Source organism: Mobula hypostoma, chromosome 3 (assembly GCF_963921235.1).
Source record: "Mobula hypostoma chromosome 3, sMobHyp1.1, whole genome shotgun sequence".
NCBI classification, from domain to species: Eukaryota; Metazoa; Chordata; class Chondrichthyes; order Myliobatiformes; family Myliobatidae; genus Mobula; species Mobula hypostoma.
In genome coordinates, this window is record NC_086099.1 from 113,621,480 (window position 1) to 113,765,658 (window position 144,179).

The 144,179-nt window shown below is 44.0% G+C and overlaps 1 protein-coding gene and 1 long non-coding RNA gene across 7 annotated transcripts; one reads left to right on the forward strand and one right to left on the reverse strand.

Annotated features, from left to right (window-relative positions):
• Window positions 1–1,031: 1,031 nt before the first annotated feature.
• Window positions 1,032–12,983, reverse strand: LOC134344202 (uncharacterized). Of its 2 annotated transcripts, XR_010017396.1 has the most exons (4): window positions 12,743–12,983; window positions 7,044–7,241; window positions 2,152–2,281; window positions 1,032–1,683 (listed from the first exon to the last, which is right to left on the reverse strand). It is a non-coding gene; the product is annotated as an uncharacterized LOC134344202 (long non-coding RNA). The 2 variants fall into 2 exon arrangements; XR_010017394.1 differs by lacking the exons at window positions 7,044–7,241; window positions 12,743–12,983 and adding an exon at window positions 4,246–4,298.
• LOC134344201 (uncharacterized) lies at window positions 12,213–65,389 on the forward strand. 5 transcript variants are annotated; one of them, XM_063043608.1, is made up of 12 exons: window positions 12,213–12,333; window positions 16,294–16,405; window positions 26,007–26,100; window positions 26,914–26,968; window positions 30,727–30,867; window positions 39,026–39,186; window positions 47,290–47,388; window positions 48,408–48,553; window positions 50,511–50,682; window positions 61,528–61,640; window positions 64,035–64,119; window positions 64,306–65,389. In XM_063043608.1, exons 1-12 carry the CDS (start codon window positions 12,267–12,269, stop codon window positions 64,360–64,362), a joined length of 1,302 nt encoding a protein of 433 aa, XP_062899678.1. In that variant the 5' UTR covers window positions 12,213–12,266; the 3' UTR covers window positions 64,363–65,389. The 5 variants fall into 5 exon arrangements, 3 of the variants coding, with proteins under 3 accessions (XP_062899678.1, XP_062899679.1, XP_062899680.1); XR_010017392.1 differs by lacking the exon at window positions 64,306–65,389 and having other exon boundaries at window positions 61,528–61,740; window positions 64,035–64,069; XM_063043609.1 differs by lacking the exon at window positions 64,035–64,119.
• The last annotated feature ends 78,790 nt before the right edge of the window (window positions 65,390–144,179 follow it).

Consider the following 144,179-nt stretch of genomic DNA (forward strand, 5'->3'; position numbering starts at 1 on the left):
CAGTATACGTCTTGCTTCGGTTTTCCAGCATCTGCAGACTCTTAAAGTGTTTAAAATTATTTTTTTTATAACTTGTAGTAAAAAATCACTGCAAACAATGGAGAGGTGAGTAAATGTGAGGTTATGTCAAAGGTCTATGCATGTGGGTGCGAGGCGAAGTCGAGGCGTATTCGAGGCAAAGTTAGAGCTGAAGAGGCAGTTTTGGGGCGTGTCCACCTTAACTAAGAGCAAGGTTTGATTGATCTAAGAGCCAGGCTGATTTGGTAAAGTCCGATATACGCTGAAACATGGGGTGGGGTCCAGGCCCAGGGCATATCGATACAAAGGGGCCCGGATCCGAGAGTGAAGTCGAATGTGTTCTAAGATTTGACAACCCCTTATACACGCTTGAAATTATTCTACTACCTCGTCTGAATTATATGCTTTTCTAAATAGCTTTATCAGACATGTACTTGTCTTGGTTACAGCACCTTAAACCTGTGTCCTCTTGTGGCAACCTTTCAACCCTTCGAAAAAGCCTCTGACTATCCACACGTTCAATGCCTCTCATCACCTTATACACCTCTATCAAGTCACCGCTCATCCTCAGTTGCTCCAAGGAGAAAAGGCCGAGTTCACTCAACCTGTTTTCATAAGGCTTACTCCCTAATCCAGGTAGCATCTTTGTAAAATCCAGGCAACATCCCTGCAAGGGTTTTCAGGGTGTCAGGGTTTTTAACCTGCCATTGCCTGACCTCAATAGGATATATCTGGGTATAACCTCTCCCTCAAATTTCTCCTTACTAATTCCCACATTGCACAAAATATAAATGATCAATACAAATTAGACAGTGCATACTTAAAACCACAGAATATGTACTCGGGAATCTGCCACTTATGTGTCACGTACCCTGTGACAGGTTAAAGAACCGGCAGAGATGAAAACACTTTAGAGTCCAGTATTGCTATTAACTAATAATATTTATATTTATTAATAACTATGCAATACAGTAATATAAAATCAGATATATAAAACAGGTTAGCAATGATGATATATAAGTAAGTATATCAGTAAGTGTGGAACATACAGGAAAAGCAAGCTTCTTCAAGTCTAGGGGTAAATGGATAGTCTTATGATGGTGAGTAAAGTTCAGTTCAGTTTGTGGTATTGAGTTGAGTAGTGATGGAGAGAGAGAGAGGGAGAAACTTGAGTTTTCAGGTGAGCTGACGCCGTCGATCTTCCCGTTGTCCTCCGAAATCCTTTAAAAGTCACCGACTGTGACCCAATAAAGGGAACCGTTTTTTTCTGGTGCAGCCATCAACCCAGGCAAGGGTGGACACATGGACAACTCCCCATCGGTCAATCCCTTTTCTCACTGCAAGAGTCACTGATTGATCCTCCAAAAACCCACTTTTTTTGTGGGCACAACAAAGCTCATTCAGTGTCCAAAAACATGTGCCTGAAGTCTATCATCTGACCTATTTATCTCACCGTACTGAGTACCAACTGTCTCTCAAATAACTCCTCCTCTGTGTAAGAATGCACTAGCAAGCCACGTCCTTGGGAAGTATAAGATGCTGCCAAAAAATCATAACGTGGATTGTCCATCAAATAACGCCACCCTCAGTCACCATAGCGACTTACGAGCTACTCGGTGCTCTCTCTCTCCAACTCAGCAGAAATCCAAAAGTTCCTCCTCGTGCCTTAAAGTGACAGTCCAAAAGTTAGTTATTCATATTCTCTCTCTCTCTCTCTCTCTCCTCCCCCCCCCCCCACACACACACACACACACACACACACACACACACACACACACACACACACTGCATAGGGGGGTAAATCAGGATCCCATCACATATGCATCTGAATTTATAATACCTGTTACATTCCTTTGCATTTAAAATAGTTATGCCAAGTTTATAGACTCATTCTTAAATCACACAAATGCACTCGCAAATAAGCCTGCTACTATACAGTTCCCCAAGTGACTATACCCACACCACACCACATCAAATTATACAAGAATGTCTAGTCTCTTACATACACACACATACACACCACACTACTTTTCAATTCAGCTTTCTAGTTCAGCCCTCTCTTGTGTTCATGATTCCATAGTCACTGATCTAAACAGATCTAAGTGTGAGAACTAATCTGAAAAAAATACTCACCCACTTGGACTGCTGAGATACCTGGCCACACAATGGGTATTTTGCCTTCCAGACGCCTTCCAGATGAGCCCTCAAATGTTGTGACTGTACAAAGTCACTGGAGAGACACTGAAGTTGGTGATGTAGAAGTCTTTATTCAGCACAGAAAGCAGGCATCATTAGAGACACTCTTGGTAGAGGCCCATACACTCAGATACACCATATTTTTATACACTTGGAAGGATCAGTTGGTAGCACAATGCAGGTAAAATGACATCATTTACAGTACTTCAATACTTTGGGTTGACAATGGTTCTTTTGAGTTACATATAATTTTCAAACTCCAAGATCTGCACACTGACACTACAGGCACCCTAGACTGAACGTTAATCACCACTGTGTCTTAGCTGTGTTCATACATATGCAGACATCTCAGGTCTATGAGGTGTTTCCTGGTTTGCAATCGACCCCAGTCTGCAGCTCCAAGAAGACCATTGTTCTAAGTTGCATTTTACATTCAATCTGCAATCCACGTTCAAATCTGAATACTGGGTGATGTTGAAATTAATATTTGCTGTATTTTATAACTCCAGAATATGCACTAACGTCCCTCATAATTTTGTATATTTGTATCAAATCTCCCCTCAACCTTCTACGTTCGACAGAATAAAGTTCTAACCTAGCCAAGTTCTTATATCTCAGGTCCTCCAGTTCTCACAACATCCTTGTAAATTTTCTCTGGACATCTTTCCTATAGGTAGGTGACCAAAACGGCACATGATACTCCAAAGTAGGCTTCAGCAATGCCTTACAGAACTTCAACGAAACAACCCAACTCCTGCACTCAATAGCTTGATCTGTGAAAGCCAATATCCCCAGGTCCCTCATGTTCTACTGCATTCCTCAGTGCCTTACCACTCACTATGTAAGTGAGTGACCAGGACAAACTCTGGTGGGTCCTTCCATATGCAACAACACACACGTCTGGATTAAATTCCATCTGCCGTTTTTCAGCCCATTTTCCTGTGGGTCCAGATCCCACTGGAAGCTTTGATAGTTTTCCTTGCAGTCAACTACACCCCCAATCTTGGTGTCATCTGCAAATTTACTGATCCAGTTAACCATATTATCATCTGCATCGTTGATACAGATGACAAACTACAATAGACCCAGCACTGATCCCTGCAGCTGTCCACTAGTCGTAGGTCTCCATTCAGAGAGGCAACCATCTACCACCACTCTCTGGATTCTCCTGCAAAGCCAAAGTTGGTTAGACACAACCTACCATGCACAAAAGCCATGCTTACTGTCTCTAATCAATTTCTGCCTATCCAAACACTCATAAACCCGGTCCCTTTAGATACCTGCCAATACCTTTCCCACTACTATGTCAGGCGCTCTGAACGATAATTTTCTGGATTATTCTTAGAGTCTTTCTCAAAAAAAAACAATAGTAACCATCCTCTAATCTTCAGGGACCTCAGCTGTCACTAAGGATAATGGAAATATATCTGGTAGAGCTACTGCAATTTCTGCACTTGCCTCCCACAGGGTTCGAGGGAAATCCTCGGCAGGCCCTGGGGTTTGTCTACTCTAATATGCCTCAAGGCAGCAGACAGCTCCTCCGTGATGTGTATAGGGTCCATGACCTCGCTGCTGCTTTGCTTCACTTTTATACACTTCGTGTCCATCTCCCAAGTAAATACAGATGCAAAAAATCATTTCAAGACCTCCCCCCTCTTTTGGATCCACGCATAGATGACAATTCTGATCTTCCAGGGACCAATTTTGTCCCTTTCAATCTTTTTGTTCTTAACATATCTGTACAAGCTCAGGATTCTCCTTCACCTTGTCTGCGAGAGCAAATTCATGCCTTCTTTTATCCCTCCTGATTTCTGTTGTAAGAGTTCTCTCGCATTTTGTATACCCCATAAGTACCTAATTTGTTTCTGCTTATCTCTACCTGCTATGTACCTCCTTTTTTTTTCTTAACCAGGGCCTCGATGTTGATAGAAAACCAAGGTTCCCTAATCCTGTTATACTTGCCTTTTATTCTGGCAAGCACATATAAGCTTTGTTCTCTCAAAATCCTACTTTTGAACACCTCACACTTACCAAGTAAAGCTTTGCCAGAAAACAGCCTGTCCCAATCCACACTTGCAAGATCTTTTCTGGTACCATCAAAAATTGGACTTTCTCCAATTTAGAATTTGCACCAGATGACCAGACCTATCATTTTCTATAATTAGATCGAAGTGTTCGCCAACACAAACTTCTGTCACCTGACCTGACTCATTCCCAAATTGGACATCAGCATACTCTCTTGTTGGGACTTCTATATACTGATTAAGGAAAACATTCTGAACACATTTGGCAAACGCTATCCCATCTAGTCCTTTTACAGTATGGGAATCCCTGTCAGTATGTGGAGAGTTAAAATTGCCTGCTATCACAAACTTATGTTTCTTGCAACAGTCTGCGAATTCTCTACAGATTTGTTTTTCTAAACCCCAAGAACTGTAGTATGGTGTATAATACAGTCCCATTAACATGGATATATCTTCCTTATTCCTCAATGCTACCGATAAAGCCTCACCAGACCAGTTCTCCAGTCTGTCCTGATTGAGGACTGCTGTGACACTTTTCCTGACCAGTAATTCCACCCCTCTCCCTGTAATCCTATCTAAAACAACGGAATTCTGGAATATTGCACCACCAGCCCTGCCCCTTCTGCAACCAATTCTCAGTAATGGCTACAATAGCATGATTCCATCTGTTGATCCATGGTCTGAGCTCATCTGATCTTTCATTGAAATATGCACATCTGAGAACATTAGTCCCACCATGTTCAACCTTTTGCTTACTGACTTTGTCTGAGCTCTTAACAACATTTGTCTGCACAGCTACTCTATTATTTTTTCGGGCACTCTGGCTCCCATCCCACTGCAATTCTACTTTACCCCTCTCCCCTCTTGCAATACAAGCAGGTCTCTACATTGTTATATTAGCCCCTCCCCCTCTAGATTAGGTGCAAGCTGTTGCTTTTGTACAAGTCCCACCTTCCCTATAATAGGAGGAGAAGATGGTGGTGCGCCGGCAGCGCGCGCAGCCTCTCCGGTGAATGATACCTGTAATCTGTCAAGTAGAGTACCGTGCACAATTCTGATTTGATGGAGACAGACGTGAGAGTACGGAGGAACATCTGGAGAAACTTCTGAAATGTCTGCTTCGCTGTCACTGCTACTGTGTGGTAACCGGAATCTCTGGAGCAGAAGGCCCTGAATCCTCGGCTTTGCTTGTTTCAGTGGCCTGGGTGAGGTCGATGGCACTCAGCAGAGGATGGCGCTTGGGAGGCTGTATCGGAGGGGCTGGTCGGAGGTTGGAAGTTTTCAGATGGACGGACTCAGTGTCGGCTGTGGTCGGCTGCTTCCAAGGCATTGGCAAGTTGACGATGCCTGGAGGTTTATGGCAGGGAGTTTCTCCCTTTTGCCGCCATCTATCGGGGACTCAGGAGTCGATCGACTCGGGGATTTGAGACTTTTTTTACAGTGCCCATGGTTTGTTCTTCATCAAATTATGGTATTGCTTTGCACTGCTGTAACTATATGTTATAATTATGTGGTTCTGTCAGTTCTAGTCTTTGGTTTGTCCTGTTTTTCTGTGATATCACTCTGGAGAAACATTGTATCATTTCTTAATGCATGTATGCATTTCTAAATGACAATAAAAGAGGACTGAGTGTTCTCATAATCTAAAAAAAATACAGCCAAATGTTCCAAAAATCTGAAGTCCTCCCTCCTGCACCAACTTCTTAGTCCACGTGTTGAACTGTGTCTAGCCTCAGTGGCACACAATGGGTAGCAATGCTAAGATCACAACCCTCGAGGTCCCTCCCTTTAACTTAGCACCTAACTCCCTGAACTCACTTTGCAGAAATTCGTCCCTCTTCATTATTTCTACAGCATGTAGACCACAACCTACAGCTCTCAACCTCCCCCTTAAGCACACTAAGGACTCGATCAGAGATTTCCCGGACTCTGGCACCTGTGAGGCATCATGCCATCTGGGAATCTCGTTCTCGTCCACAGAACCACATTTCTGTTTTCCTAAGTATCGAATTCCTATCACTACAGCTCGCCTCTTCTTTCCCCCCTCCCCCCGCCCTTTTGAGCCGCAGAGCCAGACTCATTTCTGGAGATCTGACTTTGCAAGGACATCAGAACTCCACCCCCCCCCAACAGTATCAAAAATGGTACACCTGTTGTTGAAGGGGATGGCACAGGGGTACCCTGCACTGGCTGTTTAACCCCATTCTCCCTCCTGTCTGTCACCCAGTTTCCTGTGTCCCGTACTTTGGTGTGACTACCTCTCTAAATGTCCTGTCTATCAACCCCTCGGCCTCCCAAATAATCCGGAGTTCGTCCGGATCCAACTCCAACTCCTGAACGCGGAGTGTTAGAAACTGCAGCTAGATGCAATTCTCACAAGTGAGGTCGTCAGAGACACTGAAGATCTCCTTGCCTTTCCATATCCCTCAAGTGGAGAATTTAACTATCCTGCTTGACATTCCAACTGCACTAACTGCAATTATAAAGAAGGAAACAATAAATAGCCTTCAAATTTCTAGCTACAGCTTTTCGCCTTCTCTGGCTCATCTCAAAATCCCCCCTCTAACACTGTCAATTCGAGCAAAGGTCGCTCCTCTTGGCCCTGCCTTATTTTAATTTGCACTTGCTAATGAATCCCGATCCCTGATTGGCCGCTGTTCAAACAACGGAACTCCCGCAAAGCACACTGTTTCTCAAGCAAACTCGCCGACCTGAGTGAGCCACCGCTTCTCTCGCTCCTGATCTCTGGGCGCTAATCAAACGCTTAAACTCTCGCGAACCTCTTTTTAATGGCCGCGCACTGACCTTCTCTCGCTCCCGATCTCTGATTGCCGACTGTTGAAATTGCACACACGAGTTGCCGTGCAATCCTGTCTTGCGCGTGGAGGACGTCTCACAAGTTTGCCATTCGAGCACGGACATCACAGACGCATAGTTCGTGATTCAGACCAATACTGTGTCATCGTGGCTCCACACGTATACATGGGATGTCACACATACTTTCTGCAACATGATTCATATAAAGATCACCCAATAAAAGACCTGCAGCTTACCGTTGAATTATGTCATCACTCGAACAACATCCATCATTTATGCAATTTTGTTGCTCATATATTCTGGCGCTGGCCTGCTATGTCGTTCAAGCGGTCTGCCCCCTTACACAATATTGTATCACTCGGATAGATGACTGTTGCTCATTCTAAAGGCATTTGACAAGGTGCTCACATAAGTCTGCTTAGCATGGCATTACAGGAAAGATACTAGCATGAATAGAGCATTGGCTGGTTATCAAGAGGTAAAGAATTGGAATAATAGTAGAATATACAGGGTTAATGGTAAGGCACTGAGGAGTGCAGTAGAACAGAGGGATCTGCGAATACAGATACAAAATTCCCTAAAAGTGGCGTCACAGGTAGATAGGGTCGTAAAGAGAGCTTTTTGTACATTGGCCTTCATTAATCAAACTATTGAGTATAAGAGCTGGAATGTTATGATGAGGTTGTATAAGGTATAGGTGAGGCCGAATCTGGAGTATTGTGTTCAGTTTTGGTCACTAAATTACAGGAAGGATATAAATAAGGTTGAAAGAGTGCAGAGAAGGTTTACAAGGATGTTGCCAGGACTTGAGAAACTCAGTTACAGAGAAGGGTTGAATAGAACCATAGAAACTACAGCACAGAAACAGGCCCTTTGGCCCTTCTTGGCTGTGCTGAACCATTTTCTGCCGAGTCCCACTGACCTGCACAGGTTAGGACTTTATTCCCTGGAGCGTAGAAGAATGAGGGGAGATCAGATAGAGGTATTTAAAATTATGATGGGTATAGATAGAGTGAATGCAAGCCGGCTTTTTCCACTGAGGCAAGGGGAGAAAAAAACCAGAGGACATGGGTTTAGGGTGAGGGGGGAAAAGTTTAAAGGGAACATTGGGGGGGGGGCTTCTTCACACAGAGAGTGGTGGGAGTATGGAATGAGCTGCCAGACAAGGTGGTAAATGCGGGTTCTTTTTTAACATTTAAGAATAAATTGGACAGATACATGGATGGGAGGTGTATGGAGGGATATGGTCCGTGTGCAGGACAGTGGGACTAGGCAGAAAATGGTTCGGCACAGCCAAGAAGGGCCAAAAGTCCTGTTTCTGTGCTGTAGTTTCTATGGTTCTCTGGTTCTATTCAACCCTTCTCTGTAACTGAGTTTCTGTGTGCTGTAGTTTTCTATGGTTTTCTATAAAGGGAGCCTTTTCTGGTTGGGCTGCCAGTGACTGGCGGTGTTCCACAGGGGTCAGTGTTGGCACCGTTTCTCTTTCCGTTTGATGTCATATATTTGGATGACAAATTAATGGTTTTGTGGCCAAGTTTGAGGACGATACGAAGATAGGTGGAGGGGCAAGTAGTGTCGAGGAAGCAGGAAAGCTGCAGGAGGACAGAGAAATTAGGTGAAGGGTGTAATCATGCACTTTGGTAGAAGGAATAAAAGAGTAGACTATTTTCTAAACGGGGAGAAATTAAAACAAAATCTGAGGTGCAAAGGGACTGGTCAGTCCTCATGCAACATTCCCTAAAGATTGAGTCGGTAGCAAGGAAGGTAAATGCAATATTTATATTCATAGAAACATAGAAAATAGGTGCAGGAGTAGGCCATTCGGCCCTTCGAGCCTGCACCACCATTTATTATGATCATGGCTGATCATCCAACTCAGAACCCTCCCCAGCCTTCCCTCCATACCCCCTGACCCCCGTAGCCACAAGGGCCATATCTAACTCCCTCTTAAACATAGCCAGTGAACTGGCCTCAACTGGCTGCAGAGAATTCCACAGATTCACCACTCTCTGTGTGAAGAAGTTTTTCCTAATCTCGGTCCTAAAAGGCTTGCCCTCTATCCTCAAACTGTGGCCCCTCGTTCTGGACTTCCCCAACATCGGGAACAATCTTCCTGCATCTAGCCTGTCCAATCCCTTTAGGATCTTATACGTTTCAATCAGATCCCCCCTCAATCTTCTAAATTCCAACGAGTACAAGCCCAGTTCATCCAGTCTTTCTTCATATGAAAGTCCTGCCATCCCAGGAATCAATCTGGTGAACCTTCTTTGTACTCCCTCTATGGCAAGGATGTCTTTCCTCAGATTAGGGGACCAAAACTGCACACAATACTCCAGGTGTGGTCTCACCAAGGCCTTGTACAAATGCAGTAGTACCTCCCTGCTCCTGTACTCGAATCCTCTCGCTATAAATGCCAGCATACCATTCGCCTTTTTCACCGCCTGCTGTACCTGCATGCCCACTTTCAATGACTGGTGTATAAGGACACCCAGGTCTCGTTGCACCTCCCCTTTTCCTAATCGGCCACCATTCAGATAATAATCTGTTTTCCTATTTTTGCCACCAAAGTGGATAACTTCACATTTATCCACATTAAATTGCATCTGCCAATGATTTGCCCACTCACCCAACCTATCCAAGTCACCCTGCATCCTCTTAGCATCCTCCTCACAGCTAACACTGCCACCCAGCTTCATGTCATCCGCAAACTTGGAGATGCTGCATTTAATTCCCTCATCCAAGTCATCAATATATATTGTAAACAATATATTCATTTCGGGAGGACTAGTATATAAAAACAAGATGTAGTGCTGAGGCTTTATAAGGCATTGGTGAGACCTCACTTTGAGTATTGTGAAAAGTTTTGGGCCCCTTAACTGAGAAAAGATGTGCTAACATCGGAGAGGTTTCAAAGGAGGTTCATGAAAATAATTCCGGGATTGGAAGGCTTATATGAGGAGTGGGCCTGTACTCGCTGGAATTTAGAAGAATGAGGGGCGATCTCATTAAAACCTATCAGATGTTGAAAGGCATCGACAGAGTGGATGTGGCGAGGATGTTTCTTATAGTGGGGGAGTCTAGGACCAGAGGGTATAACCTCAGCATAGAGGGACGTACTTTTGGAACCGAGATGAGGAGAAATTTCTTTAGCTAGAGGCTGGTGAATCTGGGGAATCTGGTGGCTATGGAGACCAAGTCATTGAGTGTACTTAAAGAGGACGTTGATGAATTCTTGATGAGCCAGAGCGTGAAAAGTTTCGGTGAGAAGGTAGGAGAATGTGTTAAGAGGAAAATTGTTCAGTCATGATCAACTGGCAGAGAATATTCGACGGGCCAAACGGCTTAAATCTGCTTTAATGTTCTATGGTCTTATGTTCATATAAAAATTTCACGACACCGTCAATATCTCCAATTCACGGCAACATTTGAGACCAATGTGCGCATCTTGTCCATCATTCATAGCTCCGATGTTACCACGATTTGAGGAACTGAGTTTTCGAGAAAGATGGTATAGATTAGGGTTAGTGCTTTATTCCCCAAAGCATAGGAAAATGAGGGAATATTTAATAGAGGCGTACAAAATTATGAGGATTTTAGATCGGGTAAATGCAAGCAAGCTTTTATGAGTGATGTTGGGTGAGACTAGAAGTAGAGATTAAGGGTTAAGAGTGAATGGTGGAATGTTTAAGGAGAACATGAGGGTGAAATTCTTCACTCAGTGGGTGTTGAGAGTATGGACTGAGCTGCCAGCGGAAGGGGCGAATAAAGATAGAGGAAGTTAGATAGGTGCATGGATGGGAGAGTTATGGATGGGACAAAGCAGTTTAATAGTACGGCACAGATTAGATGGGCCGAATGTGCTGCAGTAATCTATGACTATGACATTTGCACGTTTGTTATTCTCTCTCACTCACCCGCTGCTTCAATCAAAAGAATTGCCAGTTATACAATCCAGTAATGTGTCACCCATATGAAGGACCGTTCCTCTTAAACGGCTTTATGACTCGGACGACATTTCTTACTCACGCAAATATCCGAGACCAATATACGTACCTATTCGATCACATCGTTTATGGCTCTGATAAGCGGTGTACAATCAAATACGCGGTCTGTAACCCAGACTCAGTGCCTCACGGACATGTTCCTTCATACACAATATTTGCTGCTCACCTGATCTGACAAATGTACGCCTGGATAGGTAGCCTTGTCTGCTTGGCAGGCGCATGATCTCCCAGACACGAAGTCGGACGCTCGCAGACATAATCTGCCACAACAGCACTCGCTAACAAACAATCCTTAACTGAGGCAAATTGTCCACGACTCGTACATATGTCCTACAACCTAGAAGTTCGGTTCATCAACTACACCCATTGTTCTTCACTCACCGCTATCCTCTGTCTTACCCACTACTGTCACCAAAGAGGAGCATCAGGAGCATTGATGCCTTTTCCTTCAGACTATGAGACTAATGAATGCCCTGCCGCCACCACCGAGCTCTCGTCGCCAGGATAGCGAGCGGTTTACTGTTTACTTGTGCTGCGCAGTACATGCGCATTGAAATATATTGCATTTGTTTTATTTGCGGTAACATTGAGATTTTTGTGCTGTGCACGATATATGTTTTGAGGATACACCGTGGTTAGAGGATCGGTGTTTCGTTTGATTGTATTTGTGTACAGTCAGATGGCAATAAACGTGAACCTGAACTTCGACAAGTTATGTCATTCACATACTGTCCGTGGTTCACGCAACAATTGTTTACATACGTATGTGCCACTAATAGTCTGAAGTCTATGACGGAGACAAAAATGATGCAAAGCCTATAAACATTATCCATGGAGCTGTCATAGTAATGGCGTGCCGCTCACTGCAATGGCAGTTTCTATCATATAAACCCCCTCCCGTTGACGTACCAGGTATACCAGTCACTCACATTGTCCACTAATCACACGATGTCCATCGCTCACTATTTCTATCATTCAGGCATAAGGCCTGTCAATCATGCAAGGGACCATTAGCACCTGTCAGGCACATGGCCCATCAATCACACGAGAAAATAAAATCCCGCCTCCTCCTATTTACGTATTTTCCTGTCTACTGGCCAGGCCAGCTATCCGCTTTCCCGTTCTGGGCTGACTCAGGCTACGGTACTTCAAACACTGCAAAGTCAGGAAGGCTGAGTCGGCGATCGTGTTCAACACTTTGGAAAACATGAGTCTTTCCATTAACGAGAAGATCCTGCGGGAATGTCACTTGCTGTACATGGATTCTGAGTGCGGTAAATGTGTTATTGACAATATAAAGTCAACGTATTTATCGCCCATAGTGCAATCCTTTCAGAGTGTGTGTGTGTCAATATCCGTAGCTAACGGTTTCATTTTGGTATTATCTGTCAGGTGGCTCTCGGCCATCAAGACGACAGAGATGGCTCCAATTGAACTTTGCATAAAAGTAACGTTTCACACCCACATCTTTACCAATCTTAATTTAACATTTGTGGAAATTCCAGTACTTTGTTTTCTTCACTATGATTTTGGAACAGGGAAGCACCATTACTTGTGAGAATGGGGTTCGAATTTACTGAGATGGGAAGCAGAGACCTTTACAGAATAGGCGAAAGAAAGTGATAAACCCGAAGTGGGGAATTGGGGGTAAGTTTTCATTAAGGGAACGGGAATAAATCTTACCTTTTGAGATTGGGGTAAGGGGAGCTCTTTAGAAAGGGCACCAGGAATAAGCACAGCGCAGTGGTGAGCAGGGGCATCAAGGTTCAGAACTGAATTCCGGTGCCGTCTGTAGGCAATTCATACGTTCTCTTCGTGACAGCGTGCGTTTCCTCCCACAGTCCAAAGATGTACCAGTTAGTAGGTTCATTAGTCCTGATTGCTGGGCGGCACTGCCCATTTGACCAGAAGGGCCTGTTCCGTGCTGCATCTGTAAGTAAATAAAATATTTAAAAATAGGAATCATATAGTTGGAGGATGAGAATGAGTTTCTCATGCAATAGTGAAACGTAAGTGAAATTGTCTGTGTTATATAGCTGAAATTCTCTGTACGATAGACTGGAAATTTTATTTACACAGTGAAGGAAGCACGTGAAATTTCCAAAAACGTAAGGAATCAGAAGCTCATTTTGAGGGAATGAGAGTGCGATTTACACGAGGGAGTGATTCTGGGAGGGTTTTGCAGAGAGGATGGAAAAGAGAGAGCAGTCGCAGAAGACAGAGCGGGACTGAAATTCAACAATTAGAAAATGCGACAGAGCTTCCCCCGCCGTGCGAAGACTAAGACTGTTGGGATTCATTAGAAATTCCCAGATGTGTGTGTGTGTGTGTGTGTGTGTGTGTGTGTGTGTGTGTGTGTGTGAGAGAGAGAGAGAGAGAGAGAGAGAGATTAATGCGTTGGAGAGTGACAGAATAGGATAACTCTGTGAGCAAAATTCATAGGGTGCAGTTGTTATAAACAAAGTCTCTGGATTCTTGGGGCGATAGAATAAGAGGATGATTCTCTGAATGAGGAAGCAGCACTGAAAATCTCTTATGGAAGGTGGGCAGGGGGCCGTTTCAGATTGGGAAATAGCGTGAGATTCTCAATAAAGGGGTTTAAATATGGCGTGCTCTGTGTAAAGGGGTGAAATTATGATTCTCCGAGAATGGAATTGGATTATAGTGTGGTGCCAAGTTATTTATTTAGAGATACAGCGTGGAACAGCGCTTTTGGCTCAACGCGCCGCACTGCCCAACAACCCATCACTAGCTGAATCACAGGAAAATTTACAATGACAAATTGACCAACTAACCGGTACTCTTCGTAATGAGGGAGGAAACGTGAGCACCGGAGAAATCCCACTCTGTCTCGGGAAGAACCTACAAAATCCTTACAGACAGCATCAGAACTGAACTCTGAACTCCGCCGCCCCACGCGAACTGCTGCATTATTTTCAGTAACAGAATAAGATTATTTACTTAGTTCTGTATGTGCGTGAAATTCAAAATTTGAAAGAATATGAGTGATCTCATCTAAACGCTGAAATTCAAGTGAGATTTAAAGATAAGGGGGTAGCAATGAAGTTCTTAGAGTGAAGAAATGGTTAGCACGGAAGGTTAATGTAGGTATGTTTCTCAGAAGGACGAAATGGGAGCACTATTCAATGGACAACTAGAATAAGAATCAGAATAAGGATTATTATCACTGGCAGTTGTGAAATTTGTTGTTTTGCGGTAGCAGTGCAGTGCAATACATAAAACAATTACAAATTGCGATATGAGGTACATACGAAATAAATTAAAATAGTCGTGCAAAAAAAGCAAAAATAGCGAGGTTGTGTTCATGACTTGGTTCATTGTCCATTCAGAAATCCGGTGATCGAGGGAAAGAAGCTGTTACTAAAACGTTGATTGTGGGTTTCCAGGCTCCTGTACTCCCACTTTGATGGAAGCAATGAGTGGACGGCATATTGTGGGTGATGGGGGTCCTTAATGTGGATGCCATCTTTTTGAGGGATCGTCTTTTCAAGATGTCCTTAATGTTGAGGAAGCTAGTGCTCATGATGGAGCTGGCTGCGTTTGCAGCTATCTGTAGCCTTTTACCTGTTCTGTGCAGTGACTCCTCCAAAGGACTGATATCTTCCCAGACAAAGAACGGTTTAAGAGGAGACTGCAATTGAGATATTGTTAAGAGCGTTAGAATAATTTATATTGGATGGGGAGGTATGGAGGTAAGCATATTATAATCTGAGTGAGAGAAAATGGAATCAACGTTCATAGAACAGCGAAAGAGTGACACTGAAGTGAGTGAATATGAGTAGGATATTGAAAATATGGAAATTGGACACTCGGTGAAGGAACGTAAGTGATTTTCGTGACTGAGAGAATGCACATGGCACTTCGAAAGTGAAAGAATGAAATGAGATCCTAAGAGTGAAAAAGAAGGAGAGGCAGAAAGTTGAAGAATAAGATATCCAGCGTGTGTTTACGAGGTTCACAGAGATGTTTCCTCAGGACGTAAAGACATTGAGGTGTTATCTGTGGACTAATTGAATAAATCACGCCCAGTGTATGGGAATTAGTTTGGCATTATCAGAAGGGATTGGCTTTATATGTGATTCCTCCAGTGAGAGATTGGAGAAAATATCTATAAAATGCGAGAATGGAAATGAAATGCTTATGGTGTATGGGTTAGACGAGGAATATGCAACCTAAGGGAGCGAGAATTAAATTCGCAATTTCTAGTGGATTTTCGGATAGAGGCAGTGCCTCAGGACGTGCACCACCAGGTTCAGGAACAGTTACTACCGTTCAAGAGCAAAAGAGAATACCTACACTCATTTAAAGACTCTGTTATATTGTCATTTCATGCTCGTTATTTACTGGTGTTTATTTATATCTGGATTGCACAGTTTGTTTTCAAGTAACAGTTGCAGATGTTTACAGTCACTGTTCTATAAATTCGCTAAATATGCCACAGAAAAAGACTCTCAGGGTTGTATTTGATGACTTGTATGTACTCTGATAATACATTTTACTTTGAACTTTGAACTTAGTGGAATCAACACCACAGTGTGAGTTATTGAGGGGTGAGATGCACTGTTTTGAAGTCATTACTGCTGATAATTAGGAAATAGGAGTGAATTGGAGTGAAAGGAGTGAATTGGACCAAGGTAGTGAAACTGAGGCAGAAAATAACATGTAGACCATAAGACATACGAGCAGAATTAGGCCATTTGACCCATCGAATTTGCTCCGCCATTCAATCATGTTGGTCCTTTTTCCGCACCTCAGCCCCACTCACCCGCCTTCACTCCGTAACCTTTGATGCCGTGTCCAATCAGGAACCTATCAAACTCTGCCTCAAATACACCCAATGACCTGGCCTCTCCAGCTGCCAGTGATAGATTCAGAAATGGGAGGCAGATTAAAGGATAAGGGGAACACTCAGCAGTATTTCTGGAGAGGAAGAAGGATAACAAGCCAGATTAAAGAGTACATCACTGAAAATGTCACTATATACTCCCCCCATAGTTACGAACGGGAACACCTAATTATTTCCAAAGTTTTTTTATATTTCGCATTTCTTTTATGTTAGCTTTGCTGTTTTAATATTCCATGTTGATATTCAACTACATCTATTAAAGGAAGGGCTGAGAAATATACAACATATCTGTACACTAGCCGATTACTAGCCTCTCGTTAAGATTGACTTTGAATACTGTGTCCATATATCCTTTTGCAATTGACAGGTCTAGTGCGCATCGCCAGCCATCTGGGTCTAGGTCTCTTAGTCCCAAGGAAGAAAATCATAGTAATGCTGATGGGAAACCATTCGGCCGGCAAGAGTTCATTCATCAACTGGTAAGGCTCATATAGAACAACATCTATTTCATCTTTTGATTGGCTGATAACCATTAGAAGGAATCATGTGATGCCGACGAGAGTTGTGTGTACATGGGAGCATGTAAACTCGACTAAAGAAATCCCTGGGGTAATTCTCTTGTAAGTAACACGTTCTCCAGAGGCTGTCAGCCCAGTTGGAAGTGTAACTAACTGAATGAAGAAGCTTAAGCGAGATGTAGGTAATATGATTTTCTGTGAAGATATTTCGAGGGAGATTTATTAAAGAATATTAACCTAAGTGTTTTTAGTTGTTTGGATGGAAGTTTTTTGGATGCAAGAGATGAATTCCATCATTCCCATTACGGAGATCGTTAGAGCAAAGAGGTTAAATCGCAAAATTGCTAAGCTTACAGTGTAACCCTTTGCTCTCCGGCCCCTTGCTATGCTTATCGTGCTGTTTGGCGGTTTAAGTTCGTATTTACTATCCTGGGTCCAACAACGGGGAATTGTGCGCCAATCTTGGTCCTCATGATACGTACAAATTTGGTGCTTGGACAGATATTTCGAGGAGTCATAAATTCACTGAAGAGTGAAATCAGATCTTCGAAAAGCGAACTTGGAAGCCTGGAAGAGAGCGGAGTCGACACCTTGCGCTTTTCTGTGGTGCGTCAGCTTATTGTATTTACCGACCTTTCCCTGTGAACACTTCACCAAAACAAGATGCATGAAAGAAAAAGCATTTCTGACATTTTGGACATCTTCCATTTTTTAATTTGCTTTGCTGACAAATCTATACAAAGCATAATCTTCTGAAAAAGCACATGAAAATATCCTCGCTAAGACGTCAGTTGCTCTTTAAAAAGTCTAGTCTTATGTCTCTGTAATTGTAGAGAAGGGTGGCAGCTATAGAACGCAGGAGGATATAGATAGTCTGGTCAGTGGCACAGAAATAGCTATTGTAATTTAACCATGAAAGTCTGTTGTTAATGCCATGGGATTCTGCTCGGGGTAGACCTTACAGCGCGGACAGTTCCCTTTAAACTTAAATACTTAAATACTATATTTATAATTCATCAACTGCTACGGTGAGATTCCTTTTTTTCCAGATTCAGAGTCCAAGGTTCTACCTACAAATGCATTACATCCAGCTGTACCTTATCATTTATTTTAATTCTAAGGAAAGGCGTTAAGGCGAATGCTGGAGATGATCGGCCGGTCAGACAGGATCTCCTCCGCGTAACGCGTTTCCGTGTCATACAAGAAACAAACGTCCCCAGGCCGACTGTATCGGTGTTGAGTACCACACTTGATTCCATAGCCTATCAAGCGTTCAAAGTAAATATTTTGAGATTAGTTACATCCACCAGACGCTGAGACAATGCGTTAAAAATCTCAGCCTCCCTTTGTGTGAAATTAAGGTATATTAAGAGCAAAAGGATTGTAAGAGATAAAATTGGTCCTCTTGAAGATCAGAGTGGTCGGCTATGTGCGGAACCAAAGGAAATGGGGGAGATCTTAAATAGATTTTTTGCGTCTGTGTTTACTAAGGAAACTGGCATGAAGTCTATGGAATTAAGGGAAACAAGTAGTGAGATCATGGAAACTGTACAGATCGAAAAGGAGGAGGTCCTTACTGTCTTGAGGAAAATTAAAGTGGATAAATCCCCGGGACCTGACACGGTGTTCCCTCGGACCTTGAAGGAGACTAGTGTTGAAATTGCAGGGGCCTTGGCTGAAATATTTAAAATGTCGCTGTCTACAGGTGAGGTGCCGGAGGCTTGGAGAGTGGCTCATGTTGTTCCGTTGTTTAAAAAAGGATCGAAAAGTAATCCGGGAAATTATAGGACAGTAAGTTTAACGGCAGTAGTAGGTAAGTTATTGGAGGGAGTACTAAGATACAGAATCTACCAGCATTTGGATAGACTGGGACTTATTAGGGAGAGTCAACATGGCTTTGTGCGTGGTGGGTCATGTTTGACCAATCTGTTGGAGTTTTTCGAGGAGGTTACCAGGAAAGTGGATGAAGGGAAGGCAGTGGATATTGTCTACATGGACTTCAGTAAGGCCTTTGACAAGGTCCCGCATGGGAGGTTAGTTAGGAAAATTCAGTCACTAGGTATACATGGAGAGGTGGTAAATTGGATTAGACATTGGCTCGATGGAAGAAGCCAGAGAGTGGTGGTAGAGAATTGCTTCCCTGAGTGGAGGCCTGTGACTAGTGGTGTGCCACAGGGATCAGTGCTGGGTCCATTGTTATTTGTCATCTATATCAATGATCTGGATGATAATGTGCTAAATTGGATCAGCAAGTTTGCTGATAATAGACAAAAGTATAATAGATAAATATAATAGATATAATAGATAAAAGTATAATAGACAGTGAGGAAGGTCTTCAGAGCCTGCAGAGGGACTTGGACCAGCTGGAAAAATGGGCCTAAAAATGGCAGATGGAGTTTAATACTGACAAGTGTGAGGTATTGCATGTTGGAAGGACAAACCAACGTAGAACATACAGGGTTAATGGTAAGGCACTGAGGAGTGCGGTGGAACAGAGGGATCTGGGAATACAGATACAAAATTCCCTAAAAGTGTCGTCACAGGTAGATAGGGTCATAAAGAGAGCTTTTGGTACATTGGCCTTTATTAATCAAAGTATTGAGTATAAGAGCTGGAATGTTATGATGAGGTTGTATAAGGCATTGGTGAGGCCGAATCTGGAGTATTGTGTTCAGTTTTGGTCACCAAATTACAGGAAGGATATAAATAAGGTTGAAAGAGTGCAGAGAAGGTTTACAAGGATGTTGCCGGGACTTGAGAAATTCAGTTACAGGGAAAGGTTGAATAGTTTGGGACTTTATTCCCTGGAGCGTAGAAGAATGAGGGGAGATCTGATAGAGGTATATAAAATTATGATGGGTATAGATAGAGTGAATGCAAGCCGGCTTTTTCCACTGAGGCAAGGGGAGAAAAAAACCAGAGGACATGGGTTTAGGGTTAGGGGGGAAAAGTTTAAAGGGAGCATTAGGGGGGGCTTCTTCACACAGGGAGTGGTGGGAGTATGGAATGAGCTGCCAGACGAGGTGGTAAATGCGGGTTCTTTTTTAACATTTAAGAATAAATTGGACAGATACATGGATGGGAGGTGTATAGAGGGATATGGTCCGTGTGCAGGACAGTGGGACTAGGCAAAAAATGGTTCGGCACAGCCAAGAAGGGCCAAAAGGCCTCTTTTTGTGCTGTAGTTTCTATGTTTTCTATGGTTTCTAAATTCTTCCCCCTCAAAGTCCTTCTGAATATCTAACCGTAATCCTAAGCTCTCTGTGTAGACTCCGACTGGAAAACCGTTTCTGACTCTGTTTCATCTATATCGCACACAATTTTTTGTGCACGATTACTTGGTCCTCCTTTAAATTTCCATGTCATTCGGAATACAAATCCAGCTTGTTTATTCTCTCTTCGTCGCTGAACCGCTTCACCACAGGTAATATGCCAGCGAATCTCCGCTCTAACCTAGGCAGTGCAACCACATGTCCCTTCAGCACGGGTACGAAAACTGGACACTACCTTCTTCTTTTTGTAATAGAAATCAGCTAATGAAAGCAAACATACATGAAGCTTCTTGACCACCTTATCTACCTGTGACACCTCCTTCCAGAATCCTTGCACAGCTTCTATTCCTCGTTACCCCTAGAGTTCTGCAACACACCTGTGCTTTTCCAAGTCTTAATCATAAAATGTATTGCCTTAGTTGCATGCAGTAATACATTCCCTATACCATTCCACGAAACAGCTCGTTAATTCATCAATATCATTAACCCAAAATATTCTGCAATGCTGGAAATCCAGAGCAATAGACTCAAAATGCTGGAGGAACTCAGCAGAAAGCAGCTGATTGGGCAGTCGAAGTCAGGTGACCAAACATTTTGTAAAGCTAAAACAGATAAATAGAGGGATAGCTCAAGCGAAGCGGCCAGTGCGTGAGTGGGCCAGTGAAGGAGTGGAGCTTCGAGGCTTCCACGAGAAGAGGCGGTGGACGAGCTTGTTCCCAGTTAGTTTTTACAATGTCTCCTGAGATGGTGATGTGCCTCGTATGTGAGATGTGGCAGTCTTAGGGGAACTCCCCTGTCCCGCAGAGTCACATCTGCCAGAAGTGCGTACGGCTGGGCGATCTGGAAGACTGTGTAAGGAATCTGGAGCAGCAGCTAGATGACCTTCGACTCATAAGGGAGAATGAGGCAGTCATAGTTGGGAGCTACCGGGAGGTAGTCACACCTAGGCTGTCGGAAGCAGGTCGTTGGGTGACAGTCAGAGGGGGGAGAGCGAAGGTGAGCAGACAGGTAGTGCAGAGCACCCCTGTAGCCATTCCCCTGAATAATAAGTTTACTGTCCTGGATACTGTTGGCGGGGACGACGGGCCAGGTGTGAGCCACGGTGGCAGGGCCTCCGCCATTGAGTCTGACCCTGTGGTGCAAAAGAGTGGGATGGAGAAGAGGAGAGCTGTCGTCATTGGAGACTTTATAGTCAGGGGAGCAGACAGGAGATTTTGTGGACGTGAGAAGGACACCCGCATAGTTTGTTGCTTCCCGGGTGCCAGGGTCCGGGATGTCTCTGACCGGGTGCACAACATCCTGGTACAAGAGGGAAAGCAACCAGAAGTCGTGATACATGTTGGGACCGATGACATAGGCAGGAAGAAGGATGAGGTCCTGAAGTGTGATTTTCGGGAACTAGGCAGAAGGCTGAAGAACAGGACCTCAAGGGTGGCGTTCTCAGGATTGCTACCAGTGCTACGTGACAGTGATGGTAAGAATGGGAGGAGATGGCAGTTGAATGCGTGGCTGAGGAGTTGGTGCAGGGAGCAGGGTTTTAGATTTTTAGATCATTGGGATCTCTTCTGGGGAAGGTGAGACCTGTACAGATTGGATGGGTTGCACCTGAACTCGAGGGGGAGAAATATCCTTGCAGGTAGGATTGCTAGCATGGTTCGGGAGGGTTTAAACTAATTTGCAAGAGGGATGGGGCCCAGAGCGATACAGCAATGAAAGAAGTGCATGGAGTAAAGCCAGATCTAACATATAGAGAGGCTTTGAGGAAAGAGAAGCAGAATCAACGGTGTAAAGACAGTAAGGTAGAAAGGCTGAAATGTGTGTACCTCAATGCAAGAAGCATCAGGAACAAAGGTGATGAACTGAGAGCTTGGATACATACATGGAATTATGATGTAGTGGCCATTACAGAGACTTGGCTGGCGCCAGGGCAGGAATGGATTCTCAATATTCCTGGATTTCAGTGCTTTAAAAGGGATATAGAGGGCGGAAAAAGGGGAGGACGGGTGGCATTACTGGTCAGGGATACTATTACAGCTACAGAAAGGGTGGGTAATGTAGCAGAATCCTCTTTTGAGTCAATATTGGTGGAAGTCAGGAACAGGAAGGGAGCTGTTACTCCATTGGGGGTATTCTATGGGCCCCCTGGTAGCAGCAGAGATACAGAGGAGCAGATTGGGAGGCAGATTTTGGAAAGGTGCAAAAATAACAGGGTTGTTATCATGGGTGACTTTAACTTCCCTAATATTGATTGGCACCTGATTAGTTCCAAGGGTTTAGATGGGGCAGAGTTTGTTAAATGTGTCCAGGACGGATTCCTGTCACAGTATGTAGACAGGCCGACCAGGGGGAATGCTGTACTAGATCTAGTACTAGGTAATGAGCTGGGTCAGGTCAGAGATCTCTCAGTGGGTTAGCATCTGGGGGACAGTGACCACCGCTCCCAGGCCTTTATAATTATCATGGAAAAGGATAGAATCAGAGAGCACAGGAAAATTTTAATTGGGGAAAGGCAAATTATGAGGCTATAAGGCTAGAACTTGCGGGTGTGAATTGGGATGATGTTTTTGCAGGGAAATGTACTATGGACATGTGGTCGATGTTTAGAGGTCTCTTGCGGGATGTAAGGGATAAATTTGTCCCGGTGAGGAAGATAAAGAATGGTAGGGTGAAGGAACCATGGGTGACAAGTGAGGTGGAAAATCTAGTCAGGTGGAAGAAGGCAGCATACATGAGGTTTAGGAAGCAAGGATCAGATGGGTCTATTGAGGAATATAGGGAAGCAAGAAAGGAGCTTAAGAAGGGGCTGAGAAGAGCAAGAAGGGGGCATGAGAAGGCCTTGGCAAGTAGGGTAAAGGAAAACCCCTAGGCATTCTTCAATTATGTGAAGAAAAAAAGGATGACAGGAGTGAAGGTAGGACCGATTAGAGATAAAGGTGGGAAGATGTGCCTGGAGGCTGTAGAAGTGAGCGAGGTTCTCAGTGAATACTTCTCTTCGGTATTCACCAGTGAGAGGGAACTTGATGATGGTGAGGACAATATGAGTGAGGTTGATGTTCTGGAGCATGTTGATATTAAGGGAGAGGAGGTGTTGGAGTTGTTAAAATACATTAGGACAGATTAAGTCCCCGGGCCTGACGGAATATTCCCCAGGCTGCTCCACGAGGCGAGAGAAGAGATTGCTGAGCCTCTAACTAGGATCTTTATGGCCTCCTTGTCCGCAGGAATGGTACCGGAGGATTGGAGGGAGGAGAATGTTGTCCCCTTGTTCAAAAAAGGTAGTAGGGATAGTCTGGGTAATTATAGACCAGTGAGTCTTACGTCTGTGGTGGGAAAGCTGTTGGAAAAGATTCTTAGAGATAGGATCTATAGGCATTTAGAGAATCATGGTCTGATCGGGGACAGTCAGCATGGCTTTGTGAAGGGCAGATCATGTCTAACAAGCCTGATAGAGTTCTTTGAGGAGGTGACCAGGTATATAGATGAGGGTAGTGCAGTGGATGTGATCTATATGGATTTTAGTAAGGCATTTGACAAGGTTCCACACGGTAGGCTTATTCAGAAAGTTAGAAGGCATGGGATCCAGGGAAGTTTGGCCAGGTGGATTCAGAATTGGCTTGCCTGCAGAAGGCAGAGGGTGGTGGTGGAGGGAGTACATTCAGATTGGAGGATTGTGACTAGTGGTGTCCCACAAGGATCTGTTCTGGGACCTCTACTTTTCGTGATTTTTATTAACGACCTGGGTGTGGGTGTTTGAAGGGTGGGTTGGCAAGTTTGCAGACGACACAAAGGTTGCTGGTGTTGTAGATAGTATAGAGGATTGTCAAAGATTGCAGAGAGACATTGATAGGATGCAGAAGTGGGCTGAGAAGTGGCAGATGGAGTTCAACCCAGAGAAGTGTGAGGTGGTACACTTTGAAAGGACAAACTGCAAGGCAGAGTACAAAGTAAATGGCAGGATACTTGGTAGTGTGCAGGAGCAGAGGGATCTCAGGGTACATGTCCACAGATCCCTGAAAGTTGCCTCACAGGTGGATAGGGTAGTTAAGAAAGCTTATGGGATGTTAGCTTTCATAAGTTGAGGGATAGAGTTTAAGAGTCGCGATGTAATGATGCAGCTCTATAAAACTCTGGTTAGGCCACACTTGGAGTACTGTGTCCAGTTCTGGTCACCTCACTATAGGAAGGATGTGGAAGCATTGGGAAGGGTACAGAGGAGATTTACCAGGATGCTGCCTGGTTTAGAAAGTATGCATTATGATCAGAGATTAAGGGAGCTAGGGCTTTACTCTTTGGAGAGAAGGAGGATGAGAGGAGGCATGATAGAGGTGTACAAGATAATAAGAGGAATAGATAGAGTGGGTAGCCAGCACCTCTTCCCCAGGGCACCACTGCTCAATACAAGAGGACATGGCTTTAAGGTAAGGGGTGGGAAGTTCAAGGGGGATATTAGAGGAAGGTTTTTTACTCAGAGGGTGGTTGGTCCGTGGAATGCACTGCCTGAGTCAGTGGTGGAGGCAGTTACACTAGTGAAGTTTAAGAGACTACTAGACAGGTATATGGAGGAATTTAAGGTGGGGGCTTATATGGGAGGCAGGGTTTGAGGGTCAGCACAACATTGTTGGCCGAAGGGCCTGTACTGTGCTGTACTATTCTATGTTCCATGTTCTATGTAACTCCACAGACCAGACAGCATCTATGGAACGGAATGAAGTGTCGGCGTTTTGGGCGAGACCCTTTATCAGGACTCCATCAAGACATCAGGTCCTGATGAAGAGCTCGGCCAAAACGTAAACTCTTGATTCTCTTTCATAGGCGCAATCTTACCTGCTGAATTCCTCCAGCATTTTGTGCGCGTAACTCATCAATATTACTTTGTAGCTCAGGTTACCCTCTTCATCAAAGAGAACACAGACTTTGGTGTGATGTGCCAACTTGCTACCATTCCTCCTACATTCATATTCAAATTGACCCTGCGTATAACAAAGAGCAAGGGTCGCTGCACGAATCTCCGTAATACACCGATTTGCAGATAGTTCAATTCACGGCATAACAAGGTCTCGATCGTTGCCTTTTGTCTTCTCGGCACCAGATAAATTTCGGACTGTATTGGTCAGATCGTCCAGGATCCTATGGGTCCATAATTATTGGAACTGTCATTGTCAGCAGCCACTGCTGTCCACACACACACTACAACAACCTAATCGGAACACTTTGAAAGTTCGATCAAATTTGTCAGGCAGGATCTATCCTCCACAAAGCCACACCCCGCTTCCCCAGAATATTTCTGCACATTAGATTTTCCCTAATAATGTATACAACACTGATGCGTGAATCACTACCCTGTAATTTATTCGATTATCCAGATTCCCTTCTTTAATTAAAGTACCGCTGGCCTATTCCAGTCATCTGGTACCTTATCTGTTCGAAGAGAACCAGTGAATATTTTCGATTAACAATCTTTCAGCAGCCGTAGAAATCATCGCGTGTTTTAAATGCCAGACGAGGGAAGGAGCTGGAGAATAGAAGGGGATGACCGCGCTACGATGAAATCATTCTGGTTGAAGCAGGCATTTGGCAGTGTCAACAGAGAGCGGGTGGCGAGGATTCCTACTGTGGACGGTATAAACAGAATGAGTACACACAGGAGTGTTGGCGCGTGGCCAAGTGGTTAAGGCGTACTTCGCTTAAGTATCTAGTGATCTGAAGGTTGCTAGTTCGAGCCTCAGCTGAAGCAGCTTGAGCAAGGCACTTAACCACACCAGTGCCAAGCTGTATCCCTAGTACCCTTCCCTTGGACAACATTGGAGGGGAGACTTGCAGCATGGGCATCTTCCGGTCTTCCATACAACCTTGCCCAGGCCTGCGCCCTGGAAACCTTCCAAGGCGCAAATCCATGGTGTCACGAGACTAACGGATGCCTATTAGACACACAGAGATTCTGCAGACGCTGCAAATCCAGAGTAAATGGTATAAACAGAATGAGTACACACAGGAGATTCTGCAGACGCTGCAAATCCAGAGTAAATGGTATAAACAGAATGAGTACACACAGGAGATTCTGAGAATGCTGGAAATCCAGAGTAACATCTATAAAAAGCTGCAGGCAGCACTTATGGAAAGGAATAAAGAGTCGACGTTTCGGGCCGAGACGAGTCCTGATGAAGGGTCTCGGCCTCGGCCAAAACGTCGACTCTTTAGTTATTACCGTTTAGTTCCAACATCTTGAGTGTGTTAACCGTAAACAAAAGGAGACGAAGAGCTGGAACAAAACGATTGTTGTCATTTTCTAGGTACGTTGAAGAACATATACAGAAAACGGGAGTTGCAACAGAAACGCAAGGATTGACTTTTATTACCAGCGGTAAGAAAAGAGAATCGCTCACGGTAAGTAATTCCATGACTGCTACTGACTTATTTATTTTTCCTGCAGCCCTGACCAATGGAGAACGTCAGTACTTATCATCCCGTGCACATCACAACCGGATTCCTAGTAAACTGTATGCGTACTTCGCTTAAGTATCTCCGTCTACGGTTAACTATGAGGGCACTAATCCATGTCACGGAAATCCGCATGGAACTTAACTCTGTCTCGCGTGACATTAACTCTTGGACTCTGCCGCAGAGCTGATGAAATGATAGAAGCCAGGCCAACCTTGAATTAATTTGTCGCAGAGATAAATGACTATATTTAATAATCACATTTAGGAGTAGCATGCCGGAGATAGTAGCGCCTCTGCCTCATAGATCCAAGCGTTGTTGTTATTGGCGATGGCCCTGTGGAGTTTGTGTTTTCGCACAGGGATTACGTGAGGTTTCTGCCCATGCTCTGCCTACTTACCAGTTGCCCAAAACCTGCGAGTTGGTAAATTTATTGGCCACGATTAATTGCTACTGGTGGTGGTAGGATTTGGGAGTGGGACAAAGAGAATGGGGGATAATATAATTGACTTCGTGTAAGTGGGTGCGTAATAGTAGACAGGGGATGAAGAAGGGCATCTGGGGAGAAGGGATTGATAATGTGCGGTGTGGCTTCAATAATTACTTATTTGGTTAAGAAAATGCTGTCCCTTCACTCATTATCGTTACGCCTTGGTACTTAAATGAATAGTTGGATAAAATGAACAACGTAGAATTTTTCCAGGCTTTTAGAACAGTAAATTTCAAAGGATTAATAGTTTTTTAAAATTATTTCCACAGGGCAAAGCTACACTCCATCTCTACCCGCATTTCCAAAAGCTGGAACAGATTAAGGGTAAATACACAGTCCGTATATTGCAGAAGCGAGGAAAGGCGTTCCATGTGACTCTCTTCACTCTGACGCTGTGACGATCATTGCGGCCTCCACATTAATAAGTTTGAAAAGTCTGTCAAATCGTATTCAACATATTAAAGCAACACACATGACAACTAGTCAATTAGATGCACTGGGCGCTAAGGGGGAAATTCTTGCCAGAGAAACAATGTGAAGTCCATTTTTGTGACGAATAATATGAAATATCAAAGATAATACCTTTTAAAAGGTAAGCTGAATAATCATTCGGAAGATTAAAGGTGATAATTTCAAGGGCAACATTTCCTGGTAAGGATGAAAGCCAAAGTAATTAGAATAGGAAACAGGAGAAGTTGAAGGATAATGAGAGTAGATTAAAGAGAAATAAATGAAGGTAGAGAGGGATAGAGAACTCATGACAATGCAAGGCTGTCAAGAGTATAAAAGTGGATTGAGGCACCTGAATGAGGTATCAGAAAAGTAAAGAAGGGTCACAAGAAATCACTGACGGCATTAACAAATGACGGTTATAGCATTAAGTGAAATTAGTATATTAAGACAAAAGAATAGCTAGGGAAAATTTCGGATACGTACTGTGGAGGCAACAAGGGTAAGCAAGCCGTGGAGGCAGAAGTCATGAATACTTTACATTAGTATTCACAAAAAAAAGGAGCTACCTGTAGCCATAACAGGTTTACAGATGAATACATTCCCAGATTACGAGTTAGTTCATCCTACGCTGCTCTGGTTGAGATTTTATTACATTTTCCAATGGACGCAGATGAGACCAGAGATGACTTGAGGAGAGAAAACTTTTCCCTCTTTTCAAGAACGACGACAGAGAAAAAATTGTAAACATAAACCTATGCTTCTAACGTCAGTGGTAGGGGAAATGACGAAGATTTCGAAATAATCAGAGACAATCAATATGGCGTTGCTAAAGAGAGCTCCTGTCTGATCAATTCTGTTGAAGCAATGGCAAAGTGTATGGACGAAGGCCGGGAAGCAGGTGTCATTTATGGAATTTATTAATGAGTTTGACAAGGTCCCATTGTTACAAAACTTTAGCACCCACGCCCAAGGCAATAAGCAAACTGATCCAAACTTGATTGGGAATTAGCAGCAGAGTATAATGGGTCGTTTCTGTGATTGGATGTGATGATGTACTGGTGAGGGAAGGGGTGAATTTTCATTTTATAGTATACGTTAATGACATGTGGAAATCAAGATAAGCAAGTTTACAAATGCCGGGAAAATTGGAGTCGGGAAGGCAGTTTCAGGCTTTAGCAAAATGGGCAAGTATAGCAGATGGAAGTTTAATCCAGACTAATGTAAAATGAGGGAATTGGGGAGCACTGACAAGGGTAGAACACACAGCATATACGGTCTTAGAGAGAATTGAACCAACAGGCTGGCTTGGAAATCCTTGTATTTTGTGAAAATAGCAACGCCAGTAGTAAACGTGGGACTTAAGAAGGCATTAAGGACACCGGCCTTTATTAGTTGGAGTACAGAACACAGATTTATGGTGATTAGTTACCAGATTTAGAAAACTTTGGTGCTGTTTGTAGTTCTGTTCACTAAGGTATGGAAAGGATTTGATAGTGTCAAAGAGGGTGTAGAGGAGAGAAAATAAAAGACAAGATGTTGCCTGTGGTAGAGTAATTCAGATATATAGAGCGGTTGGATGTTAAAGGCAACATGAGTGAGGTATATAAGTGTAACAAGGGATATACATAAAAAAAGTTCTGTCGCTTTGTCTCCTTTTCGAGGAAGCTAAAAGTAGGAGCTATTGAATTTGGGCAACACAGAAGTGATTCAAAGGTGATGCTTTGCCATTGGTTTCCAGTGGTTTATTTGGAGTGAGAAAGATTTTAATTCCTCATTCTATTAAGCTCCTGTGCATTCTACGATCCGGCGGTCCGTCGTCGTATTTTTATCTACCAACATGATTAGAGGGGATTATCGGCGGATGCAAGGATGTTAAATGGAGCATGTTCGCTGTTGCAGATGGATTTGAACATTTTAATATCGCCTGTGCACGCGTCGGAGAAGAGAGTGAGACGGGCTGTCGTGCGCTTGCAATAATAAAATCTGCAGTACTATTTTAGGAAGTTTTAATGTAAGCTAGAACAATGCACATAAAGAAACAACAAGGCTTTTTATATAATATATATGAGAGGCATTGATCGTGTGGATAGTCAGGATTTTTCCCAGGTTCTGAAAAGGCTAGCACGGGAGGGCACAGTTTTAAGATGCTTGGCAGTAGGTACAGAGGAGATGTCGGGGATAAGTTTTTATCCAGAGAGTGGTGAGTGCGTGGAATGGGCTGCCGGCGCCGGTGGTGGAGGCGGATACCATAGGGTCTTTTAAGGGACCCCTGGACAGGCACATGGAGCTTAGAAAAATGCAGAGCTGTGGGTAACACTAGGTAATTTCTAAAGTAAGTACATGTTCGGCACAGCATTGTGGACCGAAGCGCTGTATTGTTCCGTAGGTTTTCTATGTTTCTATGTTCAAAAAAGGGTTTTAAAAAGATGTCTTAAATAAGGATAGGAGATAATTTGTATGTGCTGTAAGAGTATTTGAAAATTAAGTTTATTGAAAGTGTAGGTGGTAACTGAGATAAAAGGAGTCACTCCTGCCTGGAGATTGTAAGTACTGTATCACGTAATGTGCACAAGAACAGTTTGTCTTATCATGAAAGTTACACAAATTTTTAAAGGAAAACATGAAATGCATGAAATTTTTTAATAATGTGGATTATTATATGGAGGAGAAGATGCGGCGTGACACAGCTCACAGTGGCCTCTCCGGTGGTGATGTCTGTTATTTGTCAAGTAGGGTGCCATGCACAATCTTGATTTGATGGAGACGAACGTGAGGTCACAGAGGAATATCTGGTGAAACTTCTGAAATGCCTGCTTCACTGCTGCTGCTACTGTGTGGTCCAGAATCTCCGGAGGGGAAGGCCCCTAGTCCTTGGCTTTGCTTATTGCTCGGCAGCCGGATCGCGGTCGAAGTGCTTGGCAGAGGATGGTGCTCAGAGAGGCTGTGTCGGAGGGGCTGGTCGGAGGCTAGAAGTTTTCAGATGGCCTCAGAGTCCGCTGCGGTCGGATGCTTCCAATGGTGCTGCATTGACAAGTTTGCGGTGCTTGGAGGTTCATGACAGGGAGAGTTTCTCCCTTCTGCTGCCTGCGTAAGATGATGAGGCTATCGGGCCTTTGAGACTTTTATTTTACCGTGCCCATGGTCTGCTCTTTATCAAATTATGGTATTGCTTTTCACTGTTGTAACTATATGTTATAATTATGTGGTTTTGTCAGTTTTAGTCTTGGTTTGTCCTGTGTTTTCTTGTGATATCATTCTCGAGGAACGTTGTATCATTTTTTAATGCATGCATTTCTAAATGACAATAAAGGAGGACTGAGTGTCCTCGTAATCTAATCTAATCTAATAATTTAACGGGAAGACTTGATAATGGTCGACTGGGGATAGAAGTCGCAGATAGGACGTGCTTAGATAAATGATGTGTTTCAGACATGGTGTATGATATCATGATCGCCTACATTTCTTGTCGGATAATGAAACAGAAAATGTGGAATTATCCAACGTAGAGAATCTTTAGCGGCCATGCATTGGACAGCCCCGTTTACCATGACCTCTCTCCCAGACTACGCAGAAATACGGAGTAACATTTCATGCCTTTCTTTTTCACTATCCGTTCTCTCTTCTCCAAGGTTTAGAAGAGTACCTGTCTACAGAGGTCAGCATTTCCAAGCAGAAGAATTTTAATTTAGTGATCTTTATCGATACCCCAGGACTTGTTGATGGAGATATGACTTACGAGTTCGATGTTGACAAAGCGCTTATTGAACTGGGTAAGAGATGAACCCTTTCAGCCAGTCGGCATGTGATATACCAAAGGCAATGCCGCACTACAATGTTTAATTACTGGATTAGCATGCTGAGCACTGACCATTAATATGGAGATGTATCCAATCCCCATCTCCCGATGAGAACTCTACAATGTCTACTCAAATCGTTAACACGGCTTATCTTTTAAGTATAGTATCACTGACGGCAGAATTTTTAGAATATTAATGAAATACTCCTGATATATGAAGATGGTCTTTCGTGGTCTAGTGGATTTGGCGCTTTAGCTGCTGTGTAGAGGGGGATATTCATCCCTCAGACAGGAAAGCTATCTTTTCTGGCGCAGGAATGGTATCTTTTCTCTGACAAGGAAAATAACCTTATGCAGCTCGATGCCATTGCAGTGCTCAGATAAATGAGGTGAGGAGTAGTGTTCTGGAGTTTGGAGTTCAAATCAGACGCAATTTGTAAGGAGTTTGTACGTAGTCCCCGTAATCGCGTTTGTTTCCTCCCATTGCTCCTGTTTCCTCCCACAGTCCAAAGACATGCCGGTTAGTAGGTCATTATAAATTGTCCAGTGATTAGTTTAGTGTTAAATAGGTGGGCCAGAAGGGCATGTATCGCACAGTATCCCGACACAAAAATAAAACATATTTTCAGGCTGACCTTGAACAATTAGCCTACAGGTGCCTTTTGGTGCCAGGCTTACACTATGCAATGCCATTTTCAATATTATTTGTGCCATGGGCTCGGAGTATGGCAAATGCTAGCACATTCACAGTGCTAAGTAACAGCAAAATACTCTGCCAATTGTTACCAGCGCGCTTTATTCTTATAATCTAGCGAAGAGGCACCGAAGTTTATCTCCCTCAGCTAGTTGGCCTGAAGATAAAGTAGAGGCATTTTCTTTCATCCTACTGAAGCGTTTGTCAAGTTGCTTCACGTCTGAGCCAGACAAATGCATCGGTAGCTGAGATCAGGGTGAGGCGTTTTCTTTCATCCTGCTGAAGCGTTTGTCAAGTTGCTTCACGTCTGAGCCAGACAAATGCATCGGTAGCTGAGATCAGGGTGAGGCGTTTTCTTTCATCCTGCTGAAGCGTTTGTCAAGTTGCTTCACGTCTGAGCCAGACAAATGCATCGGTAGCTGAGATCAGGGTGAGGCGTTTTCTTTCATCCTGCTGAAGCGTTTGTCAAGTTGCTTCACGTCTGAGCCAGACAAATGCATCGGTGGCTGAGATCAGGGCGAGAGGTCGTTCATTGGTGATGTAAAGCAAGGTTTACAAAAGAGCTCCGGTGCTTTTGGCTCGTTATGGCGGGTTTAAATCAACGTAGGTCCGATGAAAGGGGTTGTAAGCGGAGCGGCCAATGTGTGAGTGGGCCAGTGTTAGAGTAGTTAGGCTTTGGTTCAACAAGCTTAAGCGAGAACAGGCTTGGGCAAGCAAAGGCGGAGTTACTAAATAAGCAAGTAATAAGGTTTCTAGTAAATATTATTTTTTGTTGGCACATGGCTAGTGAGCTGTGAATGGGTCAAGTCAGGAGGTATTGGTATATTCTTTGTGTGAGATGTGGGAAATCTGTCTCCCTGATAACGATATCTGCATGGTGCATTGAGTTGCAGCTCCTTAGAGACTTTGTTAAGGAACTGGAGCTGCAGCTGGCTTAACTGCAGCTCATATGGAAATACGAAGAGGTCACAGATAGGAGCTGCAGTGGCAGTCACCCTAAGTTGCAAGAGGAGGTACCTGGGTAACTGACAGGAGAGGCAAGTGAAGAGGCAGCTAATGCAGAGTATTCATGTGGCTGTTCCCCTCAGTAATAACGTGTACTACTTTGGATGCTGTTAGGGTGCGGGTAAGCAGCAACAACCAGCTTCTTGGCACTGAGTCAGGCTCCATTGGAAGGGGAGGGGATAAGAAGAGTAGTGCAGTAGTGATGGAGAATCAGAAATTGGATTACATGGACGTGAACGAGACACCAGGATGGCATGTTGCCCCCAGGTGCCAGGGTCAGGTTCATGATATTCTGAAGTGGGGAGTGTGAACAGCTGGAAATCGTGGTACATACAGGTACCAAGGACATAGTTGGGAAGGGTGCGGAGGTCCTGAAGAGAGAATTTAGGGAGTTCAGCAGGAGGCTGAAGAGTGGACTTCCAAGGTAGTAACTCCTAGATTGCTGCCTGTGCCATCCACTGGTGAGGATAAGAACAGGAACATCTATCAGATTAGCCAAAGAATTGGTACAGCGATGGTGTTTCATGTTTTTGGATTATTGGGATCCCTTCTGGGAAAGTTATGGCTTGTACAAAATCTACGGGTTACTCCTGAACCCCGAGGGGGGCCAATACACTTATAGGCATGTTTACTAGAGTTATGGGGCGGGTTTAAACTAATATCGTAAGGGGATGGCAAAAGGAGTGATCGAGCTGAGGATGGGGCAATTGGCATACAACAAGATGCCGTATGTAGAGAGACTGTGAGGAAAGACGGGCAGTTGATAGGGTAAAATTGCAGTCAGTAGGATGAGTTAAAGTGTAACAGGGGTCTAAAATCAAGAAAGGTGAATGCAATATCCTGAGAGGTTACTGAGAGGTACTTCAACGCACACAGTGTGCGGAATAAGTTAAATGATCTTGTAGCGCATTTAAAGATTGGCAGGTATCATGTTTTGGACATTTCTGGGTCGTGGCTGAAAGGAGATCATAGTTGGGAGCTTAACATCCAAGGATACACATTGCATCGAAAGGACGGGAAAGTGGGCAGAGGGGTTGGGGTGGCTCTGTTATTTAAAAAATAATCGTGGAGACATAGGATGGGAAGATGTAGAATCCTTGTGGGTAAAGTTAAGAAACCGCAAGGGCAAAAAGACCCTGATGTGAGCTAAATACAGACCTCCGATCAGTAGCCAGGATGTTGTCTGCAAATTAAAATGGGAGATAAAAACGCTACCATAATCATGGGGGATTTCAATGTGTAGCTTGACTGGGGAAATCAGATTCGTACTAGATCCCAAGAAAGAGAGTTTGTAGAATGCATACGAGATGAAATTTTTAGAACAGTCTGTGTTTGAGCCAGCTAGGAGAAACACAATTCTGGATTGTGTTATGTAATCACCCTTAAGGTAAAGGAACCCTCAGGAGAGTGTGATCATCATATAATAGAATTCATCGTGCAGATTCAGAAGATAGAAACTAATAGCGGATGTTTCAGTATTAGAGTGGAGGAGAGGGAATTACAGAGGAATGAGATAGGAGCTGGCCAAAGTTGCTTAAAAGGGAACATTAGCAGGGAGGATGGCAGAACAACAATGGGTGGTGTTTCTCGGGGAAGGCGCGGGAAAGATACATCCCAAAGACGAAGAAGTATTTTAAAGAGAGGCTCTGGCAACCGAGGGTGACAAAGGAAGTCAAAGACAGCATCATAACAAAAGGGAGAGCATATAATATTGCAAAAAACTAGTGGGAAGTTGGAGGATTGGGAATCTTTTACAAAGGAACAGAAGGCCATTAAAAAGCGATAAAGACAGAAAAGATGAAATATGAAGGTAAGCTATCCTATAATATAAAAGAAGATACATAAGCATTTTTAAAAAATATACAAAATGTAAGAGAGACGAAACTGAATCTTGAACTGCTGAAAAATGACACTAGAGGGGCAGTAATGGGGGAACGAATACATTATTTTGCGCCAGTCTTCACTGTGGAGGGCTCGCCCAGAATGACAGAAATGTGAAAATGTCAGGGGGTAGAAGAAAATGTTATTGCAAATACAAAGGAGAAGGTGCTTGGGAAACTGAAAGTCTGAAGGTAGCTGTCAGCTGGACCAGTTCTACAACACAGGGTTCAGAAAGAGGTAGATGGAGATATCGTGCAGATATTACTAATGAATATTCAAAATTCTGGAACGTTTTAGGAGAAGTGGAAAATTGCAAATGTCACTGTATTTTTTAAGTAAGAAGGAAGCAAAAGATAGGAAATTATAGGCCAGTTATCCTGACATCAATGGCTCGAAAGATGTTAGAGGTTTCGAGTACTTGGACAGACATGATAAAAAAAAGTCATGTTTTTCCACAGAGGAAATCTGCCTGACAAATCATTCGGAATCCTTTCGGAAAATAACAGGCAGGATAGACACGGAGAGTCCATAAGACAATAGACCCTAAGACAAAGGAGCAGAAGTCGGCCATTCGGCCCATTGAGTCTGCTCCGCCATTTTATCATGAGCTGATCCATTCTCCCATTTAGTCTCACTCCCCTGCCTTCTCACCATAACCTTTGATGCCCTGGTCACTCAGATACCTATCAATCTCCGCCTTAAATACACCCAATGACTTGGCCTCCACTGCTGCCCGTGGCAACAAATTCCACAGATTCACCACCCTCCGACTAAAAAAATTTCTTCGCATTTCTGTTCTGAATGGGTGCCCTTCAATCCTTAAGTCATGCTGTCTCGTACTAGACTCCCCCATCATGGGAAACAACTTTGCCACATCCATTCTGTCCATGCCTTTCAACATTTGAAATGTTTCCATGAGGTCTCCCCTCGTTCTTCTAAACTCCAAGGAATACAGTCCAAGAGCGGACAAATGTTGCTTATATGTTAACCCTCTCATTCCAGGAATTATTCTAATGAATCTTCTGTGTACCCTGTCCAATGTCAGCACATCCTTTCTTAAATAAGGAGACCAAAACTGCCTACAGTACTCCAAGTGAGGTCTCACCAGCGCCTTATAGAGCCTCAACATCACATCCCTGCTCCTATACGCTATTGCTCTAGAAATGAATGCCAACATTGCATTCGCCTTCATCACCACCAACTCAACCTGGAGGTTAACCTTAAGGGTATCGTGCACGAGGACTCCCAAGTCCCATTGCATCTCAGAACTTTGAATTCTTTCCCCATTTAAATAATAGTCTGCCCGTTTATTTCTTCTGCCAAAGTGCATAACCATACACTTTCCAACATTGTATTTCATTTGCCACTTTTTTGCCCATTCTTCCAATCTATCCAAGCCTCTCTGCAGACTCTGTTTCCTCAGCACTACTGGCCCCTCCACCTATCTTTGTATCGTCAGCAAACTTAGACACAAAGCCGTATGTAACTCTCCCACAATTCCATGGGCTCTTATCTTGTTAAGTAGCCTCATGTGTGGCACCTTGTCAAAGGCCTTCTGAAAATCCAAATATACAACATCCACTGCATCTCCCTTGTCTTGCCTACTTGCAATTTCCTCAAAAAATTGTAATTGGTTTATCAGGCAGGATTCTCCTTTAAGGAATCCATGCTGAGTTCTGCCTATCATGTCATATGCCTCCAGGTACTCTGTAACCTCATCCTTGACAATAGACTCCAACAACTTCCCAACCACCAATGTCAAGCTAACAGGTCTATAATTTCCTTTTCGCTTCCTTGCCCCCTTCTTAAATAGTGGAGTGACATTTGCAATCTTCGGAACAAAGCCAGAATCTATCGACATTTAAAAGATCATCGCTAATGCCTCCGCAATCTCCACAGCTACTTTCTTCAGAACATGAGGGTGCATTCCATTTATCTACCTTTAGACTATTCAGCTTCCTGAGTACTTTCTCTGTCGTAATTGTGACTGCGCACACTTCTCTTCCTTGCCACCCTTGAGTGTCCGGTATACTGCTGATGTTTTCCTCAGTGAAGACTGTTGCAACATACTCCTTCAGTTCCTCCGTCATCTCCTTATCTCCCATTACAATTTCTCCAGCGTCATTTTCTATCGGTCCTATATCTACTCTCACCTGTCTTTTACTCTTTATATACTTGAAAAAGCTTTTAGTATCCTCTTTGATATTATCTGCTAGCTTGCTTTCATAGTTAATCTTTTCCCTCTTAATGACCTTCTTAGTTTCCTTTTTTTAGCTTTTAAAAACTTCCCAATCCTCTGTCTTCCCACTAATTTTTGCTTCCTTGTATGCCCTCTCCTTTGCTTTAACTTTGACGTTGACTTCTCTTGTCAACCACGGTTGCACCCTTTTTCCATTCGAAAATTTCTTCTTTTTTGGAATATACCTGTCTTGCACCTTCCTCACTTCTCGCAACAGCCACTGCTGTTCTGTCGTCCTTCCCTTTCCAGTCAACTATGACCAGTTCCTCTCTTATGCCACTGTAATTTCCTTTACTCTATTGAAATACAGACACATCGTATTTAGGCTTCTCTTTTTCAAATTTCACAGTGAAGTCAATCATGTTATGATCACTGCCTCCTAAGGGTTCCTTCACCTCAATCTCTCTGATCACCTCTGGTCCATTACACAACACCCAATCCAGTACAGCCGATCCCCTATTTGGCTCAACTACAAGTTGTTCTAAAAAGCCATCTTGCAGACTTTCTACAAATTCTCTCTCTTGCGATCCAGTGCTGACCTGATTTTCCCAATCCACTCACATGTTAAAATCCCCCACAATTATCATAACTGCCCTTCTGACAAATCTTTTCTATTTCCTGTTGTAATTTGTTGTCCACATCACTGCAGCTCTTTGGAGGCCTATAAATAATTGCCATCAGGGTCCTTTTACCCCTGCCATTTCTTAGCTCAACCCATAAAGATTGTGCACCTTCCGATCCTATATCAGAGACATGCATCCTTTAGCCACGTCTCAGTGATGGCCACAATATCTTACCTGCCAATCTGTAGCTGTATGACAAGATCATCCACCTTATTCCTTATGCTGCGTGCATTTAAGTATAACACCTTAAGACCAGTATTTAGTACTTTTTGCTTTGATTTCACTGCAACTTTATTGCACTGCAACTCATCCCAATGGCTACAAATTTGCCCCATCACCTGCCTGTCTTTCCTGACATCTTTACTGCTCACTATCTCAGATTTATTTCTGTTTTCCCCTTCCTCCGCTCTATCATTCCAGTTCTGACCCCCTGCCAAATTAGTTTAAACCTTCCCTGGCAGCTCTGTTAAACCTTCCCGCCAGGATATTGGTCCCCTTCAGGTTTAGGTGTAACCTGTCCATTTTGAACAGGTCATACTTCCTCCAGAAGAGATCCCAATTATCCAAGAATCTGAAACCCTGCCTCCTGCACCAGTCTCTCAGCCACGCATTCATCTGCCTGATCCTACTATTCTTGCCCTCGCTAGCTCAAAGTTGGGTGAACTTGGCCTTTTGTCTGTGGAGTAATGGAGGATGAGAGGTGACCTGATAGAGGTGTTCAAGACAATGAGAGGCATTGATCGTGTGGATAGTCAGAGGCTTTTTCCCAGGGCTGAAATGGCTAGCACGAGAGGGCTTATTTTTAAGGTGCTTGGAAGTAGGTACAGAGGAGATGTCAGGGGTAAGTTTTTTACATAGAGGGTGTGAGTGCGTGGAATGGGCTGCCCACGGCAGTGATGGAGACGGAAACGATAGGGTCTCTTAAGAAACTCCTGGATGGATACACGGTGCTTAGAAAAATAGAGGGCTACGGGTAAGCCTGGGTAGTTCTAAGGTAAAGACATGTTCGGCAAAGCTTTGTGGGCTGAAGGGCCTGTATTGTGCGGTCGGGGTTTTCTATGTTGATAGTTTTGTTTTTACACGTTTTTTAATCTGTTCAGTATATGTACGCTGCAATTTATTTATTTATTTATTATTTATTTTATGTATTTTTTTCTTCTAGATTATGTATTGCATTGAATTGCTGCTGCTAAGTTAACAAATTTCATATCACATGCCAGTGATAATAAACCTGATTCTGATTCTGATTGTCTCACAGTCAGTTGTATTTCTATGCAAAGACTTGTTAGAGAAAGTTGTAACTTGCACAGCCAAACAGGTGAGCTCTGTTAAATGATGATAAAGAGACCGTTTACCTGCAGAATGGCTATATGAGTCCATGACTCTGTGACCTGACAGAGAAGATGTCTGGTGTAAGTTTTTTACACAGAGAGTAGTGAGTGTGTGGAATGGGCTGCTGGCAACGGTGGTGGAGGCGGATAAAATACGGCCTTTTAAGAGACTCTTGGACAGGTACATGGATCTTAGAAAAATAGAGGGCTATGGGTAACCCTGGGTAATTTCTAAAGTAAGTACATTGTCAGCACATCATTGTGGGCCGAAGGGCCTGTATTGTGCTGTAGGTTTTCTAGGTTTCTATGTTCCTAACTAATTGTGCAATATGAACTGCTTCCTTGTCTTGCACTTGCAGGTGAACAGGCCGACTTAATCTTTGTCTTCTTTGATCCAATGGGCCAAGCCCTGTGTAAACGGACCCTGAACGTTGTGGAAAAGCTGAACGAGAATCAGGGCAATAAGATAAAGTTTTACCTCAGCAAAGCGGATGAAGCTGGCCCTGAGACTGACAGACAGGTATGGCCAGAAATCTTCAAGGATGTATTGTGAAATCGAGTTATTGGCCCATGCTGTTCAGTGAAAACTATGCTTAGTTAATCTGAATGAATGAATATGAGGATTTTGATTCCATTTAAGCAATACGTTTAAAATTGTCCTGAATTTGGTAGGACGTTCTTTTTAAGTAACTAAATCATGCTATAGGAAATAATTACAAGTCAAACGAATGCTGACATACATAATAGTTGCACTACGCCAAAACAGAAATCATATTCATGACTCTGATTGTAGTGTTCTTTATAAATAAGTGGATATCAACGTTTCCTTTCGTTAATTAGATTTTAATGACGTTTGCACTGGAGAACGTCGGAGCCGGGGCAGAAGAACGACAGATAAGAGTGTTTACACATTAAAGAAATGTTTAAACACCCAGACAGTGGATCACAGAGGAGAATGAAGTTTAGACCATAAAACAAAGACCATAAGACAAAGGAGCACAAGTAGGCCATTCGGCCCATCAAGTCTGGTCCGCCATTTTATCATGAGCTGATCCATTTTCTCCTATTTAGTCCCACTCCCCCGCCTTCTCACCATAACCTTTGATGCCCTGGCTACTCAGATACCTATCAATCTCTGCCTTAAATACACCCAATGACTTGGCCTCCACTGCTGCCCGTGGCAACAAATTCCATAGATTCACCACCTTCTGACTAAAAAAATTTCTTCGCATTTCTGTTCTGAATGGGCACCCTTCAATCCTTAAGTCATGCCCTCTCGTACTAGACTCCCCCATCATGGGAAACAACTTTGCCACATCCAAAGTCCATGCCTTTTAACATTCGAAATGTTTCTGTGAGGTCTCCCCTCATTCTTCTAAACTCCAAGGAATACAGTCCAAGAGAGGACAAACGTTCCTCATATGTTAACCCTCTCATTCCTGGAATGATTCTAGTGAATCTTCTCTGTACCCTCTCCAATGTCAGCACATCCTTTCTCAAATAAGGAGACCAAAACTGCCCACACTACTCCAAGTGAGGTCTCACCAGCACCTTATAGAGCCTCAACATCACATCCCTGCTCCTATACTCTATTCCTCTAGAAATGAATGCCAACATTGCATTCGCCTTCTTCGCCACTGACTCAACCTGGAGGTTAACTTTAAGGGTATCCTGTACGAGGACTCGCAAGTCCCGTTGCATCTCAGAACTTTGAATTCTTTCCCCATTTAAATAATAGTCTGCCCGTTTATTACTACTGCCAAAGTGCATAACCATACACCTTCCAACATTGTACTTCATTTGCTACTTCTCTGCCCATTCTTCCAGTCTATCCAAGTCTCTCTGCAGACTCTCCGTTTCCTCAGCACTACCGGCCCCTCCACCTATCTTCGTATCGTCAGCAAACTTAGCCACAAAGCCATCTATTCCATAATCCAAATCGTTGATGTACAATGTAAAAAGAAGCGGCCCAAACACTGATTCCTGTGGAACACCACTGGTAACCGGCAGCCAACCAGAATACGATCCCTTTATTCCCACTCTCTGTTTCCTGCCAATCAGCCAATGCTCTATCCACGTGTGTAACTTTCCCGTAATTCCATGGGCTCTTATCTTGTTAAGTAGACTCATGTGTGGCACCTTGTCAAAGGCCTTCTGAAAATCCAAATATACAACATCCACTGCATCTCCCTTGACTAGCCTTAATTTCCTCAAAAAATTGTAATCGGTTTGTCAGGCAGGATTTCCTTTATGGAATCTATGCTGAGTTCTGCCTATCTTGTCAAATGCCTCCAGGTACTCTGTAACCTCATCCTTGACAATCGACTCCAACAACTTCCCAACCACCGATGTCAAGCTAACAGGTCTATAATTTCCTTTTTGCTTCCTTGCCCCCTTCTTAAATAGCGGAGTGACATTTGCAATCTTCCAGTCTTCCGGAACGATGCCAGAATCTATCGACTTTTGAAAGATCATCGCTAATGCCTCCGCAATCTCCACAGCTACTTCCTTCGGAACACGAGGGTGCATTCCATCTGGTCCAGGAGATTTATCTACATTTAGCCTATTCAGCTTCCTGATTACTTTTTCTGCCGTAATTGTGACTGCGCACACTTCTCTTCCCTGCCACCCTTGAGTGTCCGGTATACTGCTGATGTCTTCCTCAGTGAAGACTGATGCTAGGGGGATGGGACCCAGAGCGATAGAGCAGTGAAAGAAGTGCATGGAGTAAAGCCAGATCTAACATACAGAGAGGCTTTGAGGAAAGAGAAGCAGAATAAACGGTGCAAAGACGGTAAGGTAGAAGGGCTGAAATGTGTGTACCTCAATGCAAGAAGCAGCAGGAACAAAGGTGATGAACTGAGAGCTTGGATACATACATGGAATTATGATGTAGTGGCCATTACAGAGACTTAGCTGGCACCAGGGCAGGAATGGATTCTCAATATTCCTGGATTTCAGTGCTTTAAAAGGGACAGAGAGGGCGGAAAAAGGGGAGGAGGGGTGGCATTACTGGTCAGGGATACTATTACAGCTACAGAAAGGGTGGGTAATGTAGCAGGATCCTCTTTTGAGTCAATATGGGTGGAAGTCAGGAACAGGAAGGGAGCAGTTACTCTACTGGGGGTATTCTATAGGCCCCCTGGTAGCAGCAGAGATACAGAGGAGCAGATTGGGAGGCAGATTTTGGAAAGGTGCAAAAATAACAGGGTTGTTATCATGGGTGACTTTAACTTCCCTAATATTGATTGGCACCTGATTAGTTCCAAGGGTTTAGATGGGGCAGAATTTGTTAAGTGTGTCCAGGATGGATTCCTGTCACAGTATGTGGACAGGCTGACCAGGGGGAATGCCATACTAGATCTAGTACTAGGTAATGAACCGGGTTAGGTCACAGATCTCTCAGTGGGTGAGCATCTGGGGGACAGTGACCACCACTCCCTGGCCTTTATAATTATCATGGAAAAGGATAGAATCAAAGAGGACAGGAAAATTTTTAATTGGGGAAAGGCAAATTATGAGGCTATAAGGCTAGAACTTGCGGGTGTGAATTGGGATGATGTTTTTGCAGGGAAATGTACTATGGACATGTGGTCGATGTTTAGAGATCTCTTGCGGGATGTAAGGGATAAATTTGTCCCGGTGAGGAAAATAAAGAATGGTAGGGTGAAGGAACAATGGGTGACAAGTGAGGTGGAAAATCTAGTCAGGTGGAAGAAGGAAGCATACATGAGGTTTAGGAAGCAAGGATCAGATGGGTCTATTGAGGAATATAGGGAAGCAAGAAAGGAGCTGAAGAAGGGGCTGAGAAGAGCAAGAAGGGGGCATGAGAAGGCCTTGGTGAGTAGGGCAAAGGAAAACCCCTAGGCATTCTTCAATTATGTGAAGAAAAAAAGGATGACAGGAGTGAAAGTAGGACCGATTAGGGATAAAGATGGGAAGATGTGCCTGGAGGCTGTGGAAGTGAGCGAGGTTCTCAGTGAATACTTCTCTTCGGTATTCACCAATGAGAGGGAACTTGATGATGGTGAGGACAATATGAGTGAGGTTGATGTTCTGGAGCATGTTGATATTAAGGGAGAGGAGGTGTTGGAGTTGTTAAAATACATTAGGACAGATAAGCCCCGGAGCCTGATGGAATATTCCCCAGGCTGCTCCACGAGGTGAGAGAAGAGATTGCTGAGCCTCTGGCTAGGATCTTTATGTCCTCATTGTCCACGGGAATGGTACCGGAGGATTGGAGGGAGGCGAATGTTGTCCCCTTGTTCAAAAAAGGTAGTAGGAATAATTCGGGTAATTATAGACCAGTGAGCCTTACGTCTGTGGTAGGAAAGCTGTCGGAAAAGATTCTTAGAGATAGGATCTATAGGCATTTAGAGAATCATGGTCTGATCAGAGACAGTCAGCATGGCTTTGTGAAGGGCAGATCATGTCTAACAAGCCTGATAGAGTTCTTTGAGGAGGTGACCAGGCATACAGATGAGGGTAGTGCAGTGGATGTGATCTATATGGATTTTAGTAAGGCATTTGACAAGGTTCCACACGGTAGGCTTATTCAGAAAGTTAGAAGGCATGGGATCCAGGGAAGTTTGGCCAGGTGGATTCAGAATTGGCTTGCCTGCAGAAGGCAGAGGGTGGTGGTGGAGGGAGTACATTCAGATTGGAGGATTGTGACTAGTGGTGTCCCACAAGGATCTGTTCTGGGACCTCTACTTTTCGTGATTTTTATTAACGACCTGGATGTGGGGGTAGAAGGGTGGGTTGGCAAGTTTGCAGACGACACAAAGGTTGCTGGTGTTGTAGATAGTGTAGGGGATTGTCAAATATTGCAGAGAGACATTGATCGGATGCAGAAGTGGGCTGAGAAGTGGCAGATGGAGTTCAACCCAGAGAAGTGTGAGGTGGTACACTTTGGAAGGACAAACTGCAAGGCAGAGTACAAAATAAATGGCAGGATACTTGGTAGTGTGCAGGAGCAGAGGGATCTCGGGGTACATGTCCACAGATCCCTGAAAGTTGCCTCACAGGTGGATAGGGTAGTTAAGAAAGCTTATGGGATGTTAGCTTTCATAAGTCGAGGGATAGAGTTTAAGAGTCGCGATGTAATAATGCAGCTCTATAAAATTCTGGTTAGGCCACACTTGGAGTACTGTGTCCAGTTCTGGTCACCTCACTATAGGAAGGATGTGGAAGCATTGGAATGGGTACAGAGGAGATTTACCAGGATGCTGCCTGGTTTAGAAAGTATGCATTATGATCAGAGATTAAGGGAGCTAGGGCTTTACTGTTTGGAGAGAAGGAGGATGAGAGGAGACATGTTAGAGGTGTACAAGATAATAAGAGGAATAGATAGAGTGGATAGCCAGCACCTCTTCCCCAGGGCACCACTGCTCAAACAAGAGGACATGGTTTTAAGGTAAGGGTGGGAAGTTCAAGGGGGATATTAGAGGAAGATTTTTCACTCAGAGAGTGGTTGGCTGAGTCAGTGGTGGAGGCAGATACACTAGTGAAGTTTAAGAGACTACTAGACAGGTATATGGAGGAATCTAAGGTGGGGGCTTATATGGGAGGCAGGGTTTGAGGGTCGGCACAACATTGTGGGCCGAAGGGCCTGTACTGTGCTGTACTATTCCAGGTTCTATGTTTTATGTTCTAAAATACTCGTTCAGTTCCTCTGCCATCTCCTTATCTCCCATTACAATTTCTCCAGCATCATTTTCTATCGGTCCTATATCTACTGTCACCTGTCTTTTACTCTTTATATACTTGAAAAAGCTTTTAGTATCCTCTTTGATATTATTTGCTAGCTTCCTTTCATTGTTAATCTTTTCTCTCTTAATGACCTTCTTGGTTTCCTTTTGTAAGGTTTTAAAAACTTCCCAATCCTCTGTCTTCCCACTAGTTTTTGCTTCCTTGTATGCCCTCCCCTTTGCTTTAACTTTGGCTTTGACTTCTCTTGTCAAACACGGTTGCATCCTTTTTCAATTCAAAAATTTCTTCTTTTTTGGAATATACCTGTCTTGTACATTCCTCATTTCTCGCATAAACTCCAGCCACTGCTGTTCTGCCGTCTTTCCCGCCAGTGTCCTTTTCCAGTCAACTTTGGCCAGTTCCTCTCTCATGCCACTGTAATTTCCTTTACTCCACTGAAATACGGACACATCAGATTGCGGCTTCTCTTTTTCTAATTTCACAGTGAACTCAATCATGTTATGATCACTGCCTCCTAAGGTTTCTTCACCTCAATTTCTCGAATCACCTCCGGTTCATTACACAATACCCAATCCAGTACAGCTGATCCACTAGTGGGCTCAACAACAAGCTGTTCTAAAAAGCCATTTCGCAGACATTCTACAAATTCTCTCTCTTGAGATCCAGTGCTGACCTGATTTTCCCAATCCACTCGCATGTTAAAATTCCCCACAATTATCATAACACTGCCCTTCTGACAAGCCTTTTCTATTTCCAGTTGTAATTTGTAGTCCACATCCCTGCAGCTGTTTGGAGGCCTATAAATAACTGCCATCAGGGTCCTTTTACTCCTGCTATTTCTTAGCTCAACCCATAAAGATTCTGCACCTTCCGATCCTATATCACCTCTTTCTAATGATTTAATATTATTTCATACCAATAGAGCCACACCTCCCCCTCTGCCTACCTTCCTATCCTTCCGATACACCATGTATCCTTGGACGTTCAGCTCCCAGAGACATGCATCCTTTAGCCAGGTCTCAGTGATGGCTGCAATATCATACCTGCCCAACTGTAGCTGTACAACAAGATCATCCACCTTATTCCTTATGCTGCGTGCATTTAAGTACAACACCTTAAGACCAGTATTTGATACTTTTTGCTTTGATTTCACTGCAACTTTATTTCACTGCAACTCATCCCAATGGCTACAAATTTGCCCCATCACCTGCCTATCTTTCCTGACATCTTTACTGCTCACTATCTTAGATTTATTTCTATTTTCCCCTTCCTCTGCTCTATCATTCCAGTTCCCATCCCCCTGCCAAATTAGTTTAAACCCTCCCTAACAGATCTATTAAACTTTCCCGCCAGGATATTGGTCCTCTTCCGGTTCAGGTGTAACCTGTCCTTTTTGAACAGGTCATACTTCCCCCAGAAGAGATCCCAATTATCCAAGAATCTGAAGCCCTGCCCCCCTACACCAGTCTCTCAGCCACGCATTCATCTGCCTGATCCGACTATCCTTGCCCTCGCTAGCACATGGCACAGGTAGCAATCCCGAGATTACTACCCTGGAGGTCCTGCTTCTCAGCTTCCTGCCTAACTCCAGGAAATCTCTCTTCAGGACCTCCTCCTTTGTCCTATCTATGTCATTAGTACCAACATGTACCAAGACAACTGGCTGCTCACCCTCCCCCTTTAGAATATTCAGGACCCGGCACATGGGAGGCAACACACCATGCGAGTATCTCTGTCAGGCTCACAGAACCTCCTGTCTGTTCCCCTGACTATGGAATCCCCTATGACTACCGCATTTCTCTTCTCCCACCTTCTCTCCTGCACAACAGTGCCAGGCTCAGTGACAGAGACCTGGTCACCGTGGGCGTCCCCTGTCAGGTCATCCCCCTCAGCAGCATCCAGAACAAGATATTTGTTGCTGAGGGGGACAGCCACAGGTGTGCTCTCCACTATCCAAGCATTTCCCTTCCCTCTCTCGACAGTGACCCAGTTTTCTGACCCCTGTAGCCTAGGGATGACTACCTCCCTGTAGCTCCTGTCTATCACCTCTTCACTTTCCCTGATAAGCAGTAGGTCATCAAGCTGCAGCTCCAAATCCCTAACACGGTCTCTGAGGAGCTGCATCTCGGTGCACCTGGCGCAGATGTGGCCATCAGGGAGGCTGGAGGTCTCCCAGGATTCCCACATCTGACACTCTGAACAAACCACTAACCCTGCAGGCATACTACCTAATTCTACAGGAATGAGACAGAAGAAATAAGTCTACTCACCCACTTACCTCGCCAAACAGACGAACTTTATAAACCGTTAGCTCGTACCGTTAGCTGTGAGAGCCCTGCTGTTCCTGTCTATCCGGGCCGATTCGCGAAAGGGGTTGTGGGGGCGGGGGAGAAAAAAAGAGTTGGTGCTTCGCTCTCGCCTCTTCCCGTTTATCGCCCTTCTTGCACTCGGGGGTGGTGGTGGTGGGGGGGAGGGGAACTGCCTTCCTTCAGAATTCAGCTCCCACGACGCTCTGCAGTCCCGATCCAAAGGAGAGCCGTTGGTAGCAACCTGCCTTTTTTCTTTCTTCTCAGTGGGTTAAACATACTTATCTGCATAATTTGTATCAGATGCCGTTGAGGACAATATTTCTTATTTGACAGAACTAACAGAGTGATCACTTCGTTATTATGTCAGAAGAAATCGCAAGCCGTTTTCAATAACACTGTTTGGTAGCATAAAGTAAGAGCAATTTTCCTTCCACGGCAGTTGATTATTTATGCATTATTTTGCTGGCAGATAGCGGAATAAAATGAATTCAAAGAGCTCTATAACATTGGGAGTTTACATATCAACGCGAGTTGCCAATTGCAGATCTGTTATACTTCGCAAATTTTGCCAGCTATCATACGTTTCCTTTCGATTCCTCCAGAGAGTGATGATGCAAATAGTACAAGAACTGTGCAAAAGACCGGGACTGAACAAGTGCGGCTTTGATATGCCAACCATTTACATCCCAGATCCAGACAGAGTAAGACTATGACTTAGTGAATGTGTAATGCGGAATATACTGCGTAAATCTAGTAGAAACGAACAGAACGCAGTTCGCGTATATAGTTCCAATGTAGATATTCGTGGGTAAATAGTAGAAAGTAATGGGGTAGATTAACCTCAAAAAATATTATGATTTCAGACTCCAATTGTTTTCGTAATTTAATATGACGGTGAAGTGTCAACACAGAACATAGAACATAGTGGTAGCACAGCAGTTAAGATAAACTATTACAACATCAGTGAACCCGGGTTCACTTACTGCTGCTGTCTGTAAGGAGTTCCTTTCTTCTCTCTGTGATCCTGTTTCTTCCTGGTGGTCCGGGTTCCTCACCATACTAAAGACGTAGGGGTTAGTCGGTGAATTGGTCATATGGGTGTAACTGAGTGGGATGGGGTCATTCTGAAAGGACCAGTTACTGGGCCACATCTCTAATATCACATAACGTCTACCTGCTTATCCAGGAGTTTCTTAAATGCCCCTAATTTATCTGCCTTCTACGCACCATTCTGCGAGGCAAGCACTTACCTCCCATACTTTCTCCATGTATCAAAAAAAAAATGTGCATAGGAGTTAAGCATTGAAGTAATTTCCTTTCAACTGTTCATAGCTTGTGGGTGATAGTTAGCCTGCATTGTTCCTGTGAAGGTGGTTGATAATAAACTGAATCACTCCTACTACTTTTTTAGATGTATCTCACAAGAACGTTCAGATATACTGAACGAATTTTCATTTTCGTACTAGTAACAGTGGTTTACACTGTTGGCAACAATCGTAATTCCTGTTTCCTTTGCTGCCATTGCTTCTGCACTCGCTCAAATGCTGGAGCAAATGCAGGTAATAATCATGAGTTGTCAGTCCAATATCTTAAGAAGCAGGGAGTTTGGAGAAGGGCCTCTCGTAATCGATGTGGTTAAGACGACGCTCACTCTGTGTTTCTGGATGTGATAATTCAATAACTCCGTTCTCATTTTTTTTCTTACTTTTTGGATTGACAGCCATCGCGTTGCGTGAATCAGATTCAGGAGGTATGCGCAACCATAGAAAAAACAATAAACCGGACTGTTCAAAACACGCTGGACCAGCTCGAGAAAGACTGCGGACTCGTCATTCAGGCAGCCCAGCAGCAACTAAAGAAGAACAGGTGAAATTGCGGTGTGCATGCTGTCCAGGAGAGCCAAACGGAATAACGTTTCTGAGTGTACAGTACATATTGCCAGGATACACATTAACTCTGAAATGTTCAGGTGGATAAGGCAGATAAATATTATGTGGAATTTCCTGAGAAAGTTGAACTTCCTTATTTTAACAGACATCGTAGTTCTACTTGATCTCATTGTTTACTTGTGAATCTGAAGAATTGACAGTGAAATCTTGGAAAATGCGACGGTGTGCAGTGTAGACTTGGAGAAATTAGAGGGAACTAACATTTTACCCAAAAGTGATTGAAAAATAAGTATTTTGTACTTTACAGATAGAACAAGAATTGTTGATCAAATGGGCGCATAAAACGTCCTCGATAAAACTCGACAGAACTAATAATGTCCTGAATGACGAGAACGTACATTGACTTGAAACTAGCCCAAAATCGTAATTTTCCCGCTCTTGATTAACACTTTCCCATCTTCTGTTGAATCGTCACCAGTTAGCTTCCGTCACTAAAGTTCAGATTGGACTCGACCATTTAAACATTTTCCTGTCGGCCACTCCTCGAACCAGCATAGCCTATTCTCTTGATATTGGTGCTGGTAGCATAGGTCGCACCAACTCGCACTTTCTTTGAGATTCTTGGGCCATCTTGCATGTACTGCTCTTTTCAGGTCTATCCACGATTGTTGTAGAAGCCATCCTTTTTTCATCTTTTTACAGACGGTGTGATGTTTGCTTCCAGAACATGCTGGCATTTAATTGAAATTAAACATTCCACCAGTGAAATGTTCCCCGTGCCACAGCCTGCAGCACAAGCTCAAAGCATGATCGATCCACCCCCATGCTTAACTGTTGGAGAGGTATTCTTTTCATGAAATTCTGCACCTTTTTTTTCTCCAAACACACCTTTGCTCATTGCAGCCAAGAAGTTCTATTTTAACATCAGTCCACAAGACTTGTTTCCAAAATGCATCAGGCTTGTTTAGATGTTCCTTTGCAAACTTCTGATGCTGAGTTTTGAAGGTGGGGATGCAGGAAAGGTTTTCTTCTGATGACTTCCATGAAGGTCATACTTGTGCAGGTGTTGCTGCACAGTAAAACAATGCACCACCACTCCAGAGACTGCTAAATCTGCCTGAAGGTCTTTTGCAGTCAAACGGGGGGGGGGGGGGGGTGGGTTTGATTTGCCTTTCTAGCAATCCTAAGAGCAGTTTTCTCAGAAAGTTTTCTTGATCTTCCAGACCTAAGCTTGACCTCCACCGTTCCTGTTAACTGCCATTTCTTAATTACATTACGAACTGAAGAAACAGCTACCTGAAAACGCAATACCTGACCTTTCCTAATGATGAATGTCAACAAGCCATAGCCCTAACAAGCTAATTAAGGTCTGAGACCTTGGTAAAAGTTATCTGAGAGCTGAAATCTCGGGTTGACCAAACTTTTGCATGGTGCTCCTTTCCTTTTTTTCACTCTAAAATTGTACAAAACAAAAATAATACACTAATCTTGTTGAAAAGAATGTTTCATTTTTAACTTTATGACTTTTGGAGATCAGTTCATCTTCTACTCACTTAACTATTCACAGTAACAGAAATTTTGACCAGGGTGCCCAAATTTTTCAATGCCACTGTATGGAAAACAAATGGTATTTGCTGCCCATTGTGAACCATGAATTAAATCAACTGAAAAATTGCGATTCAACTATAAAATTGCAAAATTGATGTTGTTTACTTATTCCCAGAATCTCAATATTAAATTAACCTGAAATAGCTTGGCTTAGTTTGCCTGAATTAAACTGCACGACTCATTAATTACAATCTGTGTCGATTCAGATAATCTGCGTCCTCTATATGCTTCATGCATTATTAAACGTTCAGTAGCACGGAGATGTGATGAGCGTTTAGATGCTGCCGTCCGCTCACTGATTGACATGGTATTTCCGTCTATTTCAGCGAACACGAATCAAAGAACAGGGATGCCTGGATTAAGAGTGCGTTCTTCAGTTCTTTGGCATTCCTGGTACCACTGTCACTGTTGACAAGTTTCATAATTTCGAATATATCAAGAGAATTTCTTGTTGATTTCATTGGAGAGGAAGCAGCCAAAAGTTTGCTGATTTGGGCGGTATGAATCGTTAATTTCTTTATTCTAACCACTTAATATATAATAGTGACAAGGTTTGGCTGATTAATTAGAAAAAGCTGATATCCAAGATCTCAGATCCACTTGAACCAGTCTTCACTGTTCTGATTCATTTAGTGTTTCGTAGGAAAAGCACAAGGAAAGTGTAATAGACGCATTGCAGAAAAATAGTTTGCTTCTGTACTCATTGCTACCCTCAGTATATTTTCCTACGGGATTGGCACAAGATATTATCTGATGCCATTCACAGGATGACGCAGAGATTCCCCATCCAAGCCATCTTGTAAGTACAATTTGACTGTTGAGAGAGAGAGAGAGAAAGAGAGAGAGAAAGAAAGAGAGAGAGAGAGAGGAGAGACGGGGGGGAGAGAATAAGAGAGAAGGGGAAAGAGAGAATGAGAGAGAGAAAGAGAGGTAGAGAGAGATACTCGCCAATATCTATGTAAATCTTCAGAAAGCCAAAATACTGAACACTACTAGATAATCTGAAAGTTCCTTGCAATTGAGAAATGAGTGTACTTGGCTATGGCTGTGCCTTAGCTTTTGCCAGCTGAGACCTTCAGACCATAAGGCATAGGAGCAGAATTAGGATATTCAGCCCATCGATTCTGCTGCGCCATTCCATCATGGCTGATATTGTATCCTACTCAACCCTATACACCTGCCTTCTTGCATATGCCCTGACCGATCAGGAAATGATCAACTTCCACCTTAAACATATGCATGGACTTGGACTTCACGTAGTCTGTGGCAGAGCATTCGAAGATTCATTGCTCTCTGGTTAAACCAATCCTCCTTACCTCTGTTCTAAAAGGCCACCCCTCAATTCTGAGGCTGTGCCCTCAATTTCTGGATACCCCCACCATAGGAAACATCCTATCCACATCCACCCTAACAAGCCCTTTCAACATTCATCAAAGTTACTGGTGAATGCAGCAGGCCAAGCAGCATCTATAGGAAGAGGCGCAGTCGACGTTTCAGGCCGAGACCCTTCGTCAAGACATTCGTCTAGTCCTGACGAAGGGTCTCGGCCTGAAACGTCGACTGCGCCTCTTCCTATAGATGCTGCTTGGCCTGCTGCGTTCACCAGCAACTTTGATGTGTGTTGCTTGAATTTCCAGCATCTGCAGAATTCCTGTTGTTTGCCTTTCAACATTCAGTAGGTTTCAAAGAAATTGCCCTGCATTATTCTAAATTCCAGTGAGTACAGATCCAAAACCACCGAACGCTTCTCATGTGTTAACCCTTTCATTCCCTTGTGAATATCTTCTGGACTGTCTCCAATGACAGTACATCCTTTCTGAGATATGTGGCCCTAAAAGGCTGACAATACTAAATCTGCAGCCTGACTAGTGTCTTATAAAGCCTCAGCATTATCTCCTTGCTTTTATATTCTATTCCCCTTGAAATGAATGTCAACATTGCATTTGCGTTCTTTATCTGTCATGGCGGGGGGGGGGGGTGCTGGATTAGACTAAGATACAGGGCCTGGGTTAGGACTAGATCAGGAAAGCGGGACCTGGACGAGGAACAAGGAACTTGGAACCTGGACAAGGACTCCGAGCCGGACACTGGACAAGGACCCAGAACTTGGGTCTTGACTCGGGCTCGGACCCCGGAACTAGGCGAGGATATGACGTGGCTACAGGACTGGACATAGCTTGGGTTCTTCATGGCTTGGGGTCTTCGAGGCGAGGACATGACAAGGCTTTGGTTCTTCGAGGTGAGGACAGAATGAGAGACTCCTGGGCAGGACGAGGGAACTCCAGCACTGGATGAAGCACATGGACAGGACGAGAACACGAAGCCTTGACTTGGTACTTAGGAACAGCCAAGCCTTGGACTTGGGACAACAGGAACCTCGGAACCTTGGACTTGGGATGACAAGAACGCAGAACACAGAGCCTTGGTCTTGGGGAGGACAGGAACATAGAGCCTTGGTCTAGAGCATGGGAACTCGGAGCCTTGGACTTGAGAGAGACAGGAACACAGGGACATGGAACACAGAGCTGGGACCCCTCCTTGGGAACAGGACTTGGGGTCGGGGCTCTAAACAGAATGCTGAACACGATGAGACTGTTCTCAACACTAGGTAGCGGCAAACGGCCGGACCTACCTAGTGAAGGCGTGGACACAGAGACGGTTCCAACTCAAGATAGACAGTTTCTTGTCTTGACACAGCATGGCTCCAGTCTCGCACCGGTTGTTGAACTTGACAAGGTTGCAGGCAAGGCTCCAGACACAGGTTGCATTGTGCACATTTCAGCCCTGCATTCTTTGCCTTTCAAAAACATCGGGGTCCCTGGCACCTGGGAAGCAAACCCCGTATCTGTCCCCCAAACCAAAGAGTCCCATATTATTGCTGCCACTGTTTCCTGTTCCCTACTCTTCTGAGCCAGAGGACCAGTTTCAATGCTAAAGGTACGTCCGCTGTTGCTTCCTCCAGGTAGGTCGCCCCCCTCACCTCCAAAATTGAGTACATTATTGAGGAGGGGGCATCCACAGGGATGCTCTCCACTATCTGACGTTCTCTTCTCCCTCTCCGGCCAGTCACCCATTAATCTGTCTCCTGTAGCCTTTGGGTGATTACCACCCTGTAGTTCTTGTTTATCACCACTTCAATTTCCCAAACATGGTCTCTAAGGAGCTGCATGTGGATGCACCTGGTGCAAATGTGGGCACCAGGGAGGCTGGTAGTCTCCCAGAAATCCTGCATCTGACACCTCAAACAGAACAGTGGCTCTGCAGACATTCTTTCGAGTTAAGAAAAAAAGATGTGAGAAACAAATAAAAATAACAATAAATGTACCTTTGAAACCTTTGAAATCTCAGAAACCAATGGCCTTTTTGTGGCAATCCAGGTGGTTAACTCAAAAAAATATCAAAAATGCACAAGTGGCAAACATCATTCATCAATATTTTGCTTTAAAAACCAAGGTCATAAAAGACAGCATAGCTTGCTATAAATAGCTTGCCTGATTCAGTTTTAGAGTCAGAACATTGCATTGTATTATGACTGATCAGCTATTACAGACAGGACAATCCATTAAAACCGTCCGGATATAATAATACAGGATAAACAAGCAATAACATAGCAACATCTATGCAAATCTTCAGGCAGCAACAATACTAAACATCACTAGATAGTCCGAAAGTTCTTAACGATCGACAAATGAGTGTGGTTGACTAAGCTCGTACCTTAGGCTACACCAACTAGAGCTGAAGAAAGAAATAGTAAGGGATTTTATATGGTGACTTTGTAAGCTCACTAAGGTTTTCTCTAGCCTTCTACTTTACTGAATCGGAAGGAAATAGGGTATAAAATCAGACAATCAAGTGAATCGTCCATTGACACATCTTCTACACATGGACAATTTGAAATTATACCCTCCTCCATCAGTAAATCTCTAGCAATTAATTCTAATAAGAGAACTCTTTTCTCAAGATAGAAACATGATCTTTGGACTATAGACTGCAACTGTAGAATACCAAATGTAAAGTAAGGTACACAAGAGCTAATAGAATATAAACCTGAGGGGTTCATCAGGGACTGCTACTTTTCGTATTGTTTGTCTATGATTTGGATAGTGGAATTGATGGCTTTGTGGCAAAATTTGCTGATGTTACGAAGATAGGTGGAGGGGTAGGTAGTGCTGAGGAAGCAATGCAATTGCAGCAGGACTTAAACAAATTGGAAGAATGGGCAAAAAAGTGGCAGATGGAATAGAGAGTTTGGAAATGTGTGATAATACATTTTGTTAAAAAGAACAACAGTGCAGGCCATTATCTAAATGGGGAGAAAACACAAACTTCAGAGGAATCTTGTGCAAGATTCCCAGAAGGAGTCTGTGGCAAAGAAGGCAAATACAATGTTGGCATTTATTTCACGAGGAATAAAATAAAAACATGGAGATAATGCCGAAGATTTATAAGATACTAGTCAGGCCGTGCATGGAACATTGTCAACAGTTTTGTGCCCCTTATCTCAGAAAGAATTTACTGTCATTGGAGATAGTGCAGAGGAGTTTCACATGCATGATTCTAGGAATGAAATGGTTATCCTATGAGGAACATTTGGCAGCTTTGGGCCTGTACTCATCAAATTGAGAAGAATGCATGAGGATGTCATTGAAACCTGGGGAATGTTGAAAGGACTAGATAAGGTGGATGTGGAGAGGATGTTTCCTCTGGTTAGGGGTCTCCAGAACTAGAGGGCACAGCCTAAAAATTGAAGGATGAACTTTTAGAACCGATGTAAGGAGTATTTTGTTCAGCAAGGGTGGTGTATCTGTGCCACAAACTGAGATCGAGGCCAAGTCCATGGGTTTATTTAAAGCAGAAGTTGGTAAGTTCCTGATTGGTTGGGACATCAAGGGATATGGTGAGAGAGCAGATGAATGGGGTTGAATGGGATCCGGGATCAGCCGTGATGAAACAGCACAGTGGACCCGAATGGCCTAATGCTGCTGCAATGTCTTATGGTCTAAAGAGAGCAGCAGGATAAAATACAACCGTTGAATGAACATAAAACATATAATATTCTGGGATATCAACAAGCAAAGAAAATAGATCATAGTCCAATAAAGGGAAAACTTTTGACAGAATTTACTTCAAGACTTAAGAAAATCTGCTGAACAGAGCTCAATGGTAAAAATATCACAAAGGCAATAAACAATTTCCCTATACCCAATTTAACGTATTCCTTTGGTATATCTCTGTCCCAATTGGTTTTGGAATATTTACAACGAGAAATAAGGACAGAAATGGCATATTTCACGGAACACTATGTACACTCGAACGCACTTCTATTTGCACCATCTAGGACCAAAGGAGGAAGAGGAATAACAGACAGAGAAACTTTACACAACAGTCAGATAAACTAAGGATATTCTTTCATCAACGAAAACAGGATTCAGCATTCCACCTGAACATATGCAATTCTGATAAGAAGTGCACACCACTAAACTTAAAAGCAAAGCAAAACTCTGAAAAAAATGAAGAACTATCACCACAGAAGACAAACATTCACCAATGGAAGAAAATGACCCAGCATGGAAGACATCCCCACTCTCTGAGCAGACTAGATGTCAATAAGGAAGTTTTGAATGACTGGATCAGAGTGGAGACCTCTTCGCAGAAACATGGGATTTCCTTATGGCAATACAGGACAAAATGGTTAACACAAAAAAACCTATTAAAATCTATCAAGAAATTCATGGTATAAATAGAGCGGGCAGCGTAGTTTGCGGGCGGCGGAGTGAGCAGGGAGCAGAGTGAAGACTTAAGGGCTTCGGCTCAACGGGTTTAGGCGGAAACGGGCGAGGCGAGGAAGGTTTGGCATTCATTTTCTGTTGTTATTTGAGGAGAGGGGCAGTATGACTGTGAGGGCAGTTTGCTGTTCTCGGTGTCGGATGTGGGAGGCCCTGGAGTCTCCAAGCCTCCCGGACGTCTACATCTGCGCCAAGTGCATCGAGATGCAGCTCCTAAGGGACCGCGTTACGGAACTGGAGCTGCAGCTCGATGACCTTCGTCTGGTCAGGGAGAGTGAGGAGGTGATAGAGAGGAGTTGCAGGCAGGTGGTCACGCCGGGGCCACGAGAGGCAGACAAGTGGGTCACGGTTAGGAGAGGGAAGGGGAAAAATCGGGTAATAGGGAGTACCCCGGTGGCTGTGCCCCTTAATAACAGGTACTCCTGTTTGAGTACTGTTGGGGGGGACAGCTTACCCGGGGGAAGCGACAGTGGCCGTGCCTCTGGCACAGAGTCTGGCCCTGTAGCTCAGAAGGGTAGGGCAAGGAAGAGGAGGGCAGTTGTGATAGGGGACTCAATAGTAAGGGGGTCAGATAGGCGATCCTGTGGACGCAGTCCAGAGACCCGGATGGTAGTTTGCCTCCCTGGTGCCAGGGTCCGGGATATTTCTGATCGTGTCCAAGATATCCTGAAGTGGGAGGGTGAGGAGCCAGAGGTCGTGGTACATATACCAATGACATAGGTAGGAAAAGGGATGAGGTCCTGAAAGGAGAATATAGGGAGCTAGGAAGGGAGTTGAGAAAAAGGACCACAAAGGTAGTAATCTCGGGATTACTGCCTGTGCCACGCGACAGTGAGAGTAGGAATGCGATGAGGTGGAGGATAAATGCGTGGCTGAGGGATTGGAGCAGGGGGCAGGGATTCAAGTTTTTGGATCATTGGGACCTCTTTTGGCGCAGGTGTGACCTGTACAAAAAGGATGGGTTACACTTGAATCCTAGGGGGACCAATATCCTGGCAGGGAGATTAGCGGGGGCTACTGAGGTGACTTTAAACTAGAATGGTTGGGGGGTGGGAATCAAATTAAAGAGGCTAGGTGTGAGGAGGTTAGTTCACAACAGGGGGATGGGAACCAGTGCAGAGAGACAGAGGGGTGTAAAGTGAGGGTAGAAGCAAAAAGTACTAAGAAGAAAAGTAAAAGTGGCAGGCCGACAAATCCAGGGCAAGCATTAAAAAGGGCCACTTTTCAACATAATTGTATAAGGGCTAAGAGAGTTGTAAAAGAGTGCCTGAAGGCTTTGTGTGTCAATGCAAGGAGCATTCGTAATAAGGTGGATGAATTGAAAGTGCAGATTGTTATTAATGATTATGATATAGTTTGGATCACAGAGACATGACTCCAGGGTGACCAGGGATGGGAGCTCAACGTTCAGGGATATTCAATATTCAGGAGGGATAGACATGAAGAAAGGGGAGGTGGGGTGGCCTTGCTGGTTAAAGAAGAGATTAACGCAATAGAAAGGAAGGACATAAGCCGGGAAGATGTGGAATTGATATGGGTAGAGCTGCGTAACACTAAGGGGCAGAAGACGCTGGTAGGAGTTGTGTACAGGCCACCTAACAGTAGTAGTGAGGTCGGAGATGGTATTAAACAGGAAATTAGAAATGCGTGCAATAAAAGAACAGCAGTTATAATGGGTGACTTCAATCTACATGTAGATTGGGTGAACCAAATTGGTAAAGGTGCTGAGGAAGAGGATTTCTTGGAATGTATGCGGGATGGTTTTTTGAACCAACATGTCGAGGAACCGACTAGAGAGCAGGCTATTCTGGACTGGGTTTTGAGCAATGAGGAAGGGTTAATTAGCGATCTTGTCGTGAGAGGCCCCTTGGGTAAGAGTGACCATAATATGGTGGAATTCTTCATTAAGATGGAGAGTGACATAGTTAATTCAGAAACAAAGGTTTCTGAACTTAAAGAGGGGTAACTTTGAAGGTATGAGACGTGAATTAGCTAAGATAGACTGGCAAATGACACTTAAAGGATTGACGGTGGATATGCAATGGCAAGCATTTAAAGGTTGCATGGATGAACTACAACAATTGTTCATCCCAGTTTGGCAAAAGAATAAATCAAGGAAGGTAAACAACAGGAATTCTGCAGATGCTGGAAATTCAAGCAACATACATCAAAGTTGCTGGTGAACGCAGCAGGCCAGGCAGCATCTATAGGAAGAGGTGCAGTCGACGTTTCAGGCCGAGACCCTTCGTCAGAACTATCAAGGAAGGTAGTGCACCCGTGGCTGACAAGAGAAATTAGGGATAGTATCAATTCCAAAGAAGAAGCATACAAATTAGCCAGAGAAAGTGGCTCACCTGAGGACTGGGAGAAATTCAGAGTTCAGCAGAGGAGGACAAAGGGCTTAATTAGGAAGGAGAAAAAAGATTATGAGAGAAAACTGGCAGGGAACATAAGCTTTTACAGTCAGTTTTTTATAGATATGTAAAAAGGAAAAGACTGGTAAAGACAAATGTAGGTCCCCTGCAGACAGAAACAGGTGAATTGATTATGGGGAGCAAGGACATGGCAGACCAATTGAATAATTACTTTGGTTCTGTCTTCACTAAGGAGGACATAAATAATCTTCCAGAAATAGTAGGGGACAGAGGGTCCAGTGAGATGGAGGAACTGAGCGAAATACATGTTAGTAGGGAAGTGGTGTTAGGTAAATTGAAGGGATTGAAGGCAGATAAATCCCCAGGGCCAGATGGTCTGCATCCCAGAGTGCTTAAGGAAGTAGCCCAAGAAATAGTGGATGCATTAGTGATAATTTTTCAAAATTCGTTAGATTCTGGACTAGTTCCTGAGGATTGGAGGGTGGCGAATGTAACTCCACTTTTTAAAAAAGGAGGGAGAGAGAAACCGGGGAATTATAGGCCGGTTAGCCTAACGTCGGTGGTGGGGAAACTGCTGGAGTCAGTTATCAAGGATGTGATAACAGCTTGTTTACAATATATGTTAATGACTTGGATGAGGGAATTAAATGCAGCATCTCCAAGTTTGCGGATGACATGAAGCTGGGTGGCAGTGTTAGCTGTGAGGAGGATGCTAAGAGGATGCAGGGTGACTTGGATAGGTTGGGTGAGTGGGCAAATTCATGGCAGATGCAATTTAATGTGGATAAATGTGAAGTTATCCACTTTGGTGGCTAAAATAGGAAAACAGATTATTATCTGAATGGTGGCCGATTAGGAAAAGGGGAGGTGCAACGAGACCTGGGTGTCATTATACACCAGTCATTGAAAGTGGGCATGCAGGTACAGCAGGCGATGAAAAAGGCGAATGGTATGCTGGTATTTATAGCGAGAGGATTCGAGTACAGGAGCAGGGAGGTACTACTGCATTTGTACAAGGCCTTGGTGAGACCACACCTGGAGTATTGTGTGCAGTTTTGGTCCCCTAATCTGAGGAAAGACATCCTTGCCATAGAGGGAGTACAAAGAAGGTTCACCAGATTGATTCCTGGGATGGCAGGACTTTCATATGAAGAAAGACTGGATGAACTGGGCTTGTACTCGTTGGAATTTAGAAGATTGAGGGGGGATCTGATTGAAACGTATAAGATCCTAAAGGGATTGGACAGGCTAGATGCAGGAAGATTGTTCCCGATGTTGGGGAAGTCCAGAACGAGGGGCCACAGTTTGAGGATAGAGGGGAAGCCTTTTAGGACCGAGATTAGGAAAAACTTCTTCACACAGAGAGTGGTGAATGTGTGGAATTCTCTGCCACAGGAAACAGTTGAGGCCAGTTCATTGGCTATATTTAAGAGGGAGTTAGATATGGCCCTTGTGGCTACGGGGGTCAGGGGGTATGGAGGGAAGGCTGGGGCGGGGTTCTGAGTTGGATGATCAGCCATGATCATAATAAATGGTGGTGCAGGCTCGAAGGGCCGAATGGCCTACTCCTGCACCTATTTTCTATGTTTCTATAAATGTAGAAAATGCCAACAGACACCATAAACAATCCAAAATATTACAAGATCATGCAGTAGTTTTTAAAAAAATCTGATTACTTACACAGGAACATTGAAGTGGCAAACATCATTCAACAAAATCTTGGATTAAAATACAAACACATAAAAAAACACCATACTGTGCTATAAATAGAAGCCTTATCCTGTTTTAGAGTCAGAGTCCGACAAATTATATTACAACCACTCCACTATTACAGGTAGAATACTCCATAATAACTGGCCGGTTATAATATTACAGGATAAACAAGCAAGGACAACTTACTGAATAGATACAGCCATTCAAAACATGCAGAAATTATTAAGTGGAAAACTCCAGCAACATGCTGAATTAAGAGAGGAAGTTGCGAGAGTTTGGAACAGGAACAGGAAGTACATTGGCCGATAGTAATCTCTACAACTGTTATCATCCGAATGTCACTGCACCAGAACATTGAACAACTCGGCCTACACAGCAATACTTATTTAAATCTCCAGAAAGCCACATTACTAAACACCACAAGAATACTCCGAAAATTCCTTAGAGTTGAGTGTGATTCACCGTACCTCAGATTTTTGCTGCTTGAGCCGAGAAGAATAAAAATACAGCTACATTATTATGTATCGAGAACTTTTTATGCAAACGGTGAACTTTACAATGGGATAAAGTACAAACATGGAAATAAAAGACAAAATGATGTTAGTTAAAAGCTAGGTTAAAGAAATAGGCTTTGAGTCGGAGTTTAAAAGTGACAACTGTGCGTACATTCCTTATAGATTAAGTTATTGAGTTGCACAGTTTAGGAGCGTAGTTCAAAGAGCTGATCTGTTTGAGTGAGATTGATTACGTTTCAGAGACCATGGAAGAAGAGCAGGATTATAAAACGAAAGCTCTGCTATAACGTACTCACGTCCTTAATCATTGAGAAATTTAAAAATAAGTAAGAAAACTTTAAACTCAGTCCTAAAAGATATAGGAAACCAGTGCAGAGTAATTACAGTGGGAGTGATTCGTTCCTTCATCCTGGTTATAGTGAAAAGTCTAACAGGAGTGTTGTGAATGAGCCGAAGTTTATCAATTTAGTACACTTCCATCCTGTGTTCATTCTGAACAGGCATCGATTGAAAAGCAGATGTGGAGTTTTACTCCACATCTAACCATTACTGAAGCAATTGCACTGTTTCTGCTATTATTTGTGTTCTCCCTGATGTAGCATGGGCGACTAAAAATAGTATATGAGATGTTTAGAGGCAAAGCAATATAAATCAGATTCTTCTGTCATTTAGAAATGTGCAATTTAAGATTACAGCATAAATTTCTTCATGTCTGTTTTTATTTTGTACACATTTTAGATGATAGGGACGTATTTTGCATTACCTTTATCAAGATTTGAAAGCTATTATCTTACACTGGCATGGTACACATTGAATTATCAAAAAGAAGTCAATTTAACCTGCAATAATGGGAAGCAACATCTTAGTACCTACGGAAATAAAGAAACGAGATTTCTTTCCGTAAATTAATCTGGATTTTCTCAATCTGACACTATTTTCCTTTTCTCCGGCTAGTGGATTGTATGTACTACATGGGACTGGTTAGCTGGAGGCAGCTACGTCTTGGCTGTAATTGTTCTGATTGGATTCATATTCGTTTCGACGCTCCTTTCAAAATGTTGTTCCAGGTGATTCCATTAATCGTTTTTCCAGACCTGGGATATCTGCTGGGATGTGGTGGTAGACACAAAAGAAACAGTGAAAAGGATAACCGGTCGGAGATGCAAGGTGGTGATGAGGAGGATAAAAGGGGATGGTGATGGCTGACAGTGCAGGGTACAAGCCCAATGAGATTGCATGCCCAATGTATAAACTACCATCATCACAGAAAGAAGGAAAAGCGCAAAGACACTGAAAAAAGCCAGTGATGGGCAAGGAGGAGTGGCATGGACATCTGGGGTGAGACTAAATGAGGTCGAAGTAGGCAGGAAGAGAAACACGAGATGCTGAGAGGAAGTGAAAAGTATAAGACAGAAAACAGATAAGACAGATGGGTTAGTAAATTTGCTGATGACGCAAAGGTTGGGGGTTTTATGGATAGTGTGGAGGGCTGTTGAGGTTACAGCGGGACATTGATATGATGCAAAACTGGGCTGAGAAGTGGCAGATGGAGTTCAATCCAGATCAGCCTTTTCTCCTTGGAGTGGTGGAGGATGAGAAGTGATCTGATAGAGGTGTATAAGATGATGAGAGACATTGATGGTGTGGTTAGTCAGAGGCTTTTTCCAAGGGCTGAAGTGGCTAACACGAGAGGGGACATTTTTAAGATGCTTGGAAGTAGGTACAGAGGAGATGTCAGGGGTACTTTTTTTACCCCGAGAATGGTGAGTGCGTGGAATGGGCTGCCGGCGATGGTGGTGGAGGCAGATATGATAGAGTCTTTTAAGAGACCTCTGGGGAGGTACATGGAGCTTAGAAAAATAGAGGGCTGTGGGTAACCGTAGGTAATTTCTATAGTAAGGACATATTCGGCATGGCTTTGTGGGCTGAAGGGCTGGTATTGTGCTGTAGGTTTTCTATGTTTCTATGTTTCTAAAACCTATTTAATATTAACGTTATCACATAGCAACACGATATCACATCAGCTGACTCGCAGTATTGATATTTATATATTCTGTATTTACGTATATTCATCGTTACATTATAAGTGAAATATTTCTCTATTGATCACTATTTAGATGGATAAATAATTCTTTATTTCATTATGTGAAGATTAGCATCCAGCGGATCTGTAACAGAATGCTGTGCACTCTGGGGGATCTGATCTCATATCATCACTTAGGCTCTTTTTCAAAGAAAGAAATGTTGTCATCAAGGATCGAATTTTATCATTTGAGCAATTTAACACTCAATGAAATACTCTGTTATTAAGCTTCTCTATTTCTAAATAGTTTGCTCTACAATAGTACACGACTGTGCTGATTCAGTATCTTCTTCAACATTCCTATTGTTTGACTATGTGTATGTTTCCTGCTCTCTATTATTCTCTATTATTCTTGATTATCATTGGATTGAATGAAAACCTCACCAACATGACCATTCTCTTAACTATGCTAACTTCATCAGCCACTTCATCGCGGCAATTACGAACTTTATTAGAATTCTTTTCCTTTCTTATCATCCTCATAAGTTTGAAGAAATCTTGAGATGTAACACTTCATCATATCCAGAAACTGAAACCTCGCCTTCCATCATAGAACTGTCACCTACAGTTCACACAATCACCTCAAAAGTATTCACAAAGCTCCCTAGTTTTGTGGATAGACCAACATAACTGCAATCAAAAAGCGAAGTAATTGCATATGCGAGAAATTTGAAACAAAACTAAAGATAATGCCAGAAATAGGCACCAGGCCACACACACCTATGGAAAGAAACAGGGCTCACTTTCCAGTTCATTGAATTTTTAAAAAGTGCTTCTCGACCTACTGAAAACGTCCAGAATATTCTGTTTGTTTTTAGATTTAGCAGTTTTATAGGTTACCCTGTATTGATGACTCAGAATCCTGGTATATACCATACCCAGTATGGTACTCCGATACTAATGAGTTATTCACCGGGGTGATGGGCATGCACGATTTACGTTTGACTCAATATGCTCAGCCAACTCAATGAAATTTCAATGTATGCACTAAAGCACTGGTCACTTCAAAATAGGCTGACTATTCATGTGTCAACTTCGATTGAAATATATTCTGGCTAAAAACCTATAAACTGAAAAGTTTGTGAAACGTGCTATCTTACATATCCCATATCTGAATTATTTCTGGATACTGCTGTGGAGGAAACAAACAGTCACAAAATGCTCAACCTCAATATGAGATTTAAGTACAAGTGTTACCTTGTGAGAATTAGACAACATAGACAGTTCAGACATTTTCTTTGAAAATAATCTGCACCCGTGACTTGTCAGGTTTAAATTAATAACTGCAGCTGAGACAAAATGTAAACTTTCAGCCACATGATATTCTGGATATAGTCAAAATTATCTTTTTGTTTTATATATATATATATGTATCCAGCATGAAACCTACTCTATTGAGGAAGGAGCGAAATAGACTGCAGGCGAACCTTGACTATGTCCAGTCTGTCATTGTTGAGAAAAAGGTATTGTTCCCCTATCCTCGTGACATTATTTGTTGTCCTAAAACTTCCTATTAATTTTAATGTCAATATATTTTCCTTTGCAATTTGTGTTCCCAGTAACTCATTTTCTGGGGTGACTGAATGCTGTCAAGCTGTTGGTGATAGTGACTTTAGTTAACAATAGATCCTTTTATTTATTTGTTACAGGCGCAACTCCAAGAGATGTATCTCTCCCAGTGTGTCTCTGAGCAGGATTTGAGCTGAAGCTGGCCAAAACAGTGAAACTTTGGAAAGTACTTCACTTGAGATAATAGTGAAGATATTTCTATCCATTTTGCCCATAATTCGCGGCATTTCTCGCTGAGCTGAATCATCAATTGGAGTTAAACGGCCCAGCTAATTGTTGCGGTCTTTAATGACCATATGATCACTGCCTTTCCAATTATCTGCCTCTCCTATCCCAAACAACTCCCACTCCCACCGTTTCTTTTGACCACGTCACATGTTTTCTAAATATTTTGGCTGCACTTAAAGATCATTTGAGGTGCGGACATGCAGGCATTAAGTCCTTTTCAGTGCATGCTGGAGTAGCGGCTTTAATTATTTATGAAAGCAGCCATAAAGTATTTTCGTTTATAAACTGTCTGTATATCAGTCCTTGTTATAAAGTTTGGCTGTGTCGACAGACCAGCTGCTTCCATGTCAGCAAGTGTCTCATGTCCGGTAATTGTATTATATTTATTTCTGTTTCTCTCTATTTTCATTTAACTGTTTTGACATGAAAAGTCACAGCCGCTTATGATCACATGTTAGCTTGTCCCCCAATCCCACCATCGCTTCTATTTTCTCACCTGTCATGGAATCATAGAATCGGGCAAAAGGACAATGGTTTGTTCGGCCCTTTTTGTCAAGACTGAACCTGAGGCCTATCAATGCAAAAATCCATTTTTCTGTATTAAATCTGTATCCCTTTAAACATTTCCAAATACCCTATAAAGGTTATGATTGTGTCCGCCTTTACCACCTTCTAAGGCGAAGCTGGCCCCACTCGCTTTAAAGATATTTCCTCTGGTGTTTGGCATTTCGATCCTGGGAGCAAGGCTCTGGCTGTCTACTCTGTTTACTCCTCTCATAATTTGGTTCATCTCTATCATGAAACTCTATGTTGCAGAGAAAACAATTTAAGTTTGGCTAAACTTCCCTTGTAGTTAATACAGTCCAATCAAGGCACCGTCTTTGTGAACACTGCCACACCTTCTCCAAACCATTCTCATCCTTGCCAATTTTTGGTGACTAGATCTACATATTCCAAATGTGGTATTCTTTCGCACAGCTCCAACAAGACATCCCAAATATTATACTTGGGCAAGGTTTACGAAGGCAAGCAAAACAGATACCTTCTTCATCATCGTAATCACATAATATCAGACTTTCAGCACACTACTGACTTGCAGTGCAAGGAATATCTGTTTTTCTTTTTTTTTTAATTTTATTTTTATTTGGATAAGGAGTTCACAATTATCATGTACTTTTTTCACACATATAACCTTTTCCATTTTTTTATATGTATAAAACTACAATTATTTATACATTCTTAAGTACACATTGAGATGATATAAAAGCAAAATAAACATTTAAATAGATAATTATGTACTGTGGTAAATCTAACCTACTAGGCTAAGTAATGAAATTAGTTGTTAAGAAAAATGGTAATAATAGTTTCCATACAACCCTTCTGGACCATTTCCACTGGTCCAAAATGTTGCATACAAGCCTATATACCAACCATTGTAGGTGTTTATATCCCAATTTGTTCGTGCTTGTTCCTGCCCGCAGACATAATTATCCAATCCCTATGTACTTATTTACTTAATTTTTTCATTTTTTTTTATCCCTTTCCCAAATCTTTCCCTTTACTTGTGTTAATTCTCTATTTTCCAAAAAAAACCAACAAACATTTAGACTAGGGGTGCTTACGTTAGCAATATTACTGTGTTGATGAGAAGAGCAATATAAATCATTAGGAGAGTCATCTAAAGTCTGCTCGCATTGGGGTTATATATTCAATCCATTTATTCCAGATTTGATAAAATGTTTCTTTTTGAGTTCTCAGGGAGTAGGTCAACTTTTCCATTTTAAATATTTCCAAGATAATTTCGTACCAATCTTCTAATGTAGGTGGTATTGGATTTAGCCATTTTCTAGTGATTGATTTCTTACTTGCCGCTAAGAGGGCCTGCAGCAACTTTATATCTTCCTTCTGTTCAAGGAACAATACATGCCCCAAATAGAGCGTCTCAAAGTTCAGAGGTATCTGGGACCTAAGTACCTTAACTAATGTTCTATGAATACCTTCCCAAAATAGACTTAATTTAGGGCAATCCCAGAAAATATGAAAATGATTTGCCTCCTTAGAGCCGCACCTTCTCCAACACATCACATTTGTATCTTTATATTTTTCCTGATATGGGGTCTTGAAGTATCTTATAATGTTTTTCCAACAATGTTCTCTCCAAGTCAAAGAATTAGTCGAGGACCATTGAAAGCTGCAGATTTTCCCCCAAGCCTCCTCTGAAAGTACCAACCCCGCTTCTTTCTCCCACTTCTCTTTAATATACAGTGTATTTACATTTTTAGCATGGGAGAGTGCATTATATAGGCGAGAAACTGATTTACTAGGTATTGAACTTATCTGTTTTTCAAAGGTTTGAAGATGCCTGCCATTTACTCCACATATCCTAACCTAATACTTCACCCTTATTCGGATTAAATTTTATTTCCCACCACTCTGCATAACTTCCCAGCTGATCCATGTACCACTGTATCTTTAAGAAAAAAATTCTCCACTGTCCACCACTGGCCAGTGGTGAGAGCAGAAGCGTCAGGCTCAAAGGAGGCTTCGGTTCAGAGGAGGGGTTAGCTCTGGGTTGGCTTCCGTTAATGTTTTCTGGTATAGTAAATGGCGGTTGTGTGTTTTTCATGCCGGATGTTGGAGTCCTGGGAGAGCCAGAGTCTCCCCAGGGAACTACATCTGCGTGAAGTGCATCGAGCTGCAGCTCCTTGAAGACTGTGTTGGGTATCTGGAGCAGCAGCTGGAGGATCTTGGAAGAGTGAGGAGATAATCAATTAGAGCTACAGGGAAGTAGTCATGCCAGAGTTGCAGGAGGCGAGTAACTGTGTGACTGTCAGGAGAAATGGAAGTGTCAGGAGAAATGGCATTTAGAGTAGAGCACCCCTGTGGCCATTCCCCTCAGAAACAAGTATACCGCTTTGGATACTTTTTTGGGGGATGACCTCCCAGGGGAATGCCACAGCGATTGGGTGTCAGGCACTCAGCATGGGTCCGTGGTGCAGAAAGGAAAAAGAGAGATGGGAACGGTAGTGATAGGTGATTCAATAATGAGGGGAACAGACAGTGGATGTGAACGGAACACCTGGATGGTAAGTTGCCTACCAGGTGCCAGTGTCAGGGATGTCTCAGATCGTGTCCGCAACATTTTGGAGAGGGAGGGAGAGCAGCCAGATGTCTTGGTTCATAGTGGTACCAAAGACATAGGAAGGAAAAACAATGAGGTCCTGAAAACAGAATTTAGAGAGCTAGGTAGAAAGTTGAGAAGCAGGACCTCCTGGGTAGTAATTTCTGGACTGCTGCCTGTCCATGCGCCAGTAAGGGTACAAACAGGATGATTTGTCATAGGAATGCTTGGCTGCGAAGCTGGTGCAGGGGGCAGGGCTTCAGGTTCTTGGATCATTGGGATCTCTTTTGGGGGAGGTATGACCTGTACAAAAGTGACTGGTTGCACCTGAACCCGGGGTGGGGGGGAGTGCAATATTCTTGCAGGCAGGTTTGTTAGAGCTGTTGTGGAGGGTTTAAAGTAATTTGGCAGGGGGATGGGAATCAGAATGCTGGGAATCAGAATAGGACGGATGGTAAAAAAGTAAAGAAAGCGTGCAGTCAGACTGTTAGGAAGGCAGGGAGGTGATGGGACATAGTTGCAGCCAACAGGGTGAGTATCAGTATATTAGGGATGCAAAATCAAAAAGGGCAGCAAATACGGTACTCAAGGTATTGTATCTCAATGTGTGGAGTATAAGAAATAGGGTGGGCTATCTTGTTGCACTTTTACAGATTGCTAGGTATGATGTTGTGGCCATCACTGAATCGTGGCTGAAAGATCATTATAGTTGGGAGCTGAATGTCCAAGGTTACACGTTGTATCAGAAGGATAGGAAGGTAGGCAGAGGGGGAGACGTGTCTCTGCTGGTAATGAATGGCATCAAATCAGTTGAGAGTTGAGAGCCTGTGGGCTGTGGGAGAGTCATCCCTGTTGTGCTCCTTGGCCTCATCACTCTAGATTCAGTGTCACACAACCCTGTCACTTTGATCTGGCCCACGCCTTCATTAACCAGGTCCAACATTTGCCTTTATTGGATCTTGCTCCTCCTTACACAAATAATTGTGTGCACCCCCTTGGACCTTAGGATTAGGTTTGATGGTAGGGCTGGTGGATGTATATGTGGGGCTGGGAGAGGTAAGGTTGTGGAGTTTGGTGTGGTGAAGTATGTGGGGGTCTGGCGGATAGGGTAGTGAAGTGGAGCCACTTTAATCTGGCACATGCTTTTCATTATTGTGGTCTGACACCACTTAGCTTAATGAAGCGGGTGTGCACTGGGACACATCATCGGTAATGCAACCTGGGGTCATTGGGTGTTTCGGGTCTTTAATCATTAGACAACCCCGCTCAGATCTCTTACTAGCTCTTCCTTCAGTCAGTCCTGATGAAGGGTCTCGGCCCGAAACGTCGACTGTACCTCTTCCTAGAGATGCTGCCTGGCCTGCTGCGTTCACCAGCAACTTTGATGAGGATGAAGAAGGACTTAGACAGATTAGGAGAATGGACAGGAAAGCGGAAAATGAAAATATAATTTTGAATAATACATGGTGATGCATTTTGTTGGTAGAAATAAAAGTGCAGACTATTTTCTAAACGGGGAGAAAATTCAAAAATCTGAGATGCAAAGGGACTTGGGAGTCCCTGTGCAGAACACCCTGAAGATTAACTTGCAGGTTGAGTCGGTGGTGAGGAAGGCAAATGCAATGTTAGCATTCATTTCAAGAGGTCTAAAATACAAGAACAGGAATGTGATGCTGAGGCTTTAGAAGGCACTGGTGAGGCCTTACCTTGAGTACTGTGTAAAGTTTTGGGGTCCACATCTTAGAAGAGATGTGCTAGTATTGGAGCTGGATCAGAAGAGGTTCACAAGGATGATTCCAGGAATGAAAGGGTTATCATACGAGGAACGTTTGATGGCTCTGGGCCTGTACTCGCTGGAATTCAAAAGGATGATGGGGAATCTCATTGCAACCTTTCGAATATTGAAATGACTAGACAAAGTAGATGTGGAAAGGATGTTTCCTATGGTGGGACAGACTAGGACAAGAGGGAGCAGCCTTAGGGTAGAGGGGCGTCCGTTCAAAACAGAGCTGCGGAGCAATTTCTTTAGCCAGAGGGTGGTGAATTTGATGAATTATTGCCACATGCAACTGTGGAGGCCAGGTCATTGGGCATATTAAAGGCAGAGTGATAGGTTCTTGATTGAACATGGCATCAAAGGTCACGGGGAGAAGGCCAAGAAATGGGGTTGAGGAGGAGAAAAAAAGGATCAGCCATAAATGAATGGCTGAGCAGACTCGATGGGCCAAATGGCCTAATTCTGCTCCAATGTCTTATGGTCTTGTGGACTCCACCTGTTTTCGTGTCACCTGCGAACATTGTGATCAGACCACCTACAATCTCACCCAAGAAAATACACAAACAAGAAATGTCTCTGCACCAATCAAGAACACCCGTTAGGTATTTCCAGTCTCTGCCTCCTATCACCAAGCCAATTGTGGATCCAGTTTACCAACATGTTAACAACGGGATCGACATGGTAGAGTAGCGGTTAGTAGTGTAACACACCTGCCGCAGCAGCAACCCACATCCGTTTCCCGCTGCTGAATGTAAGCAGCTTGTAGGTTCTTTCTGTCAGCGCATGCATTCCCTCTGGTGCTTCTGTCACCTCCTGCATTCCAATGACGTAGGTTAATTGGCCACACGGATGTAATTGGACTGCTTGGGCTTGGTGTGCCCGAAAGATCTTTTACCGAGCTGTATCTCTAAGTGAAAACATACATAAAGCACCTCATATATACGGTCATATATGCTGCTTTACTATAATTATTTCAAAGGAATGTGCATTGATTAAGAATTATAGAACTTTAATTTTGTAAGCTAATGTCACGATGAATTTTAACTTACAAATCATACCTCTTCAATTACCATCTTTTTTCACAGTTGGAGGCTCTAGTTTAGGACTTGATTTCCACTTGGATTCTACTCTTTTCTATCATTCTTTCTCAGAAAATTTAATGATCAGATTTATGTCTAACATTTAATGTTCATCATGCATTGAAAATTTTATTGTTAGAGCCAATATGCACTGTCATATTAATCTGTTTTAAAATCTACTCACGAACTCGTAGTGTCAATGTCAATTTGAAGTAGTTTTTTCCTCATACGGGCATGCATGCAAAAGTGTAAATTGCATGCAGCAACGTCACCGGCACATGGTATTAGACACTTAGTATTCATAACAAAGTTACACACAGAAAATAAAATATATAACATTATAAGAGAAAGACATAATTTGAACAAAAACAAAGATAGATTCTTTTGTAGCGCCACTTGGCCAAAGCAATCATATGCTTGCAATAATGCAGTAGGGATTGGGGTTGTGTTGGTTGGTTCAAGAACCTAATTGTTGAAGGGAAGTAGTTTTTCTTCAACCTAGTGCTGGGAGACCTCAGACGTCTGTACCTGCTGTCAATGCAAGAAGATGGATGGCGTAGAACACTGATGTTGCATTCTTGAGACAACGCCTCAAGTCTATGCTTTGGATGGTGGCCCCAAATGTGCCCGTGATGTAGTGCGTGGTGTTCACTGGACTCTGAATTTACAGTACTTAAATGTCTGCACATTTAATTTGCTGTACGAGATCATAATACAACCAGTCACGCCGCCCTCAGCGATACAACTGCAGAAATGTGTTAAGAGTAGTGACCATAAGACCATAAGACAAAGAAGCAGAAGTCGGCCATTTGGCCCATCGAGTCTGCGCCACGATTTTATCATGAACTGATTCATTCTCCCATTTAGTCCCACTCCCCCGCCTTCTCACCATAAACTTTGATGCCTTGGCTACTCAGATACCTATCAATTTCTGCCTTAAATACACCCAATGACTTGGCCTCCACTGCTGCCCGTGCTAACAAATTCCATAGATTCACCACCCTCTGGCTAAAAAAATTTCTTCGCATCTCTGTTCTGAATGGGTGCCCTTCAATCCTTAAGTCATGCCCCCTCATACTAGACTCCCCCATCATGGGAAACAACTTTGCCACATCCACTCTGTCCCTGCCTTTCAACATTCGAAATGGTTCTCTGAGGTCCCCCATCACTCTTCTAAATTCTAAGGAATACAGTCCAAGAGCAGACAAACGTTCCTCATATGTTAACTCTCTCATTCCCGGAATCATTCTAGTGAATCTTCTCTGTTCCCTCTCCAACGTCAGCACATCATTTCTTAAATAAGGAGACAAAAACTGCCCACAGTACTCCAAGTGAGGTCTCACCAGTGCCTTGTAGAGCCTCAACATCACATCCCTGCTTCTAGACACTATTCCTCCAGAAATGAATGCCAACATTGCATTCGCCTTCTTCACCACCGACTCAACCTGGAGGTTAAACTTAAGGGTATCCTGCACGAGGACTCCCAAGTCCTGTTGCATTCTCAGAACTTTGAATTCTCTCCCCATTTAAGTAATAGTCTGCCCGTTTATTTCTTCTGCCAAAGTGCATAACCATACACTTTCCAACATTGTATTTCATTTGCCACTTCTTTGCCCATTCTTCCAATCTATCCAAGTCTCTCCGCAGACTCTCTGTTTCCTCAGCACCCTGCCCCTCCATCTATCTTTTTATCATCAGCAAACTTAGCCACAAAGCCATCTATTCCATAATCCAAATCGTTGACGTACAACGTAAAAAGAAGCGGCCCCAACACGGACACCTGTAGAACGCCACTGGTAACCGGCAGCCAACCAGAATAGGATCCCTTTATTCCCACTCTCTGTTTCCTGCCAATCAGCCAACGCCCTATCCACGTATGTACACTTTCCTGTAATTCCATGGGCTCTTAACTTGTTAAGCAGCCTAATATGTGGTACCTTGTCAAAGGCCTTCTGAACATCCAAATATACAACATCCACTGCATCTCCCTTGACTAGCCTACTTGTAATTTCCTCAACATATTGTAATAGGTTTGTCAGGCAGGATTTTCCTTTAAGGAATCCATGCTGAGTTCTGCCCATCTTGTCATATACCTCCAGGTACTCCGTAATCTCATCCTTGACAATCGTCTCCAAAAACTTCCCAACCACTGATGTCAAGCTAACAGGTCTATAATTTCCTTTTTGCTTCCTTGCCCCCTTCTTAATTAGCGGAGTGACATTTGCAATCTTCCAGTCCTCCAGAACCATGCCAGAATCTATCGACTTTAGAAAGATGATTGCTAATGCCTCCACAATCTCCACAGCTACTTCCTTCAGAACACAAGGGTGCATTCCACCTGGTCTGGCAGATTTATCTACCCATAGAATACTCCGCTTCCTGAGTACTTTCTCTGTCGTAATTGTGGCTGCGCACACTTCTCTTCCCTGCCACCCTTGAGTGTCTGGTATGCTGCTGATGTCTTCCTCAGTGAGGACTGATGCAAAATACTTGTTCAGTTCCTCCGCCATCTCCCTATCTCCCATTGCAATTTCTCCAGCATCATTTTTTATAGGTCTTATATCTACTCTCACCTTTCTTTTACTCTTTATATACTTGAAAAAGCTTTTAGTATCCTCTTTGATATTATTTGCTTGCTTCCTTTCATAGTTCATCTTTTCCCTCTTAATGACCCTCTTAGTTTCCTTTTGTAAGCTTCTAAAAACATTCCAATCCTCTGTTTTCCCACAAACTTTTGCTTCCTTGTATGCCCTCTCCTTTGCTTTACCTTTGGCTTTGACTTCGCATCTTAGCCATGGTTGCATCCTTTTTCCATTCGAAAATTTCTTCTCTTTTGGAATATATCTGTCTTGCACGTTCCTCACTTCTTGCATAAACTCCAGCCACTGCTGCTCTGCTGTCCTTCCCACTAGTGTCCCTTTCCAGTCAACTTTGGCCAGTTCCTCTCTCATGCCACTGTAATTTCCTTTACTCCACTGAAATACTGACACATCAGATTTTGGCTTCTCCTTTTCAAATTTCACAGTGAACTCAATCATGTTATGATCACTCCCTCCTAAGGTTTCCTTCACCTCAATCACTCTAATTGCTTCCGGTTCATTACACAATACCCAATCCAGTACAACCGATTCCCTAGTGGGCTCAACAACAAGCTGTTCTAAAAAGCCATCTCACAGACATTCTACAAATTCTCTCTCTTGAGATCCAGTGCCAACCTGATTTTGCCAATCCACTCGCATGTTAAAATCCCCAACAATTGTCATAACACTGCTCTTCCGACAAGCCTTTTCTATTTCCTGCTGTAATTTGTGGTCCACATCACTGCAGCTGTTTGGAACCCTGTATATAACTACCATCAGGGTCCGTTTACCCCTGCGATTTCCTAGCTCAACCCATAAAGATTCTGCACCTTCCGATCCTATGTCACCTCTTTCTAATGATTTGATACCATTTCTTCCCAATAAAGCCACGCCACACCTTCTGCCTACCTGCCTATCCTTCCAATACATCATGTATCCTTGGACGTTCAGCTCCTAGAGACATGCATCCTTTAGCCATGTCTCAGTGATGACCATAATATCATACCTGCCCATCTGTAGCTGTATGACAATATCATCCACCTTATTCCTTATGTTGCATGCATTTAAGTATAACACCTTAAGACCAGTATTTTTAAAAACGCAAACATGAGGAAATATGCAGATGCTGGAATTTCAAGCAACACACATAAAAGTTGCTGGTGAACGCAACAGGCCAGGCAGCATCTCTAGGAAGAGGTACAGTTGATGTTTCCGGCCGAGACACTTCGTCAGGACTAACTGAAAGAAGAGCTAGTAAGAGATTTGAAAAATCCAGCATTTGGTACTTTTTGCTTTGATTGCACTGCAACTTTATTGCACTGCAACTCATCCCAATGGCTGCAAATTTGCCCCATCACCTGCCTGTCTTTCCTGACATCTTTACTGCTCACTATCTTAGATTTATTTCAGTTTTCCATTCCTGCGCTCTATCATTCCGGTTCCCATCCCCCTGCCAAATTACTTTAAACCCTCCCTAACATCTCTATTAAACCTTTCCGTCAGGATATTGGTCCCCTTCGGGTTCAGGTGTAACCCGTCCATTTTGAACAGGTCATACTTCCCCCAGAAGAGATCCCAATGATCCAAGAATCTGAAGCCCTGCCCCCTGTACCAGTCTCTCAGCCGCGCATTCATCTGCCTGATCCTACTATTCTTGCCCCCGCTAGCACGCGGCACAGGTAGCAATCCCGAGATTACTTTCCCGGAGGTCCTGCTTCTCAGCTTCCTTCCTAACTCCAGGAAATCTCTCTTCAGGACCTCCTCCCTTTTCCTTGGTACCAACATGTACCAAGACAACTGGCTGCTCGCCCTCTCCCTTCAGAATATTCTGGACCCGATCCGAGACATCCCGTACCCTGGCACCTGGGAGGCAACACACCATGCGGGTATCTCTACTAGGCTCACAGAATCTCCTGTCCGTCCCCCTGACTATGGAATCTCCTATGACTACCGCATTCCTCTTCTCCCTTCTTCCCTCGTGCACAACAGTGCCAGGCTCAGTGCCAGAGAGCTGGTCACCGTGGCCGTCCCCTGTCAGGTCATCCCCCTCAACAGCATCCAAACCAAGATACTTGTTGCTGAGGGGGACAGCCACTGGGGTACTCTCCACTATCTGGGCATTTTCCTTCCCCCTCCTGACAGTCACCCAGTTTTCTGACCCCTGTAACCCAGATCCTGTCTATTACCTCTTCACTTTCCCAAGTAAGCATAGAAACATAGAAACATAGAAAATAGGTGCAGGAGTAGGCCATTCAGCCCTTCGAGCCTGCACCGCCATTCAGTATGATCATGGCTGATAATCCAACTCAGAACCCTGTACCAGCCTTCCCTCCATACCCCCTGATCCCTTTAGCCACAAGGGCCACATCTAACTCTCTCTTAAATATAGCCAATGAACTGGCCTCAACTGTTTCCTGTGGCAGAGAATTCCACAGATTCACCACTCTCTGTGTGAAGAAGTTTTTCCTAATCTCGGTCCTAAAAGGCTTCCCCTTTATCCTCAAACTGTGACCCCTTGTTCTGGACTTCCTCAACATCGGGAACAATCTTCCTGCATCTAGCCTGTCCAATCCCTTTAGGATTTTATATGTTTCAATCAGATTCCCCCTCAATCTTCTAAATTCCAACAAGTATAAGCCTAGTTCATCCAGTCTTTCATCATATGAAAGTCCTGCCATCCCAGGAATCAATCTGGTGAACCTGCTTTGTACTCTCTCTATGGCAAGGATGTCTTTCCTCAGATTAGGGCACCAAAACTGCACACAATACTCCAAGTGTGGTCTCACCAAGGCCTTGTACAACTGCACTAGTACCTCCCTGCTCCTGTACTCGAATCCTCTTGCTATAAATGCCAGCATGCCATTTGCCTTTTTCACCGCCTGCTGTACCTGCATACCCACTTTCAATGACTGGTGTATAATGACACCCAGGTCTCGTTGCACCTCCCCTTTTCCTAATCGGCCACCATTCAGATAATAATCTGTTTTCCTGTTTTTGCCACCAAAGCGGATAACTTCACATTTATCCACATTAAATTGCATCTGCCATGAATTTGCCGACTCACCCAACCTATCCAAGTCACCCTGCATCCTCTTAGCATCCTCCTCACAGCTAACACTGCCACCCAGCTTCGTGTCATCCGCAAACTTGGAGATGCTGCATTTAATTCCCTCATCCAAGTCATTAACATATATTGTAAACAAGCTGTTATCACATCCTTGATAACTGACTCCAGCAGTTTCCCCACCACCGACGTTAGGCTAACCGGTCTATAATTCCCCGGTTTCTCTCTCCCTCCTTTTTTAAAAAGTGGTGTTACATTAGCCACCCTCCAATCCTCAGGAACTAGTCCAGGATCTAAAGAGTTTTGAAAAATTATCACTAATGCATCCACTATTTCTTGGGCTACTTCCTTAAGCACTCTGGGATGCAGACCATCTAGCCCTGGGAATTTATCTGCCTTTTTATCCCTTCAATTTACCTAACACCACTTCCCTACTAACGTGTATTTCCCTCAGATCCTCCATCTCACTGGACCCTCTGTCCCCAGTAGGTCATCAAGCTGCAGCTCCAGATCCCTAACATGGTCTCTGAGGAGCTGCAACTCAGTGCACCTGGCGCTGATGTGGCCATCAGGGAGGCTGGAGGTCTCTCAGGATTCCCACATCTGACACCCTGAACAAACCACTAACCTTGCAGGCATGCTATCTAATTCTAATGAAACAGGAAAAATAAGTCTACTCACCCACATACCTCGCCAGTCAGACAAACTTTTTAAACCATTAGCTCATACCGTTAGTGACGACTCCAACCTTCTTAAATTTTGAAGAAAGTAAGGATGCTCGTACGCCTTCCTTATGATTTCAGCTATGTGTTGGACATAAGATAGGTCATTCGATATGTTAACGTCCAAGCATTTAAAGCTGCTCAAAATCTCCACAGCTGACTCACCAGTGTAGAATGGTGACGCATACAAACTGCTGGAGGAACTCAGTAGGCCAGGCAGCATCTATGGATACGATTATATTCGACGTTTTGGGCCGAACCCCTTCAGCAGGACTGATGATAGTTGTAAAACCATGAAGAAGCCCAAGCTCTGACAAAAAATCTTACCCATGTCCCTTAGCGCCCTTTCGATTCTACTCAGTATAATATATTCTCCTGTGGACAGTTTATGCAGTATCAATGAAGCAACCTTCGAGAACTGCTTGATGTGGTCACCCAAATGGATAGACCTTTTGTGTAGATCTCTACCCCACTCAGTAATTACATGAGTGTGATCCCACAGAATGGTAATCTTACTGTAGCCATCAAAACCTGAATGTTGCTCAATAATTGGGTCTAAAATTGACTTATGATTATTCCCTCTGGGTTACTAAACAATATCACATCTAGATTTTTATTACATAGGAATTGTACCTTTGTACCTTCTGGAATATTTAAGTTTTTATACACACACATCAAACCATACCCCAGCATAACACAAATTTGTCTTCTATTTCTCCCACATGTGCCCGTATTACTCGTGTCCGTACAGATAAGTTTTTGCTCACCCAATGTTCATGTAATGAAGTCGTTATTAACCTGTTCATACACAGTAATGGTTCTGAAGTACCACCAACCATGGCCTCAGTCATGGTTAATCTATTACATTAAAATACATTACTTTCTTCACACACAAGGGTAATATCTGTTCTTATTTCCAGTTTCAATCTTAAATTACCTCAAGCCACATTTTCTGTATGTTTTTCTCACCCATCCATCCAGTCTCCCAATTGTCTTTGGACTCAAGCTGTCTACCTTTTCTCACCAAATTTCAATTCAGGGTAGGTGGTCAGGAACCAATGTATTTTTGTTTTTTCTTTATTTTCTTTATGAAACTCCCCTGATTCTCAGAACGAAGAACTGGAAAAACTCTTGCTTAGTCAGATCTGTCGCCATCATCTTGGAACCTCAAATCTTCCAAATCAGAACTACTATGTTCATCAATTGCCAAGTCTCCAAAATTGGAATCATCATGTACGTCAATTGCCACGTGCCAGTGATGATAATTCCCCTGTTTCACGCTCACCAATTTCAACTTATTGTTACCATCCATTTTTCCCTGCAGAAATCATAACCCTGCATATTGATGGGTTTGCTTTGTTTATAGTTTCATAGGGCCCTGCAAACTTTAGATTAAAAACTGAGGTTGATTAGTTTATTCTCGTTATCACTCTTTGTCATGGGCTTAATTCTATGGACTGATTTTTGAGTGAAAATAGGCTTTACTCTGTTGCTGAATGGAGTATCCGAGCCTTCAAGAAATCCTTTAAAGTTGTGGGTAAGGGGGACACTTCTCTACAGCAGAAGGTGAAAATTACTTTTTGTGTATCGGATCTGTTAATGTTAAGACAAATTAAGAACCTACAAGGCTGTTCATGAGCAGGAATCTGAGATCTCGCATTAACCTCCTGAAACTATGTCTATGGAGTGAAGTTCGGAATAAACAGTTCAGCCAGTTGCCAGGTGAATCAACAAGAAGCGTCGAGGCTGGACAGGAACTTCTAGCGCGTGATTACTGACAAGATAAATGGACACCCAGTAGAATAGCTACAAAAACTGAACCACTGATGTAGACAGTGGATTTTGGAGCTCATACATGGAGACAGATACTGGATGCTCAGCTGAAGAACATACCTGATTAGACTGCATACAAGAAGACGAACACATTACAGCCACCGGACCTACCTCTCACTGATGATCATGTCACTAACTGCACTGTGACACCTGCAACAGAAAAAGTTGTCTTTGAAAGGACACCTGCCAAACCTGATACCATTCCACAGGTCCAAAGGTGCTATCGTGAGAGAAATAGAGCACCACCCAAAAGACTGAATTTATTATAGTAGTTAGTTATTGACTGTTGTTGTCAAAATATGTATGTGTGATTATAATTTGCCAAAGGGAATTTGAATGTTTTGTTATATGTAACGTTTGATGTTATACTAACCTAAGCGAGGGGAGGGAGTGCAATGTATGGATCTACTTCTTTTGGAGCAACGACACCCCTCAGCACTACGTTTCGACCGATAACTTACCTATGCGCATTGATCTATTGTCTCTCTTTCTCTCTCTCTCTCTCTCTCTCTCTCTCTCTCACTCATGGCAATGTGACTACACCAGTTAAAGTTGTTACGAACCCACAGGTTTTGTTTACCGTGGACTGTTATTTTAAGAGCGCTGAAATAAGGCGGGACTATGATGTCGTTTACTGACTGACTTGCAGCTTGTTTAACTTTAAAACAAGGACACAGCCGAGAGAGAGAGAGAGAGAGAGAGAGAGAGAGAGAGAGAGAGAGAGAGAGAGAGAGAGAGAGAGAGAGAGATTGACTGGGAAGCCGGTAGCTTCAGCTGGGTCAGCTGGTTGCTGCTGAGGCTTGGAACCCTGTTATGCCCACAAGTGTGGGTTAAACATCGGCACATGGTGCATAGCGAATGTGTGTCTGTCACTTTGTATAATCCAAAGGAGTGGATTTTGTTTCGGATATTCTGTGAAGACCACTTATGTGTTAACCCTTGCCTGGCTATGTTGTGTGGTAATCCCTTGAAGACGATATCCCTTTGATAGATCACTTTTGGTGATAACTCGTATGTGGATTTGGAACGACCTGACGGACAAGATCTGCAGCGACTGTTATCTCGTATTACCATCGTGGAATTTGTGAAATACTTCGTAATGACCTCTTCTCTACGTTTTACCTTGGACTGAAAATATTTCTCTCCTATCATTCATTCCATGGGTGAACTGAGCTTTCCTACTTCACCATCTCAAGACTCTAACCTTTGCTTCCCCAAGCTTAACTTAGTTTGGGAGCTATATTACACACATATATACACGTAACATTTGTTTATCTTGGTTAAGTTACGATATTATAAGTAGATACTAATAAAGATAGTCGTTTCAACATTAAAGCCCGAATCAGTGTGAAATCTCTTGCAGCTGGTTTATTTCTAAAGGCTACAGTACGTAACAGAATTGGGGGCTCATCCGCATATTGAACAAATTCAGAGCTTATTGATCGATTGATTATCGATCTCATTAGCTACGTCTCTTTTGATTTCCTTGTGTGTGGAAATCAGCGACAATCGACATTAATGTATTGCTGGAAGCGCCAACCCCTGGGGCATTATGGGATGCCAGAAAGGATGACTTGGTGGGCATTGCTAATGAGCTGAATCTTATGGAGGTAAAGCGAGGTATGAAAAATCAGAGATTCAGAGGAAAATAGTTGAGCACTATGTATCTACACAGGCATTTGAAGAGGGGCGCTAGAATTGTTTCCTGAAAGTAAACCAGATCACTTCGAGATCCAGTTAAAGCTGGAACAAATAAATTTAAAGAAACTTAGATTAGAACTAGAGGTCGAAGAGAGATGACAACGAATGCAGCTGGAGGCTGCCAAAAGAAAAAATGAACGACAAAGGAGGTTTGAGCTAGAGAATTTGGACAAGCTACAGTAAAGGGGTCTAACTTTTCACTCTGGTGAGAAGTTCGTGGCCAGTCGGGAAGTTAAATTGGTCCCTCCATTTAATGAAGCTGAGGTTGATAAATACTTTCAGCATTTTGAGAAGATTTTTCAGAACCTAGAGTGGCCAAAAGTTAGTTGGCCTCTTCTCTTATAAAGTGTAATTAAAGGAAAAGCTCAACAAGTTTATTCTGCCTTGTCAGTTAAAAATGTAGCTGATCATCCAGAAGCCTATAGGTAAAAGTTTAGAAATTTGAAGAAATCTGTGAACCAGACTTATGTGGAATTTGCTTCTGAGAAGTTTGCATGTTTTGACCGGGGGTGCACATCCAAAAATGTGAATGATGAATTCAACAGCTTGAAAGAGTTGGTTTTAACTGAAGAATTTAAAAGGTGCGTCCCTGATGACATAAAGACATATTTAGATAAAAACGATGCTGCCACTTTGCAGGAGTCTGCTAGATTAACAGATTAATTTGGTTTAACCCACAAGGTTAAATTTACCCCGAGTAAGAGCTTCCAGAAGAGTAGCATGTATAAACCAGAAATTAAATCTGGAAGTAGTGTCAAAGTAAGAAGGAAGGGAAATAAGTGAAGAAGAAATATTCTGGTCTGACTTGTCACTATTGTCGGAAAACTAGTCACATTTATGGCTAATTTTTCCATCCTAAAGGAGAGGAAGGAAAGGGAGGCAGTACCAGATGTTTGTATTCAGCATGTTGAAACATCTATAAACCCACAGGGTTTTACATATTATGATGAGACTCAGTTAAGGGCTGAGAGGTCTGACTGAGTTAGGAAGGGATTCGATCATTTTATGTCAGATGGGTTTGTGTCAGTGAATGAAGGGTCAACCCCAGTACCAATGAAAATTCTTCGGGATACTGGGGCTTCTCAGTCACTCTTGTTCAACAGTGTTTTAAAGTTCAGTGATGAGACTGACATTGGTGAGGTAAACCTTATCAAAGGCATTGAAAGTCACGTTGTTTCGGTACCTCAGCACAAGGTAATTCTGAATTCAGGATTAGTTTCAGGACCTGTTAAAATAAGACTACGACCCAGTTTACCAGTGGAAGGTGTTTCTTTATTGTTAGGGAATGACCTAGCAGATGGTAAAGTTGTTCATGCAGTGTAGCTGACAACTAAGCCAATCACTGATGATTCAAAGATGGATTCAAACATTTATCCCTCTTGTGCAGTAACTCGGAGTATGGGTAAGAAGTTGGCCAATGTAGATAGTTCTGTGCAGTGTGATTCTGCTACCCATGATAGTCAAAATCAGGATTCGGTTTGTGATGACTTGTCAGGGACTTTTCTGCCTTCATTGTTTCATCAGGATTCAGGTATTAAATCTGGTGATAAAGATTTATCTCTGTCTAGGAAGGAGTTTATAGCAGAACAGAACAGACACCCTGAGATTGTAGCTTTAAAAGAACAAGCTCTCTCAGATGATGAGATTAAGGAAGTGCCAGTTGGATATTACATTAAAGTGGAAACCACCTGCTATACCTGCGAGTGAGGAATGGGCGATTTTTCACCAATCTGTGGTTCCTAAAGCCAATAGGAAAAAGATTTTAACTTTGGCCCACAGTATGCCCTTAGGTGGACATCTTGGTGTGAATAAAACTGTAAACAAGGTTATGAAAGAATTTTACTGGCCTAATTTGAGGAAAGATGCTGTGTCCATTTGCATGACTTGTCACATTTGTCAAGTTGTGGGTAAACCTGATCACGTCCCACCAGTAACCCCACTACAACCTATACCTGCATTCGGTGAACCCTTTTCCAAAGTTCTTGTAGATTCTGTTGGCCCATTGCCGAAGACTAAAGCTGGCCATCAGTATTTGCTAATTATCATGTGTACTGCATCTAGATTTCCTGAGGCAATACCTCTCAGAAATATTCAAGCTAAAACTGTGGCGAAAGCTGTTATAAAGTTTTTTACTTTATTTGTTTTGCCTAAAGAAATCCAGTTTGATCAAGGAAGTAATTTTACATCTGGATTGGGAGGTAAGCAAATTACGTCATCTGCGTACCACCCAAAATCACAATGGGCTTTAGAAAGATTCCATTCTAGCCTCAAAACCATGATTAAGATATACTGTGTTGAAAATGAGAAGGATTGGGAGGAGGGAGGTCCTCTACTTTTATTCGCAGTAAGAGAATCAGTACAAGAATCTCTGGGGTTTAGCCCATTTGAACTTGTATTCGGTCATAAAATTCGAGGACCTTTGACCTTGTTAAAGGAACAATGGACTAATGAGAATGTGCAGTTAAAGTTGCTAGACTATGTTTTAAATTCACAGATCGATTGCAGAAAAATAGCCCAGAGTAAAATGAAGGTTTGGTATGATCGATAACCAGAAAGAGAACGTTTAAGCCGGAAGATAAGGTTTTAATACTATTACCTACAAGTTCAAACCCTTTCAGGCGAGATTTTTAGGTCCTTATGAGATTAAATCTCAGGTTAGTGATGTGAATTTCATAATCAAAACATTTGATTGTAAACGAAAAACACAGCTTTGTCAGATAAATATGATAAAACCTTATTATGAGAAAATGACCGTTGGTGAGACACACCCAGCAGCTGTGATGGCTGTTGACAGCCACAGTGAGACTGAAGACCCTGGGAAGGTAATTAGTGATTCTGCTGAGATTCATTTAAAACCAAACATTGTCTGAGTAAGACTAACAAATTCGGCTATTCTAGAAAACATTGATAGCAAGTTAGTCCATTTTCAGCCACAGAAAAACAACAAATGAAAGAATTAATTTTGAAATTTAAAGAGTTATTTTCCGCTGTTCCCATGAAATCCACAGTTCAATTACATGACGTAGATATGGGGAATGCCAAACCAATTAAACAACAACCCTATCGCATGAATGTGGAAAAATGTAATTTGGCTTAACAAGAGATTGAATATATACTGAAAATGGTATTATTCAGCCTTCTAATTCAGATTGGAGTTCACCTTGCGTTATTGTGCCTAAGCCAGATGGTAGTATTAGTCAAACACGAGGAATTCTGCAGATGCTGAAAATTCAAGCAACACACCTCAAAGTTGCTGGTGAAAGCAGCAGGCCAGGCAGCATCTCTAGGAAGAGGTACAGTCGACGTTTCGGGCTGAGACCCTTCATCAGGACTAACTGAAGGAAGAGCTAGTAAGAGATTTGAAAGAGGAGGGAGAGGGGGAGATCCAAAATGTTAGGAGAAGACAGGAGGGGGAGGGATGGAGCCAAGAGCTGGACAGTTGATTGGCAAAAGGGATATGAGAGGATCATGGGACAGGAGACCCAGGGAGAAGGAAAAGGGGAAAGGGGAAACCCAGAGGATGGACAAGGGGTATAGTGAGAGGGACAGAGGGAGAAAAAGGAGAGAGAGAGAAATAATGTGTGTATATAAATAAATAATGGATGGGGTACGAGGGGGAGGTGGGGCATTAGCGGAAGTTAGAGAAGTCAATGTTCATGCCATCAGGTTGGAGGCTACCCAGATGGAATAGAAGGTGTTGATACTCCAATCTGAGTGTGGCTTCATCTTTACAGCAGAGAAGGCCGTGGATAGACATATCAGAATGGGAATAGGATGTGGAATTAAAATTTGTGGCCACTGGGAGATCCTGCTTTCTCCGGCGGACAGACCGTAGGTGTTCAGCGAAATGATCTTCCAGTCTGCGTCGGGTCTCGCCAATACATAGAAGGCCACATCAGGAGCACCGGACGCAGTATATCACCCCAGCCGACTCACAGGTGAAGTGTCGCCTCACCTGGAAGGGCTGTCTGGGGCCCTGAATTGTGGTAAGGGAGGAAGTGTAAGGGCATGTGTAGCTCTTGTTCCGTTTACAAGGATTTGTGGCAGGAGGGAGATCAGATTCGCTATCTGGTCTATTCCTCTTCTCACCCTGTCTCTTGCAAAAATGCCATCCCCTTCTCGCAATTCCTCCGTCTGGCCACATCTGCTGTCAGGATGAGGCTTTTCATTCCAGTACAAGAGAGATGTCCTCATTTTTTAAAGAAAGGGGCTTCCCTTCCTCCACCATCAACTCTGTTCTCAAACGCATCTCCCCTATTTCACGCACACCTGCTCTCACTCCATCCTCCTGCCACCCCACTAGGAATAGGGTTCCCCTGATCCTCACGTACCATCCCACCTGCCTCCGGGTACAAAATATTATTCTCCGTAACTTCCGACACCACCAACGGGATCCCACAACTAAGCACTTTCCCTCCCCCACCTTTGCTTTCCGCAGGGATCACTCCCTACACGACTCCCTTGTCCATTCGTCCCTCCCATCCCTCCCCACTGATCTCCCTCCTGGCACTCATCGTTGTAAGCGGAACAAGTGCTACACATGCCCTTACACTTCCTCCCTTACCACCATTCAGGGCCCCAGACAGTCCTTCCAGGTGAGGTGACACTTCACCTGTGAGTCGGCTGGGGTGATATACTGCCTCTGGTGCTCCCAATGTGGCCTTCTATGTATTGGCGAGACCCGACGCAGACTGGAAGATCATTTCGCTGAACACCTACGGTCTGTCCGCCGGAGAAAGCAGGATCTCCCAGTGGCCACAAATTTTAATTCCACATCCTATTCCCATTCTGATATGTCTATCCACGGCCTTCTCTGCCTTCTAAAGATGAAGCCACACTCAGGTTGGAGAAACAGCACCTTATATTCTGTCTGGGTAGCCTCCAACCTGATGGCATGAACATTGACTTCTCAAACTTCCACTAATGCCCCACCTCCCCCTCGTACCCCATCCGATGTTTATTTATATACACACATTCTTTCTCTCTCTCTCTCTCTCTCTCTCCTTTTTCTCCCTCTGTCCCTCTCAAATACCCCTTGCTCATCCTCTGGGTTTTACCTCCCTCCCCCTTTTCCTTCTCCCTGGGCCTCCTGTCCCATGATCCTCTCATATCCATTTTGCCAATCAACTGTCCAGCTTTTGGCTCCATCCCTCCCCCTCCTGTCTTCTCCTATCATTTTGGATCTCCCCCTCCCCCTCCCACTTTCAGATCTCTTACTAGCTCTTCCTTCAGTTAGTCCTGGCGAAGGGTCTCGGCCCGAAACGTCGACTGTACCTCTGCCTAGAGATACTGCCTGACCTGCTACGTTCACCAGCAACTTTGATGTGTGTTGATGGTAGTATTAGGTTTTGCACTGACTATAGAAAGGTGAATGTTGTAACAAAAGCAAATGCTTATCCCATCCCTCGTATGGATGATTGCACAGACAAAGTTGGAAAAGCTAAGTTTCTTACAAGGATTGATCTGTTAAAAGGATATTCGTGGGTTCCACTGACAGATAGAGGTAGAGAAATTTCTACATTTGTGACATCTTCTGGGCTGCATGAATACAATGTTCTGCCATTTGGAACGAAAAATGTTCCAGGAGCATTCCAGAGAATGATTAATTCTGTAATTCAAGAGTTAAAACATATAGATACCTATATTGTTGATTTAGTCAGAGGAAATGATACAGGGGAAGCACATATCTCTGCAATGGAAGAGTTGTTTGAAAGGCCTTCGAAGGCCAACCTTACAGTTAACTTAGCTAAGAGTGAATTTGGCTATGCCACTGTGACCTATCTTGGTTATGTGGTAGGTCAAGGTGAGTTAGCTCCTGTTCAAGCAAAAGTTCAGGCAATTTCCGAAGTTCCCATTCCAACTGGTAAAAAGGCTCTCAGAAGATTTCTGAGAATGGTTGGATAGTATCGTAAGTTTTGTAAGAATTTTGCTGATATTGCTCTTCCTTGAACTAATCTTCCTGAATAAGGGTGAAAAGTTTATTTGGACAGCACCTTTCAGGCATTTGATCAGTTAAAATCCATTGTATGTCATCAACCTGTGCTCAGAGCACCTGATCTTACGAAACCATTCTCTATAGCTGTGGATGCCAGTGATGAAGCTGCAGGGCAGTAATACTACAAAAGAATGGTTGTGACGGGGTTGAACATCCTGTAGCTTACTTTTCAAGAAAATTCAATGAGCATCAAAGAAATTATTCCAGTCTCGGGGGGGGGGGGGGGTGGAGAGAGGGAGAGAGAGAGAGAGAGAGGGGGAAGCCAGTAGCTTCCGCTGGTGGTAGGTAGCTGACACTTGGAACTCTCTTCTGCCCACAAGAGTGGGTTAATCGTCAGCACACGGTGAACAACGAATATATGTCTGCCACTTTGCAAAATCCAAATAGTGGATTTTGTTTGGGATATCTTGTGGAGACCACTTATGTGTTAACCCTTGCTTGGCTATGATGTGTGGTACTGTAATCCTTTGAAGACGATATCCCTGTGACAATTCACTTTCGGTAATAACTCGTATGTGGATTTGGAGCGACCTGACGGATAAGATCTACGGCGACTGTAATCTCGTTTTACCATCGTGGAATCTGCGGAATACTTCGTAATGACCTCTTCTCTACGTTTAACCATGGATTGCAAATATCTCTCTCCTATCATTCATTCCATGAATAAACTGAACTTTCCTACTTTGCCATCTCAAGACTCTAAGCGTTGTTTCCCCAAGCTTAACTTAGTTTGGGAGCTACATTACACACATATATACACGTAACATTTGTTTATCTTGGTTAAGTTACGATATTATAAGTTGATACTAAAAAAGATAGTAGTTTTAACATTAAAACCCGACTCAGTGTGAAATCTCTTGCTGCTGGCTTATTTCTAAAGGTTACAGTACGTAACAAAGTCGTCTCCAACATATATGCTTTTAATTATTTGATATGTAGTTGCACAGACACACTACTCGTCAGTCAATTAATGTGGAATCATAATCTCTGATTCTAGTTACATTAGACAAGCATTAAAAAGGTCAAGCAATTGTTTATGATCTTTCCAGCTTTATTCATATACAAAATAATTACACAGGAAGTTTCGTTGTTTTCAACTCTGCTGCAGCTGACAGCACAAGGTTAGTTGAAGACCCGTGGAACTAACTGTTACAAAACCGTCAACCTGACCCAAATAATATGACCCAAATAGCTTGTGGACATGCCATAAACCCTTGCCTTCATGTCATATTTTAAACCTCTACATCAACCGCGACAGGTACTGTATAAACAGAATTCAATGGAAGGAAGCGTGTTTGCAGTCGCGCACATAAAGTATTGACCAACCTCTTTCATCGTCTACCCCTCTTTGAAGGTCAGAATATTTCGTTTTGAAAACCGAAAGCACATTTTGGCAATTCGAAACAGTTTCGAAACTTTGCACTTTATCTGTAGCGTGTTCATCTGCTAAAAAAATAAAACTATGTGGTCGCTTAGACAGAAGTTTCTGAAATGACAAAAAAAACGAAATATAGAAAATTAGGCAAGTTAGGGACGTAAAACCGATGTAATTATTACTCCGAAAAAGCAAATTAACTTTATTAGGCTGTCATGGAATCTATACGAAACTAATGTTTCCACAGGCCTTCTATAGCTTGGCTATAAACAAGGATCATGATCTGAAATGGAGTTGCAATGATATGTACGACAACTTTTATTTTCTGTCTTCATCTCCTCCATCACCAAATGAATAAGACATTGATCGTTGTCATCAGGATCTGGGAGGGAGCTATAGGCAGGAATTGAGAATAACTGCTTTCTATTGCCGCTTGCAAAACATTTCAAACAATAATCATTCCCAAGGAGCTGAAAATCACAGGTATCAAATTACTTTTTGCTTTTGCACCTCTCCAATTTTCTTCGTCTTCCTTTCGAAACTTGCAATATGTCACACTGTTTCAACAGGGAACTTTACATAGACGCCGCCGAGTTGTTACAGCATTCACGGACAGAAAAAAAATGAAGTTGCTGATCATTCCACAAACATCTGCATGTGATATTTATATATATTTCTGTAATATTTATAACACTTCCAAATTGCTGACCAAAAAGAACAAAAATCTGTAAATCAGCGGAAAGGAATAAGCCCAGGGTAATGGAAGCAGAACGAACTTTCTCTGTACTTGCTCTGAAGTCGAATAAATGGCCGCTACCATTTTGTGAGACCGTTCTAGTGGCCACCAATTTGTGAGCTTTTGTGAATTAGTCCTTGCTCAGGGATGGCTCACTTAGAGCAATTGAAACCAGAGGTTATGTAGCTCCTGCTGATGATCAGCAACACGTGAGCTAATTTTCAAATAAGAAGCTGTTTATTTATGCACAAATGGCGGACTGGTAGAGAGAACAGCCTGTATTCCAGAAGTCTCCCAGTATTTGGTTGGCGTAGCTAAATTAGGTTGAACTGGTCTGTTTTAGAACGCACAAAAAGGTTACCCAAGATACAGGTCTGGGTGAAACATCGCAAAGTAATACTGCTTTGATCCAAATTCAACAAGAAGCTGACACGGTCTAGATCAAAGAAATCGAAACATGCCATATGGTTCTGATAAGCAAAGGTGTAAGAATGCAAAATTTCAGGAGTACAGACACCGACAACTCCAGAGACCACCCATGGGAGCAGAGGATGACCCCACTTCGGAAACATAGAAAATGCATCGGGATCAAGGAACAAGTGGCCAGCATAGACACTTTTTCGGAATGTTGCCTTTTCTATCTTTGACTGTTTAAGGAAGGTCAGAGAAACTTGGTGGCTCTGCGTACAGGTATTTAGTTTTGTCGTAATTCGCATGCTTGTTGTTAACTGAATAGAAACACTTGTCAGTGACTGCATGTCCCTTCTGCGCCTAACTGCTCATTATTGTGGAGTCTGACAACCTGGAAAATGAATTGGAGACCCAGAAAACGAATAAATCTACTCCAGTGTTAGCCAACAGTTTGGTGCAAGAAGAAAGAGAACTTGGATGCCAAGTTACGATAACAAATGAACCCAAAGATATTTGTGTTAAAAAAAAGGAGGGGTAGAAGTACATCAGATAAAACAATGTTCGAACAAAACAAGGAACCCTATTTCGAAGTCTTCGTCGATGTCCCCTAATCTGTACAGAACCGTAAGGGGTGAACTATATGTGGGAGGAATGTAGAGGGCTAACACGGAAAAGGAAGACATAGCATCACCTTAAAGGTATTAATCAGCTGAAGGTTATGGATTTACTGGAGGAGCAATAGAAAGATTTTAAAAAATGGAACAGGATCAGAAATATACATACTGTAAAAGCAAGTCAGTGCATATTAATGATGGAGTAGACATGCGAAATAACGTGTGTGGTTCCATAAAATCAAATAATCCACGGGTACCCTGATCTATGGTGACAGCAAGGAGCTGAATGTCCTAGGGGGACCAATATCCTGGCAGGGAGATTAGCGGGGGCTACTGAGGTGACTTTAAACTAGAATGGTTGGGGGGTGGGAATCAAATTAAAGCGGCTAGGTGTGAGGAGGTTAGTTCACAACAGAGGGATGGGAACCAGTGCAGAGAGACAGAGGGGTGTAAAGTGAGCGTAGAAGCAAAAAGTACAAAGGGGAAAAGTAAAAGTGGCAGGCCGACAAATCCAGGGCAAGCATTAAAAAGGGCTAAGAGAGTTGTAAAAGAGCGCCTGAAGGCTTTATGTGTCAATGCAAGGAGCATTCGTAATAAGGTGGATGAATTGAAAGTGCAGATTGTTATTAATGATTATGATATAGTTTGGATCACAGAGACATGACTCCAGGGTGACCAGGGATGGGAGCTCAACGTTCAGGGATATTCAATATTCAGGAGGGATAGACATGAAGAAAGGGGAGGTGGGGTGGCCTTGCTGGTTAAAGAAGAGATTAACGCAATAGAAAGGAAGGACATAAGCCGGGAAGATGTGGAATTGATATGGGTAGAGCTGCGTAACACTAAGGGGCAGAAGACGCTGGTAGGAGTTGTGTACAGGCCACCTAACAGTAGTAGTGAGGTCGGAGATGGTATTAAACAGGAAATTAGAAATGCGTGCAATAAAAGAACAGCAGTTATAATGGGTGACTTCAATCTACATGTAGATTGGGTGAACCAAATTGGTAAAGGTGCTGAGGAAGAGGATTTCTTGGAATGTATGCGGGATGGTTTTTTGAACCAACATGTCGAGGAACCGACTAGAGAGCAGGCTATTCTGGACTGGGTTTTGAGCAATGAGGAAGGGTTAATTAGCGATCTTGTCGTGAGAGGCCCCTTGGGTAAGAGTGACAAAATATGGTGGAATTCTTCATTAACATGGAGAGTGACGTAGTTAATTCAGAAACAAAGGTTCTGAACTTAAAGAGGGGTAACTTTGAAGGTATGAGACGTGAATTAGCTAAGATAGACTGGCAAATGACACTTCAAGGATTGACGGTGGATATGCAATGGCAGGCATTTAAAGGTTGCATGGATGAACTACAACAATTGTTCATCCCAGTTTGGCAAAAGAATAAATCAAGGAAGGTAGTGCACCCGTGGCTGACAAGAGAAATTAGGGATAGTATCAATTCCAAAGAAGTAGCATACAAATTAGCCAGAGAAAGTGGCTCACCTGAGGACTGGGAGAAATTCAGAGTTCAGCAGAGGAGGACAAAGGGCTTAATTAGGAAGGGGAAAAAAGATTATGAGAGAAAACTGGCAGAGAACATAAAAACGGACTGTAAAAGCTTTTATAGATATGTAAAAAGGAAAAGACTGATAAAGACAAATGTAGGTCCCCTGCAAACAGAAACAGGTGAATTGATTATGGGGAGCAAGGACATGGCAGACCAATTGAATAATTACTTTGGTTCTGTCTTCACTAAGGAGGACATAAATAATCTTCCAGAAATAGTAAGGGACAGAGGGTCCAGTGAGATGGAGGAACTGAGCGAAATACATGTTAGTAGGGAAGTGGTGTTGGGTAAATTGAAGGGATTGAAGGCAGATAAATCCCCAGGGCCAGATGGTCTGCATCCCAGAGTGCTTAAGGAAGTGGCCCAAGAAATAGTGGATGCATTAGTGTTAATTTTTCAAAACTCGTTAGATTCTGGACTAGTTCCTGAGGATTGGAGGGTGGCTAATGTAACCCCACTTTTTAAAAAAGGAGGGAGAGAGAAACCGGGGAATTATAGGCCGGTTAGCCTAACGTCGGTGGTGGGGAAACTGCTGGAGTCAGTTATCAAGGATGTGATAACAGCACATTTGGAAAGCGGTGAAATGATCGGACAAAGTCAGCATGGATTTGTGAAAGGAAAATCATGTCTGACGAATCTCATAGAATTTTTTGAGGATGTAACTAGTAGAGTGGATAGGGGAGAACCAGTGGATGTGGTATATTTGGATTTTCAAAAGGCTTTTGACAAGGTCCCACACAGGAGATTAGTGTGCAAACTTAAAGCACACGGTATTGGGGGTAAGGTATTGGTGTGGGTGGAGAATTGGTTAGCAGACAGGAAGCAAAGAGTGGGAATAAACAGGACCTTTTCAGAATGGCAGGCGGTGACTAGTGGGGTACCGCAAGGCTCAGTGCTGGGACCCCAGTTGTTTACAATATATATTAATGACTTGGATGAGGGAATTAAATGCAGCATCTCCAAGTTTGCGGATGACACGAAGCTGGGTGGCAGTGTTAGCAGTGAGGAGGATGCTAAGAGGATGCAGGGTGACTTGGATAGGTTGGGTGAGTGGGCAAACTCATGGCAGATGCAATTTAATGTGGATAAATGTGAAGTTATCCACTTTGGTGGCAAAAATAGGAAAACAGATTATTATCTGAATGGTGGCCGATTAGGAAAAGGGGAGGTGCAACGAGACCTGGGTGTCATTATACACCAGTCATTGAAAGTGGGCATTGAGGTACAGCAGGCGGTGAAAAAGGCGAACGGTATGCTGGCATTTATAGCGAGAGGATTCGAGTACAGGAGCAGGGAGGTACTACTGCAGTTGTACAAGGCCTTGGTGAGACCACACCTGGAGTATTGTGTGCAGTTTTGGTCCCCTAATCTGAGGAAAGACATCTTTGCCATAGAGGGAGTACAAAGAAGGTTCACCAGATTGATTCCTGGGATGGCAGGTCTTTCATATGAAGAAAGACTGGATGAACTGGGCTTGTACTCGTTGGAATTTAGAAGATTGAGGGGGGGATCTGATTGAAACGTATAAGATCCTAAAAGGATTGGACAGGCTAGATGCGGGAAGATTGTTCCCGATGTTGGGGAGGTCTAGAACGAGGGGTCACAGTTTGAGGATAGAGGGGAAGCCTTTTAGGACCGAGGTTAGGAAAAACTTCTTCACAGAGAGAGTGGTGAATCTGTGGAATTCTCTGCCACAGCAAACTGTTGAGGCCAGTTCATTAGCTATGTTTAAAAGGAAGTTAGATATGGCCCTTGTGGCTACAGGGGTCAGGGGGTATGGAGGGAAGGCTGGGTTCTGAGTTGGATGATCAGCCATGATCATAATAAATGGCGGTGCAGGCTCGAAGGGCCGAATGGCCTACTCCTGCACCTATTTTCTATGTTTCTATGTTTCTATGTTTCTATGTACTCTGGAAGCAATAAAAGGTGGAGCCCAAGTTAAAGGATGACTTGGAACATTAGGTCAAGAATTACTGGAGCCCTGAAGTATAGAATGGGATCAAGACACATATGTTACTGCTCTGACTTAGGACATCAGGCAGCAATTTCATATACTCTATGGACCACAGTCCAGTGGAATTATGGAAAGGATGAATCAAACGCTGGAAATTACGATGACTAAAGTGGTATTGCAGCACGAAACAGCATACATTAACACAAGATGAAGAGGAATGCATTTTCATGCAGGCGAATTAATAGTGACAGAGGTTGTGGTCCGCCTTGCCCCAGAACAATTACAACTGATGAATACGCCAGCAACTTTGTCACGGTTGAGCACCCTGTGACCAAAACATCTTCGCTCAATGGATCCAGTTAATTCTGGCTATCGAACGGGAAATAGAGGACACGAAATTTCATTATGCCAGGCTGTGGTTTGACGTGTGTAGACAAAACCGTAGGAACCGGAGAGAGTACAAAGTAATAAAATTTAGAGTAGATTATGGCGAACACTCAGTCCTCTTTTATTGTCATTTAGAAATGCATACATGCATTAAGAAATGATACAATGTTTCTCCGGAGTGATATCACGGAAAACAGGACAGACCAAAGACCACTGACAGAACCACATAATTATAACATATAGTTATAGCAGTGCAAAGCAATACCATAATTTGATGAAGAAGAGACCATGGGCACAGTAAAAGAAGTCTCAAAGTCCCGAGTCCCCGATAGCAAGCGGCAAAAGGGAGAAACTGCCTGTCATAAACCTCCAGGCACTGTCAACTTGCCGATACCTTGGAAGCAGTCGACCACAGCCGACACTGAGTCCATCCGTCCGAAAACTCCGAGCTTCTGACCAGCCTTTCCGATACAGCCTCCCGAGCTCCTTGGAGCTCTTCCCGGCCGCTGATACACGCAAAGCCGAGGATTTCGAGGCTTTCAGCTCCGGAGATTCCGGTTACCACACAGTAGCAGCTGCAGCGAAGCGGGCATTTCAGAAATTTTCCAGATATTCCTTCGTACTCTCACGTCCGTCTCCATCAAATCAGGATTGTGCACGGTCCCCTACTTGACAGATAACAGATATTCATCACCGAAGTGGCCGCGCGCGCTGCCGTCGCGTCGTCATTTTCTACCCCCTCTCGGGAGAGTTAGGAGGTGATATTATCAATTATCCCAGAGGGAGTGACTATTAATCATTTTTTGGGCTAGTTTCTGAGCCACCATGAGACAATGAAAGATAAGTTAAGACTACAGTTCTGTGGGATCACGGCAATGTGAATATTGAACACGGAAGTCATGGCGTCATGGTGAAGCTGTTCCCGAAGTTTGTTTCCATAACGAATTGAACATAGGACATACTATGGGACTCGGGAATCATGACGACGGAAATTAGAGTGAACAGCTCATAAAAAGACAAGCATTTTTTGTCAGGAGCCAGGGAATTAAGATTTTCAAACTACCAGAAAATTATGACCCCACACCTTCAAGTAAGACAGCCTACACCAGAGCATAAGTGTATTGAGACACAGCGCAATAACAAAGCTGATGGGATTAAAATATTAATTGGGGGTGGGGGTGGGGAAGGAAGGTACTGACTCTTCGGCACCAGGCTAATCAGCACGAATCAAAACGACATAATGTTGCCTGAATAGTGCTTGCCTATAATGGAAGAGGTATGTTTTCAACTTTTGAGGAAGTAACTAAAGAGTTATTTGAAACCACACAAAAATAGAACTAATAGAGGACTTTGGGAATTAGTGGCAAGTGGGTTATATATCAGTGATGACAAAATTCAGTATCTTGGATATTGTCGGTAATTATTATTGTTTTAGTCTCTGCAATGAAGAAACTATGAATTAGTTGGAAAATTCGAAGCAATAACGTTGGTTATCATAACTGCTAGCTACGAATCCATCTCCCTTTTTAACGTTCCTCAAGATTGCCAAAGTGGCCACCTTGCCATTGACAGATATTCATCATGAACAACTAAATGCTCCAATCAGTAAACTGACTGATAACGCCAGAATGGTGGAATTCCTTTCACTAGACAGCAAAATTCCAATAATCGATTTATAGTTTTAATTTTATAAACGGCCTTCAATTTTCTCAGAGCTATGTGCTGCATATAATCAGTTTACTTGCACGTACATACGGGAAGAAGTCTGCGTGTCATCAAGGGAGACTTAAGGAAAATGGTGTGTGCAGCCTCTGTTTAACGTCTCTCCAGAGTGAAGGTTCATGGGGTAGAACAACAATGTCAAGTTAGAATAACACACACAAAGTCCTGACGAAGTGTATCACCTGTATCGTCGATAGTTTCTATAGATGCTGCCTGACGTACTGATTTCCTTCAGAATTTTGGGTGCGTTGCTCTGGATTTCCATCAAATACAGAATCTCTATGATCAGGCTAGGGTAGCTGGAATATTATGTTAGTTTTCATATGAGCTCAGGCGACATGATGAGCACTGTCAACGAAATAAAGGAAACCCACACAGAAAATCAGATTTTCTAATCGCTTCAAAATACTGCAATAATTGCTCCCAATCATTGCTCCCAATTTCTCATTTCATGACACATTTACGAAAATCAATATATATTTTCAGAGCATTTTGATTGCTCGGACCATTATTTAGTTGTTTCCTAAAATATTGCTTATATTCACAGAAACATAGAAACATAGAAAACCTACAGCAGAACACAGGCTCTTCGGCCCACAAAGCTGTGCCGAACATGTCCTTACCTGAGAACTTACCTATGGATACCCATTTTTCTGAGCTCCATATGCCTGTCCAGGAGTCTCTTAAAAAACTCTATCGTATCCGTCTCCACTACCGTCGCCGGCAGCCCATGAATTCTGATTGCCTTCCTCAGTAGGTTGAAACAATATGTCCGAACAAGAAATTTCCGATTAAGTTCTGGAAGCACAGATCCACTAAAGTCTAAACGATTCACTGTTCCGTTATGGATCCTCGTGACATCCGAGACTGTTGCAGTATGTTCTCGACTTCCATTTCATGGACAATGAAGCTGATGCTTACAATAAGCAGAGATATACGAAGACAGTCAAATTAACAAGTGTATGTTAGTTCAAAGGCGGAAATCGTCCGCTCGAACCTATATTGGTTTTTAGAAATAACCTGTAAATAATCGGCTTCCGTGCACGCGACTTCTATCAGTCTTGTGAGGGGATCCAGGAGTGCCCCTATTAACTGTTTGAAGTGAGACAGAGAGAGACATTCATCATTGATGATTTGTTTGGAAAGGAGAGAGAGAGAGAGACAGAGTTATTTACCACCGATATGTTGCTTTTGAAAAGAGAGAGAGAGAGACGAAGATTAACAATTGGACTGTCACTTTAAGGCATTAGAAGTAACTTTGGATTTTTATTGAGTTTGGAGTTGGAGACAGTACTGAGCAGCAAGAAAGTTGCTATGGTGACCAAAGGCTGGTTGTTGATGTTACTTCCAAGGACTTGTTGCCTGCTTGCACTCCTTTACAGACAAAGGAAGGAGGGACTCTTTGAATGGCAGGTGATGCTCAGCACAGAGAAATAAATGGGAGGTCAGATGATACAGACCTCAGGACACTTGATCTGGACACTGAATGAGCATTGTTGTACCCGCAGAGAAAGTGGGTTGTGGAGGATCGATCAGCCGGATCGATCCAACTTGCTATTCCACCTGAGGAGAAGGGGTTGACTGGTGGGGAGTTGTCTATGTGTCCACCCTCGCCTGGATGATAGCTCCACCACAGAAGACCGGTCCCCCTGGTTAAAGTCACAGTCGGTGACTTGTAAAGGATTTCGGAGGACGACGAGAAGATCGACGGCATCAGCTCACCTGAAGACTCAACTCTCTCTCTCTCTCTCTCTCTCTCTCCATCACTACTCAACTAAATACCACGAACTGAACTGAACTGAACTTTACTCAACATCGTAAGGCTGTATCTTTTTACCCATAGGCTTAAAGAAGCTTGGCTTTCATACATATATATTCCACACTTACGTTTATATATAATCATTGCTAACCTGTTTGATTTATCTGCATTTATATTACTGTATTGCATAGTTACTAATAAATATTATTAGTTTATAGCAATACGAGACTCCAAAGTGTTTTCCATCTCTGCTGGTAAAAAAAAAATCGAAAGTTGATGATTTAATTTATGTTCAGCACTCTTTCAGGCAGCAGCTGTTTTGAAGTTCTTCGTACAAAATTGATGCTTGAAGTTGAATAATGCAGACTATTTCACAGAATTAGTTAAACATCGTACATGCCTTGTGCTGATCAGTTCTACTAATTTTACATAGCCTCACCCGCACGCATAGTCTTGCCGAGCATGATTATGCGCCTTTTTTTTTCGCTTGCAGCATCAGGTCGAGCACCCTCTGCTTCTGTGGTTTGCAGCGGGTGGAATTTTCGACGTTTCATCTCCAAACTCTATACCAGGACCCAATGTGGAAAGAATAAGCATGCAGTTGGTGTTCGCTTAATTTTCTCTTTAACGGTACTTAAAATAGTTCTGCTGATGTCTTTAATAAACCACCGAAACACGAGGAATTCTGCAGATGCTGGAAATTCAAGTAACACAACTCATATTGCTGGTGAACGCAGCAGGCCAGGCAGCATCCTGACGAAGGGTCTCGGCCCGAAATGTCGACTGTACCTCTTCACAGATGACGACTGTGATATCTCAGAAGAGTATTCACCGGCAGCTTATATAACGTTATATAAATATCAAAGTTTACAAGCATACGATAGCAGTTTTCCTTGCGACATTATAGAATGTCGCAAGAAAACTTTTAACCTAACTGGAGCCTACCTACTCGGCGATAAGAAGTGAATTATATCAGCTGCAGTATCGTTGACTGTTACTCAGCCAATAACGTACACAACCTGCTTTCAAATTCCATTTCATACAACTGGTTTAAACAAATCTGTTGTTCAGTGAAGCTCCTTGCGTAAGAAAAAGGGAAGTGTTGGATATCGCTGGACCCAAACTGCCACGAAACATTTGGGTAGCGTCATCTGTCCTGTTCCTTCATAGGGATTGCGAGCTTCTTGACCTCTCACTCCCGAGAGTTTGGAAGACTGGGATTTGTGTTCCGGGAATATGATAGGTCTGATGTTCCTAGAGGCTGCAATACAATTACAAGCTAGACTCGGAAAAAAACATAAGTGTGAGCCCCTTTCCTATCGGGCGTCTCGGGAAACAGCTCGTTACACCTCGCTGGCAGTTTCCCAACTGAGCGCTGGAAGACCCACTGTTCTCGGGCCCCCAGCTTCTAGATAATACACACTCCCGTCCCGCTCAATCCGTGAGATTGAGATGTTTCTCTCACCTGAGCCCGGTTTGTGTGACTGCTATGTAACTTGTTGTCCTGTTACAACTCGTTGCCGGAAAATAACAGACTGCATACTTCATATAATTAAAGAAAGCATATTCACGAGCTTTAACTTAAGTAAGGGTTAGTAAAGAAAAGAAAGAAAAAAAAAACACACTAAAAAGGCCCATCATTATTAATCCGTCGAATGTGCAAAGTTTGGAGCTCAGTTCTTCCAAAAGTCATATTCACCAACCCTCAGTAGACTCCCGCACCTTGCTCCATCGAATGACAGTCCCCACCGGATCGAATCCTGTCACTGGTTCTCTCCAGTTTCTTCTGTCTTCATCTCCCTCCAAACAAAGGCAAAAGTTCACATCGGCGTCAGCCACACCAAACAAAAAACAACAACAAGCAAAACAAAAACTCCCTAAACCTCCTCTCATATAAGCATAGAAGCATAGAAACCTACAGCTCAGTACAGGCCCTTCGGCCTACAACGCTGAGCCGAACATGTACTTACTTTAGAAATGACATAGGGCTACCCATACCCTCTATTTTTTTCTAAGCTCCATGGACCTATTCAGGAGTCTCTTAAAATACCCTATTGTATCCACCTCCACCACCGTCGCCGGCAGCACATTCCATGCACTCACCACTTTCTGTGTAAAAAAAAACTTACCCCTGACATCTCCTCTATACCTACTTACAAGCACCTTAAAACTGTGCCCTCTCATGTTAGCCATTTCAGCCCTGGGAAAAAGCCTCTGACTATCCACATGATCAATGCTTCTCATCATCTTATACACTTCTATCAGGTCACCTCTCATCCTCCGCTGCTCCAAGGAGAAAAGGCCGAGTTCGCTTAGCCTACACTCATAAGGTATGCTCCCCCATTCAGTCAACATCCTTGTAAATCTCATCTCCTGATTGGATGGCTCACATTCCAAAGCACCCGTTATCTCTAAGCATAATCCAAACACTGCTTCTACAGAAAGATCATTACATGAAATATTCTCCAACGTAGGCATTCAAAATTTAATCAGAGTGTTACAGTTGATCTACAGTAGGTAATAAACACCATAATAGCCTAAGTAATCAATAGGTTAGGATGCGTCGGTGAAATGTAGAAGCTTATTCATTTTTAACGTGTACAGTTTTAAGATGCCGGTGACATAATATGGCCAGAAGAGTATAAGACATAACAGCAGATTTAGGCCATTGAGCCCATTGAGACTACTCCTCCATTTCATCATGGCGAATCTCGGATTCTACTCAACCCATGCGCCTGCCTTCTCGCTATATCTTTCGATGCCTTAACCGATCAGAAAATGATCAGTTTTTGCCTTAAACATACCCAAGGGCGTTGCCTCCAACGCAGTTTGTGGCAGAAAATTCCACAGATTCACTACTCTTTAGCTAAAAGAAAACCCTGTTCTAAAAGGTCGCCCCTCAATTCTGAGTTTGTGCCTTTTAGTTCTAGATACCCCCACCATATCCTCTCCACATCCACCCTAACTGGTTCTTTCAACATTCGATAGGTTTCAATGAGAAACCCACGCTTTCTTCCAAATTCCAGTTCGTACAGGCCCAAAGCTGCCAAACGCTCCTCATATGTTAACCCCTTCAGTCCCGAAATCGTTCTCGTCAAACACCTCTGGACTCTCTCCAATGACAACACATCATTTCTCAGATGTGGGGCTCAAAACCATTGACAATACTCCACGTACGGCCTGCCTAGTGCCTTATAAAGGCTTAGCATTAACTCCTTGCTTTTATATTCTATTTCCCTTGAAATAAATGCCAACATTGCATATGTTTTCTTTACCACAGACTCAACCTTTAAGGTAACCTTCTGGGAATCTTGCACGAGGACTCCTAAGCTCCTCTGCAGCTCAGATATTTGAACCTTCTCCCAATTTAGATACTAGTCCGCACTATTGTTCCCTTTACCAAAATGCATTAGCATACATTTCCCAACACTGTATTCCATCTGCCATTTTTGCTCATTCGTCCAATTTGTCTATGTCCTGCTGCAACTGCATTGCTCCCTAAGCACCATCTACCTCTCCACATATCTTTGCATCATCCGCAAACTTTGCTACAAAGCCATCAATTCTATTATCTAAATCATTGACAAACAATGTGAATGCTATTAGTCCCAATACTGACCCCCGAGGAACACCACCAGTCATTGGCAGCCAATCAGAAAAGGTCCCTTTTATTCCCACTCGCTGCCTCCAGCGTGTCAGCCATTTCTCTATCCATGCTACTATCTTTCCTGCAACGTCATAGGATTTTGTCTTGTTAAACAACCTCATGTGTGACAATTTATCAAACGCCTTCTTAAAATCCAAGTAAATGACATCCACTGCCTCTCCTTTGTCCACGCTGCTTGTTACTTCCTCGAAGAATTTCTCGAAGGCAAGATTTTCCTTGACAAAAAAAACATTCCGACTTTGACTTATTTTATCATTAGTCTCCAAGTACCCCGAAACCATATCCTTAATAATAGACTCCAACACTTTCCCAACCACTTACTGGCCTATAATTTCCTTTCTTTTCCCTTCCTCCCTTCTTAAAGAGTGGAGTAACATTTGCAATCTTCCAGTGCTCCGGGCCTATGCCTGAATCAAGTGATTCGTGAAAGATCTCGATCAATGCATGCGTTATCTCTTCGTTACCTGTTGTCTGAGAGACTGGTGGCGGCAACGACTCTCATAAAATTTATGGTGTATTTAAATGAGCAATTGAATTGCAAAGGCACATAGGCTATCGACCAAACGTTCGAAAATTGGGTTAGTAGAAATCAGAATTTGACGGGCAGGAAGGGACTGTGAGATGGAAGCTCCGTTTCTGTAGAGCATGCCGAAAGACGACATAGCAGATGGAGGAAATTTGCAACAAAGAACATAATGGATGAACTTGCTTTCCACATTGATGTTTCATTTTCTTTGATTCTGATTTTCTCTCCTTCATTTGTCTTTGGATCTCGAGACTTGCTCTGTTTCTTCTCCGCTGCCCTTGCTCTTTCACCTTCCATTATCCAGTTGGCTCCTCACCGGGGTTTATTTTATGTGTTCTGTACATGTTTGGCCTGACCTTCTCTTCTCTTGGTCCTGATACAAATTTAACTCCTCCTCTTGCTCTGTATTGTTCTGTCTGTCTGATCACGTTGCCTCTTTTCCGACACTACGTTACCACCTCTGGGTACTTCTGGGCTCTCTTGGTCTGTCCACATCTGCGCAATGGATTCAGGGAAGTGAATTCAAATACAAACTGATGAAGAGGAAATCAGCAGGTTAGGCAACACCGAGAGCTCCGGCCAAACACCTACACCCTCACTACCATTCAGGGTCCCAAACAGTCCTTCCAGGTGAGGCAACACTTCACCTATGAATCTGTTGGGTCATCTGCTGTAGCCTATGCTCCCAGCGTGGCCTCCTGTAAACCAGGGTGGCCCAACGCAGATTGGGAGAATGTTTCGCTGAGCACCTACGTTCCATCTCCCAGTGGCCACGCATTTTAATTCCACTTCCCATTCCCATTCTGACATCTCTACTGGCGCAATGAGACCGAATTCAGGTTGGAGAAGTAACACCTTATATTCCATCTGGGTCGCCTCTGACCTGATGGATTTCTCGAACTTCCAGTAAAGCCCCGCTTCACCATTTCCCTCTCTCACCTCTTGTCTATCACCTCTATCTGGTGCTCCTCCCCGTTTCTTTCTTCTGTGGCCTTTTGTCCTCTCCTATCAGAACCCCCCTTCTCCAGCCCTGCATCTATTTCACTATTCAACTTCACAGCTGTTTACTTCACCCCTCCCCCGTCCTGGTTTCCCCTATCACCTTGTGGCTCTTCATCCTCTCCCCGCACATCTCACTCTGAGTTATTTTTTTTCCAGTCCAGATGAAGGGTCTCGGCCCGAAACGTTGACTGTACTCTTTTCCATAGATATTGCCTGGCCTGCCGTGTGGCTTAGATTTCCAACATCTGCAGACTTACTCTTGTTTGAAAGAGGAAATCAAAGTTATTTGAATAATTGAAAAATAACGAGTCAACCTTGGAAGCAACAAATATGAATCTACCGGATATTTATAATGACCTTCAATCAAGGAGATAATCCGCTGGGCCAGGTCCGCGGTCCTGTGCGATGTGGTTGCTCACTGCTGCCATCTGTGGGATCACAGTTAAATACTCAATTGTCACACACGCCAATTTTACCAACTGGAACTACTAAGATCCCTGAGCCATAGGACCACTCACATTATTCTCGCTCGAGCAATCACGCGACATCTGCAAGTTTAATACTTTTATGGTTGACGTTCATTGCATATTATATATTTTTTGTTCCATCAATAGGGATTTATATTTATGGAGCGGCAAGCCCCATGCTATCGAGAGGTTGGATATCAGACTCTTCCGTTCATTTGCTCCGCAAAGCACGTTCATGGAGTGCAATGAACTTTTGGATTGTTTCAGGATCATTTTAAATCGATTCAACGTGTTGTTACCATTTCAGATTTGGGGGAGGTGGTATTGGCCTTTTATCATTATCCTTTATAGGGAGATACAGTGTAAAAAGTTTGCAAGAACCCATTAAAACGTATACACCTTTAGATGGTTATAAGAGAAAAACAATAACAATGAAATTAAGTATTACATCTACACAGAAGATGCAATACAGACAAGAAATAACTCGCATGCACGTTGACGAGGTGGATTGAGAGGAGAAGAGGTAAGGAGGATTTTTTTTTTTTAGCTAGAGAATAGTAAACCTGTGGAATGCTCTGCCGCAGACTGCAGCGGAGGCCAAGCGTATATTTAAGGCAGAATTGATCAGTTCCTGATCGGTCAGGGTATCAAAGGATATGGCGAGAAAGAAGGTGTCTGGGATTGAGTGGGATCCGGGATCAGCCATGATGTAATGGAGGAGCACACTTGATGGGCTGAATGGCCTAATATTGCTCCTCGGGCTTATGGTCTTATGGAGACACAGAACCCGAAGGAATGAAACTGAAATGAAGTTAAGAACTGGGGACATGCGTTGCCTGATTTTGTGCAGCTACCTGGTTTGATATTAAGATGCAGACAGGTTTGTCATCCACTTCAGCCACTTCACCACTTTTTTGTTGCATTTGTAAAGTATGCAAAGCGGGAAACATGGATTACCCCTCTGCCTCCACAGTAACCGGCTTGGCCCACTCGACTTCCTCTAGTAGTGTGTAATTTATGCTTTATTGTAATTTATCTGGTTGCCTCCTATAGGAAGGATGTGGAAGCATTGGAAAGGGTACAGAGGAGATTTACCAGGATGCTGCCTGGTTTAAAGAATATGCATTATGATCGGAGATTAAATTAGCTTTACTCTTTGGAGAGAACGAGGATGAGAGGAGACATGATAGAGGTGTACAAGATAATAAGAGGAATAGATAGAGTGGATAGCCAGCACCTCTTCCCCAGGGCACCACTGCTCAATACAAGAGGACATGGCTTTAAGGTGAGGGGTGGGAAGTTCAAGGGGGATATTAGAGGAAGTTTTATTACTCAGAGAGTGGTTGGTGCGTGGAATGCACTGCCTGAGTCAGTGGTGGAGGCAGATACACAAGTGAAATTTAAGACACTACTAGACAAGTATATGGAGGAATTTAAGGTGGGGGCTTATATAAGACCATAAGACCATAAGACAAAGGAGCAGAAGTCGGTCATTCAGCCCATCGTGTCTGCTCCACCATTTTATCATGAGCTGATCAATTTTCCCATTTAGTCCCACTGCCCCGCCTTTTCCCCATAACCTTAAAATGTCCTGGCTACTCGGATACCTATCAATCTCTGCCTTAAATACACCCAATGACTTGGCCTCCACTGCTGCCCGTGGCAACAAATTCCATAGATTCACCACCCTCTGGCTAAAAAAAATTCTTCGCATCTCTGTTCTGAATGGGCGCCCATAAATCCTTAAGTCATGCCCTCTCGTACTAGACTCTCCCATCATGGGAAACAACTTTGCCACATCCACTCTGTCCATGCCTTTCAACATTCGAAATGTTTCTATAAGGTCTCCCCTCATTCTTCGAAACTCTAAGGAATGCAGTCCAAGAACGGACAAACGTTCCTCATGTGTTAACCCTCTCATTCCCGGAGTCATTCTAGTGAATCTTCTCTGTACTCTCTCCAACGTCAGTGCATCCTTTCTTAAATAAGGAGACCAAAACTGCCTACAGTACTCCAAGTGAGCTCTTACCAGCGCCATATAGAGCCTCAACATCACATCCCTGCTCCTATACTCTATTCCTCTAGAAATGAATGCCAACATTGCATTCGCCTTCTTCACTACCGACTCAACCTGGAGGCTAACCTTAAGGGTATCCTGTACAAGGACTCCCAAGTCCCGTTGCATCTCAGAACTTTGAATTCTTTCCCTATTTAAATAATAGTCTGCCCGTTTATTACTTCTGCCAAAGGGCATAACCATACACTTTCCAACATTATACTTCATTTGCCACTTATTTGCCCATTCTTCCAATGTATCCAAGTCTCTCTGCAGACTCTCCGTTTTCTCAGCACTACCGGCCCTTCTACCTATCTTCGTATCGTCAGCAAATTTAGCCACAAAGCCGTCTATTCATAATCCAAATCGTTGATGTACAATGTAAAAAGAAGCGGCCCCAACACGGACCCCTGTGGAACACCACTGGTAACCGGCAGCCAACCAGAATAGGATCCCTTTATTCCAACTTTCTGTTTCCTGCCAATCAGCCAACGCTCTATCCACGTATGTAACTTTCCCATAATTCCATGGGCTCTTATCTTGTTAAATAGCCTCATGTGTGGCACGTTGTCAAAGGCCTTCTGAAAATCCAAATATACAACATCCACTGCATCTCCCTTGTCTAGCCTACTGGTAATTTCCTCAAAAAATTGTAATAGGTTTGTCAGGCAGGATTTGCCTTTAAGGATTCCATGCTGAGTTCTGCCTACCTTGTCATATACCTCCAGGTACTCTGTAACCTCATCCTTGACAATCGACTCCAACAACTTCCCAACCACCGATGTCAAGCTAACAGGTCTATAATTTCCTTTTTGCTTCCTTGCCCCCTTCTTAAATAGCCGAGTGACATTTGCAATCTTCCAGCCCTCCGGAACCATGCCAGAATCTATTGACTTTTGAAAGATCATCGCTAATGCCTCCGCAATCTCCACAGCTACTTCCTTCAGAATGCGCGGGTGCATTCCACCTGATCCGGGTGATTTATCTACCTTTAGACTATTCAGCTTCCTGAGTACTTTCTCTGTCGTAATTGTGTCTGCGCACACTTCTCTTCCCTGCCACCCTTGAGTGTCCGGTATACGGCTGATGTCTTCCTCAGTGAAGACTGATGCAAAATACTCGTTCAGTTCTTCTGCCATCTCCTTATCTCCCATTACAATTTCTCCAGCATCATTTTCTATCGGTCCTATATCTACTCTCACCTGTCTTTTACTCTTTATATACTTGAAAAAAGCTTTTAGTATTGTCTTTGATATTATTTGCTAGCTTCCTTCCACAGTTAATCTTTTCTCTCTTAATGACCTTCTTAGTTTCCTTTTGTAAGGTTTTAAAAACTTCCCAATCCTCTATCTTCCCACTAGTTTTTGCTTCCTTGTATTTCTTCTCTTTTGCTTTAACTTTGGCTTTGACCTCTCTTGTCAACCACGGTTGCATCCATTTTACATTCGAAAATTTCTTCTTTTCTGGAATATACCTGTCTTGCACCTTCCTCACTTCTCGCATAAACTTCAGCCACTACTGTTCTACCATCTTTCCTGCAGGGTTTGAGGGTCGGCACAACATTGTGGGCTGAAGGGCCTGTACTGTGCTTTACTATTCTAAGTTCTATGTTCTTACTTAAGAATGGTCGCGTGAAGTGCTGTATACAATAATAAAATGCCCAATAATTGAGACACAGGAATATTTATGGTGCTTGAGAACTAGCTGACGCCGGGAGAAATGATTAGCAACACTTGAGATTATGAAGTATCAGGAAAACCAATAACATATGTACTTTCTGGAGTATTTTTGTGACTGAATTTAATGAAGAATCTACTATGGTAATTCTGTAACAACATATCCATTACGATATGGCAATGACCTTGTGCTCAACGTCTGCGACACCAAAGAACTCATTGCGGACCTTAAAGAGGGTACGACGAAGGAGCACACAGCAGTCCTCATTGAGGAATCAGAAGTGGAAGGAGGGAGCAATTTCAAAGTCCAGGTTGTCACTGTCTCCGAGGTTCTAACCTGGACCCAACGTATTGATGCAGCTGCAAAGAAGGCAGGACAACGGCCGTATTTCATTTGGAGTTTGTTGAGATTTGGCAAGTCACCAAAGATATCCACAAATATCTGCAGATCTACCGTGGATCGTATCCTACCTAGATGCATCAACGTACGTGTGATATGGGGCCGGTGGGGCTGGGGTGGGGGGATGTCTACTGCACAGGAACGAAATAATCTGCACGGAATTGTGAACTTAGTTTCAGGTTTATCATAGGCATTAGCCTCTGTCGTATCCAGGTCATCGTCAAGGCGTAATGCCCATCATTAAGGTGAAGCCATGTCCTCATTGCTACCATCAGGGAATACGTACGTACGTAAGCCTAAACGCACGCACTCACGTTTCAGCAACGCTTTATTCCACTCTGCCATCCAATTTCTGAATGGATATTGAACCTATGAACAACACCTCTCTACTTCTATTTAACCATGTAACTAGATAACAATTACAGCACGGAAACAGGACATCTCGGCCCTTCTAATCCGTGCCGAACGCTTACTTATTTTCGCACTACTTTTTAAATTTAACAATATATATGTATATTTACTGCAATTCGCAGTTTTTCCACCCGATATTATGTACTGCGTCGTACCGCTGCTGCAAGGACATTACATTTGACGACATATATCTGTGATGTCATACGTGATTCTGCTCATGATTCTGATTCTGATATGGTTAATTTCAATGTGAATAACAGTTTATTGATTGTAGTTTCTCGCGATATTCGATGAAAATTCGGTTTTATGTGGACCTAAATCAAAAGCATACTTTAAGATAATACAATGTACTGGATTTAAACACTTAAGCACATTTTACTGGATTTAAACAAGAGGGCCATCTTCCTTAGTTTTAATAGACAAAACGCAAGAGCACAGAGGAGGTCTAGGAGTATAGTTCAACCTCATTCAATTGGGAAAAACCAAAGATGGTATGAAAACGGAGTTATTGTTGTATTGGTAAAGCACATTCAACTGAGACGCCGCTGCACCCACTGCTAATGACACTTCACAAAGCAGATACAAGCCGCAGCCTGACACAGATAATTTGCAGACGTGTTCAAATCATATTCTAAACCTCTAGTGAAAGCGTAGACTATCTGGACCTATAGATCCACGGAGTCAATGAGATCAGCAACGAAAGAAACATTTCTGCAGTCACGTACACCAAATCGCATCTTCTACCTCTCCTTGATACCAATCAATGTATGATTCTCCAGAAACATTACATTTTAGAAACTACACCGCAAACGTACACTGAGAACACAACGCCACCAGGCTTCTCCAGACTTCTGCATTTACGTGGTTCTCTCTTCTCCCACCAAGAAAGACAGAACTACGCGCTACTATGGCATGGTAACTTAGAACAATAGAACCGTAGAACCATAGAACATTACAGCACAGAAACAGGCCTTTTGGCCCTTCTTGGTTGTGCCGAACCACTTTTTCTGCCTAGTCTCACTGACCTGCACCTGGACCATATCCCTCCATACACCTCCCATCCATGTACCTCTCCAAGTTTTTCTTAAATGTTAAAATTGAGCCCGCATTTACCACTTGATCTGGCAGCTCATTCCACATTCTCACCACTCTCTGTGTGACGAAGCCTCCCTTAAAGTTCCCTTTAAACTTTTCCCCCTTCACCCCTAACCCAAGTCCTCTGTTTTTTTTTCTCTCCTAGCCTCAGTGGAAAAAGCCTGCTTGCATTCACTCTATCTATGCCCATCATAATTTTATATACCTCTATCAAATTTCCCCTCATTCTTCTTCACTCCAGGGAATAAAGTCTTAACCTATTCAACCTTTCTCTGTAGCTCAGTTTCTCAAGTCCCGGCAACGTACTTTTGTATGCCTTCTCTGCACTCTTTCAACCTTATTGATATCCTTCCTGTAATTTGGTGACCAAAACTGCACACAATACTCCGAATTCGGCCTCACCAATGCCTTAGACAACCTCACCATAACATTTCAACTCTTATACTCAATACTTTGATCTATAAAGGCCAATGTACCAAAAGCTCCCTTTCCGACCCTATCTACCTGTGACGCCACTTTTAGGGAGTTTTGTATCTGTATTCCCAGATCCCTCTGTTCTACTGCACTCCTCAGTGCCTTACCATTAACCCTGTATATTCTACGTTGGTTTGTCCGTCCAACGTGCAATACCTCACACTTGTCAGTATTAAACTGCATCTGCCATTTTTCAGCCCATTTTTCCAGCTGGTCCAAGTCCCTCTGCAGGCTCTGAAAACCGTCCTCACTGTCTACTACACCTCCAATCTTTTATCAGCAGCAAATTTGCAGATCCAATTTACCACATTACCATCCAGATCATTGATATGGATGACAAATAACAATGGGCCCAGCACTAATCCCTGTGGCACACCACTAGTCAAATGCTTCCACTACCACTCTCTGGCTTCTTCCCTTGAGCCAATGTCTAATCGAATTTACCACCTTTCCATATATACCCAGCGACTGACTAACCTCCCATGCGGGACCTTGTTAAAGACCTTACTGAAGTCCATGTAGACAACATCCACTGCCTTCCCTTCATTCACTTTCCTGATAACCTCCTCGAAAAACTCAAATGGATTGGTTGAACATGACTTACCATGCACAAAGCCATGTTGACTCTCCCTAATAAGTCCCTGTCTATCCAAATACTTGTAGATCCTATCTCTTAGTACTCCTTCCAATAATTTACCTACTACCGATGTCAAACTTACTAGCCTATAATTTCCTGGATTACTTTTAGAGCCTTTTTTAAAGAATGGAACAGCATGAGCTATCCTCCAATCCTCTGGCACCTCACCCATACTACCGACATTTTAAATATATCTGCAAGGGCCCCTGCAATTTGAACAATAGTCTCCTTCAAGTTCTGAGGGAATACCCTGTCAGGTTCTGGGGATCTATCTACTCTGATTTGCCTCAAGATAGCAAGCACCTCCTCCTCCCCAATCTGTATACGTTCCATAACCCCACTACTTGTTTGCCTTAATTCCACTGACTACATGCCAGTCTCCTGAGTAAATGCAGACGCAGAAAACCCATTTAAGATCTCCTCCATTTCTTTTGGTTCCATACATTGCCGACCACTCTGATCTTCAAGCGGACAAATTTTATCCCTTGCTATCCTTTTGTTCTTAATGTACCATAGAAGCTCTTTGGATTATCCTTCACCTTGACTGCCAAAGAAACCTCATGTCTTCTTTTAGCCCTCCTGATTTTTTTCTTAAGTTATTTTTGCACTTTTATACTCCTCAAGCACCTTATTTGCTCCCTGTTTCCTATACACGTCATACATCTCTCTCTTCTTCTTTGTCAGAGTTTCAATATCCCTTGAGAACCAAGGTTCCTTATTCTTATTCATTTTGCCTTTAATCCTGACAGGAACATACAAACACTGCACTCTCAAAATTTCTCCTTTTAAGGCCTCCCACTTACCAATCACATCCTTGCCAGAGAACAACCTGTCCCAATCCACGCTTTTTAGATCCTTTCTCATTTCTTCAAATTTGGCCTTTTTCCAGTTTGGAACATCTACCCGAGGACCAGATCTATCGTTATCCATGATCAAGTAGAAATAGGTTCCATGACCTTACTACTTGTTTGCCTAATTTCCATAGACTCCATGCTAGTTTCCTTTGTAAATACAGATGCAAAAACCCATTTAAGATCTCCCCCATTACTTGAACTATTCTCTTTTCGTTTCCTAGAAGGAAACAAATCAATAGAACAGTTAAAAAAAAACATACGTTTCAATAAAGACCTCCAAATATCCAAATACTTGAAACAGCATATCTCTCCCGAGAGTGCAACGAATAAATAACAACGGAGACTTGACTTTCTTTCCTCAAGTATATGATACAGTTCCTACCGCCCAATATCGTACATACATGTATAATATCTTCACGAATTAACTCCAGTTATCTATCCACTTGAACTGTACAAACGGTGTCACTTTGAATTCATCAATTTATCGGGTTACTGCTACTGTCAAATGACAAGAAATACTTGCCCGCCTGTCGAAAGCAAGCCAATTTTTGACTTGCTTTAACTGACAATATGGTCTGACTATGGTATTTCAACCAAAGCAAGTCGCCTAACGCAATTTCGTAATCGATCAACTGGGCAGTATAGTGCGGACATCTCTGCCTTAAATATCAATGTGACGTGATTCGAACAAAAAAAAATTGACAACAGTTATAATTTTAAGTGATCCAGTAAAGTGAGTGATGTTGCACGGATATCCTTGTAGGGCTTGCCAGAGATGCTAGGAAGGGGTTAAACTAGTTTGTTAGCGGGTAGGAAACAAGTGATAGGTCAGAGGACGCGTCAGTCGATGTACAAGTAAATGTAACATGTAGAGAGACTGTAAAGAAGTTTAGACAGTTGGTGGGGCAAATGACAGGCAGCTGGACGGGTTGCATTCTGTATACTTTAATGCAAGAAACGTTAGGAACAAGACTGATTAACTTAGATCATGAGTTAGTACATGGAGCAACGACGTTGTGGCTGTTAAGGAGTCTTGGTTATTGCAAGGGCAGTAGTTAGGTAGGAAGCTGAAAAGCAGGACCTCCAGGGTAGTAATCTCAGGATTGTTCCCTGTGCTACTTGCAAACGAACGCAAAAATAGCATGATCAGGCATATTAATGCGTGGTTGAGAGACTGTTGTAGGGGGAAGGGCTTCGGGTTCCTGGATCAATGCGGCCTCTTCTGGGGGAGGTACGAAATCTGTACAAAAAGGACTGTTACACCTGAACCCAAAGGGGTCCAATATCCTAGCAGGCAGGTTTAGTAAAGCTGTCAGGGAGGGTTTATGCTAAAACAGAAATAAATCAAAGATGATAGAAAGGACAGGCATGAGATGAGGCATAATCACAGCCAGTGGGATGAGTTACAGGGCAATAGATCTATGGCGTAGTTAAAACAGAAAGCAACAAATACTAGACTGAAAGTGTTATATTTGAATGCACGCAGCATCAGAAATAAAATGGACGATCTTCAAATTCAGCTACAGATTGGCAAGTATGACATTGTGGCCATCTCTGAAACTTGGTTAAAGAATGGCTGCCGTTGGGAGCTGAACATCCCAAGGATATACAGTATATCGGAAAGATAGGTTAGTAGGCAGAGAGGGTGGTGTGGCCCTGTGTATAAGAAAAAATATTAAATCATTAGGAAGGGATGACATACGATCGGAAGGTTTAGAGTATCTATGGTTTGAGTTAAGAAATGGCAAGAGTAAACGGACCCTAATGGCAGTTGTATACAGGCCTCCAAACAGCAGGTGGTATGTGGATTACAAATTACAACAGGAGTTGGAGAAGGCGTGTCAGATGGGTAATGTCATGATAATCGTTGGGATTTTAACATGAAAGTATATTGGGATAACCAGGCTAGTACTGGACCTAAAGAGAGAATTTGTAGAATGTCTAAGAGATGGCTTTTTTGATCAGCTTGTTGGTGAGTCCACTAGAGGATCGGCTGTGCTAGATTGGCTGCAATGTTGCGGAGGTGATAATAGAGCTCAAGTTGTCATGGTCCGATCCGTGGACTCCTGACTCCGGGTCTTCTGGCTGTCCCTTGTTTCATTTGGGCTTAATCATAGGTACCTGATGCTCGTTTTGGGGCTGGGAATATAAGTAGCCCTGGGTTCGAGTGTGGGTTTCAGTTTCTCGTCCTCGCGTCTGTTGGGTAAGCCAGGCTGTCTTTGCCGTTACCCTGAGGTAGGACTGTTCCCTTCCCTTCCCCTTCCTTCTGAAGCCTTGCCCTGCAACTGTCACAGTCCGGTCCGTGTTCCGGTTCGTAGTCCGGTCCATGGTTCCATGTTCCGGGGTTTCTGGTTTTCCCCAGTTTCTGTTGTGGGCACATGTTTCTCGTTATGGGGCTGAGACATAAATACCTCTGCAAACCAGGGATTCCCTACTGGACTGTTCTGTTCCCCTCCCTGTCTTTTCACCCCTTGCCTGACTCCCTGCCTGGATACCTCACCTGACTCCCTGCCTGGATACCTCGCCTCACTCCCTGCCTGGATACCTCGCCTCACTCCCTGCCTGGATACCTCGCCTGACTCCCTGCCTGGATACCTTGCCTGACTCTCTGCCTGGATACCTCGCCTGACTCTCTGCCTGCTCACCTAGCCTGGATACCCCGCCTTTATACCCTGCCTGTACCACTGAAGTTTTACCGCCAGAGCAAGACCGGAGCCTTGTTAGGTCAAGACAAGAAACTGTCTTTTGTTGTGTGGAATTGTATCTCTGTGCCTACGCCTTCGCTAGGTGGGTCCGGCCGTTTGCCACCACCTGGTGTTGCAATCTGTCTCTGTGTTCACACCTTCGCTAGGTGGGTCGGGCCGTTTGCCACCACCTAGTGTTAGGATCTGTCTCTGTGTCCACGCCTTCACTAGGTGGGTCCGGCCATTTGCTGCCACCTTGTTTTGGGATCCGTCTCTTCATGTTCAGTGTTCTGTATATGAGTCCCGGCCCTACATCCTTTTCCCAAGGAGGGTTCCCGGCTCTGTGTTCCATGCTCCTGTCTCTTCTAGTCCAAGGTTCCGTGCTCCTCAAGGCCCTCGTCCAGTCCGTGCCTAGTCCTGTCCATGGGTCTTTACCTGTCCTTGTGTCTCGCCCTACCTAGGAGTTCCTCACCCAAGCCATGTCCAGTTCTGTAGCTTCGTATTGACTTCGCCTAGTTCTGGAGTCCAAGACCAAGTCAAGTCCCAGGTTCAGGGTCCTTGCCCAGTCTCTGGCTCGGAGTCCATACCCAAGCCTCCGAATTTCAAGATTAAGACTCCAGCCTGCAGGCCACAAGACCAAGACCCCAGCCTGCAGTCCTCAAGACCAAGACCCCAGCCTGCAGACCTCAAGACCAAGATCCCAGCGTGCAGGCTTCAAGACCAAGACCCCAGCATGCAGGCCTCAAGACCAAGACCCCAGCCTGTCTCCAAGCTCAAGCTTCAAGACCAAGACCCCAGCCTCAAGCCCTGCAGTCATGTAATGTCCATGCCTGGTTCTGGCGCCTGAGACCGAGGCAAGGCCCAGGTTCTGGGTCCTTGTCCAGTCTCTGGCTCGGGGTCCAAGCCCTAGTCTGCGTTCTTGTCCCTGCTCCTTGCCTGTATCCTGTCACGTCCCTACTCTAGTCAAGTCCTGTTCCTTGTACTTCAGTGTCTGTGTCTTGCAATTGCGTCCGTTCCCAGCACTCCTTTGTGACAGAACAGCCCAGCCATACTTGGACCCAGCGACACAGACACTGTCGTTTTACTCTCGCCTTCCTGGTTCTCTCCTGTTCTATGCCCCACCCCCCACCCGCCCGTGTCCTCCACAGTCTGAGAAAGCCATTTGGACGCCAGGAGACTCCAATAGAGAGGGTGCAGGTACTGTCATAGTCTGGTCCATGTTCCGGTTCACGGTCTGGTCCATGGTTCTTTGTTCCCGGGTTTCTGGTTTTCCCCAGTTTCTCTTGTGGGTACATGTTTCTCGTTTTGGGGCTGAGATATAAATACCTCTGCAAACCAGGGATTCCCCGCTGGACTGTTCTGTTCCCCACCCTGTCTTCTCCCCGCCTCGCCTGACTCCCTGTCTGGTTACCTCGCCTGACTCTCTGCCTGGATACCTCGCCTGACTCTCTGACTGCTCACCTAGCCTGGATACCCCGCCTATATACCCTGCCTGTACCACTGAAATTTTACCACCAGAGCAAGACCAGAGCCTTGTTAGGTCGAGTTAAGGAACTGTCTTTTGTTGCGTGGAATTGCCTCTCTGTGTCCACGCCTTCGCTAGGTGGGTCCGGCCGTTTGCTGCCACCTAGTGTTGGGATCTGGCTCTATGTCCACGCCTTCGTTAGGTGGGTCCGGCCGTTTGCCGCCACCTAGTGTTGGGATCTGTCTCTGTGTCCACACCTTCACTAGGTGGGTCCGGCCATTTGCCGCCATCCTGTGTTGGGATCCATTTCTTCATGTTCAGTTTTCTGTGTATGAGTCCCGGCCCTATGTCCTGTTTCCAAGGAGGGGCCCCAGCTCTGTGATCCATTGTCCTGTCTCTTCTAGTCCAAGGCTACGTGCTCCTGAAGGCCCTCGTCCAGTCCCTGCCTAGTCCAGTCCTATCCAAGTCCTGTCCATGTGCCTTTAACTGTCCTTGTGTCTCGCCCTACCCAGGAGTTCCTCACCCAAGCCATGTCCAGTCCTGTAGCCACGTCTTGTCCTCGCCTAGTTCTGCAGTCCGAGCCCGAGTCAAGTCCCAGGTTCAGGGTCCTTGCCAGTCTCTGGCTCTGAGTCTATACCCAAGCCTCCGCATTTCAAGACCAAGACTCCAGCCTGCAGGCCGCAAGACCAAGACCCCAGCCTGCAGGCCTCAAGACCGAGACCCCAGCCTGTCTCCAAGCTGAAGTCTCAAGGCTAAGACCCCAGCCTCAAGCACTGCAGTCATGTCATGTCCATGCCTGGTTCTGGCGCCGGAGCCCGAGGCAAGACCTAGGTTCTGGGTCCTTGTCCAGTCTCTGGCTGTGGGTCCAAGCCCTAGTCTGCATTCTTGTCCCTGCTCCTTGCCTGTATTCTGTCACGTCCCTACTCTCGTCAAGTCCTGTTCCTTGTACTTGAGTGTCTGTGTCTTGCATTTGGGTCGGTCCCCAGCACCCCTTTGTGACAGCAACCTGTGTCTGGAGTCTTGCCCTTCAACCTGTGTTTGGAGCCTTGCTCTGCAACCTGTTTCTGAAGCTTTGCCCGCAATCTTGTCAAGTTCTACAACCGGTGCGAGAGCAGAGCCTTGCTGTGTCAAGATAAGAAACTCTCTATCTTGAGTTGGAACTGTCTCTGTGTCCATGCCTTCGCTTGGTAGGTCCGGTCGTTTGCCACTACATTGTGCTAGAAACTGCCTCATCGTGTTCAGCATTCTCTATCGTGCCCCGGGCCCCAAGTCCTGTTCCCAAGGAGTGGTCCTGACTCTGTGTTCCGTATACGAATCCCGGCCCTCAGTCCTGTTCCCAAAGAAGGGTCTCGGCTCTGTATTCCATGTTCCTGCGTTACTGTCTCTCAAGTCCAAGGCTCCATGTTCCCGTGCTCTAGACCAAGGCCCTGTGTTCCTGTTCTCCTCAAGACCAAGGCTCTGTGCTCTCGTTCCTGTCGTCCCGAGTCCAAGGTTCCGAGGTTCCTGTCGACCCACCTCCAAGGCTCGGCTATTCCTGAGTACCAAGTAGAGGCTTCAAGTTCTCGTTCTGTCCATGTGCCTCGTCCTGTCCATTTGCCTCGTCTTGTCCATGTGCTTCGTCCTGTGCTGGAGTTCTCTCGTCCTGTACTGGAGTTCCCTCGTCCTGCCCAGGAGTCTCTCGTTCTACCTTGTAGCCTCGCCTAGTCCTGTCTCCCAAGGTCACATCATGTCTTCACCTAGTTCCAGAGTCCGAGCCCGAGTCAAGATTCAGGTTCTGGGTCCTTGTCCAATCTCTGGCTCGGACTCCGAACCCAAGCCTCGTCATATCCTCGCCTCGAAGAACCCAAGCCTCATCATATCCTCGGCTGGAAAAACCCAAGCCTCGTCATGACCTCGCCTCGAAGAACCCAAGCGTCGTCAAGTCCTTGCTTCGAAGAACCCAAGCCATGTCCAGGCCTGTAGCCACGTCATGTCTTCACCTAGTTCCGGGGTCTGAGCCCGAGTCAAGACCCAGATTCTGATTCCTTGTCCAGTCTCTGGCTCAGAGTCCAAACCCAGGGTCCTAGTTCCCAGTTCCTTGTCCTGATCCCGCTTGCCTGGCCTATGTTCGAGCCCAATTCTGTGTTCTTGTCCCAGCTCTCTAGTCAAGTCCTGTTTTTAGTACTTCAGTGTCTGTGCCTTGCGTTCCCAGCGCCCTCCCTTATGACACTCCCTTGACCCAGGCTCTACGTTTCTGTCTCCGTCGACCAAGTCTCTGCATTCCTGTCTCCCTCGACCAAGGCTCAGCGTTCCTGTTTCCCTCGACCAAGATTCTGCGTCCTGTCTCCCTTGACCAAGCCAAGGCTTCGTGTTCTCGTCCTGTCCATGTGCCTCGCCAAGCCCAGGAGTACCTCGGCCAGCCCGGTGCTTGTGTTCCATCGTCCTGTTCAGGAGTCTCTCGGCCTGTCCAAGCCATGTCCAGGATCCTAGTCCTGTCGAAGCCACGTCCAGGGACCTCGTCCTGTTGAAGCTACGTCCAAGAACTTCGTCCTGTCCAAGTGAAGGCTTTGTGTTCCCGTCCTGTCCATGTGCCTTGTCCTGGGCAGGAGTTCCAGGTCCTGTTCTGTAGCCACGTCCTGTCTTTGCCAAGATCCTCGTCCCGAGTCCTAGCCCAGACCCGGGTTCCAGTTCCGAGTCAAGACTCAGGTTCCGAGTCCCAACCAAAACCCTGGTTCTTGGACCTTGTCCAGGCTCTGATTCCAGAGTTCCGTGTCACTAGTCCAGGCTCCTTGTTCCTAGTTCCTTGCCCGGGTTCCGTGTTTGTGTCCATGTCCTAGCCCAGGCCCTTTGTCAGAAAAACTGTGGGTCACTGTCTAAAAACAATAACAAGATAGGTTGAGTCGAAAAAATAGATTCAGGTGGTTTTATTTACAAAAACTGTGGAAAAACATAAACTTGGATGTCCACATCAAAACAAGAAAAAAAGGAAAAAAAAACAATATATATACAGCTTGCAATTGTCACCTGTCTGGTTAACAGCCACCCTCAGACTAAGCAAAAAAAAAACAAACAAAATCCCAAAGCCTTGGTAACCCGAGGCTTATAACTGCTAAGCCATCCCCGACCCCCGCGACCAACCAAAAGCTAATTAACTTAGTTATCTTCCATTTCACACAATCCGAAACTCTACTGCCATTTCTCGCAGTAAACACATATACCTCATTATAGGATTCACCATTTCCCATTTAAATAACTTAAATTAACCCCAAAATTAACCACAATATGAGTAATTACGTCACATAACCCTTTAAAGATGGTATCCTCCACCAGCAGTACAACTGTGCAGGTTGCTGCTGCCTCTATATAAGGCAGCTCTATGCAGCAGTTCTGTTTCAGACCCAGTGGCTGTGGAGGAGAGAAAAGTCAGATTATCATGACACTTCGGCAAAACGCTTTAGGATCCGCTCCAAATGCTTCGCTATGACAGAACAGTCCAGTCAAACATAGACCCAGCGACATAGACACTGTCGTTTTACTCTCGACATCTTGGTTTCCCTCCTGCTGAATGCACCCCCCTACCCGCCCATGTCGTCCTTAGCCCTGGAGAGCCTGTTCGGTCCCCAGGATGCTCCCATGGGGAGGGGGTGAAATACTGTTATGGTCAGGTCCGTGAAGTCCGCATTCCAGTCCATTGATCCTTATTCTAGGTTTTCCGGTTTTCCCTTGATTTGTTGGTGCCTTAATTGAGGCACATGATTGCCATCTTTTGCTGGCTACATAAACAGTTCCTGGGTTCAGCTTCAGTTGCAGGACTGTTCCTATCCCTTCCCCGTCTTTCTGAAGGCTCGCCTGCTACCTTCACCTGAAGCCTCGCCTAAAACCTTTGCTTGAAGCCTTGCCTGCTTTCTCGTTGGTGTCCACGCCTCCGCTAGGTAGGTCTGGCCATTTGCCGCTACCGTGAGTTGGAAACTGTCTCAGTTTCCACTCCTTCTCTTGTTAGGTCTGGCCGTTTGCCGTTACCTTGAGTTCGGAACTGTCTCTGTGTTCACTCTTTCACTAGCTAGGTCCGGCTGTTTACTGCTACATTGAGTGGAAATCTGTCTCTCAGTGTTCTGTGTATGAGTCCCGGTCCTACATCCTGCTTCCTAGGAGGGATACTGACTCTGTGTAGAGCCCCGGCCCCAAGTCCTGTTCCCAAGGAGGGGTCCCAGCTCTTTGTTCCATGTTCCTGTTCTCCCGCAACCAAGGCTCTGCGTTCCTGTGCTCCCACGACCAAGGTTCTGCGTTCCTGTGCTCTCACGACCAAGGCTCTGCGTCCCTGCTCTCTCACGACCAAGGTTCTGCATCCTCTCACCCTCGACCAGGTCAAGGCTTCGTGTTTTCGTTCTGTCCATGCGCCTCGCCCAGCCCGCTGCTGGGTTCCCTCGTCCTGTCCAGGAGTTTCTCGTCCTGTCCAAGCCACGTCCAAGAACCTCGTCCTGTCCAAGTCAAGGCTTTGTGTTCTCGTCCTGTTCATGTGCCTCGTCCTGTGCAGGAGTTACACGTCCTGTTCTGTAGCCACGTCCTGTCCTTGCCAAGATCCTACTCCCGAGTCCTAGCCTAGGACCGGGTTCCAGTTGCGAGTCAAGACCCAGGTTCGGAGTCCCAACCAAGACCCCGGTTCTGGGTCCGGAGGTCCGTGTCACTAGTCCAGGCTCCTTGTTCCTAGTTCTGTGTCCGGGTTCCGTGTTTCTTGTCCATGTCCTAGGACAGGCCCTGCATTCGAGTCTCGTCCAGGGCCTGTGTCAATGTCCAGCGTCCTTGTCTTCCCACTTAACTGTAGTCCTAGTCCTGTTCCTAGTACTTCAGCGTCTGTGTCTTGCTTTTGGATCCGCTCCCAATGCCTCGCTGTGACAGAACAGTCCAGTCAAGCATAGACCCAGCGATGCAGACACTGTCGTTTTACTCTCGTCATCTTGGTTTCCATCATGTTGAATGCACACCCCACCTCCCCCCCCAGCCCACCCGAGTCTTCCTTAGTCTTGAACAGCCTGTTCGGTTGCCAGAAGGCTCCCACGGAGGAAGTGTGGGGGGGAGGTTGGGATACTGTCATGGTCCGGTCCGTGATGTCCGCATTCCGTTTCACGGACTGGCCATTGATCCTTATTCCAGGTGTTTTCTGGTTTTCCCTTGTTTTGTTGGTGCCTTAATTGAGGCACATGATTCTCTTCTTGGGCTGGCTACATAAAGAGCTCCTGGGTTCAGCTTCAGGTGCTGGACTGTTCCCTCCTCTTCCCCGTACTTCTGAAGCCTCATCTGCTACATTCGCCTGAAGCCTTGTCTACTACCTTCGGCTGAAGCCTCGCCTGCTAACTTCGCCTGAAGCCTCGCCTGCTACCTTCTCCTGAAGCCTCACCTGCTACCTTCGCCTGAAGCCTCCCCCAAAGCCTCGCCTGAAAAATTTGCCTGAAGCCTTGCCTGCTACCTCGCTTGTGTCCACGCCTCCGCTAGGTAGGTCCGGCCGTATTCCACTACCTTGAGTTGAGAATTGTCTCTGTGTCCATGCCTTCACTAGGCAGGTCGGCTGTTTGCCGCTACCTTGTGTTGGGAACCATCTCTTTGTGCCTTCGCCTTCGCTAGGTACGTCCGGCCGTTTGCTGCTACCTTGAATGGTATTGGTCTCTCAGTGTTCTGTGTATGAGTCCCGGTCCTACGTCCTGCTTCTTAGGAGGGGTCCTGACTCTGTGTAGAGCCCCGGCCCCAATTCTTGTTCCAAAGGACGGGTCCTGGCTCTGTGTTTCATGTTTCTGCTCTCCCGTGACAAAGGCTCTGTGTTCCTGCTCTGTCATGACCAAGACTCTGCTTTTCTGTCTCCTTCGACCAAGGCTCTGCGTTCCTGTCTCCCTGGACCAAGGCTCTGCATTCATGCCTCCCGCAACCAAAGCTCTGCGTTCCTGCCTCCATCGACTAAGGCTCTGCGTCTTGTCTCCATCGGCCAAGTCAAGGCTTCATATTCTCGTCCTGTCCATGTGTCCAGCCCGCTGCTGGGGGTTCCTCGTTCTGTTCTGGGATTCCCTCCTCCTGTCCAGGAGTCTCTCCTCCTGTCCAAGCCACGTCCAATAACCTCGTCCTGTCCAAGTCAAGGCTTTGTGTTCTCGTCCTGTCCATGTGCCTCATCCTGTGCAGGAGTACCACGCCCTGTTCTGTAGCCAAGTTCTGTCCTTGCCAGGATCCTTGTCCCGAGCCCTAGCCTAAGCCCGGGTTCCGGTTTCGATTCTAGACCCAGGTTCCGTGTCCCAACCAAGACTCAGGTTCTGGGTCCTATTACAGTCTTTGGTTCGGGATGTTCCTTATCACTACTTCAGGCTCCTTGTTCCTGGTTCCTTGTTTTTGGTTCTGTGTTTCTTGTCCATGTCCTGGTCCAGGCCCTGCCTCCTTGTCTCGTCCAGGGCCTGTGTCAATGTCCAGGGTCCTTTCTTCCCCACTTCTCTAGTTCTAGTTTTCTTCCTAGTACTTTAATGTCTGTGTCTTGCTTTTGGTTCCGCTCCCAGCGCCTCGCTAAGACTGAACAGTCCAGTCAAACATAGACACAGCGACACAGACAATGTAGTTTTACTGTCGCCATCTTGGACTCTCTCCTGTTGAATGCACCACCCCCACCCGTCCATGTCATCCTTAGTCCTGGAGAACCTGTTCGGTCGCCAGGAGCCTCCCATAGAAGGGTTCTGGGGGAGAGGGGGAAGGAGATACTGTCATGGTCCGGTCCACATTCCGGTTCATGGACCGATCCATCGATCCTTATTCTAGGTTTTCCGGTTATCCCTTGCTTTGATGGTGCCTTAATTGAGGAACATGATTCTCATCTTGGGCTGGCTACGTAAACAGCTCCTGGGTTCAGCTTCAGTTGTTCGACTGTTCCCTCCCCTTCCCCGCCCTTCTGTTGCCTCGCCTTCTACCTTCACCTGAAGCCTCGCCTGCTACCTTCGCCTGAAGCCTTGCCTGCTACCTTCGCCTGAATCCTCGCCTGAAGTCTCGCCTGCAACCTTTGCCTGCGCCTTGCCTGCTACCTTGCTTGTGTCCACGCATTTGCTAGGTAAGTCCAGCCGTTTGCCGCTACCTTGAGTTGGGAACTGTCTCTGTGTCCACGTCTCAACTAGGAAGTTCCGGCCGTTTGCCGTTACCTTGTGTTGGGAACCATCTCTTTGTGCTCTCGTCTTCACTAGGTAGGTCCGGCCGTTTGCCACTACCTAATCATAGTCATACTTTATTGATCCCAGGGGAAATTGTTTTTCGTTACAGTTGCACCATAAATAATAAATAGTAATAAAACCATAAATAGTTAAATAGTAATATGTAAATTATGCCAGGAAATAAGTCCAGGACTAGCCTATTGTGGCCATCACTGAGACCTGGCTAAAGGATGCATGTCTCTGGGAGCTGAGCATCCAAGGATACACAGTGTATTGGAAGGATAAGAAGGTAGGCAGAGGGGGAGGTGTGGCTTTATTGGTAAGAAATGATATTAAATCATTAGAAAGAGGTGATATAGGATCGGAAGGTGCAGAATCTTTATGGGTTGAGCTAAGAAATAGCAGGGGTAAAAGGACCCTGATGGCAGTTATTTATAGACCTCCAAACAGCTGCAGGGATGTGGACTACAAATTACAAGTGGAAATAGAAAAGGCTTGTCAGAAGGGCAGTGTTATGATAATTGTGGGGGATTTTAACATGCGAGTAGATTGGGAAAATTAGGTCAGCACTGGATCTCAAGAGAGAGAATTTGTAGAATGTCTGTGAGATGGCTTTTTAGAACAGCTTGTTGTTGAGCCTACTAGGGGATCGGCTGTACTGGATTGGGTATTGTGTAATGAGCCGGAGGTGATTCGAGAGATTGAGGTGAAGGAACCCTTAGGAGGCAGTGATCATAACATGATTGAGTTCAGTGTGAAATTAGAAAAAGAGAAGCCGAAATCTGATGTGTCGGTATTTCAGTGGAGTAAAGGAAATTACAATGGCATGAGAGAGGAACTGGCCAAAGTTGACTGGAAAGAGACACTGGCGGGAAAAACAGCAGAGCAACAGTGGCTGGAGTTTATGTGAGAAATGAGGAATGTGCAAGACAGGTATATTCCAAAAAAGAAGAAATTTTCGAGTGGGAAAAGGATGCAACCGTGGTTGACAAGAGAAGTCAAAGCCAAAGTTAAAGCAAAGGAGAGGGCATACAAGGAATCAAAAATTAGTGGGAAGAGAGAGGATTGGGAAGTTTTTAAAACCTTACAAAAGGAAACCAAGAAGGTCATTAAGAGAGAAAAGATTAACTATGAAAGGAAGCTAGCAAATAATATCGAAGAGGATACTAAAAGCTTTTTCTAGTATATAAAGAGTAAAAGACAGGTGAGAGTAGATATAGGACCGATAGAAAATGATGCTGGAGAAATTGTAATGGGAGATGAGGAGATGGCAGAGGAACTGAACAAGTATTTTGTATCAGTCTTCACTGAGGAAGACATCAGGATACCGGACACTCAAGGGTGGCAGGGAAGAGAAGTGTGCGCAGTCCCAATTACGACAGAGAAAGTACTCAGGAAGCTGAATAGGCTAAAGGTAGATAAATCTCCTGGACCAGATGGAATGCACCCTCGTGTTCTGAAGGAAGTAGCTGTGGAGATTGCGGAGGCATTAGCGATGATCTTTCAAAAGTCAACAGATTCTGGCATGGTTCCGGAGGACTGGAAGATTGTAAATGTCACTCCGCTATTTAAGAAGGGGGCAAGGAAGTAAAAAGGAAATTATAGACCTGTTAGCTTGACATCGGTGGTTGGGAAGTTGTTGGAGTCGATTGTCAAGGATGAGGTTACAGAGTACCTGGAGGCATATGACAAGATAGGCAGAACTCAGCATGGATTCCTTAAAGGAAAATCCTGCCTGACAAACCTATTACAATTTTTTGAGGAAAATACCAGTAGGCTAGAAAAGGGAGATGCAGTGGATGTTGTATATTTGGATTTTCAGAAGGCCTTTGACAAGGTGCCACACATGAGGCTACTTAACAAGATAAGAGCCCACGGAAATATGGGAAAGTTACATACGTGGATAGAGCATTGGCTGATTGGCAGGAAGCAGAGAGTGGGAATAAAGGGATCCTATTCTGGTTGGCTGCCGGTTACCAGTGGTGTTCCGCAGGGATCAGTGTTGGGGCCGCTTCTTTTTACATTGTACATGAACGATTTAGATTATGGAATAGATGGCTTTGTGGCTAAGTTTGCTGATGATACAAAGATAGGTGGAGGGGCCGGTAGTGCTGAGGAAATGGAGAGTCTGCAGAGAGACTTGGATAGATTGGAAGTATGGGCAGAAAAGTGGCAAATGAAGTACAATGTTGGAAAGTGTATGGTTATGCACTTTGGCAGAAAAAATAATCGGGCACACTATTATTTAAATAGGGAAAGAATTCAAAGTTCTGAGATGCAACGGGACTTGGGAGTCCTCGTACAGGATACCCTTAAAGTTAACCTCCAGGTTGAGTCGGTAGTGAAGAAGGCGAATGCAATGTTGGCATTCATTTCTAGAAGAATAGAGTATAGGAGCAGGGATGTGATATTGAGGCTTTATAAGGCGCTGGTGAGACCTCACTTGGAGTACTGTGGGCAGTTTTGGTCTCCTTATTTAAGAAAGGATGTGCTGACGTTGGAGAGGGTGCAGAGAAGATTCACTAGAATGATTCCGGGAATGGGAGGGTTAACATATGAGGAACGTTTGTCCGCTCTTGGACTGTATTCCTTGGAGTTAAGAAGAATGAGGGGAGACCACATAGAAACATTTCGAATGTTAAAAGGCATGGACAGAGTGGATGTGGCAAAGTTGTTTCCCATGATGGGGGAGTCTAGTACGAGAGGGCATGACTTATGGATTGAAGGGCGCCTTTTCAGAACAGAAATGCGAAGACATTTTTTTAGTCAGAGGGTGGTGAATCTATGGAATTTGTTGCCACGGGCAGCAGTGGAGGCAGAGTCATTTGTTGTATTTAAGGCAGAGATTGATAGGTATCTGAGTAGCCAGGGCATCAAAGGTTATGGTGAGAAGGCAGGGGAGTGGGACTAAATAGGAGAAAATGGATCAGCTCATGATAAAATGGCGGAGCAGACTCGATGGGCCGAATGGCCTACTTCTGCTCCTTTGTCTTATGGTCTTATGGTCTTATGGTCTGTTCCTTCAGGGTAGCCTCCAATTTGATGGCATGAACATTGACTTCTCAAACTTCTGCTGATGCCCCACATCCCCCTCGTACCCCATCCGTTACTTATTTATATACACACATTCTTTCTCTCTCTCTCTCTCTCCTTTTTCTCCCTCTGTCCCTCTTACTATACCCCTTGCCCATCCTCTGGGTTCACCCCCTCCCCCTTTTCCTTCTCCCTCGGCCTCCTGTCGCATTATCCTCTCATATCCCTTTTGCTAATGAACTATCCAGCTCTTGACTCCACCCCTCCCCCTCCTGTCTTCTCCTATCATTTTGGATCTCCCCTTCCCCCTCCCACTTTCAAATCTCTTACTAGCTCTTCTTTCAGTTAGTCCTGACGAAGGGTCTCGGCCTGAAACGTCGACTGTACCTCTTCCTAGAGATGCTACCTGGCCTGCTGCGTTCACCAGCAACTTTGATGTGTGTTAATTGAATTACCAGCATCTGCAGAATTCCTTGTGTTTGAGCCTGGCTTCAGTGGTTGGAAAGTTGTTGGAATCGATTGTTGGGGAAGAGATTACGGAGTACCTGGAGACAAAACCTGCATGTTTTTCTGAACGGAAAATCCTGCCTGACTAACATACTGCAATTTTTGAGGAAATTACAAGCAGGGTAGAAAAAAGGAGATGCAGTGGATGTGGTGTACTTGGAATTTCGAAGGCCTTTGACAAGGTGCCACACATGAGGCTGCTTAGCAAGGTAAGAGCCCATGGAATTACAGGGAAGTTATCAGCATGGGTGGAGGACTGGCTGCTTGGCAGAAAGCAGAATGTGGGAATAAAGGTACCCTATTCAGTCCGGCTGCCGGTTACCAGTGGAGTTCCACAGGGGTTAGTGTTGGGACCTCTGCTTTTTACGATGTTTGTCAATGGTTTGGACTATGGGATTAATAGATTTGTGGTTAAATTTGCCGGTGATAGAAAGATAGGTGGAGGAGCGTGTAGTGGAGGAAATAATAGGTGGAGGAGCATGTAGTGGAGGAAACAGAGAGCCTGGAGAGAGAGTTAGATAATTTAGGGGATTGGGCAAAGAAGTGGCAAATGAAATATAATGTTAGAAAGTGTATGGTCATGCACTTTGGTGGAAGAAATAAACGGGCAGGCTATTATTTAGATGGAGAGAGAATTCAAAACGCTGAGATGCAAAGGGACTTGAAAGTCCTTGTGCAGGATACCCTAAAGATTAACCTCCAGGCTGAGTCGAAGAAGGCAAATGCAATTTTGGCATTCATATCTAGAGGTATAGAATATAAGAGGCTCTGTAAGGCACTCATAAGACCATACTTAGAGTATTATGTGCGGTTTTGGTCTCCTTATTTTAGAAAACATGTACAGAGAAGATTTCAGGAATGAAAGGGTTACCATATGAGGAACATCTGGCAGCTCTTGGGCTGTATTCCCAGGAGTTAAGGAGAATGAGGGGGGAATCTCATCGAAACATTCCGAATGTTAAAAGGCCTGAACAGATTAGATATGGCAATGTTATTTTCCATGGTAGGGGAGTCTGGGACAAGAGGGCACAACCTCAGGATTGAAGGACACCCATTTAGAACAGAGATGCGGAGAAATTACTTTAGTCAGAATGTGGCAAATCTATGGAATTTCTTGCTACAGGCGGCCGTGGACGCCAAGTCATTGGGTACAATTAAGGCAGAGAGTCATAGCTTCTTAATTAGCCAGGACATCAAAGGGTAGGGTAAGAAGGCAGGGAAATTGGGAAGACTGGAAGAATTGGATAGGTCATGACTGAATGGCGGAGAAGACACAATGGTCCTAATGGCCTAATTCTGCTTCTATATCTTATGATCTTATGGTGTTATGGAATTGCTGCTGGAAATAAACGAGGTGGGGGAGTGGCACTGATAATCAGGAACATTTTCAAAGCTGCAGAAAGGGAGGACAGTGTGGAGAACTCGTCTTCTGAATTATTGTGAGAGAGACTCAGAACTGGTAGGGAAGAATCACTCCATGAGATAGGAACAGAACCTGTGGGGAACAGATCAGAAGACAGAATTTAGGAAAGGTGCAAAAATAAGTTTGGTTGTCAAGGCTGACTTCAGCTTCTCTAATATTGATTGGCACTTCATTAGTGCAAAATGTTTAGATGGGATGGAATGGAATTTGATAGGTGGGGTAACTGACACAATTTATAGGCATGCCGACGTGTGTACAGACAGTACTGGATCTAGTATTAGGCAATGAACCTGGTCAGCTGTTACATCTCTCGGTGTGCGCAGATTTTGGTGATAGTGACCACAACTCCCCGACCTGTGCTACAGCCTTGGAGAAGGATAGGAACAGATCGTACGGGGAAGTATTTAATTGGGTAGGGTGAGTTATGACGCTACTAGAAGAAACTTAGGAGTTTAATTGTGAACAGATGTACTCAGGCAAATATGCAGCAGGAATGTGGAGGCTGTTCAGGTAGTACTTGCATGGAGTTCTGTATAAGTTTGTTCCATTGAGGCAGCAAAAGGATGTTGCGGTGAAGGAACCATGACAAGAGATGCTGTCAAGAGATGGCGAATATTCAGTCAGAAGAAGAAAGAAGCTTACTTAAAGTTTAGGAAGCAAGCATGAGACAGGGCTATAGAGAATCACCATGGAGCCAATAAGGAGTTCAAGAATGAAATTAGGAGAGTTAGAAGGAGGCATCAGAATAGAATTAATGAAAACCGCGAGGCTATCTAGAGGATCTGAAGAACTCGACTGAAGACAGGATCCATCAGTCGTAGTAGAGGTGTTATGTCATCAACAACAATGAATATAGAATTAAATTAGGTTTTTTAAACAAACATAAACGTTTATTAAACTCTACTCGACACTAGTGAAAAGTAAACAAACGACTAACTTAACTGGAAGTTAGCTGCGATTCGGCATCTAACAAACAGCCAAACTCTGGAAACACACAAAAAATGCTGGTGAACGCAGCAGGCCAGGCCGCATCTATAGGAAGAGGTACGGTCAACGTTTCGGGCCGAACGGTTCTTAAAGTGGTAAATTCGAATGTCCAAGTGATTTATACAGTCAGTAAGGAGCGACTTCCCTGAAAACTGACTTCTTCGCAGACATGCCGTTACTGCCAATCCCAGCTGAGAGATGCCTTGTCCGAAGAATTCACGACAAAGGAAATAGAACTGCTTAAAGGAACTGATCTTTTCCTAGAGGGTGAGCAATGCACAAACATTCCTGATCTTGCAGGCGTTATCTCAGATGCAGGTCACTCTTCCTGAATGAAGATTCAATCAGGTCGATCCTTTATAAAACCGCCGAACGACACCAACTTTACTCAATCCTTCGGGTTCCTCTACTTCAGTAAGGTCTTCACTCTTCAATGCTAGACTTAAAATAGAAAGTAAAACTCCACTTCAAAACGAAACTGCATCTTGAGAGGAATACACAGCATAACGAATTAACTAACGAATTAACTGACAAACCAACTGCATGACAGTAGGGTTCCCCTTTTTATACCTGTTGGGAACATGTCATCACGGGTGACCTTACACCATCGGAAAATTACATCATGTGACCTCATACTGGTGGGAAAATTACATCACCCCACCATCAGAAGACCATTACATCATTCTCACAAGATACTCAATTACATCATGGTTATAAGACAGTCACAAGATACCCACGAGGTATGTAACAGAGGAAACACGTGCCTGGAGTCAGAGGAGATAGTGAGGTGCATAATAAATACATTGCTTCAGCATTCATCATCAAGAGGGACCAACATGTTTGTGAGGACAACCTAGAACATGCTGAAATGCTGGAACTTGACAATGTTAAAAATAGGATCTGCTGGATCTTTTAAAAGACATTAGCATATATAATCCCTGGGACCTGCTATATAACCCAGGTTACAATAGAAAGCGAGGGAAGAGACAAAGTTGAGTTGTTTTTCTAGAGCGGCAGAGGCCCAAGGAATCTAACAGAGGTTTATAAGAATATGATAGGCATAAATAGACAGTAAGGCAGCTAAGGACAGTGCTGTTAGCAAAGACACCTTGCAGTATTAAGTTCATAGCTCCCTGAAAGTGGCTACGTAGGTTGATAGGGTGGTTAAGGAAGCATATGACACGCATGATGTAATTAATCGAGACATGGAGTTTAAAAACAAGGAAGATATGTTGCAGCTTTATAAGACTCTAGTTCATCCGCTTCTGGAGTATTGCAGACATTTCTGGTGAACCCTATTAAAGGAAGGATGCCGAGGCTTTGGAAAGGTTGCAGAAGACGTTTGCCAGGATGATTCCTGGATTAGAGAGCATGTGCTATAACAAGAGCATGGACAAAGTTGTTTTTCTAGAGTGGCCGAGGCCCAAGGGATCTAACAGAGGTTTATAAGAATATGAGAGGCATAGATAGAGTGATGGAGAGTATCCTTTCCTAGGGTTGAAATGTCTCCTACCGGAGGGTGTACAATAATGGTGACAGGGAGTAATTTTAAAGGAGATATAAGAGGTAAGTGTGTCTAGAATCCGCTGCCAGGTAGCGGTAGGGACAAATATATTAGGGACTTCTAAGAAACTTTGAAATAGGCACTTCAATGTGAGGAAAATGACCAGATATAGTCATTGTGTATGCATAAGCATTTGCTTTAGATGAACACAATTACTAATTTATTTGGTTCGACACAGCATCGTGGGTCACAGGGCCTGTTTCTGTGCTATATTGTTCAATGTTCCATATTTGCTAAGGACCTCACATGCGAGGCTCATTCTGAAAGACAGTCGGCATTCGATACAGCGAATTTTTCCTCCGTCCAGTCAGTACGGGCTTGCCCATTAGAGGCAGAGGGTAGTCGTAGACGGAGCGAATTTTGCGTGGACAGCAGTATTCCGCAGCGAGCTGGGGCCTCGCACTCATTTGTACCAAAGAGAAAATAAGGATTTTCACATCTTAATTCCACATCCCATTCCCATTCTGACATGTCCATCGACGGCCTCCTCTACTGTAAAGATGAAGCCACACTCAGGTTGGAGGAACAACACCTTATATTCCGTCTGGGTAGCCTCCAACCTGATGGCATGAACATCGACTTCTCTAACTTCCGCTCAGGCCCCACCTCCCCCTCGTACCCCATCTGTTACTCATTTTTATGCACACATTCTTTCTCTCACTCTCCTTTTTCTCCCTCTGTCCCTCTGAATATACCTCTTGCCCATCCTCTGGGTCCCCCCCCCTTGCCTTTCTTCCCGGACCTCCTGTCCCATGATCCTCTCATATTCCCTTTTGCCTATCACCTGTCCAGCTCTTGGCTCTATCCCTCCCCCTCCTGTCTTCTCCTATCATTTTGGATCTCCCCCTCCCCCTCCAACTTTCAAATCCCTTACTTACTCTTCCTTCAGTTAGACCCGACGAAGGGTCTCGGCCTGAAACGTCGACTGCACCTCTTCCTACAGATGCTACCTGGCCTGCTGCGTTCACCAGCAACTTTGATGTGTGTTGCTTGAATTTCCAGCATCTGCAGAATTCCTGTTGTTTGCATCCTTCCTCTAATGAGGCGAGTACAAGTGAACACTATATTCGAAGCCTGGTTTTGATTTTTTAGTTACTGTATTTGATTTTCTTAATAACTTGGATGTGTTTTGGAAGTACATGTCCACAGATCTCTCAAAGTTGCAGCGCAAATTCATAGGGAACTTAAGGAGTATCTTCATTGGTCGGAGGACTGGTGCAGGAGCTGCAAAGTAATGTTGCAACTTTAAAAATACCTTCACAGACCACATTTCGAATATTGTGTTCATCTGTAGTCGCCTCATTAGAGGAATAATGTGGAAGCTTTCGAAAAGGTGCAGAGGAAATTTATCAGGATGCTGCCTGGATTGGAAAGCATGCCGTATGAGGATAGGTTAAATGAGCTGGGACTTTTCTCTTTACTTTTTGCGAGCTGACTTGCAAGCGATGTGTAAGATGATTAGAAGCATAGTATGAGCAGCTACCGCCTTCCCCCCAGGGCTGAAATGTTTAATATGAGGGTATATAACTTGAAGATGTTTCGAGAAAAGTACAGGAATGCTAGAAGTAAGTTTTTCTTTTTACAGAGAGAATATCGAGTGTGCGCAACGCGCTGCTACCAGTGTTGCTATTTATTCCTGTTATTTAGGAGACTGTAAAATATGCAAATGGATGAAAGAAAAAGAAAAAGACTATGTTGGAGGCGTTATGCTCATATAGGAGCTGGCCTGTCCCATTGGTGCTGCCGTCCAGTGTTCAACCGGTGTAATGACAGGCTGAATTGCTAGGTGCTGTACCATCAATTTGTATGTCTCTCAGGGACTTAGACTTTACATGTGTTTTGTGTGTAACGATGTGTTTTTTTTTATAATCTCTCTCTCTATCTTGAATGTATGTTATGCACCTGGGCCCCGGGGGAACGATCATGTATGGTGTGAGTAAAAATTAAACTTTATTTGATTTGATTTGATATGATTATGTTCTAAACAGCTACAGGCGTCCTATATAACTTCTTCACCATTTATCAGCCTGTGTATTATCTTCAGAGGTCTGGGGATATAGTGAGTTACGAAACAAGATCAACCTAACATTTATTGTGCATGTCAAAAATTTGGTGAAACTTTCAAAGTGATTTAATATTCACTTATCAAGATAAAATTCCACCTGAAAATTATCGTATTATTAATAGATCAGTTTATCAATATCAAAACCGAATTAGCCAGTGCTTTTGCTGACACTTCTTTCTTCTCCTGATAAAGTGCTAGAGGTCCAGTGGTTGAGTTTAATATTATTCCCTTCAGTGTGTCTCCCATTTTCCTCAGTAAATTGCGTTTTCTTAATCCCCGGTGAATCAGGATTTGTATACGTTTGGATTGCTTTTGGTGTTTCCTTTTGTAAATAAGTAATTAATGCACTGATTCACACTCACTGCCACATATTTATTTCTTATCGATCAGGGATTAATTGTGGACCTTAGAACTATTTTCCGTTAAAATTGTAGCTATATGTCATTTTGAGCAGCATGGTAGTGTAGTGGTTAGCACAACGCTTTACATTACAGGCGATCCTGGATCAATTCTCACTGCTTCCTGTAAGGAGTTTGTACGTTATCCCCGTGACCGCGTGGGTTTCCTCTGGGTGCTCCAAATTCCTCCCATGGTTCAAAGACGTACCGTTTGTTAGGTTAATTGATCATTGTAAATTATCCTGTCATTAGACTTGGATTAATTTGGCGGATGCCGGGCGGGGTGGCACGAAGGACTGGAAGCGCTTATTCAGCATTGTATGTCAATACAATGCAATAAAACAATTAAATAAAAATGTCTCTTTCAGAATCACTCCTCCTCCCCTCAGCTTTGTAGTACCGTTATCCATGGCTGATTTTCCCTTTTATTTAAACTGGTATATCACATTGGTCTATGAGCAATGCTATTAGATCATCCCTCAGCTTTGTAGTACCGTTATCCATTGCTGATTTTCCCTTTTATTTAAACTGGTATATCACATTGGTCTATGAGCAATGCTCTTAGATCACCCCTCAGCTTTGTAGTACCGTTATCCATTGCTGATTTTCCCTTTTATTTAGGCTGGTATATCACATTGGTCTATGAGCAATGCTCTTAGATCATCTCGGAAGTTCGTTCCCCGGCCGTTCCGTTTCTCCCTCATCGGTTTTGCGACCAATAGAAAGCCTGACTTAAATCAAACTCGAGATCTGAAACCGCACGCTGGCTAAAGTAAACTGCCTCAGCACATCGTAGATAGTGTCAGACGAGTTTTATGCTCCTTTATTCAAATGTGGAAACCGAAGTCATTGGGTGTAAGTTTAAAATATATATTTTATTGTTTCTCAAGTAGGTTTATTATCACCGACTTATCTTGTGAAATTGTTGATTTATGTCAGCGGCACATCATGAGACGTAATAGCAATGAAAAAAACTAGAAGTTACGAAAATCGACTCTTGCGCTGAACGTGCATGATTACCTGCTGAGTTTGGCTCCCTACATAATAAGTAAAACCGGTCATTAAATTTTGGGTACGAGGGCATATATCGGTGGGTGGTGGGAATAATAACAGAAAAAAATTAGTTACGGGTTGCTCGTGACAAAGTCAGTGAAGTTTATGTGCAATATAATTCAGCAGCGCATGTTAATTTATTTTTATGCTGTGGAAACTGCGCAATGAGCATTTTAAGGTAAGTTTTTCCGTGAAGCATATTCATGGGTGGCATAAAAGAAAGTGATTATGCATGAGCTTCAACATTAGTTTTATAAAATTGATAAATACGCTGGACGTTACTGCTCATTGCTTTTTGCCTTCGGAAAGTTAATCGAGGACAAACTCATTGATCAATTGTACTGCGTCTAGCTGTACGAAAGTTTACAGCGAAGTTCATTAGTTGATGTTACAGAAGCTGCGGTAGCTGAAGTTAGAGCAGTAGATTATGGTATAGAAGCACGTGTGTACTTCTCTTCGTCTTAGTACGGGACATCATAAACTCTAAATACGTTGCAGCGTTTAATCTATTGGTGGATATTTTGTTTCGCTAGGGTTAATGTATTATTTCGTTTCTGGTTAATGTTTCTCTCATTAACCATTCCTAACAACCATCTGTATCTCTTAATAACAGTTTCACATAAAATGTTCATATTTTTGTTTCTTGCAGATAATTCAGTTTGCACTGGGAGTATGTTCTCTAATATTATCGATGACGTTAAATATAACCTGGCAATCTCCAGAAAGAGTGGAAAGAAACCTTTGGTGGAGTCAAATTGCTGTGCGTAACGCCTATTCGCTTTTGCAGAATGCATTTTGTTGGGGGACTGCCTGTAGTCTAAAATCAGTTTACTTCTTCTCGGTTAATTATCTTATAGTTGTTCTCATTTTTCATTTTTAAATCTTTTAATTATTATTGAAAATCGACAACAACAAAACATTAAAATAATCAAGTCGATATATCAATATGTTTAATAAGAGTCAAACTATTAACCAAGCTAAACAATTGTTCTAAAGTACGGGCTTCACATATCGTTTAAAATTTGTCCTTATCTAGCTGCAACGGGAATTTCAGCAGAGCAAATATCTAATACTGTATTGATTTGCCAGTTCAAACAACATTTTAATGCAGATTATTTATAACTACGTTGAATCTCTAAGCGCATACTATAAAAAAGTAGAAACCTGTAAGAGTATTCAACCACGTTAGTCTACTGAAGTGTCTGGTTGGATCTGGTTTCACCTCTGTGTGCATTGAATTTATGTTCATTGACCATATTTACCTTAACTTGGAACGTGATTACAGTTATTGTCGCGATATAAGTCATTTCACAATACGTGCAGATAAACAAGACAGACCCGGTGAAGGCCCGGTCCAATGTAGACTCTGTTCTATAGATGTTGCGTGGTCTGCTCAGTTCCTCCAGCATCTTCTGTGCGTTACGCGCAGATAAAGGCCTCTTTTGTACAGTAGTTATCAAAGAAAAACTGTACCAGTAGGAAAAAATGGAACAAGATATTTCAACTTCTCAGGATAAAACGGGAAAACATAAATTGAATATTCACGATAATTTAGGGAAACGAGGGAAAGTGGGTAGTATCATAAACACGAGAAATTCTGCAGAATCTGAAAGTCCAGAACCACACACACACAAAATGCTGGAGGAACTCAGCAGATCTGGCAGCATCTATGGAAATCAATAAACAGTCGATGTTTTCTGGCTGAGACACTTATTCAGGATTGAAAAATGAAGGGGAAAGATGCCAAAATAAAAAAAGGTGGGAGGGGGAATGGAACGGAGGAAGGATAGCTACAAGTTTATAGGTGAAGGCAATGCGTTGGAAAAGTAAAGGGCTAGAGTGGAAGGAATCTGACAGGAGAGGAGAATGGAATATAGGAAAAAAGGAAGGAGGAGTGGACCCAGAGGGAGGTGATAGGCGATTTATTTTTATATACTGGAAGGAGAAATCGTTATTTGTGCCACCAGGTTGGAGGCTACCAAGACGAAATATAAGGTGTTGCTCCTGAGGGTGGTCACATCGTGACACAAGACAAGGCCATGAACGCGAGTGGGAATTAGAATTAAAACGTTTGGTTCGATGAAACGGTGGTGCCAGACAAAACGTTGCCGCAATTTATGATGGGTCTCATTAATGTTGAGGGGGCCGCATTGTAAGGACTAATTGGGCCCTGAATGGAGGTGAGATAGGAGGTGAATGGAAAGATGTAGCACATAGGTCGCTTGCAGAGATGTTCCCGGAGACAGAGTAGTTGGGAAGGAGCAATGGGCAAGGAATCAAGGAGAGAGAGAGAGATCCTTATGGAAAGCGGGAAGCGGTGGTAGTGGTGGGGTGGGGGTGTGGGATAATGATATGTTTGGTGGTATTATCCCTTTGGTGATGGTTTGTTGGATGCTGAGGCTCATGGGATGGTAAATAAGGACAAGAGGAACTTTGTCACTGCTAAAGTAGTGAGAAAATGGGGCGAGCGCTGACGCTCGGGAAGTAGAGGAGATGCGGGTGAGGACAGCATCAAAAGTGGTGGCTGGGGGTGGAGGCACGTTCTTTCATGAATCGGGACGTGGAACAGAAAGCCCCCAACCTGGGAACAGATGTGACGGAGATAAAGGAACTGAGAAAATGGAACATCACCTTTCACAAGAAACAGGGCAAGTTAACTCTGGATATCGCTAGGTATAGAAAAGATGCCGGTCTCCAGAGATGACGACAAAGATCGAGAAAGCGAAGGGAAGTATCAGAAATGCAGCGCAAATATAGAGAAGTTGTCAGTATGACAGTCCTAAAGGTAATAAAAAAATTACAAATATGTATCTAAATATATTTCCGCAAATACTGATAGTACAGTTTCTGTATTTATCCTGAAATACGTTTCCGCTATTTAAAGTCAGCTTATCTTTACGAAATACTTTGAAGACAGTGGCATGTATTCAGTACTGTGAGCAGACAATACTGGAAAGTGTTTTAATCGATCTTGGTGACTGAATCAATGTTTCCCCTGGCCCTGGTTGGCCTTTCGAGATAGACTCTTGGTGGTGAGTTACTGGATACCCAGCCACTGAGAATGTATGTAATCTATTTCCACCAAGAATGTGGGGGTTTTATTTCAGATCTCAAAATCGTTCATATTATTACCAATTGGGATTGTCAGCTATTATAAAGTAGTTAATTATAGGAAGGGATGAAAATAATAAAGGCTTGAATGAATAGTCGTTTGTAAACTTTCCATTTGAAGTCGGTATTAGTTATGGAGTGTAATATTTACAAAGTGTGTTGGAAAAGTAAAAATTAAAATGCCAAGTTCAGCAATAAATTACAATGAGGGTAAAATAATATATCTAGTAAAATTGAAATAATTTATATAACATGTATTTCCATTTAAATGTTATTGAAAGAACATCGATTAATTTCAGCAAAGGACTAGACGCAACATATTGGAGGGCACTACATTTCATAGATGGATTTGCATCCGGCTGCAGAGCTAAAAACTTGCAAGGAATATACCTGAAACAATAGAAGTTCAGGAAGTTAATGAGCATGAATGCAGAAAAGAAAGGACGACCATATCTACCTCGGGGAATACAAACTGGTCCAAAAGTCAATATATTAACCGAACTAAATACACGATGGTTGTGGACACAGCAGATCTTTCTCTCCCTGCATGCCACATATTTGAAAATGGAGAACTTCAAAGATAATTCGGAAATGTAAGAGAAACGCCACAGTGATCCTCGCGTTCTTTAGAAATCTTCATAGTAACAAGCCACATAAAACTTACCAGATGTTTGGGCAGATTTAGCATGAAAAACATAAACAACAGAGAGTCTGAACATTGTGTTAGATCTTCTCTGGTCGTTACTGGTTGATACGTGAGGAGTGGGGGAAACAATACTCTTGAAACTAGCCGCAAGGGTGGGTATAGCTGCAAGGCAAATATAGATCAGAGTTTTCCTTCTCCCAGCTAAGCGGCGAATTACGGCTGGCGAGACCCATCTGCCCAAAGTGACTGTTTTCAAGGGGCCAGTAATCCGCCTTTGTTCCTTCTTCTATCAGCAGAAACGGTCCGTAGGGCTTAGTAGTTAAAACATACGTGAAAGCCAGTGACTAGACTTGATGTCAGGGGTTATTCGAGGCGTGCTCCATTTGGAGTATTAAATAGGTAGTGGGGGCTTATTCCCACTACCCACTCCTTACGATGTCAACCTTCCTTGCATACCTGATGTCTGTAATTTCAGCACTAATGCATCTGGTTTGAGGCAAAAGACTAATGGTACGTAACGTATTTATACTTTACATCGAACTGTAGAGGACGTATATGCACGTAAAATTCACGGCACCATTATTCATTATTATTTATTCATGGCCCACTCGGTTTCATTAAGTCTCATTGCAACGATTTCTTTGAGATTATCAGTGCCAAAACTTCTTGATCGAATATATTCTTGACTTAATTTTCACAAGTTAACATGCATTTTCATTCTCAGGTAATCTTCTGTGCATTTGGACGGTTTGCATTGGAGAATATATCATCTGCAGTTCTTGTAAGTACTTTGCAACGACTTTCAATGCGGTATAACGTTGGACGCAAAAATTTCTGTTCGACTTCTTTTGCAGAATCTTGTACAGTAAACAGGCAAACCAATTATGATTATTCATTGCAAAACAAGATTCTGGTTAACAGAACATTATTACGTACAGTATGTGACAATGTGTTCAAGAACTGTCATCCTATGGCCAATGGCCATTCCGGGGGTTCATTGTGTTACGTACCCCGTAACTGGGTTGCCAAACGAGCAGAAATGGATCACTCAGTTGGAGTCTGGAGTACTAGAACTAAGAAAGTTTTATTTAAGAAATAAGCAACACAGTAATCGAAAGGATAATAAATGCAACAGTTCAGCAATGATAAACACACATGTGCACAGAATTAAGATAACAGCATCAATCAAGCTCTATCGTTGTCTAGGGGTAAATGACCAAATTTCAAAGTGACGCTTCACTCACAGACCGGCGATATGGCTCACAAGCAGCTTTTGGGGCAGGTCCTTGGTGATGTCACCTGATGTCACCTGAGGTCACCGACTGTGACCCCTCCTCCAGATGCGGTCGATCCTCTGCAGTGAACCCGGCACCCAGGCAAGGGCGGACACACACCGGGTTCCCGCTGATCGTACCTTTCCACCCTGGCCATTGTCTGGTACTTCCCACCGACTCGTGAGAGGCGTACCGCTTCCAGGGTCTCGTTACCTCGGGTGGCGTGTGTGTCCTGCCTTAGCGAACCTGTCCCTTTTTATCCCCCTGCTGGAGCATCGCCTGTCCACCACTTCAAACAGTTCAGGGTTCAAAGGGGGAGCCGCTCCAGACAGCTCTCTCTCCCGTCCCTTCATTACACATCTCCAGACGCTGCTCCATTGTTCCTTATCTCTCCTTTCCCCTGAGGGCAGGTGGCAGACCACTTGCTGATGTCACTGATGCTAACCCAGGCCAGCAAACATCTTAATTTTATGTGTATTCTCGTCACAATTGCCATACACGTTATCATATCCTGTTAATCAAAATCGTTTTTCATTGGATAATTCAAATGAACAGCACTAGATGAAGACCTTCACCCCTAAAAGTAAAAGAAGAAAAAATAATAAATTCTGTAAACAATCCGGAAAACACTTAGTGTACTGCAAGGATACCAGTGGAATACGGAGAGTTACAGATCATGACAGAGGAATTCACCAGAATTGTCTGGAAAAAAACACTGTCAGGGATGACGACAGAGAAGCAATGGCTGGAGTTACCGTAAGCAATTAAGAAGGCACAGGATATAGACATCCAAAAGAGGAAAAAGTATTCTAAAGGAAAGATGAGACAACTATGGCAAACAAGAGAAGTCAGGGTGGAAGACCTGACCAGTATAGCGGAAGTTTCAGGTCCTGAAGTGTGTGAAGTTACCAGAACTAGAGAGAACATTTTGGGAAACTGAAATGACGGAAGATAGATAAGTCACCTGGACCAGATGGTATACATCCCAGAATTCTGAAAGAGGTGGATGAAGTGATCGAGGATGCATTCGTAATGATCTTTCAAGAATCACAAGATTATTAAGGATGAGTTCCCGGAGTACTTGGGCAAAGTCACCATGGCTTCCCCAAGGGAAAATCTTGCTAGAAAAATCTGATAGAATTCTTTGAAGAAATAGTAAGAAGAATAGACAAAGCAGAATCGGCTGATGTAGTGTACTTCGATTTTCAGAAGGCCTTTGATAAGTTGCTATACACGGGGCTACCTATCAAGCTACGAGTCCATGCTATTGAAGGAAAGATTGCGGCATTGCTAAACCAGTGACTGATTGGCAGGAGGCAAGGAGCTTTTTCTGGCTGGCTCTCGGTGATTATTGGTATTCCACAGAGGTCTGTGTTGGGACGGATCTTTTTATGTTACATGTCAATGATTTGTATGATGGAATCGATGGCTTTGTTACAAGGTTTGCAGACTATATGAAGATAGGCGGAGGTACAGGTAATGCTAAGGAAGTAGAGAGGCTACAGAAGGAGTTGGACAGATTAGCAGAATGCTAAAGAAGTGGCAGATGGAATACAGTGTCGCGAAGAGTATTTAAAAACGTAAACACGAGGAATTCTGCAGATGCTGGAAATTCAAGCCTGACGAAGGGTCTAGGCCCGAAACGTCGACTGTACCTCTTCCTAGAGATGCTGCCTGGCCTGCTGCATTCACCAGCAACTTTGATGTGTGTTGCGAAGAGTATGGTCATTTTGGTAGCAGAACTAAAAGGGTTAATTATTTTCTAAATGGAGAGAAAATACAAAAAAAGGAAGTGCAGATAGACGTGGGAGTCCTCATGTACGATTCCTTGATGGTTAATTTTCATGACGACTGTGTGGTGAGGAAGGCAAATGCAATGTTAGCATTCATTTTAAGAGGAATAGAGTATAAAAAGCAAGGTTGTAATGCTGAGATTTATGAAGTACTGATGCTGCCTCACCTGGAGAACGTTTTTATAGACCCTTTATGTTGGAAAGAATGTGCTGACACTGGGGAGGGTTCAAAGGAGGTTCATGAAAAAGAATCCAGGATTAAATGGTTTGTTACATGAAGAACGTGTCATGGTCCGGTCCGAAGTCTGCATTCCAGTTCATGGCCCGGTCCGCGGACACCGGACTCCGGGTCTTCGGGCTGTCCCTTGTTTCGATTGGACTTAACCATAAGCACCTGGTGCTCATATTGCGGCTCGGAATATAAGTGGCCCTGGGATCGAATTTGAGTGCTGGGTTATCTCGTCAGTCTCCCCTTGGAGTAACCTACTGGTCAGTGCAGTCATCGAGATGTGAATTTGCCTGTTCCGTCGCACGCCGAGGTTACCGGCCGCCTTGAGTCTTGGAGCCACCCCGGACCTAGCTCTCTTCCTGTCCCTTGCCTCCGGCGGGTAAGCTAGGCTAATTACCGTTACCGTGCGGTTGTTCTGTCCCTTCCTGGCCCTTGCCTCCGTCGGATAAGCCGAACGGTTTGCCGTTACCCTGTTTTTGAGTCTATCCCTTCCTGTCCTTGCTGCCGTGGGGTGGAGTCCCGCGTCCTGCCCAGGGGTTGCCTCGAAGTACCCTTGCTCCATCGTGTCCTTGTCTAGTCTCCAAGAACCCGAGCCTCCAAGAAGCCGAGCCTCGTCACGTCTTCGCCTGGTCTCCGAGAACCCAAGCCTCGCCACGTCTTCGCCCGGCCTGCGAGAACCCAAGCCTCGCCACGTCTTCGCCCGGCCTGCGAGAACCCAAGCCTCGCCACGTCTTCGCCCGGCCTGCGAGAACCCAAGCCTCGCCACGTCTTCGCCCGGCCTGCGAGAACCCAAGCCTCGCCACGTCTTCGCCCGGCCTGCGAGAACCCAAGCCTCGCCACGTCTTCGCCCGGCCTGCGAGAACCCAAGCCTCGCCACGTCTTCGCCCGGCCTGCGAGAACCCAAGCCTCGCCACGTCTTCGCCCGGCCTGCGAGAACCCAAGCCTCGCCACGTCTTCGCCCGGCCTGCGAGAACCCAAGCCTCGCCACGTCTTCGCCCGGCCTGCGAGAACCCAAGCCTCGCCACGTCTTCGCCCGGCCTGCGAGAACCCAAGCCTCGCCACGTCTTCGCCCGGCCTGCGAGAACCCAAGCCTCGCCACGTCTTCGCCCGGCCTGCGAGAACCCAAGCCTCGCCACGTCTTCGCCCGGCCTGCGAGAACCCAAGCCTCGCCACGTCTTCGCCCGGCCTGCGAGAACCCAAGCCTCGCCACGTCTTCGCCCGGCCTGCGAGAACCCAAGCCTCGCCACGTCTTCGCCCGGCCTGCGAGAACCCAAGCCTCGCCACGTCTTCGCCCGGTTTTGGGGTCCGAGCCTGAGTCAAGACCCAGGTTCTGGGTCCTTGTCCAGTCTCTGGCTCGGAGTCCACACCAAGGATCCTGGTTCCCACTCCCTGGTCATGGTCCTACTTCCCCAGTGTAGTCTGCGTCCTGTCCCGTCAACTACTTCTGGCCGTTCCTGTTCTCAGTACTTCAGCGTCGGTATCTTGCATTTGGGTCCGCCACAAATGCCCCCTTATGACAGAACGACCTAGCAACGCAGACACTGTGGTCCAACCCCCGTCGCCCTGGGCTCCCTCCTGATTGATACCCTCCCCCTCCACAACACGCCCGAGCCGTCCTTAGTCCTGGAGAACCTCTTCGGTCGCCCGGAGGCTCCCATTGAAGGTGCCTGGGTGGGAACGTTTTTGGTCGGGTCCGAAATCCGCATTCCGGTTCACGGTCGGGTCCAGGAACTCCGGACTCTGGGTCGTCTGGCCGTCCCTGGTTGGACATAACCATAAGCACCTGATGCTCATCCTGGGTTTGGGAATATAAGTGGCCCTGGGATCAAATGTGGGTGCTGGGTCGTCTCGTCAGTCTCCTCTTCGAGCAACCCACCGGTGGAAGGCTAGTGCAGTCATCGGGATGTGGATTTGGCTATTCTGTAGCCCGTCGAGATTACCGGCCGCCTCTAGTCTTGGAGCCACCCCGGACCTAGCTCCCTTTCTGTTCCTTGCCTCCGTCGGGTAAGCCAGACCAATTGTCGTTACTCTGCGGTTGGTTTTGTCCCTCCTTCTCCCTTGCCTCCGTCGAGTAAGCCAGGCCGTTTACTGTTACCCTGCGTTGGGTCTATCCCTCCCCGTCCTTGCCTCCGTGGGGTGGAGTCCCGCGTCCTGCCCAGGAGCCCCGCGTCCTGCCCAGGAGTTGCCTCGAAGTACCCTTGCCCCGTCATGTCCTCGTCTAGTCTCCAAGAATCCGAGCCTCCAAGAAGCCGAGCCTCGTCACGTCTTCGCCTGATCTCCAAGAACCCAAGCCTCGTCACGTCTTCGCCTGGTGGCCAAGACCCCACGCCATGTCTCGTGTTCACCTGCTTTTAGGGTCCTAGCCTGAGTCAAGACCCAGTTTCTGTGTCCTTGTCCAGTCTCTGGCCCAGGCTCCTTGTTCCCAATCCCTCGTCCTGGTCCTGCTTCCCTAGCCTAGTCTGTGCTCCTGTCCCTACTTCTAGTCTGCGTCCTGTCCCTTCATTTAGTTTTGTCCGTTCCTGTTCCTGGTACTTCAGTGTCTGTGTCTTGCATTTGGGTCCGCCACCAGTGCCCCGTTCTGACAGAACGTTTTGGTTGTTTTGGGCCTGTATTCGCTGGAATTCAGATGAACTGAGGGTGACCTCACTGAAATCTATCGAATGGTGAAAGGTCTTGATAGAGTGGATGTGGAGAGGATAGTTCTTATGCTGGGAGAGTCTAAGACCAGAGGACATAGCCTCAAAATAAAGGAGCGTCCTGTTAGAACAGAAATAAGGAGCAATTTCTTCAGCCAGCCAGAGTGGTGAATCTGAGGAGTTCCTTTCCACAGGCAGCGTCTTTACGTATATTTAAGGCAGAGATTGATAGAATCTTGATTGTTCAGGGCTTGAAGGGATACGGGGAGAAGGCAGGAGACTGGGGCTGAGAGATTAATTGGATCAGCCATAATGAAATAGTGGAGCAGGTATGGAAATGCTCTGCACATCAGGCCTAGTTTGCAGAAAATGAAGCAATCAGATTGAAATCTTTCAAATTTTTAAACTTTTTTTTTACACTGAGGTCAAGCCTTTCCCGCATGTTTTGCTTTTATACGGTATTTACCGGTTTGTGATGTGACCTAGAGTCTCTATCTCTGCACATCGAAAATAGGCACTTTGTCCATTCTAAATTTCGTACTTATACTACGACTCTTCAAGTATGTGTTCAGTAGGTCACATAATAACCGGTTCAAAACTGTTATGTCTCGGACTTTTCCTCAGCTGTCTCTGCGACTGGTCCGGATATTTAATGTGTGTCTGGAACTCCGACTCGAAATTTGTCTTGATGTATGAAATCTAGAGTAAGTGTCATTTTCATTGTGCGTGCTGGTGTTAGTGAACGACAGGTGTACAGACCCGGCAGATTCCCAATTGAATACTGAGAGGAATATGAATATTTCATATATTGCGCTGTTGCTTTGCCTGCCTTTCTAAACATTATTCTCAATCTTTCGAAGATGTCATCAAATGCTAATGGTTGTGTAATTATTCTTCGAAGCTAACATCGTATTTGATAATGAATATGATTAGCACAGTTGTTGCCATAGAAGCTGTGTTTCAACTTTCAATTGAATCGAAAATTTGGACGACAGGCATTCTGTGTGCTGACGGAGGAGCCTGCGATTCTGGGACAATTCATTCGGCGGTGAGTAAAGGAATGAAAATATAACAGTTCAATTGTTCCATTTAATATCAGAGAGTGCATACAACCAGCAATTCTTGTTCACCGCAGATATCCACGAAAACATGTGACGGATAGCTCAAAATAAGTGAAAGTAAGAGTAAAACATTAGAACCCAAGGCCTGGTAGTACCTCGTCCCACGCACAAGCAGCAGCAAAGCAACGACCCTCCCCTCCCTCATTTATTTTAGCAGAAAGTCACAGCACCCTCCACCCACCAAGCAAACAAGAACAAAGCCTCCAAGAATGGCCATGATCTGCTGGACAGAGGAAAAAAAAACTAATCGTTCTCCCGACCAATTCGACATACAACAAGATATCTCCCTCCGTAATAAAGGGACGGAGAGGTGTCACTCAGCAAGAGGGGAGAGTTTAAAAAATCTCGCTGATTTACGGTGTTAAAGTCTGCCGCTTTGCAATTCGCTACGTACAGAGCCCTCCGGCAGCTGATGAGCTGTTCCTGAAATTTCATTTCCTTCGGCGATGCTTCAGTCGGCGGCCCCGCATAGAATCGATTCGTTCCCAGGGCCATAAAGTCTCTGAACCCCAAAAGCGCGCTTGTCCCCTGCTCCACGTCCTTGCGATATCGAAAAACGGCTGGTTCCTGAGCCCCGGGAGCGCCAGCATTGGCTCAAGAACCGAAGGGTGACAGTAGCTCTAGGTCAGGGTCTTCAACAGAATCCCATCCAGCTGTAAAAGGAACATTAAAGGTAGAAATTAATCTGTTTCCGCAGATGATCTCGAAGACGTTGCGGTCTAGCACTATCGTAACTCCGCTAGGATTTATATTCGTATAGCAGTAAAAGTTTTCTTTTGTATGTTTTCATATTCCATCATGAAATTCTGTTGACTGAAACAATTCCATTTTCACGTAGAGGCCTATTTATTACACACGCTCCACCCAATCCACCTACCTATTATTTCATTTCACGCAATTAGCTACATTCATTACGAGGCACAGTAGTGTAGCAAT

What these genes read in the sequence shown, in the direction of transcription:
- LOC134344201 (XM_063043608.1), top strand. Translation starts at nt 12,267, where the DNA reads ATGAGTCTTTCCATTAACGAGAAGATCCTGCGGGAATGTCACTTGCTG. An exon ending in AAAGCTGGAACAGATTAAGG is followed by an intron (nt 26,969 to 30,726) that starts GTAAATACACAG and finishes CTCTTCTCCAAG; the next exon opens with GTTTAGAAGAGTACCTGTCT. An exon ending in CAAAGCGCTTATTGAACTGG is followed by an intron (nt 30,868 to 39,025) that starts GTAAGAGATGAA and finishes TTGCACTTGCAG; the next exon opens with GTGAACAGGCCGACTTAATC.